Genomic DNA, 144179 nt, shown 5'->3' with positions numbered 1-144179 from the left:
AGCTAGCGCCATTCGACGGCCAACACCGCGGTTCCTGGTGTGTCCGCTGTGCCGTGCGTGTGATCATTGCTTGTACAGCCCTCTCGCAGTGTCCGGAGCAAGTATGGTGGGTCTCACACACCGGTGTCAATGTGTTCTTTTTTCCATTTCCAGGAGTGTATAAGGTAATTTATAACTGAATTTATGTACCTACCTTGAATTTTCTCCTTATCATAACACCTCTCAGGTTCCTCTCCGTTTGAACTAAAGTGATTACCGAGTGTCCCTATTGAAATAACATTAAAGACCAGTGTTTTAGCTAATTAATGCCTCGTGAACATAGTAAAAAAAAGAAAGTTAAAGTTAATGATGCTTGATGAAAGGAATTTTCCTAATACAACTGCTTATTAATGTATTGTTGCCAACTTCAAATTAAGAGTTCGTAAGACTGAGGCTTATAAATTTTTGCTTGGTAAATGATCACATTACTGCCTGTTGTAAATCTCAGAACGTGAGTCAGTGTCTTACATATATTTTAATTTTGTCTCTCAATGTAGTAAAAGTGGAAAACTGCAGTGTGAAACGTTATATATTCATGTTTGCGAAGTGTTTGTCTCTCCTGTGTATTAGAAGTGCTTATTAATAATATAACAGGATCCACAGTTTGTCTATTGTCTTAATGCTAGGTAAGAAGTAATGGGAAAACCACTAATTATGAAAACCATCATTTCTTTACTCAAATGATAGTTAGAAGCAACCTTTTAGTGGATTCCAATTAACTTTCAATTTAAATAATAAAGTATTTAACTGAGAGAGACTTAACCTATATCCAATTAATGATTCTGCAGCGAATAATAATAACGTTATAAAGACAATTCAGTTTGTGTAAGCCCTGAAAGTAATAGTGTGTTTTGGTATCTGTTATAATTTTGCAAATAGTTTGTGCTGCTCTAACTGTTAGTTTCAATCTTACCGTAAACATATGCATGTATCAAGAGTTCACTGCGCTCGCGTGCGACAAAGTATAGGTTGTGTTTATCCATTAAAGTTACTAATAACTATTTTCTTGAACGAGAATGGTAATCATTCTCTTGCCTAGTTAGTCTGGCGACCGTTTTCTTTACCCGTTAAACAGTGCAGATAGGCAAAATTTTGTTTGTTACTGTTCAAATATTTGCGTAATCCTTTACTTTAATTTTCCGATAAGCCACTTCCATTAGGTACAACACCGTCAACATAACAAAATTCCTCGCAGAGGGTAACACTGCTCTGTTGCGTTGTACCATAATTGCTTTAATAAAATAGTTTTATCACAGGATCTGCTTCAAAGCTTAAGGTTATGGTGTAGCGGTAGCGGACGGTAGTGTTATATGCTCCAACTACAGTATACTGTCCTGATCATCTGTGCTTTTCTGATTCTTTAGGCCATCAACATGAACCGATATTCCAGGCTTTTGTGTCTCAAATTTTGGTATGTCCTAATTCTTTACAGAGAACTCGATAGCATCAAATTAAAATTTCCAGGGATTTTATTATTTGGTACATTGTGTGTTATGATGCATTCAGGATGGTATCTGCAGTAGTCATTTCTCGCACAGCCACCAGCAGTGCTTTGTATGGCACTGCACGTCGCACGGGTATGTTTGATGCCTGTGGCCACAGTCATTGCTCTAGGTTCATGTTCCACAGATGGCTGTAGTGGTGACGGTGTTGGTGGCACCTTTGTAACATAATAATAATGGAAAAAATAAGAACAAAGCTGAAGATTTTTTAAGATATATGCTGTAAACAAATAGCAACAATTAAGTACATCAGCATTCAAAAATGCTTCAAAAGTCTCTGAGTACTATGGGACTTAACTTCTGAGGTCATCAGTCCCCTAGAGCTTAGAACTACTTAAACCTAACTAACCTAAGGACATCACACACATCCATGCCCGAGGCAGGATTCAAACCTGCGACCGTAGCGGTCACGCGGTTCCGGACTGCATCGCCTAGAACCGATTGGCCACCTTGGCCGGCCAACAGCATTCCAGAATAATAATTATGTGGTGTAACGATGATAGTTTCACTCTAATCGTCTTGTATACACTGGGTCTCAGGACTTACCAGTTCAGTCAAACTTTCTGCCAGTTGTCCCACCAAATCAAATATTTCCTCCTCACCATCCAAACTGGAGAGATGTCATGCACCCTCTCCGGTATTTCACCTTCGCCGGAATTATTGTTGAGGAGCCACTGATCTTTGTCACGGAAGTTGTCTACAACAAGATACTGATTATAAGAAACGACAACAAAAAAATTTGTACTGAATTTGCCTACGGCGATATATTGATTATACACAAATATGAAACCATAAATTTCATACCATATGGATGTGACGACTCCTGGACATTATTCTCGTTGCATACTCCTGCTAGATTCTCATCTTCCTCGTGATCCATAGCAACATCTACAACAGTGAAGAATATATGCCTCACACAACTTTATATGATGAAAAAAAGTCTAAAAGCAATATATTACAAATGTACTTACATTCTTGTTGCATTTAGGTCTCCAGCAGCCGCTCAATGTCCTTCAGTTACCGCTTTAATACTGCAACAGTGAGATCAAAAATTCTATAAATTCTTGTTACGATCTGAATACATCAGGAGCTGTTTTCTGAATATGTAAACTAGCATTCAGATTTGCTGATGTACTGAAATTATGGTAGCACAACCTCTTCAGCTTGTTGGTGATTTTCAGCTTTCAGCTGACGCTCTAATTCAGCACTCTGGAAAAAAAAGAACTTTTATAACCAGTAGTTATGAAAATGTATCACCATCTCAATAAATTTAAATACTTTGCTACGAAATTTTATAATAGCCTTAATTTGAACTCAGTTTTGTTACAAACGCTTACATGGAAAATGTCCCAAGTTTCGTGGTTTCCCATCAGTACTGCCCCTGGCATCGCTACTGGCAGATCATTTCATACTGTGAAAATCTCATGGACACAACTAGGCGCTGTCAATGACTGATGATGCCTTTAGCCCTTTATTTTGCTGAGGACTAATAGGAACTCAGAATGCCTTACCAGCCAACTATAATTTGCTTTTTCTTGAAGCTACAGGTGGTTGAGAAACAGAATACTGCTGTGAAAGAAAAAACTTCTGGGACAAACAGATAGAGGGAAATATTGAAGCCACGCATCACTAGCCGAGCGGTCTAAGGCGCTGCAGTCATGGACTGTGCTGCTGGTCCCGGCGGAGGTTCGAACCCTCCCTAGGGCATGGGTGTGTGTGTGTGTTTGTCCTTAGGATATTCCTTAGGATAATTTAGGTTAAGTAGTGTGTAACCTTAGGGACTGATTACCTTAGAAGTTAAGTCCCATAAGATTTTACACACATATGAACTTTTTTTAAAAAAAATATAGAAAACATCCTTTGTTTGCTGGCAATTCCCTGCATATGGCAGGAAAATTGGACGCAGCTGCTAGCTTTAGTAAACTCTGTTCTTTCTGGGACAGGCAGATAGCCTCGTACTTCTGATGCCAGCTGCAGCCCTCGAAATACACGTTTTTGTTCGTTATGGCACAGCTATGGGAGTAAGGCGCTAACCTTTGAAAACAAATCTGCTGTTCGTGGTAGATGTTCACCAACGAGCGCCTAGGGAACAGAAGGTCACATTACAATCATCTGCCGATTTCTTTTTGACACCTGACCGGCAGCGGCAGCACCCCTATGGCGCTGTGTGGAAGTGGACGTGGGCCCAGTAATGTCACACTGCCTTCTGAGCTAGACCCCTCGCCAGACAGTAAAGACCGCGTGGCACACCATTTGTAGCACGCGCAGAGCCGCGGCAGTATACGATGCAATTGGAAGATAAATAAGAGTATCCATGCCCTACGAAATGCATATTATGTCCTCTGCAGTGCATAATTCACCAATTTCTCATCCTGATAAGTTTTTTTTTTTATTTCTACCATGTATCGCCGTCTTACAAACAATTTTCATCACCAATTTCCGTTAATATTACGTCCTCTGAATTTACAATTGAGTTTTACATCGAAAATTCGAATTTGCCTCGAAAATTCATAATCCCCGCCAAACTTGGAAATTGGCGCCAACGAAAATTCGAATTTGCCTCGAAAATTCATAATCCCCACCAAACTTGGAAATTGGCGCCAATACGGTAGGTTGGGGAGTAGAAGTAGGGGGAGGGGAAAGGAGAGGGATGGAGAGGGCGAGGGGGTGCGGGTGAGGACCCATGTGCCGGCTGGAAGAAACACATGAGATCATCTGGGGTGGGGGGGGGGGGGGATGTCGGGGGCGGGAGTGGAGGTAGTTAATTGATCAATTTAATTAGTTTGCATATCAATTTGGCATCAATTTGATATCAAAAATCGGGTGGTGCTGCCCTTACCCTACTACTAATGTCCCCATGCCAATATGTTTGCGAAATTTTTTGAAGGTGGTGAGGAAGGTAAAATCACGCAGCTGGTATCCCACTTTTCATTCAAAGTGTTTTAATAAACACGAGAACATTCACCTTCTTTGTGCTCTGATAGGAGCATTTTCGGCTCCTTCACTCATATGAAAAGAACTTTATGGGTCAGTAAAGGTTTAATATTTTACTTATGTCATACTGGAATCAAGCAATAGTAATTTTATACATCAGATCGGATTTTACTGGCACAAAATTTTACATGTGCTTCAGTACTCTAATGCGGAGTTTCTAGAACCCTTTTGATGATAACGGAGACACTTTACATCATATTTCTCCCTGATATGCCACTTAATACACTACGTTTTTGCCTCACATGGTATTTCACGTGCAACAAGTATTGTAAATTTGAGCCTCTGTATCTCTGAAGCGGATAAAGAAATCTAAAAGCTGTCAATGTTGTTAGGGACCGGAGACTTATCAATATATCGTAAAAGTTACAGTCATTTGCTGTGCATAGCTGCCTTGGAATACATTACTGCGATTTGGTTTGCTGCTGGCGGTGAAAAAAATGGTGAAAACGTATTTTTTGTAGTATTCTCAGGAAACGCCCACGAATTTACGCAAACGCATCATTCATTCATTCATTCATTCACGGGTATACTTGTCAGTTTAATTAAATCACGGGTTTATCACGGGTGTACCCGTCATCAGCCAATTTATATAATTTTTACGTGCATAATTTACGTGTACGAGCAGGGCAACTTTGAACTTCTGTCTGTGGGAAAGGGATAAATATGGTAAAAAAGTTTTCGAGGTTGTTGAGATCGGGATCTTAGGAATATATACTAACAATTTCAGCCATTTGTTGTTCACAGCAATCTTGGAATCCTTCAGCTGGGTTTTGGACCGCTAATGACGGCGAAAATACTGCAAGAAGACACTTTTTTGGGGTTTTCCGAGGAATCGCTCATCATCTAATCGCGGGCCGCCGTAAATCCCATCAAGTGCACCGTAGGCTTCATCAAATTCAAATCAGTTTGCTCCATTTTCCTAAGCAGGAGGAAATTCTAATATCCATAATTTGACCGTGCATTGTAGGATAGTTACATTAAGACGATCCTTCTGTTGGGTATACAAATTGCCCCTGAGCCAAGGGCAATCCAAAACACTTGATCCCGTCTTTCATCACTAACAGAACCCGATGTATGAGCATCTCAGTATCCCGTTTTTATGCGTGGCGTTATGAAAGATATTGGTAAGCATGCTATCGCATGCATACTGATACATCGAGCACACCTCAACACTGTAATTTTCGTTCCATAATTTTCAAAACTGCACCCAAGAGAAACATTTTATTTTCATTTGTCACTAATTTAAATAACATTGCAATCAACCAACTCCTCAATTCACAACGTATCAGACAGAAACGAAAACTCAACCATACGATGTTTGGTTTGTTGATATTCAAACTCGCGTCGAAGACAACTACACGAATTTTATTTATTTACCATTGGAGTACTACAGGAATCTGAAAGCTAATAAAACATGGTTCGTAAGTGAGTGAAATTTGTTACCACATAGAAGTCAGGAGTTGTAGTCTATTGGTAAAGAGCATACCTGTCAAACAAAAGATCGTGGGATCGAATCCAGAGCAGACCGAGAAGTTTGTTCGTTTACCTTTACCTAGGCCACCAAGTTCAATGACATGAAGCTATGCCAGGAACGATTGTTGTTTCTGTATTCAACATTAAACAGTAGCTTCACTTTCGCTGGTAGGATTATTAGGATACGACATGGACACTGCATCTCGATGAAGTGGATTCGAATTGAAAGACTTGCACCAGGCCGTTGAACACCCTCTTATGGAGGCGTGCATAGTCGTGCCATACGACTATTCTTACTCACAAAAAGTATTTCAAAACTTTCATTCTGATTTCCTATTTTCAAAACGATTACCATGAATTATTTGTGAGTTTGGACATTTCCTAACTTCAATTGAATTTGTTGAAAATTTTATAAAACTAAACACGACAGTTGCGATTTCTTAATTTTTAAGTAACTGAATTTTCCACGTTTTGAGTTACATACGACTTGCTACAACTTCAAAATACTAATCGTAATTAAATTAAATTTTGTGCTGTGACAGTAGCCCTAAATAATGTCTCAATGCTTTAAAAGATCTTAAAATCTCAGTATAGTAATTAGGAATTTTTATTTTGGCCCGTCATATGGGAACTGAAGTGCTGAATTAGTAATCAAATTGCTTTAATGTAGTTAAAGAAAGGATAAAAACGTCGATAAAAACGAAACTGAAAAAACTCAGTCTGTCACGCATCCTGAACACTATAATATGAGAACAAATGGAGCAAGTTAAAAAATTCTGGAATTTAATGGTCACATAAAAACTGATTCTGGACAGTCAGAATCAGAATTTTGTGCCATCCAACACGTTAAGGTGTGAACGCTACCTCACTAGTTTGAGCCTGTATACTATAATTAAAGTTCATAAAGCAGTCTCCCAATAAGTAAAATCATCAGACATAATTCTTAGCGATTGAGGAGACATACGCATACGAAAATCGACTGCATTGTTCTTATACGATTGGTGTGTGCTTGTTGCTCTCGTGCAGTGGTGAGTAAGCGGGAAGCAGTCTGATTAGTGCACGCGACGTCGTAGATTTCAGTGTACTTATAGTCAGATATTTTTTCAGTATGCACTCATTTGAACAATGAAATAACTGTACTACTTCTTTATATTTATAAATACATACGTTATAGACTCAGTAAACCCATAATTTTGTTATTACGACAGCAAAGACACTGATAATGGAGGAAATAGAGAGATTATGACATTCAAACTGGTAATAGCAAGAAATGAATTACTGAAAAAGAAAACTTTTTCAACGTCGAATATAAATTTATATGTAAAAAAATCTTTTCTGTGGGAGGTTCACTGTAGTGTAGCCTTCTATGGAAGTGAAACGTAATCGTTTAGCTGTAAACGAAAGAAGAGAAGAGAATCGTTGGAAACGTCGTGATTCAGAAGAATGCTAGAGGTCAGGTGGGGAGATCGAATAACCAATGAGAACGTTGTGAATCGGACATCGAAAAATAAATTGTAGTAGACTCTGAATATAGAATGGGATCAGTTGATGTTATACATCGTGATGGCTCAAGGAATCGACAGCCTGTCAAAAAAGGAAGATGTGGGAGATAAAAAATGATGAAGAGACACCTAAGCATGAATGCAGTAACCAGGTTCAGAAGGATGTAGGTTGCACTAGATATTGAAACGTCCCCTTTGAACAATTAATGAATTACTGTGCTTAAACTGACACACAATATTTTTTTAACGCAACGCAATCTGACTTTCAATAATCCCTACAAAAGAATGGCCCTGACTAATATTAACCTATACCTTTCACAAATCACTTACCTCACCAAAAATCTTCGTTACTCGAACTACTGCAATACAGCGAGCGCCACTACTGCCAGCTTAATAGTGTTCAAAAGTCATAATATATATACCAGTTCATGACATTCAGTCTTACAAATTTCAAAACTGCGCCGTTTCTCTCCCCACATCCACCACTGCTGGCGGCTCACCTCCAACTGCGCAACGGTACGCGCTGTTAACAGCAAACTGCCCAACACTACAATGGCAGACAACAATGCAAACCAGCCACAGAATGCACACAGCACAGCCAGTGGTTTTCACACAGAGCGCTACGTGGCGTTACCAATAAGAAAACTTAAAGAGCCTACTTACATAGCCCCCATGCTCCCCACAAAAATTTTACTAATTGTTTTGGGCACTGGCCAATACAGATTTGTAAACATTTTTCATAATTACCGTAAGAAAGATATCAAATGCACACACTTGTTAATACAATGTTGGTCAAAAGCTAACATTTTCTCACAGTCCATGAAGACAGTCCTGATCATTCATCACAGTAAAATAGCAGTGTTTTTCTCAAAGTCTGAGCAATAAAAGACAATGCACACGGAAGTAGTAGGTTTCCATGCAGTCTTGAAGAAGTAGTGTTGTCCTTCCAACGGAAAGACAGTGCTGACTCTTGACACGCTGACTGGTAATGGGCCACAACAGAGCAAACCCGCAGCAGAGTCAGTCGAAGTTTTGAAGAATATTGGTAGTTAGGTAGTCACAGAGAAGACCCACTGTAGTATTGGTGGGCCACCAGAGGTGCAGACCCACTGCATTCCTTGTAGAAATAATGGTATTGGTGAGTCATCAAAGGTGTAGACCCACTGTAGTCCTTGTAGAGATGGCTAGCAGCCATCTGTTGCGACTGTGCAGCTGCACAATCACCATCGAAGGGTCTTGTACTATATAGTAAGTCCACAAGCCACCACTTGTGCACTCACAACGTTGTTTTTTTTTTTTTTTTCCTTAGAACCAGCAATGCTGTTAACCAGTCCCTTGCTGAATTATTAACACACGTGAAAACACTATCAGTCCCTACTTCTCACGTATTGTCCATATACTATGACCAACAGAAACATGTGCAGTGAAATGTAACTTACAAGTAACTTAATTTGATGAACTGGTGACAATTACAATTTTATAACATAAGAATACAATAACAAAGGTACAAAATACATCATTAAAGAACATAACAATACAGATAACATTTGTAGTAATACAGGCTTTACAAAAGAATCTAACTTACATATACATCAGTGCTACAGGAATTATGACATAAGTAAATACATAACAGATCAGAATAACTTTTGAAACATCAACTTCACATATGAGCATTAAAATAAAACAGAATAAATAATGTTTAAGCATCTTTGAAGGTAAATAACATATTATCAGAAAAATTATACAACATAAATCTTATTAGCTAAACACATACAGACAGGTAAAACACAAATTCACATAGTGTAATAACACAAAAATACAGGACAGGGTTTGTTTTCAGTGTAACATTTGGTACTGCAGTCCAACCCAAAACCTCATTCCATAGATCTTTCGTCTTATTTCGACATTTGTTTCCACCAAAAATATCCTATCCAAGCATGCTTTCTGTATTTATATGTTCACATATTTCTTACCTCATTATTTATTTTCCATTATCTTACCTCATCATTTATTTCCAAGAAAATCCTACCTATACCTGCTTTCTGTACTTTTTTCGTATAACTTCTCAATGCATTTCTTCCAATTCATCGCAACTCATTCTCTTATATAGTCTACCCCCTCTTAAGCTAACTTAAATCTATTGAGTTCAGATGCTAAACTAAGGGACGAGGCAATGCAGCAGCACAAAACAATTAATACAAACAGCAATGAAAAAAATGCAAATTGGCAAAGCTAGCAGCAGTAAATGTAATAACTTATATCTAAACATGACAAACCCACAAGCAGAAAAACTAGTACACTAAAGACAACAACGCAGGTAAGGGAAATGTATATTCACATCTTAATGTCTATCTAATTAAATTGGTGCACCACAAAAACGTATTCTATGAAGTAAATTACTAAGTACTTGAAAAGAAAATTATGTATGCAGTTCCTGTGAAGGGAAATGTCTTTTTGTGCTCCCTCTTTTTTTTGGAAGTATATTACAAAATTATTATTTGCTGGATCTGTAGACAGAAAATATTTATATTAGTACATCTATAAAATTTTACTTTAACCAATGCTGCTGTGCAGCTAGAAACTAGATATTAAACAAAATAGGCAAAGCAAGGCGGGAAACGTCATTCACTATCCATATGGCATGAAGTAAACCATCAACTAGCACGACAATAGATGTGAAATGTTTCTCATCATTTCATTTCAGTAAATATCATAAATTAAGAACTCTACAGCGTAATCATGTTTTCAAGTTTGCGCGTGTCATATTTGCAATGCTTTCTACAAAGAAATGCCAATAGCGAGGATAATGGCCTCTTTCTTCTCCACCTAATGGCTTTTTCTCAAGACAGCTGGCACACCTGGCCGCTCACAACGCATTACGTCACGGTCACTTACCTTTCTTACCGAAATTTTTACGACAGCAGTTTCCGCTACAGTGACAGTCTCATGTAAAAATTTCACAGGTCGAAATTTGCGTTACAAATGTGTAGAAACAAAATCCTGTAAATATAACAGTGTCCAAAAAATTTTCGGCGGCATTATGATACATTCAAGCATATACACACATTTCATAACTCTTAAAGTACGATTCTTGGTTTCCAACATCCTTTTCATAAATCAGAGTCCCTAACCACTACTCATTATTCCTTACCTTATTACACATGTAAATATTCGTCGACAGTTCTTCAATATTTCATAAATACGTAGCATAATCAAATTCCTCATATAGCATCAGCTTATTGATCATAAACATACCTCAACAGCATAATACACATTGTCATCGTAATATCATAACATCTCAGTCAATTCTCAAAATCGTCGTAGCTTCCTCCAAGTAATTTCAAAACCTAAAAAAAATTCTCTGCTCATTTCAATAGTGTCATCTACCTCAAACGTACTTTAAAAATCATGATCTCATACCAAATACATCACTCAAAGCTCTCATAGTATCACAATGGTTCCGAAAAAATATGAACAGTTCACAAAGTACAGACAAAATACAATTTCGTAAGTGTGAAGTTATCCAACGGTGTAATTACGTAAACATCTGTCACTGATGTAGTAAAAAAAAGTTTGTCTCTCAGTTAAATTATCAGATAGCTGTGTAATTTATGTGTTAGAGAAATGTGGTACCGATATGTAAAGTTGTATCAGCAAACACCGCATTAGCTAGGGCTCCTTGTGTTTCCTACACACATGGTACACAAAGTAAGCGTGTACCCCTCTGAGGATTTATGTACTTATACCCTCAGGTGTTGCAGATTACAGCAATAGAATGAAATGTATCACGGAAAACTTTCTTTGTAATTGAAAAATCTTGAAAAATAAATGGTTTAAGTACAAAATTAATCACTCAAATGCGTCTCCTGTAGTTCTAAATGTGCTTCTTGCTGTAAGATAATTCTGTGGAAGTGTCGTAGTCATCGTCCTCTGTAAGCAAAGTTCTGCTGAAGTCAATGTACTTACCTCATCATAAACGGAAGTGAAGTGCTTTCTTTGCCTATAGATATCTTAGTTATTACGTACATTACCGTGATCAAGAAAGTACTATACTGTAACGTATTGTTGTGCTACGGAAAAGGCTGTCTCATTGTAGCTATACCACAAAAGTTACTACTAAAACATGTTTTACTTTCCAGAATAATTCAGAAAAACTGTGCAGATATAAAACAGAAACACAGCAAAAGCAACAATGTAAATTGTCACTCATTAGTAGCGTCGTGATAAAATCGTGTAGCTGACGCATAAACTAACCACTGTGTCATCTGGTATCTCTCATAAAGTACATTAAATCCAGAATGTATTTTCAAGTAAACCAAAATGTTGCATTAAAATCTCATTAGCAGTACCAGTATATGTCCTAAGTATGTGAACCTTATAGTCGTTACGTAATCGTGCAACTAGCAAGCAAGAATGTACACAAACAATAACACTGTGTCGTCTGTTCACAATAACAATGCATTCGTAATTGCTGTTTAAATAAGTTCTCTTGGTTCTTGACTGGGTATTTAACTTCAAACATTGTTGCATCTTAACAGCTTCTGAGTCTGACAAAGCATACTAGTAATGTAAAGTGAAAAGTTATATGGCAAAGACAAAGTTAGAAAGCAGATTATATTTGAATAAACGGTTTTACATGTTAAATGTGGCGTAAACCTTTACTCTTCCTAGTACGCAGAGTTTCAGCTTCAAAGTAATTATGTTGTAGTATATGGTACATCGGTAAAGAATGCTCAAATTTTTCTCAATCTTAGCGTCTATGTTATTTTTCTCTGAGCTAGGCAGCGCACGTGGCTGCCTGCGGCGCGAGTCATTGTCTGTTTCTTTGTTGTCGCGCGTCGTTATTGGGATTTGGAGATCTAACTTCTACAAATTTACCTTGCCGAAAAGGCCCTGTTTAAATCCCGCCAGTTCTGATGCAGTTCCGGTCTATCGTTACGATCATATCGCCTGTCGTCATGTCGGTAGTTCCTGTAGTTTCTTTCTTGTCGGTTAAGTGGTGGAGAATTTCTCCCTGAATTATCACTGCACGGTGGACCGTTGCGTCTGAAGTTATTCTGTCTCCCGTGATAATAATAGTTCTGATTGCCATATTGTCTGTTTCTATGATTGTCTCTGACATATTCATTACTACGGAAATGCGATCTTTCTCTGTAACTATTACTCTGCCAGTAGTTGTCATACGGGTGGTGTCTGTTTTGGTCACGATTTGTGTTGTGAGGATAGCCTTGTCGTGTAAAGTTATTATTTCTTTCATCGCGGAATTGCGATGGATGTGACCTGTAATTATTGTGTTCCTGTTTTCGCGTTCCGTGATTGTCAGTGTCAATTTCCAATTCTTGTAAGAGTCCCTGAAAATCTTCAGTGTCGTCTTTATAACGTCCTGCCAAAATGTTGTTATTGTCTTCAGTCCAGAGACTGGTTTGATGCAGCTCTCCATGCTACTCCATCCTGTGCAAGCTTCTTCATCTCCCAGTACCTACTGCAACCTACATCCTTCTCAATCTGCTTAGTGTATTCATCTCTTCGTCTCCCTCTACGATTTTTACCCTCGACGCTGCCCTCCAATGCTAAATTTGTGATACCTTGATGCCTCAAAACATGTCCTACCAACCGATCCCTTCTTCTAGTGAAGTTGTGCCACAAACATCTCTTCTCCCCAATCCTATTCAATACCTCCACATTAGTTATGTGATCGAAATGAAAAACAAAACAGTTGGACCGAGAGTTTCGAAAAAATGACCTTCTCGCCGAATCCGGGTGCACCATTGTTGTTGTTTTTGTTGCTGTTCTTGTTGTTGTTGTTCTTGTTGTGGTCTTCAGTCCTGAGACTGGTTTGATGCAGCTCTCCATGCTACTCTATCCTGTGCAAGCTTCTTCATCTCCCAGTACCTACTGCAGCCTACATCCTTCTGAATCTGCTTAGTGTATTCATCTCTTGGTCTCCCTCTACGATCTTTACTCTCCATGCTGCCCTCCAAAACTAAATTTGCGTTTCCTTGATGCCTCAGAACATGTCCTACCAACCAATACCTTCTTCTAGTCAAGTTGTGCCACGAACTCCTCCCAAATTCTGTTCAATACCTCCTCATTAGTTATGTGATCTACCCATCTAATCTTCAGTATTCTTCTGTAGCACCACATTTCGATAGCTTCTATTCTCTTCTTGTCCAAACTATTTGTCGTCCATGTTTCACTTCCATACATGGCTACACTCCATACAAATACTTTCAGAAACGACTTCCTGATACATAAATCTATACTCGATGTTAACAAATTTCTCTTCTTCAGAAACGCTTTCCTTGCCATTGCCAGTCTACATTTTATGTCCTCTCTACTTCGACCATCATCAGTTATTTTACTTCCTAAATAGAAAAACTCCTTTACTACTTTAAGTGTCTCATTTCCTAATCTAAATCCCTCAGCATCACTCGATTTAATTTGACTACATTCCGTTCTCCTCGTTTTGCTTTTGTTGATGTTCATCTTATATCCTCCTTTCAAGACACTGTGCATTCCGTCCAACTGCTCTTCCAAGTCCTTTGCCGTCTCTGACAGAATTACAATGTCATCGGCGTACCTCAAAGTTTTTACTTCTTCTCCATTAATTTTAATACCTACTCCAAATTTTACTTTTATTTCCTTTACTGCTGGCTCAATATACAGATTGAATAACATCGGGGAGAGGCTACAACCCTGTCTCACTCCTTTCCCAACCACTGCTTCCCTTTCATGCCCCTCGACTCTTATGTCTGCCATCTAATTTCTGTACAAATTGTAAATAGCCTTTCGCTCCCTGTGTTTTACCCCTGCCATCTTTAGAATTTGAAAGAGAGTGTTGCAGTCAACATTGTCAAAAGCTTTCTCTAAGTCTACAAATGTTAGAAACATAGGTTTGCCTTTTCTTAATCTTTCTTCTGAGACAAGTCGTAAGGTCAGTATTGCCTCACGTGTTCCAACATTTCTACGGAATCCAAACTGATCGTCCCCGAGGTCCGCATCTACCAGTTTTTCCATTCGTCTGTAAAGAATTCGCGTTAGTATGTCGTAAATGTTCAGGTAATTTGATTTAGCAAATGCGGATGAGTTCTGAGGGGCTGTATGGGTTTGACAGGTACTGATTCTTGTGCAACATGTCTTCAAAATATTTCACAAGACTGGAGAATTCAGATTGTTCGAAATGTTTCATCATTATGATGCTATGTTTTACTCGGTCTTGTGTAGCTTGAGACCAATATGCTGAGAGGAAGGCATGATAAAATTCTCCTTCACTGTGACAATCGTGAATGACCGATCGCATTCTTACAGCTGGTTCATTCTCTACGTAGCCACACATAAATTCTAATCTGTGCTGCAATGACCAGTCTGGAGGAAAACAATGAGAGAATTGATGAATCCATGCTCGTGGATGAATGTCGTTGCCAGAATTCTTAAATGTTTTGAATTTACGTGCAGTAATGAACAGCTTATAGTCAAAATCATCATGTCGGCGAGTCGCATGTCGGTCATTGTCACGTAGTGTCGGCGGTTCCATCTCAAAATTCAGTGTACCTTGCCAATTTCTTTCATAATTTCCGAAGTGCCCTTTGTTATTATTTTGTGGCTGTTGCGTATTTCTATGTCCCTCTTCCCGTATTGGAGCGCGAGTGTCCTCTGAAATGTGTAATTTTTGTATTTCTTGTGCCAACTGATCTTGTACTTCCCGGATTTCTGTTTTTTGTTGCGTATTAATTTGATTCTGATTTTGTTTGAATTTCTTAATTTGTTCATACTCTTCTGTGTCAGTGATAGCTACAGGTCTTGTGTCATTCAGATCATCATCTACCTTTGCAGATAAATTAGTGAACTGATCCGAAAGTTCGGCTACTTTCTCCGATAGTGAACACATTTCCTCAGTGTGTTTTTCTGAACCCAGTTTCACAGTGCCCATTTGTGTTGAAATCGTATCTACTGTATCCTTTAAGTTTTTCTGAGTTTTTGCAAGTGGCGTAACCGAATCGGTAGATACAATTGAGTAAATTTTAGCCCACAAGGTCTCATGATTTTCATGAACAGCGGATTGCAGTTCTTTTATTGCTGCTTCATGATTCTGTAATGCATTTTCATGCCGCGAAAGAATAGGTTGAAAATGCTCACAAATGTGTGTTTTTACGTCATTACACACTTTTTGATATTTCGATTCAATGTTATGTAACTCAGTAGTTAAATCTTCACATGTCTGTTCAGGTGTGGGGTCTAACTTTTGAAGCTTTCGCTGTGTTTGTCTCTGATTTTGTTCCATTGTGTCTATTGCTGTGTCTGTCTCTGTTGTTGTTCCATTGTGTCTAACTTTTGAAGATTTTGTTCCATTGTGTCTAACTTTTGAAGCTTTTGTCCCATTTGTTGCATTAATTGTAATAACAATGCACTGGTGTCTGAAACATGTTCCTCAGTGCTATTCGGCAATGCATTTGAACCGGAAATATTCGCATTTTGAAAAGCAGAAAATGTGTCTTGACTTATTTTAGAAAACGGCGAGGACGCAAAACCTGAATCTACAGTATTTGCAAGATTGTGTCCTGTCATTTCGGATTCCTGAGGCAAGCTGTTGCCGACCGATCGATCGATAATACTTCCCTGTTCACTAATTGTTTCACTGCCTACAACATTATTTGCAGCCCGCTCCATTTCCCTATGCACAATTAGTAAATTACTTCTTTGAACATTAGTTAATTCATCACATGGTGGCGCTAACACACTGCTTTCGTCTTCACTGTCATTTCTCAGTTTACTTTGGAGCCTAGTATTACGTTTTTCAAACGCCATTATTGTCACAATATTTCACACGACAACACAGAAAAGCACAATTTGAAGAGCAAAAGTAAGAAAACACATTAACATTGCATTGAAAATGATATCTCGTTAATTGTAAGTGCAGCTGCAAAATACTTGGTGCAAATCTACATGCATGCCATAACTGTTTTACTGTACAAGAATGAAAAACTACAACTACAAAGGAAATTCTCTCTACAATTACGTGCTAGCAATAAACAAAGGCTGCACAAATTGCACAAACTACAAGAAAAAATCAGAATCCCGTGAGGTATCCTCGGCTAAGGGTCGACATATGAAACGTTCCCTTAGAAAAATTAATGAATTACTGTGCTTAAACTGACACACAATATTTTTTTAGCGCAACGCAATCTGACTTTCAATAATCCCTACAAAAGAATGGCCCAGACTAACATTAACCTCTACCTTTCACAAATCACTTCAAAAATGGTTCAAATGGCTTTGAGCACTATGGTACTTAACATCTGTTGTCATCAGTCCCCTAGAACTTAGAACTATTTAAACCTAACTAACATAAGGACATCACACACATCCATGCCCGAGGCAGCATTCCAACCTGCGACCATAGCAGTCAAGTGGTTCCGGACTGAGCGCCTTAACAGCGAGACCACCGCGGCCGGCACAAATCACTTACCTCACCAAAAATCTTCGTTACTCGAACTACTGCAATACAGCGAGCACCACAACTACCAGCTTAATAGTGTTCAAAAGTCATAATATATATAGCAGTTCATGACATCCAGTCTTACAAATTTCAAAACTCCTCCATTTCTCTCCCCACATCCACCACTGCTGGCGGCTCACCTCCAACTGCGCAACGCTACGCGCTGTTAACAGCCAACTGCCCAACACTACAATGGCAGACAACAGTGCAAACCAGCCACAGACTGCACACAGCATAGCCAGTGATTTTCATACAGAGCGCTCCGTGGCGTTACCAATAAGAATATCTAAACAGCCTACTTACAATATGATGATTTAAGGAGACACGCATAAGATATACTAGCGGCCAAGGCTGCCAGTAAAGCAGTCTTAGGACAGAGAATCACAACAGCCATATTCGATTTTTAACTACGCCTTTTACATACAGATATAAATAACAAGAGCATGGGTAATAGCTACCATGTCAATAGAAAGATGAGATTAACTGTACAGGTAATCACCTTCGAATAGCTGTTGGAAGCATTCTACGATACCGCAAACTCTTCCAGTTCCCGTATGTTGCGATGTCTTACACATTTTTGTCAATGAGAAACATTGCCTCTGTTTTATTTCTACCAGCTTGTGTCGTGGTAGCTGTATGCCATGCCATGCGATGTTCAGTTTTCTGTGAGAGCCAGAGGATCGACACGTCTTAATGTCAGTTTAGCACGAGCTGACACGGATCTCTAAGTCATGGTAGAAAAAAAACAAGGTGTATGAAAGTGTACACTGATTGGGTGTGTTCCAACCAAAAATTAAAGAAAAAATATTAAACTGCTTATGAAAGAACAATACAGGAACCCTCTTGTGTGATTGATAGGCCCTTGGCTATGGTCATCCTACAGTATAAGTGATGAAACTTTATACCGGTCTGTGAACCAATACCTGTATATTTAATAGGATCGCCACATATGTTTGGGTGATAGACATGAATGCATCCTGAGAGACACAGATCTCCTTAGGATTACCTGTATGTAGTTTGGAGGCGTGTCGCAACGGAGTAGCAAAATCTTCGTCCTTCCTCCATGCCATGTGTAGTCTTACTAATTTTCCCACCATAACTACTCGTACTATCACTTCTACTACCTTGTGTTGCAGGGGAAAGCTTCGTTTGGCCTTATACACTGTACATGGTTGGCGGAGCTATGACACAATGTTCCTATTTCCACCGCGTGGTCAAAACGCGCTCGTGTCGCATTAACTCAGCTTGTCCAATTTCCGCACAGGATGCAGAAGGTTTTAGGTGTAGGACAGATCAGACTTACATTGGGACGATCACATAGACTAAGTTGCAGGGGGGGAGGGGGCAGGGTAGAGAATTAGGAGCAGTTACAAGATGCAGAGGGACTGTCTGGAGTTCTTGGTGTATGGGATCATTAGCAGATAGGTTCGAAAAAAAGTGACTCGTTTCGAGGTACGAGAGTGGCAAGAATATGATTCACCAGTGGCTGTAATTGTTACAAGATGTCTCTACAGGATCCATCGCAAATATATGGTTGAATGGACAGACATGATTCCAAACTGCGGACAGCATTTCTGCCTGACAGCGTAACACTACCAGAGGCCTGTAGACTCAAGACCTCTTTTTATGCAGGGTGATGGTAACGTAGGCATTATGATCGTGCTTTTAATAGTGCTGTCCTTACGCGAAATGTATGTTGTGGGCTGTAGAATCCCTCTGTGGTCAGCTTCAGATGTCATTTCTCAATAGGTTCCTCGAACAGAGCATCGTGTTACCGCCATGGAATCCCATTTGTCCTACTTGGCTAGTGTAATCCGACTGCTGAAAAATAAAACTACTTGCCATACAAAGTGACTCTTATAATCAATGTAATTAATTGGCCTGTCAAACTGATATCAAAGACGTGCTGCCTGGTGAGTTGAATATATAGCTAGGGTACCACAGAATGATTCTTGCCAAGCATTTCGGTTTTCTTCGTTGCGGCGATATCTCTTAATGAAATTTTAATCTCCAACCTATCCAGGGCGAGACAGCCTGTCACAATTTGTTTCGTAACCGCCAGTATGATATAGCATCGCAATGGTAAAATGGGACCTGTCATAGTGTACAAAACAGCTACGTTCTCTTGAATTATAGCTTGTTGTTGCAAACGTAAAATGTTTGCGTCTTTTTTCCAACATGTGTGCCAATGAGGTGAAAGATTGTCTGAAATGTTTGTATTACACAGGTACATGACAGTTTATTTACAGACACTGAACGCGAGTCGTGTAATTTAACAAGCTGAAAGAAATTGCTAAATATAGATTTTTTCTGAAGTCGAATGTAAAAACTATACCGAGTCGGGTCATAAAACTAAAAGAAAAAGGACTGCCTATTTTCGTGGATTATAGAGTCGAGTCGATGTTAAATACTCCAGCGCAGAATGACGGGCTGCTCCGAGCAAATTCTCTAACAGGCAGCGGCACTCTCTCGGTAGAGATAGCAGTCATTTTTTCACGTTTCTTAGGGCTGCCAGCGTGAGGGTGCGCTCGCCTTAGGCGGTCAGGGGCTTCCTGTTTCGCACGCAGCCGACTTTTCAAATGGCCATCTGGAGCGACTCTGAATGGGCGGGGCTATGCTACTTAATTTCCCTTTTGTGTTGTCTAGGATGCCACTTGAAGGAATGCTGTTTATCGCGAGTGGTGCAAAGGGAGCGGCAGCAGGGGCGCGTCTCCTGCGAGTGGTTGCCGGACAGAGCCGTTCTCTGCCGAGGGGGCGGTGCGTGGGGGCTCTGTGGCTATATTTTAAACAAACGAGTTGCACTTTATTGTGTTGGCGCAGGAGCGTCACTCCAAGGTGGCGGCTAGGTGGTGAAAAGCCGAGTGCGGCCAGCGACTGCAGAGGATGGCGGCAAAGGGCGGGGAATGAGGGTGCAGAGAAACTACGAAATGCTCAGCAGTGCAGCTGGCCATTTCAGGAAGCATGCGCCCCCCGTAGGTGGGTGGAAGGAGGTAGAGATGGAGGGAAGGAGGAAGAGGAGATCGATATTCGACAGTTTGTGGAGCCTATCGAGGAGAACGTACGTTCAACTACCGACCCCTCTGCGATCTTTTAGGACGAAGATTTTCCCCAGTACATGTGCTGCATCAGTTTAATAAGTCACGGCTGCAAAATACTAACGCGAATTCTTTACAGACGAACGAAAAAACTTGTAGAATCCGACCTTGGAGAACATCAGTCTGGATTCCGTAGAAATATTGGAACACGTGAGGTAAAACTGACCCTACGACTTATCTTAGAATCTAGATGAAGAAAAGGCAAACCTACGTTTCTAGCATTTGTAGACTTAGAGAAATATTTTGACAATGTTGACTGGAATACTGTCTTTCAAAATTCTGAAGGTGGCAGGGGTAAAATACAGGGAGCGAAAGGCTATTTACAATTTGTACAGAAACCAGATGGCAGTTATAAGAGTCGAGGGCATGAAAGGGAAGCAGTGGTTGGGAAGGGAGTGAGACAGGGTTGTAGCCTCTACCCGATGTTATTCAATATGCATATTGAGCAAGCAGTAAAGGAAACAAAAGGAAAAGTTAGGAGTAGGTATTAAAATCCATGGAGAAGAAATAAAAACTTTGAGGTTCGCCAATGGCATTGTAATTCTGTCAGAGACAGCAAAGGACTTGGAAGAGTAGTTGAACCGAATGGACACTGTCTTGAAAGGAGGACATCAACAACAGCAAAACGAGGATAATGGAATGTAGTCGAATTAAGTCGGGTGGTGCTGAGGAAATTAGATTAGGAAATGAGACACTTAAAGAAGTAAAGAAGTTTTGCTATTTGGGGAGCAAAATAACTGATGATGGTCGAAGTAGAGAAGATATAAAATGTAGACTGGCAATGACAAGGAAAGCGTTTATGAAGAAGAGTAGTTTGTTAACATCGAGTATAGTTTTAAGTGTCAGGTAGTCGTTTCTGAAAGTATTTGTATGGAGTGTAGCCATGTATGGAAGTGAAACATGGACATAAATAGTTTGTACAAGAAGAGAATAGAAGCTTTCGAAATGTGGTGCTACAGAAGAATGCCGAAGGTTAGATGGGTAGATCACATAACTAATGAGGAGGTACTGAATAGGATTGGGGAGATGAGACGTTTGTGGCACAACTTGACTAGAAGAAGGGATCGGTTGGTAGGACACGTTCTGAGGCATCAAGGGATCACCAATTTAGCTTTGGAGGGCAGCGTATAGGGTAAAAATCGTAGAGGGAGACCAAGAGATATATATACTAAGCTGATTCAGAAGGATGCAGGTTGCAGTAGGTACTGGGAGATGAAGAAGCTAGCACAGGATAGAGTAGCATGGAGAGCTGCATCAAACCAGTCTCAGGACTGAAGACCACAACAACAACAATGTGCTGCATTACGACCAGTTCATTACGAGTGATGGTTTTTTCACAACAATTTCGAAGTTTAATCAAAACTCTGACGCATCTCGTCGGGTTGAACGTTTTTCCCACCAAAAAGAATAAACATAGTTCCTTACACCCATTCCTTTTCCCGCCAACTTGTAGGTGAAGGGTAGAGTTTGAGTTTGTGTAATTAGGATCGATCTTTGTGTCAGTTTTCCGACCAAAGTAAATACGGTACACTAACCTAACATTCCTCTCTAGCACCTGGACAGGTTCCATGTGTTAGGGGGTGCACTTGGGCTTTCCATCCAGTAGAATCAGGGTTTGAGTCCTGGAAAGGACACCGCCATTTTTAATTTCTCGTCAGTTCGAAGCGCCTCTGGTGGTTCAATTGTGTTAGGAGGGTACACGTGGGCTTTCCGCCCAGGAGGACCAGGGTTCAAGACCCACAAAGGGTACTGCCAATTTCTGGATGGGGAGGTGGGGTGGGATGTCAGCACAGCCCTGGTACAAAGAAATTCCCGGCAAAATTCTAAATTTCCACCAAAATTCGAAAGTCCAGCCGAAATTCAAAATTTCCACCAATAGGGTAGGTTGGCGGAGGGGGAGGGGTGGGGCTGGCACTGGTGCACACGTGCAGACTGAAGAAAACATATGACGTTATCTGTGGGTGGGAGTGGGCGTGGTCGGGAGTGCGTGTGGGCGGGGGTGTGGCTGATTAATTGATCAATTTCATTAATTTGCACATCAGTTTGATATCAAGAGTGGAGTTGTGGCGCCACTAGCCTACTTCTCATGTTGCACAGGGCTTGTAAACCTGTTGTTTAGAAACGAAAGGAAGCTTCATCGCGAAAAACAGTAACTAAGGAGCAAACTATCTAAAAACAGCAAAACATAAATTTCCGGTTTAATCCACTGCAGAAGATCTATTGCACAGTAATATAAGCTAGGAATGCAGTCCGTTGGTTAACCATCATCAGAAAAACCAGTCCTATTAGGAAACTGTCGGTATAAGAAAAGCAATATACAGATATGTCAGTGAGCAATCGAGGACAGGTGATGCACTCCTCTGCCCTACTCAACCACAGCGCATGTCGCGACGTCGAATCGGTAACAAGGCCGTCGGCACAAGGGACGAGTTAGCTAACGTTGACGTGGCGTTCTACGACTTTTGTCACGTCACTTCCTGAGATTTCACATTGCGGAGCCATTTCCTCACCTGAAACACAAAATAATATCGGCGATATTTCGGCTGTGCGTTTCATATAGTAGAACCAATAGGAAAGAAGAAGCTTCCTACATCACAAACTGAAAACTTGAGGCCCGTAGAAAGCAGGACGCCACATTGTATTTACCATGTTCACCAGTAGCCCATATTTGGTGGGTTTCCCTTATGCCGTTTACTCCTTGAATATATACTGTTATTGGTACGATTCGACGGGAAAAGTCATCATACGCGTTATATGAGAGTAAGCCTTTTTAAGGCAACGGCACATTAAATATCCTTAAAAAATCTGTCATTCTTGTTAGGATTTGTTGTAATTAAAAGTAAATTGATAACATTCCGGTGATTAAAGCCTACAAAAGATCGTAATATTAAATGCAGACTCAATTACTGCCTAGCCACAGCCTGTCGCAGGTAGTGTCACCTTGCGCGTCGAGCGAGCAGGTCTTACTTAACTTCCGCCTGTGCCGCAGCACCGCTTGTGTCGAAGCTACTCAGTCTTGTTGGTGTATCGGCTGGAGTCACATCGCAGTTGCGTAGCGGAGTTTTTTGTCGTTTTCCTCTTGGCGACAGTGTTTTCTGCCCGCGCCATGGTGCCTTTCGAGTCTCCTAAATCTGTTCCTCGCCGAGTTACTGTTCATTTCAGTTTTGACAAGACTACGCGTCGTGTTCAACCTGGCTCCTTAGAAATTCACGATTGGTTGGCTGATGTTACGTGTGTTATACCTGATCAGGTAGATACTGCTTACTTTGAATCTGATTTGTATGCCTTCTTTGTGAAGTTTTATGATCCCGTGCAAGTAGAACGGCTTCTCTCTCGGGTTGGTTCTAAAGCGTTGTTTACAAATCGCGATGGTTCTGTTAGTCAAGTCCTCCTTGAAAATGCGGCACTCGAGTGTCATCCAGTTAGAATTGATAACCTTCCTCCTGAAGTGGACGATTCATTTCTTAAAGCAGCGTTTCTTCCGTTTGGAGTAATACGGTATATACGTAAAGTCCCATAGTGCTCAGAGACAATACGGTATATACGATGGGAACGCTGGTCAGCACAACATCGATTCCAGTGTTACAATGGTATCCGGACTGTGGACATGTGCGTTAAAAAGAATATTTCTTCCCACTTAACTGTTTGTGGTTACCGAACCAATGTTACGTACGCAGGGCAAGAAGGAACATGTTTTCTCTGTAACGAAAGCGGTCATCTTAGATCTGATTGTCCGTGCCGTACTACTGTTCTGACGTCGTCTTATCAAAAACGCCTCCCTTTACGTTAGCAGACATAGTATCTTCGCAGTCAGCTGTCAGTCAGTCTCCAGCTTTAAGCGATTTAGGGGCAACATTACCCGCTACTCCTCGAGAATTTCCACCACTACCGGCGCGTCCATGAGGGTACGACGGCTCTTGCAGCCCAAGTCAAACGCCGGCGGACTGAGGACGGTACAGATTTCGAGGACGCCCCACTCCAGTCTCGTTCTTCTGATACGGCTAGACAGAGGGTGCACCTTCTGGCTGTAATGAGTTGTCTACTGATGTTCGCCGGCTGAGGTGGTCGAGCGGTTCTAGGCGCTACAGTCTGGAGCCGCGTGACCGCTACGGTCGCAGGTTCGAATCCTGCCTCAGGCGAGGATTTGTGTGATGTCCTTAGGTTAATTAGGTTTAAGTAGTTCTAAGTTCTAGGGGACTGATGACCTTAGAAATTAAGTCCCATAGTGCTCATAGCCATTTCAAGCCTACTGATGTTAATTGTGATTCCAGTATTACCACAGATGATGTAGCTACTTCTGTTGATGTTAAAATGTGTGTTGAATCTGCATCCCCTACTTTACACGCAGACGTAACATTTCCCGTGAGTTCAGATGTTCCCGCAGAAACGTTGCCTGCTGGCCAGTCTTTACAGTGTTCCAGTGCAGTACCACCCGTCCTCCACGCTGAGGCGGTGGAGGAACAGGATTCTCCGGGTTCTCTTCCTGGTGAGCAGCAGATGCCATTCGACACCGGCACTGCATTGCCTGTCTCTTCTGTACCTGATGTTGCTGTTGGTCGTTCTGAGTTGTGCTCCCAGATTTCTGATGAGTGCAGTGGCGATGACTCCTCTATCAAATCGGAGCTTGACGTGCCCCCAACCCCTCCACGTCAAGGGTCAAGAGTGTATGTTTTCACGGAGTTGTATGAAACACCGTTTTCGACTTCCGTGGGGAAGATTAGAATTATACCTACTTCTCCCGCCCCCCCCCCCCCCCTCCTCCGGACGTTGAGGAGAGACGGACGTGATGAGTGCTTTTTCCTTTCTGTTGTTTTATTGACCTTACACGTGTTAATGGATGCAGGCATATACATTTCTAACCCTCAGTGTTAATAGGATACGTTCCCAATTATGGCTTGCTGCGTTACGCCAGTTTATTTACGATTCCCAAGCTGATATCGTGTGTTTACAAGAGGTATTATTTTATGTGTTTTGTCTTCGTGAATACTCTGTTTTTCAACGACGCACCTGAAAATACTACCGGTATGGCTTTGCTTTATCGAGATGGAATCCCCCTGATAGACTTCGAAACGCTAGATGATAGTCGCGGTATAGGCTGTAGTTTTTATGACCTCATCTTAATTTTTAATTGCGCTCCGTCTGAAACCGGTCGTTCATCAGATCGCGCGCGGTTTTATAAGGAAGAAGTTGTTTATTTACTCCAACGGAACACGCGCAATGTTTTGTTGGTGGATCATTTTAACTGCGTCTTACGTTGTGTAGATCAGACCCCCAGTTACACATTTTGTTGTGAACTTACTGATATGGTGACATCCTTACATCTTCAGGATACTTGGGTTTGCAGATATCCTATATTTGTGCGGATTACGTTTTTTACAGCTACTTCAAGTAGCCTATAGGACCGCTTTTATTTATCTGCCACCATATGTAGTCAGCTTCTATCGATTGATGTAATTCTATAAAAAAAAGGTCGTAGTGTGAGGAACAGAGGTTGTGACAGGAGAGGGTTCGAGTCGCGCAGAGTAACTTTTTTTTATTTCTTTTCAATTTCGCGTCTCTATGAAGTTGTGAGACTTTCTTGCGAAGTGAACAGAAATAATTTCTGTAGTACTTGACGTTATGTAAATATAAGTCCTCTCTGTACAAGGTGTGGTTCAAATGGTTCAAATGGCTCTGAGCCCTATGGGACTTAACATATGTGGTCATCAATCCCCTAGAACGTAGAACTACTTAAACTTAACTAACCTAAGGACATCACACACATCCATGCCAGAGGCAGGATTCGAACCTGCGACCGGAGCGGTCACGCGGTTCCAGGCTGAAGCGCCTAGACCGCACGTCCACACCGGCCGGCTACAAGGTATGAGTTGGTTTGGATTCGGGGAACTTTTATAAGCTGATATCAGTAACTGGATATATATATATATATATATATATATATATATATATATATATATATATATATATATATGTGTGTGTGTGTGTGTCTGTGTGTGTGTGTGTGTGTGTGTGTGTGTGTGTGTCTTATTGCATGCTCATGCATGTTGAAGCTTTTATTTCTATATGCCACAGATAAAACAACATGACTAGCACATGGACAGGATAGTAAATATGTATTTTAATAGAGATAACGTACGAATTTTACATATGTTCTTTTCGTGAAGTAAGTGTATTGTTCGCGAACCAAATAAAGCCGACAACTGCCGACGGAGAGCGCTGAGAGGGAGAAATTACGATAACCAGATCACCTGCGTGCCAATGGCGCTGTGTCTCGTGTAGTTGGAAATCCTGTCTGCGACGTGTAAGTGCATCCCGTGTGTCGATGGCTCCAGGCGCATTTATAGTTCCGCATGAAAAAAAAACTGCAAATGTTGGCAATACTGCGAGTGATGATAAACAACGCGACCTACTGTACTTAAAATTCACGAAATGTTCTTTAGTTTGCCTCAGAGATTTTGTAAATGCTTCTTGCATTAGGTGTACCAGTAATATGAACGTTAAGTGATAATTCAAAGCGACATAATATTTTAAGAAACGCAACGCTGAGTGACAGTTGAATGAACTCCTCAACAAACCAATTTCAAGTTCCTGAGCGTTTCACAAGGCAACTGGCCTATACTGGGGTACACTTTTTGTCCTAAATTTTCCGGAAAATTACTCCTCTGTTAACAGTTGTGCCTTTCAGCTGTAGATAAATTTTCACTCACGAGACAGAATAATGAGGGAAACATGTCCCCACTAAAAAAAAAAAGGCTCTGAGCACTATGGGACTTAACTTCTGAGGTCATAAGTCCCCTGGAACTTAGAATTACTTAAACCTAACTAACCTAAGGACATCACACACATCCATGCCCGAGGCAGGATTCGAACCTGCGACCGTAGCGGTCGCGCGGTTCCGGACTGGAGCGCCTGGAACCGCTCGGCCACCGCGGCCGGCCCCCACTAAATGTTAGTCCAGTTACTGATATCAGCTTATAAAACTGTACGGTAGATACGGTGTTAGTAGGTGCAGCTGCATATTTTCGTCTTTACCGCTTTAAAGAGACAGGTGTCTCCATTCACGGTTATTTGGTTAAGGCTCCGAATGTAAGAGGACCTTTGATTATGCATTCACAACACGACTCAGTCAACGGGCCCTGCACGAGAAGATTCTCAATCATTTGATTTTCGCTAATAAGGAGGGGTGCGAACATTCCCTCCGTGATTCGACACACTTTTAAGTAAAGTTCTTTCCCTGGATCACGTACATACTTTGACTCACAGATCCCGCTGCACTGCGGCAAGTGATACTGGCCATCAGTTTGTGTGGAGAGAGAGAACACATTACACACCACAGAATGTTCATGTGCATCTTCGGTATGGCCTAGGCATTAGAGCGTTGGCAGGTTTATTCACAAAGGCCGAACACCACTGCTTATCTCCGTGCGAGGTACCGTTACAGCGCAGCGGTACTGCAGGAAAATTACTCTCGAACGTGTCTGTCTGTTCAGGAATGGGCTAGGTCACGACTTCCTATTTAAGGGCGATAACGCCCACCAACACAGCACCGCAGAGGTGCCGGACACAATGAAAAGTGAAGATATTGATCGTACAGAATGGCCTGCGTACTCTGCAGCCTTAATCGTATAGAGCATGCCTGGGATGCTGTAGGCAGACGTGTCTCTCTACGAACACCCCATCCCGGAACTGCGCAATAACTGAAAACCGGCAAGCGAGAGGAGTGAGGCAATAGCCCCTAACACTTCTCCACAGCTGGTATGCAGCATGAGTAATAGGTGTAAAATGTGCATTAGTGCCAGGGAAGGCACATTCCTTACTGAGAGCCGGAGTCTGACCTGTACAAAACATGAAGTTATACATGTCTGTTCACCCCTTGCGGAACGCCAGATATCATTTCTGTTCTGCTCGATGATTTACCGTCTATCACTACGAACTGTCACCTCTCTGAGAGGAAATCACGAATCCAGTCACACAACTGTGGCGATATTCCATATGCACGCAATTTGATTAATAGTCGCTTGTGAGGAACGGTATCAAAAGCCTTCCGGAAATCCATGAACTTGGAATCGATCCGAGATCCCTTGCTGACAGCTCTCATTACTTCATGGGAATAAAGAGCTAGCTGTGTTGCACAAGGACGATATTTTCTGAATCCGAGTTCGTTATGTATCTATAAGTCATTTTCTCCGAGGTGATTCATAATGTTCGAATACAGTATATGCTCCAAAATTCTACTGCAAAATGAGGTCAGTAATATGGGTCTGTGATTCAATGGGTTAATCCTATTTCATTTCTTGAATATTGGTGTGACCTGTGCTACTTTCCAGTCTTTAGCAACAGACCTTTCGTCAAGTGAGCGGTTGTATATGATTGCTAAGAAAGGCGCTATTGTGTCTGCATACTCTGAAAGCAACCTGATTGATATACCATCTGGACCGGAAGACTTGCCTTTCGTAAGTGATTTGAATACCTAAGATATCTACTTTTATGTCACTCTTGCTAACAGCTGTTCTGGTTTCGAATCCTGGAATATTTACTTCATCTTATTTCGTGAAGGAATTACGGAAAACTGTATTTAGTAACTTCGCTTTAGTAGAACCATCATCGGTAACATTTCCAACGCTATCGCGCGGTGGAGGTATTGACTTTTTTTGCCACTCGTGTGCTTTACATACGACCATAATCTCTTCCGGTTTTCTACCATATTGTGAGACAATGTTTCATTGTGGAAACTATTAAAAGGATCTCGCATTGATGACCGCACTAAATTTCGAGCTTTCGTGAAACTTAGCCATTCTAGGGGATTTTACGTTCGTTTGAATTTGCTCTTAATAAGAGAAAGTGATACCGAACCAGGTGTCGAGCTACGTAGCTCATCATCGCTGTCGGACAGGGAGCCACATATCCCGTCTCCAATGAAACGTAGTAAATAACAATCGTTATCCAAGCAGCGGATATTAAACGTAATTTTCTACATGGAATGTCATCCGCAGCCTAGTAAAAAAACAATTATGCCCAGACTGCGAATAAATCCGTATCAATATGCTCGTGCAATGCATAAGAAAAACTACATGTTCAAAGAGGACAAGGTGCACATGTCACAAAAACTGATGTTTGAGCGTTTCAAGGTTGCTCGACACAATTTATAGGATGTGCATGATAGTAACGTACTACGTTATGCACATTAAATTTCGTGCGACATGGATTACAGTGATTTCAAGGGAACCAATGGATGGTTGCATAACTTTAATCAGTGTACATAATTGGAAGACATAAGATAACGAAATTTCACACAAAGCGTCAACATGACGATGCACAGCAAACTGTGAATTCGGTCCGAAGAAATGTTGATGAGATAAACAAATTTATCCTATCGTTCAGTAAGGAATTTCTTTTCAACTCCGACCAATCGCCATTTGAAGAGGAAATACGTATGAAAGGAACACTAGAAATTAAACGTACCGAAAGAGTTGTATCAAGTTCGACAGACATCAATGCCTTGACGCAAACGTATACAATCTTGCCGACTGTTAATCTGGATGGGAACTGGATGGAAAGTTATTTACTGTACTGCGAGAAGTTGGAGGTGCTCTGCCCCTACGATGCTTTCTCTTGTGCGTGATCTTCCAAGGGCAGTAGTGAATATTTACGTCACCGCAAGCAAGAGTGCGAGAACGAGCGTAAGACAACAACAACCATGGTATGAGCGCTGCTTCCAGCGAATATAACTTGCTTTGGTCTTGATTCTTGGTATGCGTACAAAACTCGTACTGCAATAGAGCAAGCTATGCCCCCTGACAAGTGTACGACGTAGTTCGTACCACTGGACAAGTTCAGCTTCTGGCTGAATGTTTTTTTTTCTGTGCCTGTGAACATAACGTCACACTACCTGCAGCTAAGCCTTAAAGGATAGCCAGTTTCACGATAAGCTCCACGGCAGGATGTTCCGCATTCAGTTCTAAGTCATCACATTCCCTCAGTTCACCAATACCATTCTACATGCATACCCTAAGGATGGATACCTAGCTGAATATCCTGCACGGTTTGTAATTCCCAAAGAGTTCGCCTTCGATATTGATGGTGCGAACGTTTGTGATCACCGTGGCGCGCCATTTCTCATTCAGAGTCCATGGTGCAAGTTAATGCTTTGTTTTGAACCTTTCTTAAACGTCGACGACGTCCATTTTGCGAAGTGTAATACATTTATCCCATAGAAGGTTGATCTCTGCACATCCCGGAGAATCACTTTCTGTTGCCCTCCTGATGCACATGGTGAGTCGTTAGCATCTAATATTGTGCCTGTCATAACTCTTAACATAACACTTTCAAATAATCCTTATTAAAGACTGAACTTGCGACCTCGCACTCAAGGGATTCATTCGCAGTATCACTGAGGGGGAAAGTGTTTCCGTGGACTTTCCTTTGAGATGCCATAAAGTCGATACCACTCTTCTCGAGATAATATTCATTCAACGTCACTATATCGTTGATTTTAGAACACAGCCACTGGATGAAAATCACGACGCATATAAACATAATTATTTGCGATGTATGAAAGTTCTCATCTGACTGTGGGGATGATTTATCGAAAGCTGCTAATAATATGTATTTTAATGGAGAATAATTTCATTCCTCCTCACTCAGCGTTTGTGATTCTATATCCGCAACGTGTCAGGCCTGTCATTCGCAACACATTTCCGTCATGTGGATGTTGGGAAACAGGAGTACGTTGTAATATACAGGCTGGATCCTCTAAAGCTTGCACCACAAATACTGCTGAAATGGAAAGTGCAATTGTTATACGGTTTCCACAGAATGGGTTGCTAGTCTGGGGCTCGAATCGTTAGCCTATCAACAGATTGTAATAATAGATGGCTCTGAGCACTATGGGACTAAACTGCTGTGGTCATCAGTCCCCTATAACTTAGAACTACTTAAACCTAACTAACCTAAGGACATCACACACATCCATGCCCGAGGCAGGATTCGAACCTGCGACCGTAGCAGTCGCACGGTTCCGGACTGCGTGCCTAGAACCGCGAGACCACCGCGGCCGGCTTGTAATAATACTCACACTGTGTATTTTTGTGCAAATACACTTTTTTTAAAAAATGGAACAATGCCTATTGACATTAACATAATAAAAATAGGATATTTTGGAATGTCAGTGATGTTTGTTGCAGGATCTAATTCGAGTCGTTTGAGGTATCGTATTTTGAAAAGTTTGCACACCGACACTTGTTTCTGCCCTTCAAATAGCGTGCTTGCTAGGTACGATGTTTTTCTGTTAGCTTACAGTGTGCTTGTGTGTTCCCTGAGTGCACGGAGTCTCGGTAGTCACTTAGTGTGTGACAGACCAAACAGTCGGTCTTGAGTGTGTGATGGGGTTTACCAATGGAGAAAAAACCGACATGCTCATGGTGTATGGAGGGTGTAGGAAGGATGATATTCGTTCTTGTACGGTGTATGTGTATGTGTATGTGTATGTGACAAGATATCCCAATGGACGACAATCAACTCAGCAACAGTTTGTCAACCTCTTATACCAGTTACGTGAAAGTTGTAATGTAACGCCTGGACAAAGTAATAAAATAAAACAAGTGACGACAGAAGAGGAGGAAATTAATGTTCTTGCTGCTGTTGCAGCTGATCCGCACGTTAGTTCCCGCGCAACCACACGAGGAAGTGGCATGAGTTAGGAAAGTGTCTTACGGATTCTCCATCGATATAGGGATGAAACCTATATCGATGAAGAATCCGTAACACACTTTCCTAACTCATGCCACTTCCTCGTGTGGTTGCGCGGGAACTAACGTGCGGATCAGCTGCAACAGCAGCAAGAACATTAATTTCCTCTTCTTCTGTCGTCACTTGTTTTATTTTATTACTTTGTCCAGGCGTTACATTACAACTTTCACGTAACTGGTATAAGATGTTGATAAACTGTTGCTGAGTTGATTGACGTCCATTGGGATATCTTGTCACATATACCGTACAAGAACGAATATTACTCTTCCTACACCCTCCATGCACCATGAGCATGTCGGTTTCTTCTCCATTGGTAAATCCCATCACACACTCAAGACCGACTGTTTGGTCTGTCACACACTTGCTATTCCCATACCGGGCGAGTCCCCAGGTGGCGGATAGGAGAACACCCATCAGATACGAAGGGTACCATGGAAATAAAATACTCGGGATGGGCCAAAAATAGCACAGCAAACCCAGGAGCGTCGTCATACAGAGTAGGCGGCTTCCTGGTCAGAGTCTGTCCACCCAAAGGGTGCGGTTGCAAACGAACGCTCCAGAAACTAATAATCCCTGGTTCTAACCTCCCAGTGGAAGCACTGGACCAGGAAGATTACAGGCAACCATGACTCGTGCGAGGAATAAGAAGAATACATCAGGTGGTAACCAATCCCCCGTCAACAAACGGCAACTAGGATGTCGTATTCTGGGGAACCTGGACTTACACTATCACAGAGAAAGTCGGAGTGCACTGGAAAACTTCCACACAAAACATTTAAATTTCTTGAGTACTTCAACATAAATGTCGAGCTGTTCTAGGGGCTTCAGTCTGGAACCACGCCGCTGCTATGGTCGCAGGTTCGAATACTGCCTCGGGCATGGATGTGTGTGAAGTCCTTAGGTTAGTTAGGTTTAAGTGGTTCCAAGTCTAGGGGACTGATGACCTCAGATGTTAAGTCCCATAGTGCTTAGAGCCATTTGAACCATTTTTCAATATAAACGCACTGATCCAACCAGGAAAACTGCACAACCTAACACTGGAGGTTAATAAACAGAAGATAATGGTACTTGCCCTGCAGGAAACCCGCGTGAAGACACAATGGATTATGGAGACTACCCTATCTTCAAGAGCAAGACAGGCAAACGAGTCGCCAACGGTGCTCCACTTTTTGGTATGGCCTTCTTGGTACACAAGAAGATAATCAGTTCAATTAGAGAATTCAATCCAGTAAACAACAGGTTAATTACAATGTGCTTACAATGTGCAAACAAGAAATACACCATGATCAATGCACATGCCCCCACGAACGGCGATAACAAAAAAGACCCCACATCGACAGAGAAATTCTGTGGACATCACTAGAGACAGTGAGGGCTAAGATCCCCAAAGACGTTAAAAAATTTTGTTAGGTGATTTTAACGTTCAAATCGACAGAGAATAACGTCACCAAAGAACTGTGGGAAAGTTTCCGGCGCACAAATATACAAACAGAAATAGCATGAGACTCATCGAACTATGCCAGCAGAATAACTTAAAGATTATGTCAGCATCCCTCAGGAAATCTCCATGAAAACAGAAAACATGAAGGTCACCTATACAAGAGGTGGGAGAATTCCAAACAGCCCATGTAGCAATTTCCTACTCAGTCCAGAAGGAGATCCATGACGTTCAAGTACTCAGAGGTGCCAATATTGATTTAGACCACTATCAAACTCGAATCAAGATAAAATTTGCACCAAAGAAAATCCATCAGAAAACAACGCACATAGAGAAATCTGACACAAAAATATCATGGAATCCAACGTAAAACAGGAATGGGAAAAACAAGCAGCAAACACATTAGAAGAATTCCATAGAAAGATCGCACAAAAAGCAAAAGAACTAATACAAAGGAAAAATAACACTAAAGACCCTTAGTGGTTCTCAGAGTGTGAAAAGGCACTAGAAATACGCAAACAAGCTTTACAGGACTACAATAGTAAAAAATCCCCAGAAAGCGTATGCTGTTTCTCAGAATCAAGAAAACAGGCTGCAAAATGTATTACGCAAACGAAAAGAAAGTACATGAAGGAGCAACTGAATGCGATAGAGGTAAACTTCCGCAACCACAACTCGAGAGAATTCTACAGGACTTTCTCAAGGAAGATCTGCGGGTAAACACCTGAAAATTTTTCCTTCAGGAAACCATATGGAAAACTAGTGCCAACAAACCAACAGAATTGTCAAGAACTGGCACATCATTTCTCCGATCTCCTTAACTGCCCTCAACCTGTAACAAGATTTCAATATAGAACTGTACCTCCACCCAACCGGAATCATCCCACCAACATATGAAGAGATCAACAAACACATAATTAAACTAAAAAACAACAGGACATCTGGTGAAGATGGCATCATTGCAGAATTACTAAATAACCTTGGACCAAAGTCACTATAGGAGTTTACGAAAATAATCTCTACCATCTGGCAAACAGAAAAAATTGCTCACGGCTGGCAATGTGTAATTATCCATTCATTTTTTGTATCGTCTTCTGTGCGGTCTATGGGCACATCATCAGGCTATCACCAAAATGACTCACCAAAAGAATTCTAACACACATACAAGGGGTCAAATCAACAATACCATGGATCACACAAGTCAAACGGGATCTAGAAGCAGAAAAAATCGATCCGATAGAAATTAAAGACAGAAACGTATACTGGAACAAGATACACAAGTGAAATATGAGGTGAGAGAATGAAGTCTCAAAGAAACCAGGGACAATGTAGACTGAAGATAGAAAGAGACTCCATGGAGAAAAATGAGAGAATCCGGGAAGACCAGAAGGAACACTCAAATGAGACAGAATGCTTTCGTGATCCTACAGGGTCTCGACGCAAATAATATGCAGGGTGTTCCATTTACCTTGACCACCCTAAATAACTGTTTGTCCAGATGCAAATTACAAAATGTTCGAAGCAAATGTTCTTCAGCCGTCAGGGGCACATCAATCAGCATGATTTCCTTCTTTGTAGCTTTGTGTTTTACAAAGATATGAACAGCGGTATGACTTTTTTAAATGGCACCCTGTATTTTTTTTATTCGGTATTTCATTTCCTCTCCTAAAGGCCTATTCAAAAGTGTATCACTGTATGGCATTCACTGAAACACAACGTCATTAATTGCATAACACAACATTGACGTTGACGCCCCAGCGGTTAGTGCAGGTACTCGGGGAAATGGTACACATTCAATTGCTGACGTTGACAGAGAACAAATGTAAACATAAGTAGAATGCACACCCCTCATTCTGTCAACTATTGTCAGTTGAAGAGTTGTGTGAGTGGACTGTACACCAACGAAGAGAAGGTAGAAATGCTACTCATCTATGGGGAATGTAAGTTATCAGAATAGTAACTGCAATACTGTTTTCTTATTTACGTGTACATTTAGTACAGCACTTTAGTCATTTTAAATACTGTTGTGTAGAGTAGGCATACAGTAAGGGTTGTCGTTCCTACAAACTGCATCGACATAACGTTTCTCTTATTGTTGTTGTTGTTGAAGGTAGGCGAAATGCTACGCAGGCAGCGGAACTGTACAGAGAGCGATATCCTGACAAGAACTCACCTTCCCGATGGATGTTTTCTCGTCTTGTTCCGACGCTTCAGGAAACGGGAAAAGCCGGCAGGTGTGGCCGAGCAGTTCTAGGCGCTTCAGTCTGGAACCGCGCGAACGCTACGGCCACAGGTTCGAATCCTGCCTCGGGCATGGTTGTGTGTCATGTCCTTAGGTTAGTTAGGTTTATGTAGTTCTACGTTATAGGGGGCTGATGACAGATGTTAAGTCCCATAGTGCTTAAAGCCATTTGAGCCATATCCTGTATCTTGTATAGCGATGAAGCCACATTTACCAATCATGGCCAAGTAAACCGCCTAAACGTGCACTATTAGTCTGTTGATAATTACCGTTGGCTCCGTCAGATGGAACGTCAGCGTCCACGGAATGCAAACATATGGTGTGGAACATCACCTCATAGGTCCGTGTTTCATAGAAGGAACACTGAACGTGCAAAAATATAGCAGCCTCCTAACAGACCATCATCCACGGATGCTGGAAGACTTTCCTCTGCAGAGTAAGAGGAACCTGTGGTACCAACATTGTACTACAGCATGTCTTCACGAAATGTTTCCAAATCGTTGGACTGGACGCAGAAAACCTGTACCAAGGCTGGCCCGATCTCTCGATGTGACACTGTCTATAAGGTGATACCAACTACACCCGATGATATGCAGTGGTATATTACTGCAGCCTGCTCTGACATCTCCGCTGAAATGCTAGTATGTGTGCAGCAGTCGTTCCGTACCAGACTGGAAGCGTGTATTGCCGCTGCCGATGGTAATTTTGAACACAACCTGAGATGGTCAAGTGTCTCGTTACTTGTCAGAATCCACGTATCTAGTGTATGCACCTGCGTTTTTCTTTAGTGTGTGCCATGACAAGTTTTGTACTATTGTCAGTGCGGGAACATTTCAGAATACGATATCTCGTAAACGACTCGCTCTAGAATCCTACAACACACCACAGGCATTCTAATTTAATCTACTTTTAGTCTGTTAGTGTCAACAGGCATTGTTCTATTTAAAAAAAAGTGTATGTTTGCAGAAAAAACTACACTTTCTAAGTATTATTACAATATGTTTGTTGGTTAAACATTCGAGTCCCTGTCTACTAATCCACTCTGCGAAAGCCACACATCAATAGCACTTTCCGTTTCAGCAACGTTTGCGGGGCAAGTTTTAGCGGATTCAGCCTACCTCTGGTATTGTTTGGACTAGTCGATAATGCAAATATAGTGCATGATGTTCCAGGCGTTCCAAGTAACATAATTAAAAATGCAAGCAAGCATTTGTAGGGCGCGTCACCGAGGATAATCTGGATGTGTTCGCAAAATCGGGCCCGGTGGAGCGAGGCAGTGCTTACAAAAAGATTCTCTCTCTCTGTCTGTCTGCGTACAAGCGGTGTCAGACGTCAGGGGAATAGTCTGCATAAGAGTTAGAAAAAATCTTGCGACGCTACGCTTGCATTAAAATCACGACGTGTATGTGCGGCGAGGCCATGGGTAAAATATATGTGTAGCCGAGATGTATTACGAATGACAGCCCTGACATGAAGTGGACAAAGCATCAGACCACCCTCACATTTTCTTCGTATTTTGTCCGCACCTCATGGTCGTGCGGTAGCGTTCTCTCTTCCCGCGCCCGGTTACCGGATTCGATTCCCGGCGGGGTCAGGGATTTTCTCTGCCTCGTGATGACTGGGTGTTGTGTGATATCCTTAGGTTAGTTAGGTTTAAATAGTTCTAGGGGACTGATGACCGTAGATGTTAAATCCCATAGTGCTCAAAGCAATTTTGAACATCACATTTTTTACTTATTTCTGTATAAGGACCCTGTCACTAAAGATTGCTGGTGTTTTGTTGGGACAACCTATGTATGGAGTGTCCCAAAGAAACGCTGACAAGCCTTAGGGACAGGTTCCCTATACATGAAGAAGTGTAATATGTCTTGTAAACATGGCCTCTAAAATGTGTATTTTAAGAGGTAAATCACTAACATATCTCTTCTACGGTAAGGTCTTTGCTTTCCGTATTTAGGGAAGAGAAAGTATTGACAAAAACAGGAAAAAAGTGTAATAAACATGGGGTTTAAAATACATAATTTAAGACCTATGCGCACTTTTTCATCTTCACTAGTGATCAATATACATCTTCCGCTGAACAGCTCCTCACATCTTTTAAGGTATGCATTTTACAGCCCTGGTTTTCTAGACTTTTTTGTCTTGTTTTGATGTAAGGAACTTGTCCCTAAGGTTTCTCGGTATTTTTCGGTATATGCATTATATAAAATTTGGAGTATGTAGTAATAATGTTTCGTGGGCTCTAGGCAATGTGATTAAAAATGTGCACAAGTTTAACTCGTGTGCGACGCCACAGACACTGGCGTTAGTGGTGCGTTGATGTTCTCGTCGACACTAAAACATGTGTCTCGGCTCTAGTGCAAAGGTTTCACACAGCTTATTCTCGATGCAAAATGTGTCGTTCTCTGTCTGCTGATATTATTTCGGCGTCACATATAGCCCATATTTTCCATACCTCGACATGAGTATAATTTTTTTTAAAGAAGTTTATTACAAAAATTAATCAGTGGGTCCATTCATAACAGAGCATTCAGTGGTCTCGACTGATCCGTACTGAATGAGGTAGCTCCATTCATACTGAACCACCTCCCCATCACCTCCTCTCCCCTACCCTCCCCTACCCACCCCTCCCCTCTCACCCTTCCTTGTGTGACCTTGCCACGTGCGGAAACTGGCCTTCAGTGTGACAAGCAAAAGTATAATATGACACCGCCCAAAATCTGCTGACGGATCATGAATCAGTAATTTCGGCGAAAATGTCGACTGCCCAAAATAGGATTTCAGAATGTAAAAGAAATGTCATTTTACAATCATACAATATCGTTGCAAAAGTTTTAAAATGCAGCATAGTGTATCGTTTCATCCCTGGTGTGAAATATGAAATATTGACACATAAAACATCTAAAGTTACATATCTGTCGATTTCCTTTTTTAAACAGTCGAAACACAGTCATTTCAGTATTTACAATGCGTGTTCATCTAAAAAATGCACCTCGCGTCTGCCACAAAGGTTCCACACAGTTTACGTAAAATGAGTCGTTCTATGTCTGCTGATACTCTTACGGCGCAATCTATATTAAATATTTTTCACAGATCGAGATTTGTATTCCATATCGTGCCTTTTTCTGGGAATGCCCGACTGCGGTCGCACTTTTGAAACATCCTCCTCGCGGATCATTTTCGAGAGAGCTATCGCCACGTTTGACGTCAACTGCACATAACCTAGCTGTTAAATACAAAAGCAAAATACGAGGGCGAGCTGACCATAATGCCTCGGTATTTTTAGTCTATTCTAAATTTCGGTTGTGGAGTTACACTACTGGCCAATAAAATTGCTAAAATTGCTATACCACGAAGATGACGTGCCACAGACGCGAAATTTAATCGACAGGAAGAAGATGCTATGATATGCAAATGATTAGCTTTTTAGAGCATTCACACAAGGTTGGCGCCTGTGGCGACACCTACAACGTGATGATATGAGGAAAGTTTCCAACCGATTTCCCAGGCACAAACAGCAATTGACCGGCGTTGCCTGGTGAAACGTTGTTGTGATGCCTCGTGTAAGGAGGAGAAATTCGTACCATCACGTTTCCGAATTTGATAAAGGTCGGATTGTAGCCTATCGCGATTGCGGTTTATCGTATCGTGACATTGCTACTCGCGTTGGTCAAGATCCAATGATTGTTAGCAGAATATAGAATTGGTGGGTTCAGGAGGGTAATACGGAACGCCGTGCTGGATCCCAACGGCCTCGTATCACTAGCAGTCGAGATGACAGGCATCTTATCCGCATAGCTGTAATGGATCGTGCAGCCACGTCTCGATCGCTGAGTCAACAGATGGGGACGTTTGCAAGACAACAACCATCTGCACGAACAGTTCGACGACGTTTGCAGCAGCATGGACTGTCAGCTCGGAGACCATGGCTGCGGTTACCCTGCATCACAGACAGGAGCTCCTACGATGGTGTACTCAACGACGAACCTGGGTGCACGAATGGCAAAACGTCATATTTTCGGATGAATACAGGTTCTGTTTAAGCATCATGACGGTCACATCCGTGTTTGGCGACATCGCGGTGAACGCACATTGGAAGCGTGTAATCGTCATCGCCATACTGTCGTATCAGCCGGCGTGATGGTATGTGGTGCCATTGGTTACACGTCTCGGTCACCTCTTGTTCGCACTGACGGCACTTTGAACAGTGGATGTTACATTTCACATGTGTTACGACCCGTGGCTCTATCCTTCATTCGATCCCTGCGAAACCCTACATTTCAACAGGATAATGCACGACCGAATGTTACAGGTACTGTACGGGCCTTTCTGGATACAGAAAATGTTCGACTGCAACCCTGGCCAGCACATTCTCCAGATCTCTCTCTAATTGAAAACGTCTGGTAAATGGTGGCCGAGCAACTGGCTCGCCACAATACAGCTGCAAGCTGCAACCCTCCGCCGTTAGAGGGCTCCATATTGTAGAATGTAACGAGGAATTTTGTAACGAGCTATGCTGGTGCGTTAGAAACAGCTCAGAAAACTGAAAGCACCAGTTCGAAGAGTCTGTCCAGACCCTCTCCTTATCATGACAGCTTCAGAACACACACGTTCATTATGACATCTGCAAAAATTCGACGCCTCGGGTTCACTGCCATCGGTCTTCCTCCACCCCATCCGATTTTAATCTGCTTCCTAAATTTGAAGAACACCTTCGAGGACTCACTTTGAACGTGATGAAGCGACGTAAGCAGAGATGGGATTGTAGTTCTATCAACAAAATGGTCTCTCGTTCTGAGAAATGTTCTCATCGCCAGAGTGACTACATTGAAAAATAAAGATGCAGACATAAAAACTAAATATATAGAATGTTAATAAAGTTTGCTTTATTTAAAAAGCTTTATGCGTTTTCACATAAAATATTCGGAGGTATCACATTTCAGCACGCCGTCGTAGTAACAAAAATCAGTAACTGTGGATGAACTTCCTTTGATGGTAATCCATCTGAAATAAAAGAGTTTATAAGTCTCTATAGTTCAGTTTATCCACTTGAGCGAATAGTATACAACAGGAATACTTTAAAAAGACGTATATAAAAATTTACTTGGCTGATCAACTGAACACTTTACTTACATTATTACGTGACCACAATTCACCGCCCAAAATACCAGGGGCGTTCAATACTTAATGAAACACATTTTTTCAGTAAGCTCGTTGGCTTTATTCACGATTCCAACACATCGGATTATTACACAGTCTTTTGGTTACAAAACCCTGTTTCTCAACATTACCTCCGTTCAATGACACAGCCTTACGTCACCTTACCGGGAGGCCCTGTGTGCCAGCATTGTACTTCTCTACTGGGCGACATCGGAACCAACGCCTTGGTGCATCAATAACCTCCTCATCATCCACGTATGACTTCCTGCAGAGTGCAGACCTCATTGGGCTAAACTGATGAAAGTCGGAAGGTGCGAGATCCTGGTTGAAGGGCGCACTGAGACGTGTTGACGCGGAGGCGTGACACGATGGTAAATAGGAGCTACAGTGTTTGGGTGTGCCCATGACCACACCGTAAATGCAGTCGCCAGATTTGTTGGTGTATCAACGCGGACTGTCCAACGGGTATAATCCACAAACAGCTATGTAACATGACGTCAGAAAAGTGGCCTTGGAAGATCCTAACTGACAGGGAACGGAAACGTCTATCATGCTTTATCAATGGCAGTCAGTTCTAAACCCGATAGCAATTGTGACTGACAGTGAACGTACGTCTTCAGTTGGCCAGACAGCACACAAAATGGACAGTATTTGACTGGAGACATCTAGTGTGCTTGACTAATCTCTATTTGCCGTCATTTAAAATCATTCGAGAGGTATAAAGTACCGACAGCCCAATGAGGCGTTTAACCCGCAGTGTGTGGAGAGTGTAGAGGAGACTGGAAATGGTTCTGCCATGCTCTCGGAGTATTCTTAGTACTGCTGCATCAGCCTAGTCATTCATGTTACAATGTCTGCATCTGCATCTACGTCTACATTACAACCGTGCAGTTCATAGGCAAGTGTTCGGCAGAGGGTTCACAGAACCACTACCAGACTATACAGGGTGTTACAAAAAGGTACAGCCAAACTTTCGGGAGACATTCCTCACACACAAAGAAAGAAAATATGTTAAATGAACATGTGTCCGGAAACGATTACTTTCCATGTTAGAGCTCATTTTATTACATCTCTTCAAATCACATTAATCATGGAATGGATACACACAGCAACAGAACGTACCAGCGTGACTTCAAACACCTTGTTACAGGAAATGTTCAAAATATCCTTCGTTAGAGCAAGGATACATGCATCCACCCTCCGTCGCATGGAATCCCTGATGCGCTGATGCAGCCCAGGAGAATGTATCACAGCCGTCCACAATACGAGCACGAAGAGTCTCTACATTTGGTACCGGGGTTGCGTATTGGTCCACCTCTACCAATCCATCGGTCACCGAATCTGTTGTTGAGAATCGTACGAACACTTCGACTGACATGTGCAGGAGCTCCATCGTGCATGAACCACATATTGTGTCGTACTTGTAAAGGCACATGTTCTAGCGGCACAGGTAGAGTATCCCGTATGAAATCATGATAACGTGCTCCATTGAGCGTAGGTGGAAGCGTAGGTGACGAAACTAAAATGAGCTCTAGCATGGAAATTAAGCGTTTCCGGACATATGTCCTCATAACATCTTTTCTTTATTTGTGTGTGAGGAGCGTTTCCTGAAAGTTTGACCGTACCTTTTTGTAAAACCCTGTATATCGGCCATTCACTCTCGAATAGCATGCGGAAAAAATGAGCATATAAATCTTTCCTTGCGAGCTTTGATTTCACATATTTTATTGTAATGTTCATTTGTCTCTATGTAGGCGGGTGTCGATGAAGTGCGAGGGTTGGAACTTAAATAGTGACGACTATTTATTCGCAACCGATACATGTTTGCACGTGTTACTGTCCTTCAAAGTAGTTACCCGCGTTGTGTAGAAACCGTTGGCGGCAATGTGGAAGGCGCAGTATACCGTTATCAGAGCCTGTTCTGTTGATGGTGCGAATGGAGCGGCCTACTGCCTGTTGAATCTCTGGAACAGTTCTGAAGCGAATGCCACGAAGTGGTTCCTTCACTTTCGGAATCAAATCAAAGTCACGTAGACTTAAGTCCAGGGAGTATGGTGGATGATACAGTACTTCCCAGTCCCGTCGACCGAACATAGCAGCCACAGCTTGCGCTGTATGCGCGGGGTAGCCGTGCGGTCTTCGCGCCCTGCCACTGTTCGCGCGGCTCCCCCCGTCGGAGGTTCGAGTCCTCCCTTGGGCAGAGGTGTTAGTGTTGTCCTTAGTGTATGTTAGTTTAAGTAAGATTAAGTAGTGTGTAAGCCTAGGGACCGATGACCTCAACAGTTTGGTTCCACACGAACTTAGCACAAATTTACAATTGCGCTGTATGCGCCCGCCCATTGTCGTGCAAAATAATGGGTGGGTTGCGCAGAAAGTGTCCCCGCTTCTTCCGCAAATCTGGTCTCAGGTGGTGCTCCAAAAACGAACAGTAATACTGGGCACTGACGCTCTACCGTGGAGGAACGTAATGAGTTAGGAGTGAAACATCCCCTTAGAAAAATTTATGAACTACAGTGCTGATAAATCTCTTACGTCATTTGATTTTCAAACAGATGAGCAGAACTGAACGTACTCAGACATTACTCTCTTTACTTATTCTGATAAACACTAAACTGACACACAATATTTTTTAGCGCAACTCGATCTGACTTTCAATAATCCCTACAGAAGTATGGCCCTCACTAACAATAACCTATACTTTTCATGAATCACTTACCTCACAGAAATCTTCGTTACTCCAACTACTGCAAACAGCGAGTACCAAAACTGCCAGCTAAATAAAAGAGTCTAACTACTGAAGACACTAACTACTGATAGGCATAGTTAGTAAATGAAAGATTTTGATAGATAACAAACAATGTACTTACCTTAATAATGTTCAAATGTCATCATATATATATATATATATATATATATATATATATATATATATATATATATATATATATATATATGGACACACGTCAAGATCGTCCGCTCTCAAAATTCTGTCATCTCTCTCCCCACATCCACCACTGCTGGCGGCTCACCTCCAACTGTGCAACGCTACGCGCTGTTCACATCGAACTGCCCAACACTACAATAGCAAATATTCCAACAATGCAAACCAGCCACAGACTTCACACAGCACAGTCTGTGATTTTCATATAGAGCGCTATGTGGCGTTACCAACATAAAAACCTAAACAGCCTACTTACAGGAGAATCACCACAACTTTAGACCGCTCCATTCACACCATCAACAGAACAGGCAGGCTCTGCTAACGGTATACTACGCCTTCCACACCGCTGGCAACGGGTCCTACACAACGCTGGTGACTACTTTGAAGGACAATAACAGGTGCAAACATATAACTCTTTTGTATCGGTTGTGAATAAATAGTTGCCACTATTTAAGTTCCAACCCTCGTATTTTCACATTCAGAGGAGAAATCTGGCGTCTGAAATCATGTGAAAAATTCTCGCCAGAACGAGTGACGCCTATGTTTCAATGACCTCTACCCCAACTCGTGGATCATATTCGTCACACTCTCCCCTACGTTTCGCGATAATACGAGGGCATGCTGAAAAGTAATGTCTCGAAATGTTTTGTATGAAAACTCTTAGAGCTTAATAAGTAATAGAAACGTTATTAACATTCCATATCTTTAATCTTCATGTCTACATATTTATTTCTCATCATAGTTACCCTGTTGATGAACACATATCTCCCAACAAGAAACGAGTTTGTTTCTATCGGCACTGTAGAGTATTTGACTTTGTTGACGGAGCCACTACCTCACCTGTGCCTGCACCCCTTCAAGTGAGGTCCTCGAAGGTGGTCTTCAAGTTTTGGAAAAAGAATAAAATCGGATGGTGTCAAGTCCGGACCGTATGGGCGATGGTCGATGGCAGTGAACCCAAGGCACCGGGCTGTTGCAGGTGTTGCATCGCTGGGGTATGGTCTGGCAAAGCCGTGCTGAAGGAAACGGTGCTCCATATGGAGACAAACTCTTCGAGTTCGATATTCGATTACACTATGCTGTTTCTCATGCACTTAAATACGAGGAGCGTTCAGTAAGTAATGCAACACTCTTTCTCCTGAATGAATGTTGGTTTTGTTCAGGATTCCAATACACTACATCTTTCCCCACTCTTTTGTCTGCAAAAGCCTATTTTTGAACATAACCGCCATTCAGTGAAACAATCTGATACCACCTTCCTGGTAGGGTCTGTATGCCCCCCATGGTGCCACTCTGTTGGTCGATGTCGGAGCCAATGTCTTGTTGCACAATAAATAACCTCTCCATCATCCATGTACTGCTTCCCGCGCAGAACGTTCTTCATTAATCCAAAAAGATGGAAGACGGAATGTGCGGGATCCGGACTGTATGGTGGATGAGGAAGAACAGTTCAGCTAGCACACGCCTTTGAGTACCGCAATTGATGGACGAATACATCAGTACAACCAACAGAGACGTTCAGCTCAGCAATGAGGTTTAGTGAGGTTTTTGATTGTGATCCTTCAATCACCTCGGATGAGAGTGTCCGCACGTTCCAAGACTGCAGGAGTCACAGCTGTGTGCCACGCGCCAGCACGCGGGAAATCGGACAGGTGTGCACGGCTGTTTGAACGATGACAGACGCCTCGCCCAGCGACTCACCGTGCTTTTGCTCATTACTACGTCTCCGTAGACATTCTGCTGGTATCTATGAATACCTGCGATACTCTGGTTTTTCGCCAGAAGAAACTGCTCTGATTGGCACACACTTTTATTGCAGACGTCAGTTTGAAGTATACGTACACAGCGGTGTTACCCGCTACACTTCGCGGAGACCTATAGCTGCTGAGGATTGCAGATACGTAGACGTAAAAAATAAAGACTTATCATGTTAATAACGTTTCTTTTGTCTAAAAAACTTAAAGAGCCATAACATAAAATTTCGGAGGCATTAATTTTCAGCACGCACGCGTACAAAACGAGCTGCCTCTCTTTGAAGTTTGTAGATGTCCCCCATCAGTCCCATGTGTTAAGGATCTCATACCGCGCAGCAGTACTCCAGCAAACAAAGGACATAAACCAGGATGTTTTATTAAACATTGGTGGTAATGAGTGTTTCCTTCTCTTTTACACCATCATACTGAGTATGCTGTGGACACTCCCGTCCTCTCTGACGGCAACAGCCGTGTTTACAATTCTGCACTTATACGATCCTGGTATCACTAGTATCCAGGAATCGTATCGCACTTGAAATACTCCGGTAAAATAACCTTAATTTCACACAAAAGATCCAAGATATTTGGAACAGCGAGTGATAAGTAGCAATCAACAACCCGGCAATCTGATAGCTCCACGGGGATGTAATTACCAATGAGTAGTTTTATCCGAATACCTAAAGAAACTTCCTCCCCAGTTAGAAGCTATGGGTGATTTTACACGTTATGAACGTGATGCCTCCTGCAGGTTTACGTGCCAAAGGGGGCAAAACATTTCCCCATACATGTGATTTTTAAATTTTGATGGCATCGTTATGTGCTCATCATTTTCTCCAATTCGTTTATGCAGTGAACTTTTGGTGCCTCGTAAATGGTAGAAACAATCTAATAGTACAAATATAGTAAAACCTGGTTTTTTTCATTTGCAGGTTTTACTGTTTTCGCAGTTGATATTATTTTCGGTTGGTACCATCGTAAATCCTATTCTGCCACAGGAAATTTCAAATGAGTGAATTTTCCCAAATTTGGTGGTTTTGAACAATTAACACCAGCTTCAACATCGATTTTCAAATCGATTTATGTGGAAACTACAGTGTGTTCACAAAACATATAGGAAAAAGCAAATCTTGAAACTTTGCATTTTATTGCAGGATCTAAATCGTTTTGGGTTCGAAAAGTAATGCTGATGGCATTTTCGCAACGTTTCGTCACCAAACTCTACTCCGAACTGCAATAAATAACAAAAGAAGAGTTTTAATTGGTTTTTCCTCTCGAAGGCATGTCAATTAATGCATGAAACAATACACAAGAAACAATTAATTTTAACGTAGCGCGATTACATGATGCTAATTTCTTAAGATTCGTATTGTCGAGTGATTCTACTATATTAGTTGGGTTTGATTTAACATTAATAAAATCACTTGACCTCCTGCTGTATCTTGACGCCATTCAAAATTTATATGCACTTTTGCAGACTAGTGAAAGTTTTTGAAATTGAAAAGTGGATAGCATATGAATGTGCTACGTTGACGTGGCCGGAAAACACACACAATTTAGAAAGTGCACTTGTAATTGCTTTAGAGTCATCAAACCATGGATATAATGACAGCCAGTCCAACTGATATCTTCTCTTTATGCCATCTACGTCATTCCCGAAATTATAATTTTTGCGTGGTTGCCAGAGACTCAGTAAAATCTTAGACTTAAGGGAATCGTCAATCTCCTTTTCTTTAGATGCAGTTTACAATATCGCGAATACTGACCAGGAGACAACTACCTTTTCCATCAAAGCACTTCAAGCCAGCAGAGGTACTGCGTAGGTCTATATCTTCTCCATCAGTAAAATTATTCGATTTTTTAATACAGATATTTTCGTTTGACTCGCCCAGTTCTTGTAATATTTCATTGCAGGTACTATATTTTTCGAATGCCTGAGTTTTATTTTTTGTTTTCATTTCTTTTTAAGTACAAAATACTTACGAATATTAGTAATTTTTTCACTCTATTCACTATGTTCTTACACGTCACTAAGCACAGTATTCTAAGAAAATCACATTTATGCACCATTGCTCACTTACCTCTCATTGTTGATATGAAAAAAAATTTAGAGCAAATTGATAAATTGCCGACAACTCTCTCGTTGTACCAGTCAGCTGAGATTCGCGACAGCAAATTATAAGGACTTTTCTGCACAAATGTGGTGCTTATTTCCATTAGTGAATATGAAATTAATTAAAAGATGATTATAGAACTACAGTTACTCAATGAGTGTCATCTACTGTCAGATTGTATAGGTTAGCATTTGTTCCAATGCCGACTACTTCCCAGTTCTACCGGCAAGTACCGACTGCTAGCCACGCAGTACAAATGAACACCCTCCGGCAAATGAAAAGAAATACAACACAAAATCCTACTTTTCTCTAACGCTAGACAGTTGTTGCACATTATTTGAATTTTTAAGGAGTGAGCTTTTGTCAAGTGTGTTCTGTCATGCAACTGTTTTGTTACCACTTGTTCGCATTGACGGCACTTTGAGCAGTGGACGTTACATTTCAGATGTGTTACTACCCGTGGCTCTATCCTTCATTCGATTCCTGCGAAACCGTACGTTTCAGCAGGATAATGCACGACAGATGTTGCAGATCTTGTACGGGCCTTTTTGGATACAGAAAATGTTCGACTGCTGCCCTGGTCAGCACATTCTCCAGATCTCTCACTAATTGAAAACGTCTGGTCAATGGTGGCCGAGCAACTGACTCGTCATAATACGCCATTCACTACTCTTGATGAACTGTGGTATCGTGTTGAAGCTGCATGGGCAGCTGTACTTGTACGTGCCATCCAAGACCCCTTTGATTCAATGCCTAGTTGTATCAAGGCCGTTAATACGGCCAGAGATGGTTGTTCTGGGTACTGATTTCTCAGGATCTATGCACCCAAACTGCGTGAAAATGTAATCACATGTCAGTCCTAGTATAATATATTTTTCCAATGAATACCCATTAATCATCTGCATTTCTTCTTGGTGTAACAATTTTAATGGCCAGTAGTGTATATAAAAGGCTAGCCCATCTATTAAGGCGACCGCTTATAGAACAATAACTCAGCCCATTCATGAGTACTGCTATAGCCCATATATAAAGGAAAACGCTTATAGAACAATACCTCAACCCGTTCTTGAGTACTGCTTGAGATCCATGCTAGGTTGAATTAAAGGAAAGCATGGAAGATTTGTTACTGATAGTTTCGATCAACACAGAGGGTTTACAGAGATGCTTCGTGAACTCAAATAGGAATCCCTGGAGGAAGGACAACGCTCTTTTCGCGAAACACTCTTCAGAAAATTTAGAGAATCGTCATCTGCGAGTGACTGCAGCCGCCAGTGTACATCCCGCGTGTGGACCGCAAGAACAGCATAAGAGAAATTAGAGCTCATAGGGAGCCGCCCTCCCCACATGAACCATGGACCTTGCCGTTGGTGGGGAGGCTTGCGTGCCTCAGCGATACAGATAGCCGTACCGTAGGTACAGCCACAACGGAGGAGTATCTGTTCAGAGGCCAGACAAACGTTTGGTTCCTGAAGAGGGGCAGCAGTCTGGATGATTGACTGATCTGGCCTTGTAACAATAACCAAAACGGCCTTGCTGTGCTGGTACTGCGAGCGGCTGACAGCAAGGGGAAACTACGGCCGTAATCTTTCCCGAGGGCATGCAGCTTTACTGTATGATTAAATGATGATGGCGTCCTATTGGGTAAAATATTCCGGAGGTAAAATAGTCCCCCATTCGGGTCTCCGGGCGGGGACTACTCAAGAGGATGTCGTTGTCAGGAGAAAGAAAACTGGCTTTCTACGGATCGGAGCGTGGAATGTCAGATCCCTTAATCGGGCAGGTAGGTTAGAAAATATGAAAAGGGAAATGGATAGGTTAAAGTTAGATATAGTGGGAATTAGTGAAGTTCGGTGGCAGGAGGAACAAGACTTCTGGCCAGGCGAATACAGGGTTATAATTACAAAATCAAATAGGTCTAATGCAGGAGTAGGTTTAATAATAAATAGGAAAAAAGGAATGCGGGTAAGCTACTACAAACAGCATAGTGAACGCATTATTGTGGCCAAGATAGATACGAAGCCCACACCTACTACAGTAGTGCAAGTTTATATGCCAACTAGCTCTGCAGATGACGAAGAAATTGAAGAAATATATGATGAAATAAAAGAAATTATTCAGGTAGTGGAGGGAGACCAAAATTTAATAGTCATGGGTGACTGGAATTCGAATGTACGAAAAGGGAGAGAAGGAAACGTAGTAGGTGGATATGGATTGGGGCTGAGAAATGAAAGAGGAAGCCGCCTGGTAGAATTTTGCGCAGAGCACAACTTAATCATAGCCAACACTTGGTTTAAGAATCATGAAAGAAGGTTGTATACATGGAAGAACCCTGGAGATACTAAAAGTATCAGATAGATTATATAATGGTAAGACAGAGATTTAGGGGCAGATGCGGACTCTGACCACAATCTATTGGTTATGACCTGTAGATTAAAACTGCAGAAACTGCAAAAAGGTGGGAATTTAAGGAGATGGGACCTGGATAAACTGAAAGAACCAGAGGTTGTACAGAGTTTCAGGGAGAGCACAAGGGAACAGTTGACAGGAATGGGGGAAAGAAATACAGAAGAAGAAGAATGGGTAGCTTTGAGGTATGAAGTAGTGAAGGCAGCAGAGGATCAAGTAGGTAAAAAGCCGAGGGCTAGTAGAAATCCTTGGGTAACAGAAGAAATATTGAATTTAATTGATTAAAGGAGAAAATATAAAAATGCAGTAAATGAAGCAGGCAAAAAGGAATATAAACGACTCAAAAATGAAATCGACAGGAAGTGCAAAATGGCTAAGCAGGGATGGCTAGAGGACAAATGTAAGGATGTAGAGGCTTATCTCACTAGGGGTAAAATAGATACTGCTTACAGGAAAATTAAAGAGACCTTTGGAGAAAAGACAACCAGTTGTATGAACATCAAGACCTCAGATGGAAACCCAGTTCTAAGCAAAGAAGGGAAAGCAGAAAAGTGGAAGGAGTATATAGAGGGTCTATACAAGGGCAATGTACTTGAGGACAATATTATTGAAATGGAAGAGGATGTAGATGAAGATGAAATGGGAGATACGATACTGCGTGAGGCGTTGGACAGAGCACTGAAAGACCTGAGTCGAAACAAGGCCCCCGGAGTAGACAACATTCCATTGGAACTACTGACGGCCTTGGGAGATCCAGTCCTGACAAAACTCTACTATCTGGTGAGCAAGATGTATGAAACAGGCGAAATACCCTCAGACTTCAAGAAGAATATAATAATTCCAATCCCAAAGAAAGCAGGTTTTGACAGATGTGAAAATTACCGAGCAATCAGTTTAATAAGCCACAGCTGCAAAATACTAACACGACTTCTTTACAGATGAATGGAAAAACTAGTAGAAGCCGACCTCGGGGAAGATCAGTTTGGATTCCGTAGAAATACTGGAACCCGTGACGCAATACTGACCTTACGACTTATCTTAGAAGAAAGATTAAGGAAAGGCAAACTACGTTCCTAGCATTTGTAGACTTAGAGAAAGCTTTTGACAATGTTGACTGGAATACTCTCTTTCAAATTCTAAAGGTGGCAGGGGTAAAATGCAGGGAGGGAAAGGCTATTTACAATTTGTACAGAAACCAGATGGCAGTTATAAGAGTCGAGGGACAGGAAAGGGAAGCAGTGGTTGGGAAGGGAGTAAGATAGGGTTGTAGCCTCTCCACGATGTTATTCATTCTGTATATTGAGCAAGCAGTAAAGGAAACAAAAGAAAAATTCGGAGTAGGTATTAAAATCCATGGAGAAGAAATAAAAACTTTGAGCTTCGCCGATGACATTGTAATTCTGTCAGAGACAGCAAAGGACTTGGAAGAGCAGTTGAATGGAATGGACAGTGTCCTGAAAGGAGGATATAAGATGAACATCAACAAAAGCAAAACGAGGATAATGGAATGTAGTCGAATTAAGTCGGGTGATGCTGAGGGAATTAGATTCGGAAATGAGACACTTAAAGTAGTAAAGGAGTTTTGCTATTTGCGGAGCAAAAGAACTGATGATGGTGGAAGTAGAGAGTATATAAAATGTAGACTGGCAATGGCAAGAAAAGCGTTTCTGAAGAAGAGAAATTTGTTAACATCGAGTATAGATTTAAGTGTCAGGAAGTCATTTCTGAAAGTATTTGTATGCAGTGTAGCCATGTATGGAAGTGAAACATGGACGATAAATAGTTTGGACAAGAAGAGAATAGAAGCTTTCGAAATGTGGTGCTACAGAAGAATGCTGAAGATTAGGTGGGTAGATCACATAACTAATGAGGAAGTATTGAATAGGATTGGGGAGAAGAGAAGTTTGTGGCACAACTTGACCAGAAGAAGGGATCGGTTGGTAGGACATGTTCTGAGGCATCAAATGGTTTAAATGGCTCTGAGCACTATGGGACTTAACATCTGTGGTCATCAGTCCCCCAGAACTTAGAGCTACTTAAACCTAACTAACCTAAGGACATCACACACATCCATGCCCGAGGCAGGATTCGAACCTGCGACCGTAGCATTCTGAGGCATCAATGGATCACCAATTTAGCATTGGAGGGCAGCGTGGAGGGTAAAAATTGTAGAGGGAGACCAAGAGATGAATACACTAAGCAGATTCAGAAGGATGTTGGCTGCAGTAGATACTGGGAGATGAAGAAGCTTGCACAGGATAGAGTAGCATGGAGAGCTGCATCAAACCAGTCTCAGGACTGAAGACCACAACAACAACAACGGAGACACAGACAGTCGTTTTTCCCTCGCTCCATTTGCGAGCGGATAGGGAAAGGGAATGACTAGCTGTGCAACAAGGCACCTTCTACCATGCAACATACGGCAGCTTGTGGACTATGTCTGTAGTTGCGGACTACACTAACTCGTATTACGTTCGTCACTCAATCGATTGGCAGTTTCATTTCAGTTCATTGTAGCTTAATCGTAATTTCAGGAATTGGTTGACATGTAATTATCGATTCCTTTTGAGCCACGCGATGTTGACAAGTCCTAAAATCCCGAATATTATGGTTATAGACATGTAAATTTCGTTTGTCATTTTTCAAAGATGATGCCATTTTAACAGTATTTTTTCACTTTCATTTACGATACTACGATTACTTCTTTAATGTTGCCAAGAAAGAACAATGCGTGTTCCTCTACGAAAAACAAGTCAATATTGCTAAAGGATGCAATCGTACACACTGAAAACAGATTAATGGTTCATCTCCATATTGTGTTTGTCAAGTCACTTACTGCATTTAAATTTTTCTAGGTTGGTAGTGAAACAAAAGTATCGATATTTTGTACCAATACTGTACTAAATGTAATGTCCATTTGTGAAATATCGGTATTTGCGTGTCGAGATTTAGATCCGTTTTTAGATCGAAAGGAAAACATCAAAGCGCCAGTTCCAGCTATTTCAGGAAATCTTGGAAGATTTTCTAACTACAAGCATGTTATGTCCATCAACAGATTTTGCCTTTATGTCGAGAACCTCTGTATGCTGGAAGTCATACATTAAATAAATGTCGTGTGACTAGGACCTCCCATCGGGTAGACCGTTCGCCTGGTGTAAGTCTTTTGATTTGACGCTACTTCGGCAACCTGCTCGTCGATGGGGATGAAACGATGATGATTAAGACAACACAACAGCCAGTCCCTGAGCAAAAAACATCTCCTACGCAGCCGGGAATCGAACCCAGGCCCTTAGGACTGACTTTCTGTCACGCTAACCACTTTTTTTTACGCTACTTAAAATAACAAAAAGCGTACGTAACACAAATGGTCATTTTTTTTAATAGCCAGCTATCCTAACCACTTTTTTTAACAAATATGAAAAAAAGGAAAAAGGATTTTGGAAGGTTTGTTTTTCTGCTTTTTTAACTTTTATTTCATTTTATTTTTATACAAATGGATAAAAGGAAGGCCGTTCCTCTTCGGCTACATAAACAGAATAATAGGAAGTCGTCCCATTACGACAAAGGATGCTCCATACTATAGCCCGCTGCGAATTTTTCGATGACTGTCTTCTGGGAAGGGGTGCTATGGTTATCTTCTCATGTCATCGATAATCCACGTGCAAGGCGGATTATGGAATGCGCTCCAAAGGAAATTATAAAAATATTGCCTATATTTAGGGTTCTTGACGATCGCACAATGTCGTTCGTTGAGGTAATACCAAAAATCGGGTACTGTCCTTTCGCCATTACCGAAGAGGTAGTGAACAGCGTGGCCGCTGATCCACGTCACAGAGTTCGTTTTTCCTCTTGGGAAATAAATCTTATCGGGGAAAAGAAGTGATCAGGTAGTTATCCTGTCGGGAGTCTTGCGTGTGAGAATAGCCAATATCTGACGCACCAAATACCATACGTCCTTTGCCGACCCGCATTCGAAACGATGTTCATCCGTGTCAATCACTTGGCATGTGGCACACAAGGGGGAATCAGCGAGGTGGATGTGATGTAGGCGGGACTGGCACAACTGTTTCCCAGTAACAGTTACGTACCATGCAGATTGCACGTCAGTATCAAGGGTGGTGGCATTCACTGCCTGCCACACAGCGCGCCACTTTGTACTGGGGTGTTTGCTTTCAATCACATTCGGTGTCATGTTCATTTGCATGACAGCAAATATCGCCCTCTTCATCATCACGCGTGTGGGTAGTAGAGCAGAGCGGATGTGGCTTAATTCAAGGAAGAATTGGCTAATGTAGAAGAAAGGTGCTGGGATGTCCGATATCATCACAGGGGGTGCGAGTGAGATTGGTCGTAAGGCTTCCAGTAAGAGACTTGTGAGGCACGTCGGACTTAGTCGCCACAGTTGCAGGTGACAGCTGACGAACAGGGCCTTCGCTCGGTTCTGAACATGACAAAGGCCTAAACCCCCTCTGCTCCTCGGGAGGGTTAGGGACTCGTAACGAATCTTAAATAACATGCCCGTATTAACAAAGGATCCCAAAACCGCCAACATGCGGTGAGCCAGGGTAGGTGGTATGGGGAGTATCTGTGCAAAATGGGGGATACGTGACGCCAAATAGACGTTAGCATATCGTGTCCGTTGCAGGAGGTCTAGATGTCTCAGATGGTGGTCACGTATTCCTGCTCTCATCTGATTCAATAAACGTCTGTAGTTAAGGACTGTTGAACGCTTCATGTCAGATGTGAAATCAATGCCAAGACAGTGGATTGTGTCACTGATTCGTAGCGGTGCGACGCTCTCGTCGCGTAGGCCTCTGCCTATAGACAGAGCGTGTGATTTGTGGAGATTGAGTTGGCTCCCCGATGCCGCGCCGTAGGTCGTCACCCACGCCAGTGCTGCACGACCATCGTCATTATTGCGAAGAAGGAGTACCAGATCATCCGCATAGGCAGTGCAGCAAAAAGTGTGTCCACCAAGGGACATCCCAGTCAGGCGTTGTCGGAGGCCGCAGAGGAGTGGTTCCAAGACGAGGGCGTACAATATCGGCGAAAGAGCGCAGCCTTGTCGCACCGATCGCTGGATCTGTATCGGCGGCGTAAGACGGCCATTATATAACACCTTGAACGTCGCGCCGCGTAGGAGACGCATCAGTACATTAACTGTGACGTCCGGATACCCCATGTGTCGCAGTACCTCCATCAAAAATGTGTGGTCGACTCTGTCAAAGGCCTGGCTAAAGTCGAGTGAGGCCAAAACTCCTGGCAGTTGGCGAGCTTTGGCTAGCGCGATCATATCTCTATACCGGCACAATGCAGTGAGAATATTATGGTCACCACCTAACGATGACTGGTCCTGCGACACAACACATCGTACTGATCGCTTTAGGCGTGCCGCCAGAAGCCGGGTGAAAATCTTCAAGTCACTGTTGAGTAAGGTCAAGGGCCGATAGTTACTGATCCTGGATCCGCCTCGTGGTTTGTGTATGGGCACAATCAGTCCTTCTAGGAAGGCCCCAGGTATCTGCGTCGTGGGAGACATAAGATCGCGGCAAATATCAGTCCACGCTGGTGCTAGCAATTGTTGATACGTCCGGTAAAATTCCAGAGGAAGGCCATCAGGTCCCAGGGACTTATGAGCAGCCCCAGCCTGTATTGCTTCAATGATTTCCTTTTCCGTTACATCTGCAGTCAAATCCGCCGCCACTGTCGGAGAGATCGAGCCATAAGTGAGTTGAGAGACGTCGGCGATCACCTCTGGGGGATGTCGATGTTCCGAGTACAGCCTAGTGTAGTGAGCATGAAGGGCGTTTCCTATGTCGCGCTGGGTATCAAGGCGTCGTCCGTCTACCGTCGTGATAGCTTGGATCAGTGTCCTGCGTCGGCGCCGTCGTTCTGCAATGACGTGGTACATAGACGGTTCCTCCTGGGCCACTCTGTCTTGAATGCGCGCTCTGACGATCGCACCCTCAAGGTGACAACGTGTTAATCTGATGATCTGTGCCTTGGCACGGTTCACCGCCACCTGCCGTGCAGGTGAGTACGGTAGTGTTGCACATTCCCTTAAGATGCTGTAGTAAAAGTCCATGGTATGTCTCTTCCATGCTGCAACATCTCGGCCGTAGCCTATCAAGGTCTTCCGGAGGGCTGGTTTGGCGCAGAGTAACCACCACGACAGTGTAGACCGGTAAGTGCCACGCCGGCGGCTACAAGAGTCCCACGTGTTCTCTATAAGGCGGCGACATTCCTGAGAAGCTAGGTGGGCGACGTTCAACTTCCAAGGACCACGGCTGTGCCATATCTTCTGGCGGCCGAGGGTAATAGCCCAGATGTAGGCCTCGTGCTCAGAACAAGCTGTGGGCCAAACTTCAGCAGCTCTTGTCCCCACAGCTATGGAGCGCGAGATGTAAATCCGGTCGATGCGGCTGGAGGAATGGCTGGTGTAGTGAGTAAATCCGGGCCGATCGCCACAAACATGTTCCCATGAGTCCACCAATTGAAGATTATTTATAATTGTCGTAAGTTCTGCGCAGGGAGAAGGATGTGGTAACTGATCCTTAGGTGCTTGGCTACAGTTGAAGTCCCCTCCCATTATCAAGGCGTCCTGACGGCCCATAAAGAGGGGCGTGATTGTATGAGCGACGGTGCATAGATGTTAATAAGTTTGACTCCTTGGATAGTAAGAGCCATGCTTCTGGCGTCAGGGAGATACTCGACGTCTTCTGCGGATATACCTTCGCGGAGGAGGATCGCCACACCACTGCCATTGGCAGACGCATGTGAGACCCAAGTATGGTAGCCATAGGGTCCCTTGAAGTCGGCGACATACACCTCTTGAAGGAGCGCAATGGCGATGTCTGCTGCGTTGAGTAGATCCTGTAGCATCGCTAGTTTATGTCGGGCGCGTATGTTGTTGATGTTAATCGTCACTGGACGGTATGTTTGGTCAGCCAGGTCGGCAAATGTGTTGTGTAGGAGGCCAGGTGTGGGCGGCAGGGGCGGCCCCACAGAGGCTGACGACACAGCCGTAGTCACTGTTGTTGGCTGGTGCTGGGTACAGCCGAGGGAGCGTCTCTGCCTTCGGCATCCTCCTGGTGCTGTGGCTCATCCTCGACATCATCTGCCCAAGAATGAGATGCAGCAATTGGTAACTGTTGATTAGTGCTGCCAGTAGAGCGCTTGCGCGTGTGTTCAGTAGCAGAAGTGATGTTGTCAGACCGAGGCTCAGAAACTGTATCCGCCGTAGCATCGTGATGGGAAGGTTGAGTTGTGGTGGTAGAGTCCTGAGTGTCGTCCGACGCCGGATATTCGTCTGGGTCGCACATCCGAAGCAGGCAATCATCGGTATGGCGCCGTTTCTTGCGTTTTCGAGGGGACCGTTGTTTGCTGACATGTTGTTCTGTGTCAGAGTGCGGGCGGCAATCATCTGATGCGGTCTCCATTGGTAGGAAGGCAGAGGTCGGGACAATTTTAGTTTCTACTTCCATCTTCTCTTTAGGTTCGTCTTAGTGGCACAATTGATCACCGTCTTGAGGCAAGTCTGCCGAAGACGTCGTAGAGGGGGATATGCTGTCCGCCACACTGTCATCGACCACTGACTGCAATATGATGTTACGATCCTGGGCAGGAACAGCTGTTGCGGTTGCAGCCGCTGCATACGTGATGGGGAGTGAAGTAGGCGTCGCCGGGGATGGATCTTCACCAACCGGTGTCTGAGTCAGTCGGCGTTGAATGCAGGCCGATCGGACATGTCCTTCCTGGCCACAGCCGGCGCAAGTACGCGGTTGTCCGTCGTACATGACAACAGCTCTGCAGCCGCCAATTACTAAATAGGATGGCACATGCTTCGTCAGTTCAATCTTAATTTGTCTCACTCCATTTAAGACGGGGTAGGTCTCAAACGTTTGTCACTTTTCAGCCAAGTGGCTTAGCATGTTGCCGTACGGTTTGAAAGCTGTCATAACAACATCTGGCGGGACTTCGAATGGCAGCTCGAAGACCCTCAGAGTACGAAGGCCTAATCCAGCGTGGTCGATCGTGACAGTTCCTATGTGACCATCAGAATGCTTAAATTTAAGTCCATGAGCGTGTCGGCACACAACATCAGTGCACGCCTTTTCATTGATCATTTTTATGTAGACGACACTTTGTGTTATAGAAAAGTGGATCCCAATGATGTCTTGAGGTGCAATATGAAGTTCTCCTCGGATGAAACTTTCAATGTCAAGTGCTCGAGGTCTTGCGTAGTCCGCTTGAAATGTGATCTTAATTGTGGACTTGCGATACGAGTGCGCCATGGCACTACCGAGACACGGACGCGTGACACTCGCCGCAGCGGAAGGTAAACAGTAAACACTCGCGCGCGGTGCGCTGACAGGGGGACGCAGGCACGACGACCTTTCCCCACAGCTGCTAACACCGGACTGAACCACTCAGCTACCAGGGCGGACAGTCATGCACTACAATAGCTCAATGTTGGTTGTACAATTTTCGTACTTCTTCAAAGAAAGGTGATTTTTAAAGAAAAACATAGCGATTTAAATTAATTATCTGTTATGTAACTTCAGTTACAACCTCCTACAAAGTTTTTCATTGCTCTAGTTCATTGTACCGTTTTTACGTCATTTTATCCACATTTTCAGATCATTTTAGTGTTAATTTTGTGATATTTTAGCTCTTAAAAGTCCGGTTCCAGAGTTAATTTTTACTAGGGAGTAACTGTCACCATTCCCTCACCCTCCCCCCTCCCCCCCCCCCTCCGTCAACACCCGCCCTCTGTGGGAACCCCTGTCCATATGACTGATTAATTTTTTGGCCTGTGTGCTCATAGCCAATATAGCAACAACAAAATGTCGTCACTACAAACGCTATTAGTATGTCTCATGGAATGACAGGACTCTATGTGTATTCCCCTTACGGTATTGCATAGTTGTCGACTAAAAGCACAGGCGATCGATGCAGAGTCTGATGACGCACTCTCCGCGGACGCCGCTTGACCAGAGACATTAAAATTAAATGGAGTGCGACTATCGACATCGAAGAGAGATCGATAGGGCGGCGCAGATAACGGGAGGCAGGTGGTGGCTCGCATCTGGAATCGCGGCTCCGCCGACCGCTGGCTGGCTGTACTGGTCGATATGAGGGGGCGGGGGGAGGGGTGCAGCGGCGCCAGACAAACACGGCGCGGCGCACACGCGTCTCCCGATACTCCCCTGGGACGCATCTCGTTTTTCCGGCAGACTCGTTTGCACAGCGAGTGAGACGAGTAAACACGCTACACGTGTTCGCTCCCCGCCACCGCCACCTGTCTGCAAGTATGCGCCCGCTGACCCTTCTTCGTTTATCCCCTCAGCGACCCAAGCGCGAACAAGCCTTACACGTGCCGGTTTTTTCTCGTTTGCGTAGAACGTTCTAGGAGGGAAGGTAAATACACAGACAAGATGAGAACGTCTCGAATTGGCAGTGTAAAGAAATGTATTTTTCCCCCTTTAGATCAAACGCACAATTATTTTCGACGAAGTCCGCTTTGGAAAGAGTGAAAACTGTTATATTCGAGCTACAACTTGTAAAGTCTGGTAAATATCATATAAAGCTACCATAACCTTTTTATTGGACTGAAATGCATTTTTCAGTCAAACATTTCTTTCTGTGTGCGATTAGGTGGAGGCCAGCGCGTGCCAAATCTGGTAAATAGGTTGGATATTTGAACAACTTACACTTAAAAGATCCGAATTCTTTGAAGTCCAGCTACACCACTAGCCATAAAAATTGCTACACCAAGAAGAAATGCAGAAGACGAACGGGTATTCATTGGACAAATATATTATACTAGAATTGACATGTGATTACATTTTCACTCAATTTGGGTGCACAGATCCTCAGAAACCAGTACCCAGAACAACCACCTCTCGCCGTAATATTGGCCTTGATAGGCCTGTGCATTGAGGCAAACAGAGCTTGGATGGCGTGTACAAGTACAGCTGCCCATGCAGCTTCAACACGATACCACAGTTCATCAAGAGTAGTGACTGGCGTATTGCGACGAGCCAGTTGCTCGGCCACCATTTACCAGATATTTTCAGTTGGTGAGAGATCTGGAGAATGTGCTGGCCAGGGCAGCAGTCGAACATTTTCGGTATCCAAAAAGGCTCTTGCAGGAACTGCAACATGGCGTCGTGCATTATTCTGCTGAAATGGATGAAGGATAGAGCCACGGGTCGTGACACATCTGAAATGTAACGTCCACTGTTCAAAGTGCCGTCAATGCGAACAAGAGGTGACCCCATACCATCACGCCAGGTGATACGCCAGTATGGTGATGACAAATACACGCCTCCAATGTGCGTTCACCGCGATGTCACCAAACACGGATGCGACAATCGTGATGCTGTAAACAGAACCTGGATTCATCAGAAAAATGACGTTTTGCCATTCGTGCACCCAGGTTCGTCGTTGAGTACACCATCGCAGGCGCTCCTGTCTGTGATGCAGGGCCAAGGGTAACCGCAGCAATGGTCTCCGAGCTGATAGTCCATGCTGCTGCAAACGTCGTCGAACTGTTCGTGCAGATGGTTATGGGCTTGCAAACGTCCCCATCTGCTGACTCAGCTATCGAGAGGTGGCTTCACGATCCGTTACAGCCTTGCGGATAAGATGCCTGTCATCTCACTGTTAGTGACACGAGGCCGTTGGGATCCAGCACGGCGTTCCGTATTACCCTCCTGAATCCATCGATTCCATATTCTGCTACCAGTCATTGTATCTCGACCAACGCGGCAGCAATGTTGCGATACGATAAACTGCAATCGCGATAGGCTACAATCCGACATTTATCAAAGTCAGAAACGTGATGGTACGCATTTCTCCTCCTTACACGAGGCATCACAACAACGTTTCACCAGGCAACGTAGGTCAGCTGCTGTTTGTGTATGAGAAATCGGTTGGAAACTTTCCTCATGTCAGCACGTTGTAGGATTCGCCACCGGCGCCAGGCTTGTGTGAATGCTCTGAAAAGTTAATCATTTGCATATCACAGCATCTTCTTCCTATCGGTTAAACTTCGCGTCTGTAGCAGGCCATCTTCGTGGTGTAGCAATTTTAATGGTCAGTAGAGTATGTTTCTGAGCAGATGCATTATTATGTAGCTGAATGATCCATTTAATGCAAGCATAAATGTGGACTATTCCTAACATTAGTGACTCACATTGTGTATAAATATTATTTTTCTATTCGTGTAGTATGATGTAACATTAGTTGCTGTGCTTTTTATCATGAAGCACCCATATTGTGCTCTAGTTTATTGTAAATATTGTGATAATACTGACTCGTTCCATATCCTAGCAACTCCTTGGTATTGGGATCAAAGTAACACGCAATAAATAAATAATAGTAATAAATTATGATTTCCTCTTTTGCAATGCAAGATTCTTCTCGCCTGATTTTTTACGCCGTTGCTCCTAAGAACTTGCATAATACCCATTAGTTACTGTATTACATTTTTTATGGTAATTATCCAGCGATTTTTTTGTTCCAGAAACCTATGCTCAAAGCCTTTCAAGGTGATGAAGTCAAATTCGCCCTTCATTTTATTCAGAGCCACAATTTTCCACCCATTGCTTTGATTACAGTAATTTTTCTAGACCTAAGTTTTTCACCCAAGTCGCATCTGCATTATAAATTCCTGAGATATTCATTTTCCCATTTATTTTCGGTAAACGCTCATAACAAGTAGCACTTATTGCGTCTAAACGCATTCAGTCTTCATGCCACAAGTGTCCCATCGGCACCAGCCGACCGCCGTGTCATCCTCTTTTGCAAGGTTGGGGATAGGAGGGACGTGTGATCAGCACGCCGCTCTCCTGGTCGTTATGATGGTTTTCTTTGACCGAGCCGCTACTGTTCGGTCAAGTAGCTCCTCAATTGGCATCACGAGGCTGAGTGTACCACGAAAAATGGCAGCAGCGCATGGCGGCCCGAATGGTCACCCATCCAAGTGCCGGCCGCTCACGACAGCGCTTAGCTTCTGTGATCGGACGGGAACCGGTGTAACCACCGCGGCAAGGCCGTTACCATATCGTTTGTAAAGCTTGCAAATAATTAATACTTTCGCAACGTTCGTTATGTGGATCGTTTTCAATAGAATCAGGGCAACCTTTAAATGCAGATGACCATTTCTTAACCATCGAAACTGAAGCAGGCGACAACAGATCAAGCCAACCAATCTCTGAATGAATATAACGCCAGATCGTCCATAATATAAAAAATTATGACAGCACAGGATACTGGTTTATGCGAGGGGCGTTTAACAAGTATTGCAACTAATTTTCTTTCTCGTCAGATCTCGGCTGAAAAGATACGGCATTTGTTCTGCAACATCGTGGAATATTCCCGCTTCTGCCCGTATAGTTTCATAAAGTACTGTTAAGTGGTGGCGAGATACGTAATCTGAAAAAAGGCATCTCTACCCCAGATCTTTATCATGAAGTTTGTTGCAGGGTAAGTGAGTGGCCATGTACGTGAAAACCAGTATTCCATTTGAGTTCATAAACGTAACACGGCACTGCACTGAACAGATATTTGAATGGTGCGCAAGGGCAGTTGAATTTAGTGAAACTAAATTTCTTATTGTTGTTATTTATAGATCCCATAACTCTGACTTCAGAGCATTTCTGCTCAAGCTAGAGAGGGTTCTTGATTCACTGTATAGGAAGTACCAGAAATAAGTTATATGTAGTGACTTCAATACAAATTTTGTATATGATGGTGCAAGGAAAAGGCTGTTGTTAGATCGCCTAAATTCATATGATCTGATGCAGACAATGTTTTTTTTTTTTTCAAGTAGGGTGCATGGAATCAGTAGCACAGCCACAGACAACATTTTTATTCAGTCTACATTACTAGATGGGCATTCTGTCAGTAAAACGGTGAATGGCCTTTCAGATCATGATGCACAAATTTTAACACTAAAAGGCTTTTGTTCTCAAACAAATGTCACATATAATTAAAAACTACGTAGGAAAACTAATCCAACGGCAATAGAGAGTTTTTAAACCTCGTCAAAGAACAAGAGTGGAAGGTTGTTTCTAGTGCCAATAACATAGATGATAAATGTAATACTTTCCTTAACACTTTTGTCATGCTCTTTGAGAGTTGCTTTCCATTAGAACGTTCTAAAGGGGGTACTAGCTGTAAAATACAGCCTGGTTGGCTGATTAGTGGAATAAGGATATCACGTAGAACAAAGAGGGAATTATATCAAAATATTAGCAGTAGCCACAATCAAACTACAGTAGCCCATTACAAACAGTACTGTAAGGTGCTTAAAAATGTTATTAGGAAGGCAAAGAGTAAGTAGTATGCAAGTACAATGGCTAATTCACAGAATAAAATTAAATTAATGGTCAGTTGTGAAGGAAGTGTCTCGTCAGTGGCACAAGGTTGAAGATATAAAGTCACTTTGTAGTAAAAATATTTCTGTTAGTGATAAATCAGATATATGTACAGTATTTAACAATCATTTTCTGAGCATTGCTCTGAATTAAACAAAATTTTAGTTACTACAGGGGATCATGTAACTCTCGTGGCACATGTCTTTTCGAGATTGATGTCTGAAATACTCCTCTGTGATTCACAAAAAAAGGGAGATTGAGTCGATAATAAAATCACTGAAGACTAAGGACTGTCATGGTTATAATGGAGTGCCTATCAGAATATTAAAGTACTGTGTTGCACATGTTAGCCCTGTATTAGCCATATTTGTAATTTTTCTTTTAGGAATGGTCAGTTTACTGAACGATTTAAGCACTCAGTAGTAAAACCGCTCCATAAAAAGGGATAATGTAGACAATTTTAGACCCATTTCTATGCCATCAGCGTTTGCTAAAGTTATTGAAAAGGCTGTGTACATAAGGATAATTGATGATTTTAAATCACACGATTTGCTATCAAATGTACAGTTCAGTTTTAGATGTCACTCAACAACTGAAAATGCTATACTCTCTTTTCTCTGTGAGGTACTGGATGGGTAAAACAAAAGGCTTCGAACGATAGGCATATTTTTTTGTTTAACTAAGGCATTTGATTGTGTTGATCATAAAACACTGCTCCAGAAGTTGGACCATTACGGAACGGGAGGGAGGGGGGGTTGTTGTTGTTGTTGTCTTCAGTCCTGAGACTGGTTTGATGCAGCTCTCCATGCTACTCTATCCTGTGCAAGCTGCTTCATCTCCCAGTACCTACTGCAACCTACATCCTTCTGAATCTGCTTAGTGTACTCATCTCTCGGTCTCCCTCTACGATTTTTACCCTCCACGCTGCCCTCCAATGCTAAATTTGTGATCCCTTGATGCCTCAAAACATGTCCTACCAACCGATCCCTTCTTCTAGTCAAGTTGTGCCACAAACTTCTCTTCTCCCCAATCCTATTCAATACCTCCTCATTAGTTACGTGATCTATCCACCTTATTTTCAGTATTCTTCTGTAGCACCACATTTCGAAAGCTTCTATTCTCTTCTTGTCCAAACTAGTTATCGTCCATGTTTCACTTCCATACATGGCTACACTCCAAACAAATACTTTCAGAAACGACTTCCTGATACATAAATCTATATTCGATGTTAACAAATTTCTCTTCTTCAGAAACGCTTTCCTTGCCATTGCCAGTCTACATTTTATATCCTCTCTACTTCGACCATCATCAGTTATATTACTTCCTAAACAGCAAAACTCCTTTACTACTTTAAGTGTCTCATTTCCTAATCTAATTCCCTCAGCATCACCCGATTTAATTTGACTACATTCCATTATCCTCGTTTTGCTTTTGTTAATGTTCATCTTATATCCTCCTTTCAAGACACTGTCCATTCCGTTCAACTGCTCTTCGAAGTCCTTTGCCGTCTCTGACAGAATTACAATGTCATCGGCGAACCTCAAGGTTTTTACTTCGTCTCCATGAATTTTAATACCTACTCCAAATTTTTCTTTTGTTTCCTTTACTGCTTGCTCAATATACAGATTGAATAACATCGGGGAGAGGCTACAACCCTGTCTCACTCCTTTCCCAACCACTGCTTCCGTTTCATGCCCCTAGACTCTTATTACTGCCATCTGGTTTCTGTACAAATTATAAATAGCCTTTCGCTCCCTGTATTTTACCCCTGCCACCTTTAGAATTTGAAAAAGAGTATTCCAGTCAACATTGTCAAAAGCTTTCTCTAAGTCTACAAATGCTAGAAACGTAGGTTTGCCTTTTCTTAATCTTTCTTCTAAGATAAGTCGTAAGGTCAGTATTGCCTCACGTGTTCCAACATTTCGACGGAATCCAAACTGATCCTCCCCGAGGTCTGCATCTACCAGTTTTTCCATTCGTCTGTAAAGAATTCGCGTTAGAATTTTGCAGCCATGACTTATTAAACTGATAGTTCGGTAATTTTCACATCTGTCAGCACCTGCTTTCTTTGGGATTGGAATTATTATATTCTTGTTGAAGTCTGAGGGTATTTCGCCTGTCTCATACATCTTGCTCACCAGCTGGTAGAGTTTTGTCATGACTGGCTCTCCCAAGGCCGTCAGTAGTTCTAATGGAATGTTGTCTACTCCGGGGGCCTTATTTCGACTCAGGTCTTTCAGTGCTCTGTCAAACTCTTCACGCAGTATCGTATCTCCCATTTCGTCTTCATCTACATCCTCTTCTATTTCCATAATATTGTCCTCAAGTACATCGCCCTTGTATAAACCTTCTATATACTCCTTCCACATTTCTGCCTTCCCTTCTTTGCTTAGAACTGGGCTGCCATCTGAGCTCTTGATATTCATACACGTGGTTCTCTTCTCTCCAAAGGTCTCTTTAATTTTCCTGTAGGCAGTATCTATCTTACCCCTAGTGAGATAAGCTTCTACATCCTTACATTTGTCCTCTAGCCATCCCTGTTTAGCCATTTTGCACTTCCTGTCGATCTCATTTTTGAGAAATTTGTATTCCTTTTTGCCTGCTTCATTTACTGCATTTTTATATTTTCTCCTTTCATCAATTAAATTCAATATTTCTTCTGTTACCCAAGGATTTCTAGCAGCCCTCGTCTTTGTACCTACTTTATCCTCTGCTGCCTTCACTACTACATCCCTCAGAGCTACCCATTCTTCTTCTACTGTATTTCTTTCCCCTATTCCTGTCAATTGTTCCCTTATGCTCTCTTTGAAACTCTGTACAACCTCTGGTTCTTTCAGTTTATCCAGGTCCCATCTCCTTAATTTCCCACATTTTTGCAGTTTCTTCAGTTTTAATCTACAGGTCATAACCAATAGATTGTGGTCAGAGTCCACATCTGCCCCTGGAAATGTCTTACAACTTAAAACCTGGTTCCTAAATCTCTGTCTTACCATTGTATAATCTATCTGATACCTTTTAGTATCTCCAGGGTTCTTCCACGTATACAACCTTCTTTCATGGTTCTTAAACCAAGTGTTAGCTATGATTAAGTTGTGCTCTGTGCAAAATTCTATTAGGCGGCTTCCTCTTTCATTTCTTAGCCCCAATCCATATTCACCTACTATGTTTCCTTCTCTCCCTTTTCCTACACTCGAATTCCAGTCACCCATCACTATTAAATTTTCGTCTCCCTTCACTATCTGAATAATTTCTTTTATTTCATCGTACATTTCTTCCATTTCTTCATCATCTGCAGAGCTAGTTGGCATATAAACTTGTACTACTGTAGTAGGTGTGGGCTTCGTATCTATCTTGGCCACAATAATGCGTTCACTATGCTGTTTGTAGTAGCTTACCCGCATTCCTATTTTCCTATTCATTATTAAACCTACTCCTGCATTACCCCTATTTGATTTTGTGTTTATAACCCTGTAGTCACCTGACCAGAAGTCTTGTTCCTCCTGCCACCGAACTTCACTAATTCCCACTATATCTAACTTTAACCTATCCATTTCCCTTTTTAAATTTTCTAACCTACCTGCCCGATTAAGGGATCTGACATTCCACGCTCCGATCCGTAGAACGCCAGTTTTCTTTTTCCTGATAACGACATCCTCCTGAGTAGTCCCCGCCCGGAGATCCGAATGGGGGACTATTTTACCTCCGGAATATTTTACCCAACTGGATGCCATCATCATTTAATCATACAGTAAAGCTGCATGTCCTCGGGAAAAATTACGGCTGTAGTTTCCCCTTGCTTTCAGCCGTTCGCAGTACCAGCACAGCAAGGCCGTTTTGGTTAATGTTGCAAGGCCAGATCAGTCAATCATCCAGACTGTTGCCCCTGCAACTGCTGAAAAGGCTGCTGCCCCTCTTCAGGAACCACACGTTTGTCTGGCCTCTCAACAGATACCCCTCCGTTGTGGTTGTACCTACGGTACGGCCATCTGTATCGCTGAGGCACGCAAGCCTCCCCACCAACGGCAAGGTCCATGGTTCATGGGGGGAGGGGGAGGGGGGGAGGAGCTCATAATTGGTTCACCTCTTACTTCAGCAACGGACGGTGAAAGTCATTATTCATAGTGTTGAGAATGGCTGTGATGTGGGGTCTGAGTGGGTTACAGTCAAGTGAGGGATGCTACGGGGATCAATGTTGGGGCCACTCCTGTTCCTTATTTATATAAATGCCTTTGCCCTCTGCTATAACGGGTAACTCTAAAATGTTTATGTTTGCTGATGATTCTAGCTTGGTAGTAAAGGATTTGTGTGCAGTATTGGCTCCGTTTCAAATACTGCAGTTCATGACATAAGTTCATGGATTGCAGAAAATAATCTAACGCTAAATCACAGTAAGACGCAGTTTTTACAGTTCCCAATAGACAATTCAACAACGTCTGATGTTTTAATTTGACAGAATGGGCATATGATTAGTGAAACTGAAGACTTCTAATTTCTAGAGCTTCAGATAGATAGTAAACTGCCGTGGAAAGCCCACGTCCAGGATCTCCAAAAACTTAATGCTGTCATTTTTACCAGCAGTGACTGATCGTTCGCCACGAAACTTAGTGTACGATGCTTTTTTTCATTCGCTTATGTCGTATGTTATTATATTTTGGGGTAACCTACTTCCCGTTCTACACTCCTGGAAATGGAAAAAAGAACACATTGACACCGGTGTGTCAGACCCACCATACTTGCTCCGGACACTGCGAGAGGGCTGTACAAGCAATGATCACACGCACGGCACAGCGGACACACCAGGAACCGCGGTGTTGGCCGTCGAATGGCGCTAACTGCGCAGCATTTGTGCACCGCCGCCGTCAGTGTCAGCCAGTTTGCCGTGGCATACGGAGCTCCATCGCAGTCTTTAACACTGGTAGCATGCCGCGACAGCGTGGACGTGAACCGTATGTGCAGTTGACGGACTTTGAGCGAGGGCGTGTAGTGGGCATGCGGGAGGCCGGGTGGACACACCGCCGAATTGCTCAACACGTGGGGCGTGAGGTCTCCACAGTACATCGATGTTGTCGCCAGTGGTCGGCGGAAGGTGCACGTGCCCGTCGACCTGGGACCGGACCGCAGCGACGCACGGATGCACGCCAAGACCGTAGGATCATACGCAGTGCCGTAGGGGACCGCACCGCCACTTCCCAGCAAATTAGGGACACTGTTGTTCCTGGGGTATCGGCGAGGACCATTCGCAACCGTCTCCATGAAGCTGGGCTACGGTCTCGCACACCGTTAGGCCGTCTTCCGCTCACGCCCCAACATCGTGCAGCCCGCCTCCAGTGGTGTCGCAACAGGCGTGAATGGAGGGACGAATGCAGACGTGTCGTCTTCAGCGATGAGAGTCGCTTCTGCCTTGGTGCCAATGATGGTCGTATGCGTGTTTGGCGCCGTGCAGGTGAGCGCCACAATCGGGACTGCATACGACCGAGGCACACAGGGCCAACACCCGGCATCATGGTGTGGGGAGCGATCTCCTACACTGGCCGTACACCTCTGGTGATCGTCGAGGGGACACTGAATAGTGCACGGTACATCCAAACCGTCATCGAACCCATCGTTCTACCATTCCTAGACCGGCAAGGGAACTTGCTGTTCCAACAGGACAGTGCACGTCCGCATGTATCCCGTGCCACCCAACGTGCTCTAGAAGGTGTAAGTCAACTACCCTGGCCAGCAAGATCTCCGGATCTGTCCCCCATTGAGCATGTTTGGGACTGGATGAAGCGTCGTCTCACGCGGTCTGCACGTCCAGCACGAACGCTGGTCCAACTGAGGCGCCAGGTGGAAATGGCATGGCAAGCCGTTCCACAGGACTACATCCAGCATCTCTACGATCGTCTCCATGGGAGAATAGCAGCCTGCATTGCTGCGAAAGGTGGATATACACTGTACTAGTGCCGACATTGTGCATGCTCTGTTGCCTGTGTCTATGTGCCTGTGGTTCTGTCAGTGTGATCATGTGATGTATCTGACCCCAGGAATGTGTCAATAAAATTTCCCCTTCGTGGGACAATGAATTCACGGTGTTCTTATTTCAATTTCCAGGAGTGTATTTTTGGCTTAGAAACGGGTGATTCACGTAATAAGTGGTGGAAATTCGCGAACCTCTTGTCGACACCTGTTCAGGAGTCTGGGTATTTTGACATTGGCCTCTAAATATACATATTCCTTGCTGTCATTTCTTGTTAACAATATTAGCTTATACCCAAAAATAAGCAACTTTCAGTCAGTTAATACTCTGCAGATATCAAACGTGCATTTCGATCTGACTTCCTTAACTCTTGTTGGCCAGAGTGGCGGAGCGGTTCTGGGCGATACAATCTGGAGCCGCGCGACCGCTACGGTCGAAGGTTCGAATCCTGCCTCGGGCATGGATGTGTGTTATGTCCTTAGGTTAGTTAGGTTCAAGCAGTTCTAAGTTATAGCGGACTGATGACCTCAGAAGTTAAGTCCCATAGTGCTCAGAGCCATTTGAACCATTTGAACCTTAACTCTTGTGCAGAAAGGTGTGCAGTATACTGCTGTGTCCATTTTCATTAAGCTAGCACTACAATTCAAAAATCTTAGTAGTAATCCACACGCTTTGAAATCGAAACTGAAGAGTTTCCTCATGGTTCACTCCTATTCTGTTGAAGAGTTCTTTGAAATATTAAGTTGATTCTTGTTGTGTTGTTGATAGCGTTTACTTAAACTTATGGCTTGATTTTTTTCGGGTTCATAAACATTTTATTTTTATCTGTTATTACTTTTATGTTGTAATTTCATGTACTGACACGTTCCATGACCTTGGTGATTTGCTTCTCGATTTAGTCCTACCGAACTTGACGTGTAAATAAATAAATAAATAAATAAATGTATTTCAAGCAGATAGCTGTCACGGAGTTTCTTTTGTTGGAAAAGTAGATCACCGCAGATATTCATAGGCGCTTTCAGTATGTTTACGGAGACAGACTAAAGGCCGAAATACTAAATGCCTTTTTCCAAAGCTGTTTCCAGAGGACGACTGCACTGTAGTGCCTTCTCTAGATTGTCGCACAGATGACAAAATGGTAGATATCGAAATAGACGACAGAGGGATAGAGAAACAATTAAAATCGCTCAAAAGAGGAAAGCCCACTGTACCTGATGGGATACCAGTTCGATTTTACGCAGAGTACGCGAAGGAACTTGCCCCCTTCTTGCAGCGGTGTACCGTAGGTCTCTAGAAGAGCGTAGCGTTCCAAAGGATTGGAAACTGGCTCAGGTCGTCCCCGTTTTCAAGAAGAGACGTCGAACAGATGTGCAGAACTATATCTCTACGTCGATCAGTTGTAGAATTTTGGAACACGTATTGTCTTCGAGTATAATGACTTTTCTGGAGACTAGAAATCTACTCTGTAGGAATCAGCATGGGTTTCGAGAAAGACGGTCGTGTGAAACCAACCTCGCGCTATTCGTCCACTAGACTCAGAGGGCCATAGTCACGGGTTCACAGGTAGATGCCGTGTTTCTTGACTTCCGCAAGGCGTTCGATACAGTTCCCCCCAGTCGTTTAAGGAACAAAGTAAGAGCATATGGACTATCAGACCAATTGTGTGATTGGATTGAAGAGTTCCTAGGTAACAGAACGCAGCATGTCATTCTCAATGGAGAGAAGTCTTCCGAAGTAAGAGTGATTTCAGGTGTGCCGCAGGGGAGTGTCGTAGGACCGTTGCTACTTAAAATATACATAAATGGCCTGGTGGATGACATCGGAAGTTCATTGAGGATTTTTGCGGATGATGCTGTGGTATATCGAGAGGTTATAACAATGGAAAATTGTACTGAAATGCAGGAGGATCTGCAGTGAATTGACGCATGGTGCAGGGAATGGCAATTGAATCTCAATGTAGACAAGTGTAATGTGCTGCGAATAAATAGAAAGATAGATCCCTTATTATTTAGCTACAATATAGGTCAGCAACTGGAAGCAGTTAATTCCATAAATTATCTGGGAGTACACATTAGGAGTGATTTAAAATGGAATGATCATATAAAGTTCATCGCTGGCAAAGCAGATTCCAGACTGAGATTCATTGGAAGAATCCTAAGGAAATGCAATCCGAAAACAAAGGAAGTAGGTTACAGTACGCTTGTTCGCCCACTGCTTGAATACTGCTCAGCAGTGTGGGATCCGCACCAGATAGGGTTGATAGAAGAGATAGATAAGATCCAACGGAGAGCAGCGCGCTTTGTTACAGGATCATTTTGTAATAGCGAAAGCCTTACGGAGATGATAGATAAACTCAACTGGAAGACTCTGTAGGAGAGACGCTCAGTAGCTCAGTACGGGCTTTTGTTGAAGTTTCGAGAACATACCTTCACCGAAGAGTCAAGCAGTATATTGCTCCCTCCTACGCATATCTCGCGGAGAGAGCATGAGGATAAAATCAGAGAGATTAGAGCCCACACAGAAGCATACCGACCATCCTTCTTTCCACGAACAATACGAGACTGGAATAGAAGGGAGAACCGATAGAGGTACTCAAGGTACCCCCCGCCACACACCGTCAGGGTGGCTTGTGGAGTATGGATGTAGACGTAGATGTAGACCTAGCAGTGACCAAAAGCACGATTAGTCGATGGGCGAGGCGTCTACCAGTCTCGCAACTAGGTTGAGTAAACCTGCGTGGTCTCCCGTGCGCCGGCCAGCAGCACGCAGCTGTGACTCTTGCAGTGTTGGAAAGTACGGACACTTTCATTCGAAGTAATCAACGGATCACATTCAAACACCTCTCCGTTCAACTGGACGTCTCTGTTGGTAGTGCTGACACATAAGTTGGGGGTACTCAAAGGTGTGTTCTTCCTCTACACGCTACAGTCCGAATCTCATGCCTTCCAACTTACATCTGTTTGACCCAATGAAGGATACGGTCCGTCGGAAGCAGTACGTGGGTGATGGGGACGTTACTGATGTAGAAAGACATTCGCTCCAACGTATACCAGTATAGCGGTACCACGCGTGCACGCAGGCCTACCAGTAAGATACCGTTAGATCGTTGCATTGGACGGAGACTATGTTGAAAAATAGCATTCTCTATCCAAAAGAATGAGGAATAATATGTTGCTTAGGAATAATGAGAAAAACCAACCTGTTTTCAGCAAAAATGTGTTGCATTACTTATTGAACGTCCCTCGTACATCTGAATGAATTACACGAATCACTCCTACATCCAGAAATTTTATAACCAGAATGTCTCCCCAGATGTAGTTGCCATTTATGTTATTACGCAATGTGTACCAACACATCAAAAAACAAAATTTCAGTTATTCAGGGCGCTGAATCTCTTTGCCATCGTTTTTGGCTCAATTTCCAAAGCCCCTGAATTAGTGATCAACGCTCGGTAGCTTCACTTTGCCAGTCTTGTTTACAGGGTGCCAACTTCTTCGACGGCGCTTTGAAAATCCCTAGATTCTTATTTGCAAGTGACCGGAATACCGTCGTTAGTCGCTAGCGTGGGTTTTGCGAGCTCGCCGGCGTTTCAAATCGCTTCAAGTTGCTGTTTCAGCCATTCAGCCAGTAGTGAATTCTTTCGTAGCTTACCTCAACATTTTCTTAAGAAATGTTCAAGTCGCCATTCTCTGAGTCGCCAGGAAGGATGCAGCTTAACAGCGTATTCGCTGGTTTCTGTCACAAAGGCCTTTAAGCTTCTCTAAGGGAATCAGACTGCCTATATCGCAGTGCCTGTGTTCAAATGGCTCTGAGCACTATGGGACTTAACTGTTGAGGTCATCAGTCCCCTAGAACATAGAACTACTTAAACCTAACTAACCTAAGGACATCACACACAGGCAGGATCCGAACCTGCGACCGTAGCTGTCGCGCGGTTCCAGACTGTAGCGCCTAGAGCCGCTCGGCCACTCCGGCCGGCACTGCCTGTGTTATTCCGAATTACGATGCAATGTTCCTTCGGACGTGCCTTCAGTTGTTATGAAACACATGAAATGCATTTGCAGTTGCGAATATAGACAACCATCAACTTTATAATTAAATTAAATGAGCGTTTGGCGTTATTGGCCGGGAGGCCCCTTGTGGGGTAGGTCCGGCCGCCTTGGTGCAGGCCTTATTACATTCGATGCCACACTGGGCGACCTGCGTGCCAGATGGGGATGAAATGATGATGAAGACGACACAACCCTCAGTCCCTGAGCGGAGAAAATCTACGACGCAGCCGGGAATCGAACCCGGGCCCACAGGACGGCAATCCGTCACGCTGACCACTCAGCTATCGGGGTGGACAGCTTTATAATGGTATGACAGTAATGAAGATTTGTGTCGGACAGGACCCGAATCCAAATTTTCCCGCTTATCGCGATCGCCTTCCATTTAGCTATCCGGGTATGACCCAGAGACACACCCAAACTTCCATACATCGTCAACCATGTGCCTACGACCTGTACTGGTACATCCATTACGTATATTCCCAAACAGAAGAGACATTTTACATGAAAGTCTCTATCCCGGTGTCGGTGGACAAATCGGTATTGCAGTGCCTCTGTTATTTCGAATTACAGTGCAATTTTCCTTCAGACGTGCATGCATGTCTGAAGGAACAGGCACTGCAGCGACTGCCGCCGTTGTGAAATACATGGAATGTATTCACAGTTTCCAGTAATAACAGCCAGCAGATTTATAAGGAAATGATGCGCATACGCGTCCGAAAGGACACTGCATAGTTCTTCTTAACACAGTCACTGCACTATCATATGTATTCACCGATACCAGGCAGAGACTTTTAGTCAAAATGTCCTCCCGTGCATGAAAATTACTTGCTGAGTGTATGAGTACAGCAGTAGTGGGGTCATGGTGGCATGGATGCATTTTTTATATCAAACTGATATGCAATTTAACTCGATTGTCAGGAGTTTCGAATTTTGGTGGGAATTTCGTATTTTAAGGTAAATTAAAAATATGGCGGGAATTTCTTTGTCCCTAGGCTGTGATGACATCCCACCGCACCGTCTACTCGGGAACTGGTGGTAATTTCAAAATGGCGGTACCCTTTCTGGGACTCAAACCCCAGTCCTTCTGGGTGAAAAGCTCAAGTGCACCCCCGAACACAGGGAAACTATTGGGATACAGGAGATGAAGGATAGGTTATTGTACTTTATTAACTTTGGATGGGAAATTGAAGTAAACATCGTTACTAATTACGTAATTAGTCGTAAATAGTGGACCTCATTACACCAACTGTATGCATAGCGCTACACAAGAAGCGCCTAAAATTGCAATACAGCTCAAAAATTGACGATGTTATAGAACTGTTGTTATCGTACTGGGAAAATAAGTTCACAGTAGTACCCGAATTTAGCGGCAGACGAACTAAACCTGTACGTAGGATGATCCCTTCACCCACAAGCTGGCAGGAATAAGGCTGGAGTGGATAGCACTATCTATATTTTTGGCAGGTAATTTGTTCAACTGATGGGATGCAGATGTTGAACAGAGAGGAGTTTAATAAGTGTATTGCCTTTAAGCAAACAGCAGGGGACTGTGTCTGTCACTGTTTGGCTTCGGAGTTCGCTACAGAAGTCTCCTGCTGCATTACACGACAATCACCCTACAGCCATGGTGCCTGAAATTCAGGAAGGCCAATACACACTACTACAACGGTTGCAAAACGATTTACTATTGTAATGACACACCGAAATTGTCCCGAAAAAAAACCATCACTCACAAACATTGGGTCATAGTACAACACTGTGTTTGTGAAAAACCTTTGTAATAACCCAACTATTGCAAAAACCAACCCAAAAGTTCACACCAGGAGAAGCTTCGAGCCAACCTTACCTCCCTCATACCCCCCCTTGTCCCTACCTTTCCTCAACATAGGTAGGGACAGGCGTGTTCTATAATGTCACTGCTAGCCGGTGTGGCCGAGCGGTTCTAGGCGCCACAGTCTGGAACCGTGCGACTGCTACGGTCGCAGGTTCGAATCCTGCCTCGGGCATGGATGTGTAAGATGTCCTTAGGTTAGTTAGGTTTAAGTAGTTCTAAGTTCTAGGGGACTGATGACCACAGGTGTTAAGTCCCATAGTGCTCAGAGCCATTTGAACCATATATCACTGGTGGTTCACAAAGAGATCCATTTGGTGGCAGTGATATACTGTCTCTGGGCTGTAAACATCAGTCACAGATGGACGCCTCATGCACTTCGTTAAACATATTCCTCAGAAAGACTGCCCCCCCCCCCTAACACACACACACACACACACACACACACACACACACACACACTCCCTGCTGGAGCAACAACGAAATTCCAGAGATCCCTCCAGATTTCTTTTTATAATGACCGCTGGCTGGGTCACAGCAAGCTGCCACCACTATCCACCACACGCTGCCAACTGTCAAAGCTGAGTGCACAGCCTATGGCGTGCCACCACACAATCTCCCCAACAGGCAGGCATGGCTGGAGGTCCAAGAGACCCAGGCGGTCAGTGTTTTGGATGTCAACATTCACAATGGAAGGCAACACGGGTGGGCCACGGAACAAAGCTAGATAAATGACAGCTACCCAGATCATAAGTTGTTTGTATAAATCTGCTGCTGTGCCGCACTGTCCCTGCTGCAACAGATTGCTTCCGCTGGCGCAAAATTTTCAGGGAAGAAAGACATTTAACTTTAACAGGTTTAGTTAACGTCAATGCACCAAGTATAAGCGATCATATATTTTTTTTAAAAAAGCACAATCGCAACGATAATAATCTTCGTGTTTCCACAAAACTATAAGCAGTTCATTTTCTTTTAGTTTTATGAGTAAAATCGGTGTAGCATTTTATGTTTGACTGCAGGATACAATTCGTATTTCTCTCTCCCGCAATCTCCCCTGATTTTGTGGCATCCAACAATGCGAAAAAAACTACAGCACTGCCACCAATTACAGATGTCCAAACCGCAGGGTCTGTGCTCTGTAGCGACAGATCTGACAGATAATTTAAATCGAAAACACTTCTACTATTTTGCTGCAAAAGTTATCGATCACTGCAGAATTCCTTCGTTATGGACAATAGCTCCCTACTTAGCAATCACATACAACCGCTCGGACACCGGTAGATCTGTACCTACAGATTGGAAAATTGCGCTGGTCCACCAGTGTTTAAGAAGGGTAGTAGGAGTAATCCATCGAACTACAGACCTATATCATTGACGTCGGCTTGCAGTAGGGTTTTGGAGCATATACTGTATTCAAACATTATGAATCACCTCGAAGGAAACGATCTATTGATACGTAATCAGCATGGTTTCAGAAAACATCGTTCTTGTGCAACGCAGCTCGCACGAAGTAATGGCCGCTATCGACAGGGGATCTCAAGTTGATTCCGTATTTCTAGATTTCCGGAAAGCTTTTGACGCCGTTCCTCACAAGCGACTTCTAATCAAGCTGCGGGCTTATGGGGTATCGTCTCAGTTGTGCCGCTGGATTCGTGATTTCCTGTCAGGATGGTCACAGTTCGTAGTAGTAGACGGCAAATCAAATGGTTCAAAGGGCTCTGATCACTATGGGACTTAACATCTATGGTCATCAGTCCCCTAGAACTTAGAACTACTTAAACGTAACTAACCTAAGGACAGCACACAACAGACGGTAAATCATCGAGTAAAACGGAAGTGATATCAGGCGTTACCAAGGGAAGCGTCATGGAACCTCTGCTGGTCCTGATCTATAAAATTACCTGGGTGACAATGAGCAGTTCTCTTAGGTTGTTCGCAGATGATGCTGTAATTTACCGTCTAGTAAGGTCATCCGCAGCCTAGCATCAGTTGCAAAGCGATTTCGAAAAGATTGCTGTATGCTGTGGCAGGTGGCAGTTGACGCTAAATAACGAAAAGTGTGAGGTGATCCACATGAGTTCCAAAAGAAATCCGTTGGAATTCGATTACTCGATAAATAGTACAATTCTCAAGGCTGTCGATTCAACTAAGTACCTGGGTGTTAAAATTACGAACAACTTCAGTTGGAAAGACCACATAGATAATATTGTGGGGAATCCGAGCCAAAGGTTGCGTTTCATTGGCAGGACACTTAGAAGATGCAACAAGTCTACTAAAGAGACGGCTAACACTGCACTCGTTCGTCCTGTGTTACAATATTGCTGCGCAGTGTGGGATCCTTACCAGGTGGGATTGACGGAGGACATCGAAAGGGTGCAAAAAAGGGCAGCTCATTTTGTATTATCACGTAATAGGGGAGAGAGTGTGGCAGATATGATATGCGAGTTGGGATGGAAGTCATTAAAGCAAAGACGTTTTTCGTTGCGGCGAGATCTATTTACGAAATTTCAGTCACCAACTTTCCCTTCCGAATGCGAAAATATTTTGTTGAGCCCAACCTACATACGTAGAAATATCACCAAAATAAAATAAGAGAAATCAGAGTGCGAACAGGAAGGTTTAGGTGTTCATTTTTCCCGCGCGCTGTACGGGAGTGGAATGGTAGAGAGATAGTATGATTGTGGTTCGATGAACCCTCTGCCAAGCACTTAAATGTGAATTGCAGAGTAATCATGTAGATTTAGACAAAATTATGTGGTTTGAGAGCATCCCCAACGTTCAAATCAGTGTCTCTAAATAAATTGTCATGCACATCTGTATTACAAACATTTCAGACACGTGAAATAACATTACAGACTGCAGCATTTCACGCCATTTGCTCACGTGTCATAAAAACAAATTCATTTTATGTTAGACAAAAACAAGCCAAAATTCAAGATGATGTTGTTTTGTACACCATGGCAAGTCCCATTTTACCAGTGCAGTGGTATTTTGCGCTGGCATATACAAAACATAAAAACAAATTGGGGGAGCATGCCTCGTAATAGAACCTCCTAATGTCAGCTGGTGGAGATCCCTGTAAGATTCCAACGATACATCGAAACCAGGTAACGCATGTGTGCTGACATCTGACATTTTTGCCCCATAGCTCGCCTCTAACGAACTGAGTGTAAAGTTTCTGTCATCCAGCTGGCCATCATTTATAATTACAGCAGGTTCCTATGTTGTATTTTCGTAAGCAATTTGGTCATCGCAAAACAGTCTATTTTACGCAATCTACATGTCGGAAAAAACACTATCATTTCTAAGTTCCACAATGAGCTAAAATTCACTGGTGTCTATTTTATAATTAGTGGTTCTGATGTATGAAGAAACATAGGACATGCAATAATACATAGTTTTAAACACACAGTCGCTAACATAATAATATAAACAGCCATAATTTCATGAGATTAGATAAGTCAATATCTACTAGCTTTGTGGACGAAATCGGTATAGTTTGAAAGCATTTTGCATGCTCAAATTACAAACTGTCATGCACAAGTGCACTTACGTTCATTTCAGATGTATGAAATACCGACACAGATGAGCATCGATACAGTCAATCATTACATTCAAGAGCACTTCTCATTGTTATTTTGTAACATCCATAGTAGGTAATAAAAACTATGAACCATCTGCATTCAAACATTAACCAGCGATCCTACTGCTTATAACAGACACTCTTATAAGATTTTACTGCATCTGTCTTCCGACATTTTGAAAAAGAAACACTGTGTGCATGTGACATCGAGCATATTACATATACAGGGTGAAAAGTATTTAAACCGACAAACTCTGGGAGTTTGTAGGGGACATCAAAACAAATAATTTTCCTTAAAGTCATTTTTTCCTATGAGGAGTATTTAAACCGGCAGAGGAAGATTTCTCTGGCGGCAAATTAATTAAACCAACAAACACTCTGCCTCTGCCAATCCGCGTTTCTGGGAACCATTGGTCCAGGAATCGACACACAGAATGACTGAAATGTGCCGACGCCCCGTCATGTTGGAACCACATACATTGTCGTGTAGGGAGCGGGACTTTTTCCAGTAATTTTGGCAATGCTCTGGCGAGAAAATTCCAATATTGCCTGCCATTTAATGGTATATGTAGCAGATACTGCCCAATTAAACAGTCCCCAATAACACCGGCCCTCACATTGACGAAGAACCGCACTTGATGAGCGCTAGTAACTGTGACATGTGGGTTACCCTCACTCCAAACATGAGAATTGTGCATCTTGAAGACTCCATCACGCCCGATCGTTGCTTCCTCTGTAAACAACACAGAGGATGGAAATGTAGGATGCATTTTACACTGTTCCAGGTACCACTGCGAAAATTGTGCTCTGGGTGGACAATCAACTGGTTCCAGGTTGTGGACACGCTGTAAGTGAAATGGAATTAACAATTGCTCTCGAAGGACTGTTCTTACATTCGTCTGATTCGTCCCCATGTTACGTGCAATTGCACGAGTGCTGATTGAAGGATGCCCCTTCACATGCTCCTAGACAGCTTCCTCAAATTGCAGCGTTCTTACCGTGCGACGGCGTCCCTGTCCAGGTAATGTGCTAAATGACCCGGTCTCACGCAGACGTTGGTACACGGCAGCAAAGGTCGTATGATGCGGGATACGGCGATTAGGATATTATTGTTGATAAACCCGCTGTGTAGCTCGTCCGTTCTGGTGCGCTACCTAGTACACACCAACCGTATCAGTGTACTCACTCCAGGTGTATCGCTCCATTAGTAAACAGAGACAATGCACTACTACGCTGATGGACAGCAGTTTCCTACAACTGAAGAGCGCAATACAGAATCCACCAGTTTAAATAATCCTCATAGGAGAAAATGACATTAGGGAAAAATATTTGTTTTGATGTCCCCTACAACCTCCCAGAGTTTGTCGGTTTAAATACTTTTCATCCCGTATATGTATTGGTCCATTGGAGCAGGAGGCCAGTGATCAAAGTCGCTTGCACACACCTGTGTGAAGGTTTGTTGCCTGTATTAGAGACAAATTACACTCCTGTAAATGGAAAAAAGAACACATTGACACCGGTGTGTCAGACCCACCATACTTGCTCCGGACACTGCGAGAGGGCTGTACAAGCAATGATCACAAGCACGGCACAGCGGACACACCAGGAACCGCGGTGTTGGCCGTCGAATGGCGCTAGCTGCGCAGCATTTGTGCACCGCCGCCGTCAGTGTCAGCCAGTTTGCCGTGGCATACGGAGCTCCATCGCAGTCTTTAACACTGGTAGCATGCCGCGACAGCGTGGACATGAACCGTATGTGCAGTTGACGGACTTTGAGCGAGGGCGTATAGTGGGCATGCGGGAGGCCGGGTGGGCGTACCCCCGAATTGCTCAACACGTGGGGCGTGAGGTCTCCACAGTACATCGATGTTGTCGCCAGTGGTCTCCGGAAGGTGCACGTGCCCGTCGACCTGGGACTGGACCGCAGCGACGCACGGATGCACGCCAAGACCGTAGGATCCTACGCAGTGCCGTAGGGGACCCCACCGCCACTTCCCAGCAAATTAGGGACACTGATGTTCCTGGGGTATCGGCGAGGACCATTCGCAACCGTCTCCATGAAGCTGGGCTACGGTCCCGCACACCGTTATGCCGTCTTCCGCTCACGCCCCAACGTCGTGGAGCCCGCCTCCAGTGGTGTCGAGACAGGCGTGAATGGAGGGACGAATGCAGACGTGTCGTCTTCAGCGATGAGAGTCGCTTCTGCCTTGGTGTCAATGATGGTCGTATGCGTGTTTGGCGCCGTGCAGGTGAGCGCCACAATCAGGACTGCATACGACCGAGGCACACAGGGCCAACACCCGGCATCATGGTGTGGGGAGCCATCTCCTACACTGGCCGTACACCTCTGGTGGTCGTCGAGGGGACACGGAATAGTGCACGGTACTTCCAAACCGTCATCGAACCCATCGTTCTACCATTCCTAGACCGGCAAGGGAACTTGCTGTTCCAACAGGACGATGCACGTCCGCATGTATCCTGTGCCACCCAACGTGCTCTAGAAGGTGTTAGTCAACTACCCTGGCCAGCAAGATCTCCGGATCTGTCCCCCATTGAGCATGTTTGGGACTGGATGAAGCGTCGTCTCACGCGGTCTGCACGTCCAACACGAACGCTGGTCCAACTGAGGCGCCAGGTGGAAATGGCATGGCAAGCCGTTCCACAGGACTACATCCAGCATCTCTACGATCGTCTCCATGGGAGAATAGTAGCCTGCATTGCTGCGAAAGGTGGATGTACACTGTACTAGTACCGACATTGTGCATGCTCTGTTGCCTGTGTCTATGTGCCTGTGGTTCTGTCAGTGTGATCATGTGATGTATCTTACCCCAGGAATGTGTCAATAAAGTTTCCCCTTCCTGGGACAATGAATTCACGGTGTTCATATTTCAATTTCCAGGAGTGTATATTCCAGACACTATCAGTCACAAGAAAAAATTCCTGTGTTGTTCATTCATAATCTGTCTGACGCCCTGTTTCAGCTGTTACATATGTAAGCAGTGTGTGACTGCAACTTTTTTGTGCCATGCGGGGTAGCCGCGTGTTCTATGGCGCCTTGTCAGGGCTCGTTCTGGTCCTCCCGTCGAAGGTTCGAATCCTCCCTCGAGCATGTGTGTGTGTGTGTGTGTGTGTGTGTGTGTGTGTTTGTGTGTTTGTGTGTGTGTGTGTGTGTGTGTGTGTGTGTGTGTGTGTGTGTCTTGTTCTTAACGTAAGCCTAGGGACCGATTACCTCAGCAGTTTGGTCCCATAGCACCTTATCAAAAATTTCCAAAATTTTGTTTTCCTACCATGACTTCAAAGTCTGTGTCAGGTGCTAAACCGATATTAACACGTTTCGATTCACTGTCTCTCACAGAAAGCGTGGTGTAACTCTGCAGCTCTTAGAACACACAAGATGGTAGAAATAAAACACAGAGTCGATGTTTCTCGTTGACAAAAATGTGAAATAGCTACCCAAAGGTGATGACCTACAAAATTAATTTCATCCTCCAAACGATGGGGTAGCAGATGATTCAGTGCTCCATTTCAAGGAGCATTGTTTCCTCGTTTTGCAGTCATATACGTGGCCACTGCTTTAGTGCTGAACATCGTCAGAAGGAGCTGTTCACAAAGCGAGCAGGGTAGTAGAAACGAAAAGAGGTACTGTTATCTTACTAGTGAAAGAAAAGAATGTGGAAGACATGTGGGAGTAGGATGAGTCTGCAGAATTGAGGAACATTTCCAAACCACTGTCTAAAGGTAAGGACCTCTACTTTTAATCCGATGTTTCACAGTGATAGGTAACAAATCTCCATGTAAAATCGAGAAAAACGTTACGTAAATCGACTGAGAATACATAAAACGTAGAGAAAAAACCAATAAATGCTGGCAATTGAGGTGGTTCGGTGGTACCTAGACACAGAAGACAGCAAAATGATTAAAAATTATACTGTGTCTGCATTGAGTTTTAACGTTCCCCCTCCCCATTTAATATTTGTTGGTTTTCATAACACACACTTCAACAAAATCGATGTTAGTATTACACAAAAACGCTATATTAAAGGAGGCAAAAGATATGTATCCCAATCCAGGACTGTGTTCTCACATGTGCAGTCCAATACAGATATTACCGAATTACGATTGGTTCTCAAAAGCAGTGTTGTACTGTAAGTATTAAGGAGAAGAATCAAAGTTTTTATCAGGCTTGAGCCTGTTTATCAGCCTTAAGCTAGCGTGCTCTACAGGATTGTGGATTGATGTCACACGTTGCTGTGATCGTCAGTCCTGAGACTGGTTTGATGCAGCTCTCCATGCTACTCTATCCTGAGCAAGCTTCTTCATCTCCCAGTACCTACTGCAACCTACATCCTTCTGAATCTGCTTAGTCTTGGTCTCCCTCTACGACTTTTACCTTGCATGCTGCCCTCCAATACTAAATTGGTGATCCCTTGATGCCTCAGAACATGTCCTACCAACCGATCCCTTCTTCTGGTCAAGTTGTGCCACAAACGTCTCTTCTCCCCAATCCTATTCAACACTTCCTCACTAGTTACGTGATCTACCCATTTAATCTTCAGCATTCTTCTGTAGCACCACATTTCGAAAGCTTCTATTCTCTTCTTGTCCAAGCTATTTATCGTCCATGTTTCACTTCCATACATGGCTACACTCCATACAAATACTTTCAGAAAAGACTTTCTGACATTTAAATCTATACTCGATGTTAACAAATTTCTCTTCTTTAGAAACGCTTTCCTTGCCATTGCCAGTCTACATTTTATATCCTCTCTACTTCGACCATCATCATTTATTTTGCTCCCCAAATATCACAAGTCCTTTACTACTTTAAGTGTCTCATTTCCTAATCTAATTCCCTCTGCATCACCCGATTTCATTTGACTACATTCCATTATCGTCGTTTTGCTTTTGTTGATGTTCATCTTATACACTCCTTTCAGGACATTGTATATTCCATTCAATTGCTCTTCCAAGTCCTTTGCTGTCTCTGACAGAATTACAATGTCATTGGCGAAACCTCAAAGTTTTTATTTCTTCTCCATGGATTTTAATACCCACTCCGAATTTTTCTTTTGTTTCCTTTACTGCTTGCTCAATATACAGATTGAATAACGTCGGGATAAAGGCTACAAACCTGTCTTACTCCCTTACCAACCACTGCTTCCCTTTCCTGTCCCTAGACTCTTATAACTGCCATCTGGTTTCTGTACAAATTGTAAATAGCCTTTCGCTCCCTGTATTTTACCCCTGCACATTTACAATTTGAAAGAGAGTATTCCAGTCAACATTGTCAAAAGCTTTCTCTAAGTCTACAAAAGCTAGAAACGTAGGTTTGCCTTTTCTTTTGCCTCACGTGTTCCAGTATTTCTACGGAATCCAAACTGATCTTCCCCGAGGTCGGCTTCCACTACTTTTTCCATTCGTCTGTAAAGAATTCGTGTTAGTATTTTGCAGCTGTGGCTTATTAAACTGATTGTTCTGTAATTTTCACATCTGTCAACCACTGCTTTGTTTGGGATTGGAATTATTATATTCTTCTTGAAGTCTGAGGGTATTTCGCCTGTTTCATAATATCTTGCTCACCAGATGGTAGAGTTTTGTCCGGACTGGCTCTCCCAAGGTCGTCAGTAGTTCCAATGGAATGTTGTCTACTCTGAAGGCCTTCTTTCAACTCAGGTCTTTCAGTGCTCTGTCAGACTCTTCACCCAGTATCATATCTCCCATTTCATCTTCATCTACATCCTCTTCCATTTCCTTAATATTGTCCTCAAGTACATCGCCCTTGTATAGACCCTCTATATACTCCTTCCACTTTTCTGCTTTCCCTTAATTGCTTAGAACTGGGTTGCCATCTGAGTTCTTGATGTTCATACAAGTGGTTCTCCTATCTGAAAAGTTCTCTCTAATTTTCCTGTAGGCAGTATCTATCTTACGCCTAGTGAGATAAGCCTCTACATCCTTACATTTGTCCTCTAGCCATCCCTGCTTAGCCATTTTGCTCTTCCTGTCGATCTCATTTTTGAGACGTTTGTATTCCTGTTTGCCTGCTTCATTTACTGCATTTTTATATTTTCCCCTTTCATCAATTAAATTCAATATTTCTTCTGTTACCCAAGGATTTCTATTAGCCCTCGTCTTTTTACCTACTTGATCATCTGCTGCCTTCACTACTTCATCCCTCAAAGCTACCCATTCTTCTTCTACTGTATTTCTTTCCCCCATTCCTGTCAACTGTTCCCTTATGCTCTCCCTGAAACTCTCTACAACCTCTGGTTCTTTCAGTTTATCCAGGTCACATCTCCTTAAATTCCCACCGTTTTGCAGTTTCTGCAGTTTTAATCTACAGATCATAACTAGTAGATTGTGGTCAGAGTCCACATCTGCCCCTGGAAATGTCTTACAATTTAAAACCTGGTTTCTAAATCTCTGTCTTACCATTATATAATCTATCTGATACTTTTAGTATCTCCAGGGTTCTTCCATGTATACAAACTTCTTTCATGATTCTTAAACCAAGTGTTGGATATGAATAAGTCGTGCTCTGCGCAAAATTCTACCAGGCGGCTTCCTCTTTCATTTCTTAGCCTCAATCCATATCCACCTAATACGTTTCCTTCTCTCCCTTTTCCTACATTCGAATTCCAGTCACCCATGACAATTAAATTTTGGTCTCTCTTCACTACCTGAAAAATTTCTTTTATTTCATCATATATTTCTTCAATTTCTTCGTCATCTGCAGAGCTAGTTGGCATATAAACTTGCACTACTGTAGTAGGTGTGGGCTTTGTATCTATCTTGGACACAATAATGCGTTTACTATGCTGTTTGTAGTAGCTTACCCGCATTCCTATTTTCCTATTCATTATTAAAGCTACTCCTGCATTATCCCTATTTGATTTTGTGTTTATAACCCTGTAGTCACCTGACCAGAAGTCTTGTTCCTCCTGCCACCGAACTTCACTAATTCCCACTATATCTAAATTTAACCTATCCATTTCCTTTTTTAAATTTTCTAACCTACTTGCCCGGTTAAGGGATCTGACATTCCACGCTCCTATCCGTAGAACGCCAGTTTTCTTTCTCCTGATAACGACATCCTCCTGAGTAGTCCCTGCCCGGAGACCCTAATGGGGGCTATTTTACCTCCAGAATATTTTACCCAAGATGACGCCATCATCATTTAATCATACAGTAAAGCTGCATGTCCTCGGGAAAAATTACGGCTGTAGTTTCCCCTTGCTTTCAGCCGTTCGCAGTACCAGCACAGCAAGGCCGTTTTGGTTAATGTTACAAGGCCAGATCAGTCAATCATCCAGACTGTTGCCCTTGCAACTACTGAAAAGGCTGCTGCCTCTCTTCAGGAACCACACGTTTCTCTGGCCTTTCAACAGATACCCCTCCGTTGTGGTTGTACCTACTGTATCTGTATCGCCTCCATGGTTCATGGGGGGGGGGGGGGGGGTGATGTCACATATAGCTGCCTTAATAGAGTGAGGAAGGTGTACTGTAGAGACATGGTGTTAGGACGAAATTGTTACATTAACCTGCACAAGAGCAAAGCAACATAACATCATATCATGACTTGTGTGTGCAAGAGGAAGGCTACAGGGTCGTGCTGATGCTTCTGTAAACATTAATAAGATCGTTACGTCTCATTTGGATACTGATCGCGGTGCTTATTCTTTTGTAACTACCAAAAATATTCATCTTGTTTTTTTCCTCACTCTATTTCCTTGTAAGACTTGGCCATATCCATCAAAACCGCTACCACTACTGATAAGCAAGATTGACAATGGAAATTTGATTGAGGATACGTATGTTTCCGACTTTAAAAAAACGTAAAAACTTCGTCAATTTTTTAAGAGACAGAACAGCAGTCTCCCGACTTCATTCTAGTTGATTTATAGGCAGCTCAAGCAGCAGATATACACTGCCGATACCTTCGTAGTGAAACGGTTCAAATGGCTCTGAGCACTATGGGACTTAACATCTGATGTCATCAGTCCCCTAGAACCTAGAACTACTTAAACCTAGCTAACCTAAGGACATCACACACATCCATGCACGAGGCAGGATTCGAACCTGAGTGTAGCAGTCGCGCGGTTCCGGACTGAAGCGCCTACAACCGCACGACAGATACTTCGGAAACCATATGGCTTGAACAATATAGCGGTTTTAGGTGCAGAATCATATAGCTTTGCGTGTGTGCGTGTGTGTGTGTGTGTGTGTGTGTGTGTGTGTGTGTGTGTGTGTGTCTGTTTATACCCAACGATCGTTTCTCTCTTATTAATGTAATGCTGGTACTGGCTCCACACACTGGCATAATACTAGAGATTTGACAGCACAGTTGATTTACATAACGTATTTCAAACCTCTCCTCTTTAGAGCTCCATCATACATAAAGCACGCATTTCTTCTTAACGATCTCTTATATCACCACACACACTCGTATGTCTACTACACACCGATAAGGAGTGCGAAGATTCTCAACATGCACGTATCTGGAGAGGTCTTGTGCACTTGGATAGATGTCATAAGTAAGATTGGTGTGGAACAGACTTCGCTGAATGGCAGTTATGGATTCAGTTCTCTCTTTCTCTCTCGTCCTTCAAAAGTTGTGGTAAGTAGCTGGTATAGCACTCTCCTACTTCAGGTCAGGTGCAGATTAAATCGGCGACTGTGTTGCAGGAAGGGTTGGTCAAGCATGTTGCGAGGACATCTTGCAATCTCTGGCTTTATCTTATGAATGTGAGAATTCTCTGTCACTCCCATCCACATTGGCAAATATGGCCAGCCGTAATCATAAATTCCACTCTGGAATCGATGTGCTACAAATACGTAGATAACCCAACTGCATCGGTATAGGATACTGTCTGATATAATTTGGCTTGCATGACCGAATGGATGTACTGCACATTCATCTTCTCCATTCGCAGCCTACTGCATGGTACTTGCAAGGTAGTGGAGGAGTGGTTTAGCAATGATACAAAAATCGGCAGGTATTCAGCTGTGTCATTGGCTGGCGTTGAAATTACGGAACCATCAAAATTGCTAAAACTGATTGCACTATCGACTGTGGTCCTTACATTGCCCGATATCCACATTGTCTTATCTGTCCCAACCGTCCACTGGTACACTATTTAATTACCACATAATGATTGAGTGAGACCACTAGTTTGGGATGGAGAGAGCGTTGGCAGGACACTGAACATCAGGTACTTGTCATTGTGGAACATGTGATTAAATGTAGAGGTCATCACCTTCAGACAGTTGTTTGTGGAGACATTGCTCAGTGCTGCAGACTGATCATACTTCCATATACTGCAATGCCCTCCACATCCTTTTTTTTCACCAATAAGATAACAGTACATTCTTTTATTTCTACTACCGTGCTCATGTTTTAAACACCTTCCTGCAATGGTCATCACTGGAACACTGATCACGTACATAACTTCTACATGAGGAAACTATGCTCTTCGAAATGAAACACTGAGACATCTGCTATTCTGTCACTCTGTAAGATGAGACTAGCCGTATAGGTCATCACATTTGGATAGCTGGTGGATGTGATCTACAAAGCCCAAACTCTTCCAGTTTCCATATGTTGCGATGTCTTTCACATTTTTGTCAATGAGAAACATTGCGTCTGTGTTTTATTTCTGTTATCTCGTGTGTTGTGGAAGCTGCATAGTTTACACCATGCAATGGCCTGCTTTGTGTGAGAGTCAATGAATCGAAAAGTGTTAATATCGGTTTAGCACCTGACACAGTCCTCGAAGTCATGGTAGGAAAACAAAATGTTTGGCAATGTACAAAACTGTAGTCATAAACTGATTGGATGTGTTACCTCTGAAAACAGTGTATCAAACTGCTTATGAATGAACAACACAGGAGCTCTCTCTTGTGACTGATAGTTTCTGGGGTATGATCTTTCTCCAGTACAGGCGACAAAACTTTACACAGGAATGTGCAAGTGTCTTCGATCACTGGCCTCTGCTCCAATATTACATATGTATATATGTATATCCTTGATATCAATATGCACAAAATACTTTTTTTCAATATCTCGGGATACAGATGCGGCAAAATCTTATGGGAGGTACTATAAAAGGGAGTGGTATGGCTGGTTAATGTTTGGAAGCAGATAGTTCATAGTTTTTGTTACCTGCTATGGATGTTACAAAATAAAGAAAAGGAGTGCTCTTGAATGTAATAATTGACTGTATTGATGGTGATCTGTATCGGTATATCATACATCTAAGCGGGCCGGTGTGGCTGAGCAGTTTTGATGCTTCGGTTTGGAACCGCGTGACCGCTACGGTTGAAGTTTCGAATTCTGCCTCGGGCATGAATGTGTGTGATGTCCTTACGTTAGTTAGGTATAAGTACTTTTAAGTAAAGGTGACTGATGAACTCAGATCTTAAGTCCCATAGTGCTCAGAGCCATACATCTAAAATGAATTTAGTGCCCTTATGCATGACAGTTCATAATTTGAACATGTTGAATGCTCTCGAATCAACTTGTCTATTCTCATCGAATTATGACAGTAATTATTGTTATCGTAATGATTGTGTGTTTGAAACTATGTATTAACGCATGTGCTGTCTTGTTTCATGTTTCATAACCCCTAATTATAAAATAGACACCACTTGAATTATAGGTCATTGTGGAACCTAGAAGTGATAGTGTTTTTCACGACATGCGAGTAGATTGCATAAAAAAGACTCTTCTGTGATGACCAAGTTGCTTTCGGTACTAGAACTGTTGCAACTGCGAATGGTGGTCAGCTGGGTGACAGAAACCTTACAAATGGGTCCCTAAATGATAGTTATCAAGCAATAATGTCAGATGTCAGCACACGCATGGTAACTGGTTTCGATGTATCAATGGAACCCTACAAGGTTCTCTACTAAGTGACATCAGGAAGTTGTACCACAAGGCGATCTCTCACAATTTGTTTTTTTACGTTTCGTAAATGCCAGCACGAAATACCACTGCACTGGTAAAATGGGACCTGCCATAGTGTGCAGAAGAACAACTTCCTCTTCAATTATAGCTTGTTGTTGTCAAATGCAAAATTATCATGCTTTTGCGATATGTGAGCAAATAGAGTGAATGTCTATGTTCTGAAATGTTATTTGAAGTATATAACATGTCTGTAATCCACACACGCATGACAATTTGTTTACAGATACTGATTCGAATGCCAGGGATGCTCTGAAAACACGTAATTTTGTACATAAAACTGAAAAGAATCGCTTAACGTAGATGTTTTTTTTTTTCTTTGTAGTTTCAATTCCGGCTGCTCTTTACTCTGATGACAGTTTAGAAATAACGATAGCATTCTACAGTGATTGGCAATATTTTCAGCAAAATAGTGGCAGCGTTTCTGATATTACACAGGGTGAGATAAGTTAATACAGCTGTGAGGTGTATCGCTATAGAGCACGGAGCTCTGCAGTTCCGTCACCTATAATTGGCCACAGTCCTGCAGTTTTCCATTTTTCACATTATTGGAAGCCACAAACTAACAGGAGGCACGGGGAGGGATAGATATGAGCTGTGTCCTGCAGTCAAACGTAAAAAAAACTGTAGTGATTTTGCTCATAAAACTAAAAGAAAAAGTACGCCACTTATTTTTGTGGAAAAGCACTCCGTCTTCAGGCCACGAGAGGCCTACGGGGACCATCCGACCGCCGTGTCATCCTCATGCTAGGATGCGGATAGGAGGGGCGTGGCGTCAGCACACCGCTCTCCCGGTCGTTATGACGGTATTCTTGACCGAAGCCGCTACTATTCGGTCGAGTAGCTCCTCAATTGGCATCACGAGGCTGAGTGCACCCCGCAAAATAACAACAGCGCATGGTGGCCTAGATGGTCATCCATCCAAGTGCCGAGTACATTCGACAGCGCTTAACTTCGGTGATCTCACAGGAACCGGTGTAGTCACTGCGGCAAGGCCGTTGCCTATTTTTGTGGAAACAGTATTGTTTTTTATTATTGTTGAGATTGCGCTTTTTAAAAATATATTCTCGCTTATAGTAGATGTACTGACGTTAAACGCAATTGTTACAGTGAAATGTCTTCGCTTTCAGAACGGCGTGTTCTGCAGACAGAGCTACTGGACGCATGGGGGTGTGTCTCATAGGGGCCGCAGCTGCACTTTTAGACAAAAGGGAAGTACCTGGGGTAGCTGTCATTTATATCATATTTTTTAGCCCATTGACATCTCAGGATGTTGTGTATGTCGGCATCGATGGGGCTGATGGCGTGGACTACCTGGATCTGCAGCTAAGGCCTGCCATACCTATCACCGGCCGGAATGGCCGTGCGGTTCTAGGCGCTACAGTCCGGAACCGAGCGACCGCTACGGTCGCAGGTTCGAATCCTGCCTCGAGCATGGATGTGTGTGATGTCCTTAGGTTAGTTAGGTTTTATTAGTTCTAAGTTCTAGGCGACTGATGACCTCAGACGTTAGGTCGCATAGTGCTCAGAGCCATTTGAACCATTTGAACCATACCTATCTCTTGGGGCAAATTGCATGGCTACAGGTAGACGCGGTAGCAGCTGCCTCTTTCCCAAGTAATAGACATTTAGAAAGGCAATCTGAAGAGTTTTCCAGAATGTTAGGGGAGAGAGAGGAGGCAGTAATTCCGAGAAATACATTTAACAGATTGCAGGAAGATTCCTGTTTTGGTGTTTTTCGACTATCTGTGACTCATCTCCACAGTCAGAACACTGTATCTCTCGGCCACCAGATGTATCTCTTTGTGCACTATCAGCTACAGGATAGAACAGGCCTTTATCCGTAACTGCAGTGAGGAGAGGAAGTGATAAGGGGGGTAATGGGGAGGCAATAGTGGCAGTAATTTTGGTGGTTCATGACCACACACCGAGGAGAACACACGTACATCTGCCGCCACTCTCTCCCGTGCAATCTTGTGGGGTCTGGCTTTTGTGGTAGTTGTGTTATTATGATGATTTTCTCAGTCCCCAGTACATGTGTTCCTTTGATACAAGTTCTCGTTTTTTCGAAATAATTTCGATGTGTAATTAGAACACTGAAGCAGATTCCATGAGTTGTGATAACGTGTATCGGCCTTCATGAATTTCGAGCGCCAGGACTGTAGGGTAACTGCCGAGTAATGCAGTGGGAGGCGTCTGTAGAGAACTGTCATGTCAAACACCGATAGACTCAGTCATTAGCTGAATGCTTGCAGGTAATACACATATTTATCTCCTCTCTGACCAACACCAGCATCCTGCCAGTTTAACACATTTCCCATTAAAAATAGAGTACCCTCAATTCAGCCTTCTTTCCACCAGCCTCTAGGTGAAAGGATCACCCTATGCAGAATTTGAGTTCGTCTGCCAGTAGTTTCGAGTAGTATTTAGAATTTTTTCCCCACCGGGATAATGCCAGTTGTATGGCATCATCAATTTTGAACTGTATTGCGATTTTAGGCGCACCTTGTATAGAAAGTGGGACGTCATCAAAGCCTTGGGACTAACAAATTCCTTCCATTTTTGAAATCCTTACCTTTTTTAAATTTCTCCCCGAAATTCACAATTTGTGCCAAAAATCCTGCCAATGGGTCAAATGGGGGAGGGGTATAGGGATGGGAGAGGGAGTTGTGGGGTACCCACAGGCCGGGGGAAAACCCATGACGTTATGTGGAAGTGTGGGTGTGGGTGTGGGTGGGGTAATTAATTGATCAATTTAATTAATTTGCATATCAATTTCATATCAAACTGTTTTCATACCGGTATCGTCCCATTACTTACACTATGTGACGCAGGAACGAATACATTGGAAATTTGGGTCTGGTTGTGGGTTGTACACAGAAAGTGGTTAAGGCGACTGCTCACGATAGGCGTGAAATCTGGGTTCGAATCCTAGTCCAGCACAAATTTTCATTTTCGTCATTCCATTATACAACTGATGGTTGTCCATATTCCCAGCAGCGAGTACATTTCATGCATCACAAGGTTGATGTTCATTTCCCCAAAAATTTTTCATATTTCAAATGTAACTGAAACTGCTACGACCATTTTTAACACATTTTTGTCGAGTGGGCTTCAGGAAAATGTGTGATCTGGAACTTCGGCCCACTCTGTGACTTACAAGGGGATCTTCAGGGCTGTTAATCACGGATATCGATGAGTTGTAGAATTACCTGTCCTAAGTAACTGACTAGTGGCGTTTCATTTTTTGCGGCGGCCCTAGTTTTCGAGAAAATCGTTGTTGAAGTTTCACATACGACTCCTATACCAATAACGGTAGTTCTGTTTCGGAAAAGCGAGTGTAACACAGCGTATTAATTTCATGGATACCACGCTGGTGGTACCGGTTTAAATGCTGCCTGTCTTCTTTCTCTTGTTCTTTTTTGGCTTGCTTGTGATGTTTATTTGTACAGACGGGTTAAAATTTCCACGAAAAAAAAATCATAATTTTCCCACCTTGCTAAAACTAAATGAGAATCTTTTGGATTTCTTCATTGTCTCTTTTTTTCTACAAAATATTTATATTCTGGGTAACTACAGCCACAAGAGATGATGTCGGGAAACAAAACCGCTTCAGCTGCAAAATACTTTAATTCTTAGGCACTACCGGTTTCACAGCACTTACAGCTGCATCTTCAGGTGCCAATCTGTATGTAAGTGTAAAAACAATAATGCAGAGAAACAAATAATGCGTAATGAAAAATTTACTCACTAAATTCAGGTCATGATATACATAACATATAATGGGAGGACCCAGAGTTCAAAGTCAGTCACATGCAACAGATTATCGTCATAAAGGCCTATGTCATAAATGTTATAATATATGGTTGATAACACCTCTGTAAGCACAATGGAGAAGGGTAATAAACAATGAAGAAGAATTTTACGTTGCGGGGGTGTCGGGACCGTCGATCCCAGGACTCCAGATGGCCGAGCTGAAGCTGGGACCCACCGCCGTCTGTCGTCAGGAGGCCGGGCAAGTTCAAGAACGTCAGGGGCAGTGCAGAGTGATACTGCGGTGAGACGTCCTCGCAGATTAAAGCTGTGTGTCGGACTGAGGCTCGAACTCGGGTCCTTTGCCTTTCCTGGGCAAGTGCTCTAACCAACTGAGCTACTCAAGAGCGACTCAAGCCCCATCCTCACAGCTTTAATTCTGCGAGTACCTCATCTCCTACCTTCCTAAGCTCAGTTGGTTACAGCACTTGCGCGCAAAAGGCGAAGAACCCGAGTTCGAATCTGGGTCCGGCACACAGTTTTAATCTGCCAGGAAGTTTCATATCAGCGCACACTCCACTGTAGAGTGAAAATTTCATTCTTGATAGAGCGGTATTGTGGTGTGCGTACTGCAAGACCTTCAGTACACACACCATCAGATTATTTGACTTGTCGCTCAAACGAAGTAGGCGAGTGTCAGTCATATGTCTCGTGATCTTATCGTGGCGTGTTTATCTTCTGCCGTTAGGTCAGATGATAGAAATGCCACTTGCACGCTTAGAGTAGCAGATTGACAGTGACCAACTTCAAACAGAACTTGATTAATTTTCACACATATTTATTAAAATAATAAAAATCATAGATATATTGTAACTTGATTCTGGATGCTGTTTACAACTGACAATCTGAAGTTCCTTTGGTCTTGGTACGTTAATCTTATTCTCACATATCTCTGATACTTGACAAAGCGTCTATACATTTCTCTTCATAGCTATGTACAGAAATATGAGAATCTTATTAGGCGCAGACTGAAACTTGACTACAGACTAATGCAGACTAATGCAGACTGATGCAGACTAATGCAGACTGACTAATCAGAGGTCTGTACACTTGTTATAATACCTCGCACGTTGAGGTATCACTGTGCAAGTGTGATCCACAGGGAGAAAAGGTTCTACATTAGCAACAATCTCATTGGCTGCGTTACATATTAATACGCGGATCGGCGGAAGCAGAATTTGGTCCGTCTCTAAGGTCACCTGCAATGGACGAGGCAATTCTTGTGCAGTTGACGATAACCCTAATGTCAGCGTCAAGAAAGTTGCTAATGTACAAGGTAACGTTGACCACGTCACTGTATGGAGAGTGCTACGGGAGAACCAGTTGTTTCCGTACCATGTACAGCGTGTGCAGGCACTATCACCAGCTGATTGGCCTCCACGGGTACACTTCTGCGAATGGTTCATCCAACAATGTGTCAATCCTCAAATGTTCTCATTACGGATGAGGCTTCATTCCCAAGTGATCAAACTGCAAATTTTCACAATCAACATGTGTGGGCTGACGAGAATCCGCACGCAATTGTGCAATCACCTCATCAACACAGATTTTCTGTGAACGTTTGGGCAGGCATTGTTGGTGATGTCTTGATTGGGCCCCATGTTCTTCCACCTACGCTCAATGGAGAACGTTATCATGATTTCATACGAGATACTCTACCTGTGCTGCTAGAACATGTGCCTTTACAAGTCCGACAAAACATGCGGTTCATGCATGATGGAGCTCCTGCACATTTCAGTCGAAGTGTTCGTACGCTTCTCGACAACAGATGCGGTGACCGATGGATTGGTAGAGGCGGACCAATTCCATGGCCTCCACGCACTCCTGACCTCAACCCTCTTGACTTTCATTTATGGGGACATTTGAAAGATCTCGTCTACGCAACCCCGGTACCAAATGTAGAGACTCTTCGTGCTCGTATTGTGGACGGCTGTGATACAATACGCCATTCTCCAGGGCTGCATCAGCGCATCAGGGATTCCATGCGATTGAAGGTGGATGCATGTATCCTCGCCAACGGAAGATATTTTGAACATTTCCTGTAGCAAAGTGTCACGCTGAAGTCATGCTGGTACGTTCTGTTGCTGTGTGTTTCCATTCCATGATTAATGTGATTTGAAGAGAAGTAATAAAATGAGCTCTAACATGGAAAGTAAGCGTTTCCGGACACATGTCCACATAACATATTTTCTTTCTTTGTGTGTGAGGAATGTTTCCTGAAAGTTTGGCCGTACCTTTTTGTAACACCCTGTATAATTTGTATCACCAAGAGAGACATTTGATGCAGGAGGGGTAACACAGGGGATTCCACATCGGAAACATCTGTATCCCGGGTGAGACGTCGCTTACGTTGTCGCACCTGAGATTCGGCACAGTGAGTAGACGGCGCACAATCCGTCGTCAGTTTTAACGGGGGAAAACTGGCCGCGCTCAAACTCAAATCGGGCTGTAGATTGCTACTAAAATCAGCACCAGGTGGAACAAGATCTGTTATTGTCAATTTATATCACTGTTGAAGAGTATTTTTGAAAAAAGGAAACTGCTTCAGACAACTGTATCGATGGTGATCTGTATCGGAATGTTGTGTTTAATACACATCTGGACGGAATGTCCAGATTGCATTGACAGAGGTGTTGTCTCGACCAACATTCCCGGCGAATTCCCTTAACATCACTTAATTTAAGCAACACATCCTTCAGATATTGATCAGCTACTTCCGGCGCCTGATTGAAAACCCAGGCATGAGTATATTCAACAGTAGCATTATCGAGAAGTATTGTACAAACTAACACATCTCTATGCCGGAAGGAAACCTTACTGCTGCGTTTAAATAACGGCCTGTCTACGTGGAAGTCGAATTTTACGAAGAACACATAAAGATTAGTGTCAAAATATGTGATGTAAACCTGATCTGTTGGCCGGAGTGGCCGAGCGGTTCTAGGCGCTACAGTCTGGAACCGCGCTACCGATACCGTCACAGTTTCGAATCCTGCCTCGGGCATGGATGTGTGTGATGTCCTTAGGTTAGTTAGGTTTAAGTACTTCTAAGATCTAGGGGACTGATGACCTCAGAAGTACCCGATTTATGCAGTGTGCAGGTTTTGCAAACGTTTCGATCCAATTACGAAACAACATTCGGATGCAAAACCCGCTATTCTGGGTGATGTGATAGGAATGAGAGCAGGATGGAATTTAATATTTGAGAATGTAAACAAAATACGTTTTATTACAAGGAGAAATTAGAATATTCTACAAAACTGGCATACACAAGTAAGAAGTCGACATTATTTTACCGGGAAAAACTGACTTACCTAACCTCAAAAAGAGAACGGAAATGAATGTTCATCATTAGCTTTTTCTTTTTTTTAATACATCATCGTGCTTTCGACATCACCAGATACTGTAGAAAATGAAATAAGTTCCAAGTTGCATCTTACTAAAACCTCGATAAAATATTAGAAAATTATAAATTTGGCGGAAAGTTGCATCTTAGGTAACACAGCGACAGAAAGTTCTAGAAAATTAAATTGGTTGAAAACCGCGTTCAAATGAGACCGACCTCAATACTGACCATCAACGAAAATCACTTCTGGCTTCTTCCTCGTTCTGAGGCTTGGCAGCGGCAGGAGCGATTGTAGGAGTGCTGACAACTCGGTGAACAATACGGGGCCACGCTGAGTGGCCACCCGGTTTGAGGCGCCATGTCACGAATTGCGCGGCCTCTCCCGCTGGAGGTTCGAGTCCTCCCTCGGACGTGGTTGTGTGTGTTGTCCTTAGCGTAAGTTAGTTTAAGTAGTGTGTAAGTCTACGGACCGATGACCTGAGCAGTTTACTCCCTTTGGAATTCACACATATTTCAACATTTGAAGAATTTGAGTTTGCCGTTGGTCACCCTGTCTTCACCAATGTGGAGGTCCAAAAGCTTTTTTATGTCTCCTAGTTTGGCTTCTGAAAGTGCTGAACCTGTTGTGGTTGGTATTGGGCCGTTTCCTTTGTTGAAATTTTTCCCCTCTTAGGGATACTGTTCGCTCTTCCCCTCTCCAGCTTCAAAATTGTCGAAGGTCTCTCCACAAACTACATAAATCTTTTAGTTTTTCCTTTTCGATACTTTTTTTTTTGGAAATGCCTTAACCAGTCACTTTCACTAAGCCATCACCGTATGTCATAATAGTTAGCGTCAACACATTTTCATTGCTTTAAGAATACTTTTCATATTTTTGTCTTTCTGTTTCGGAAATACTTCTCCACTGATCAGAACGCCGCTTCCTTTTCCGGGAGCGACCGTCGCCCTCGCTCTCGTTCTGCTCATTTACTACTATTACTACGGGGTTGATTTCTTGCAGAATTCCTATAATTTCAATTACTCCCACTTCGTCCACAAAATCATTCATTTTCTTCAAAACACTCGCCCAAATACGTCAACACACATCATGCTGATCATCTGAAATGCGGTTACCGGTGTATGTTTCGACAACGCATCGGCAGCAAGAGCTTCAGTGTTGCGTACTGATTCGCTACAGCGCGGCCAACCTAGCTCTGAATACGAAAAATATCTCTTCCAATCCTAACAAACTGAGACGCACCTTTTAATGTCTATATTGGTAAGTCTGATGTCAGTTGGCGTGCTTTGCATCCAGATATGGCAAGGCGACTGCCATGCCTATTGAACTTGGCGGGTTTTGCAAACATTGGACAAAAAAATTGTTCAAATGGCTCTGAGGGCTATAGGACTTAACATCTGAGGTCATCAGTCCCCTAGAACTTTGAACTACTTAAACCTAACTAACCTAAAGACATCACACACATCCATACCCGAGGCAGGATTCGAACCTGCGACCGTAGAGGCCGCGCGGTTCCAGACTGAAGCGTCTTGAACCGATCGGCCACTACGGCCGGCAACGTTGGACCTTTAGCGGGCTTTGCACCCGAAGGTAACGTGCAGTTAGCGGCTTTTGTAACCTAACACAATTTTCTACAGCCATTTCCAACGGTTTATAGCAGGTTTTACACTCTGAAACCTATTCCATCGTGTAGGCGCTGAAAAATTCTATACGGCAGTTCGCTCATCCCAACATTGACGAAAAAACACACTTAGCGGCTTTTGCGTCTGGGCTATTCAATTATTAAGTCATGTTTAACCCGTACGTTACGACTTTCTTTGAATAAATTTCAAGTAGCACAGTTTATGATGGTTTTGTAGCTATGTAACTCTTTTCCACCTTTAATGCACTACGGTTAAAAGCTACTACGTGTATTATCACGAATATGCAGTTATTTTTCTGTCTTTTGTAAATAACTGGTTCTGTATAGCAACGTGGTCCATGAGGGGCATTTATATATTGTTATTTATAAGCTTTTGTGTCTCATTTCGTAATAATAACTGATCTGAAATTCAGATCTCGTATGCATTAGTTTTCTGAGAAATCACTTTTCAGTCTTCCTGACATTAATGTTCTTTTCCATATGTACTTGTTTAGGTTTGGTTTCTGAAGGCAAGACGTTCACGTGCAGTCTGTTCGAAATATGTATTGATGTGCTTTCGTCAGAGACAGCATTTCTAGAAACTGCCTTCAGCATCAGTATTATTTCCTGATTTGTGACAAATGTTCCGTTAAGGTATGAGCGAGTGGCAGTGGTCTTCAAGGCGTGTTTCAGAGAAGGATACTTCGCCTTTAAATGAATTATTTTCGATTGGTTAGGTATTAGATGATGCAGTGTGCAGTTACGTCTGCCTCAAAGGGGTCTCTCCTATAAGGAGGCCGCTTGGGGTAGCCGCGAGGTCTCAGGCGCCTTGCCACGGTTTGGGCGGCAACCCCCGTCGGAGGTTCGAGTCCTCCCTCGGGCATGGGTGTGTGTGTTGTCCTTAGCATAAGTTAGATTAAGTAATGTGTAAGCCTAGGGACCGATGAATGGTTCAAATGGCTCTGAGCACTATGGGACTTAACATCTTAGGTCATCAGTCCCCTAGAACTTAGAACTACTTAAACCTAACTAACCTAAGGACATCACACAACACCCAGCCATCACGAGGCAGAGAAAATCCCTGACCCCGATGGGAATCGAACCCGGGAACCTGGGCGTGGGAGGCGAGAACGCTACCGCACGACCACGAGATGCGGGCGGGACCGATGACCTCAGCAGTTTGGTCCCATGGAAACATACCACCATCTCCTATAAGGAATGACACACTGATAGGTGATAGTAGGACCATTGAAGAGCTTCGATGCTTAATTTTACTTATGTTGAAGGCCACTTTATTGCTTGATGGTGCAAAAGGTGCAAATGGCTCTGAGCACTGTGGGACTTAACTTCTCAGGTCATCAGTCCCCTAGAACTTAGAACTACTTAAACCTAACTAACCTAAGGACATCACACACATCCATGCCCGAGGCAGGATTCGAACCTGCGGCCGTAGCGGTCGTGTGGTTCCAGACTGTAGCGCCTAGAACCGCTCGGCCGCTCCGGCCGGCTGTTGCTCGATCACTACCTCATATTTCACTAACAGTACTCAGATCACATTGCCGTTCATTCGTGGGTCAGATTTTATACACAGGTGAATATTGTAAGGACACTGAAACCGCAAGCATACTTGGAGACCTAATGTTTCGCTTTTTGGGTGTCCTGAAATAGAAAGTCCAGGTCGTCTGCAAAAGCTATACAGTCTAACGTAATACTGGTTTCTCCTAATATACTGTTTCGTCAAGTTCTAGCGCCAGTTTCAGTTTACGCCCCTCCTGGGCTACATTTTGTAAGATACATCTGAAAAGCAATGGAGAGAGTCCATCATCCAGTATGTTCCTAAATTTCATGCATTTAGGTCGTTGTCGTGCTTGTTCCAGCAGACAATAAGACAGAATTTTGCAAATGGCAGGTGGAACGGAAATCCTTCTATAATGATAACACCAATTATTTCTCCCTTTTTAAGTAATGCATTCGTCCAGGACAAGGGATTTTATCAGTTCGCAAACTGTTTTCACTATCGATCCAGTCTCATTTCAGGTTATCTGGCCAGCTAAGTTTAGGAGCTCTGTAACAAATCCATCTTCGCCTTTTTTTGTCATTTAATTTGCTTGGGAGTTTCACCTTCATTTGGTTCCTATAAATCTGGGTCGACTTTAGGGGAATTTCTGGTAAAAATCTTTCTGTGAGCTCAGAGTAATTTAGAAGTTTTTTGAAGTATTTACAATGTTGAAAGAGATCCATGATTAAGGAATTTGTTGCTAGCGCACTCGAGCAGATGTAATTTCGATGGATTGCTCACGCGGTGCCTGCGATACGTAAGCTATAAGAGAATCTCAGACCAGAGAGTAGTGTTGTATGCAGTAGGAACTGTGTAGCAGTAGGAGTAAGTAGTAGCTAGCAGTCTTGTGTATCGAGTTTGCTGGGCCGGTCGTGTGGAGCGATGGTAGTGCCTGAGCGTTGTAGTATAAGGTAAAAGCAGCCTCGCGCATATGTAGTATTGTTATATGAAGTCCCATGTAAATGTTTTTTTTAAATCTCTTAATAATAATCTTTCTCATAAAAAGTAACTATTGACAATCATTCATTCCAATTTAAAGAATTTACTAATTTCTTCAATCCTTGGTCATCTCGAATATTGAAAAGAAAAATCAGTTATTTCTTTTTATACATGACAAATCTATCGGCCAGCATTGCACTCGGCTGTGCCAGAAAAATTTCTTAACGAGCAGATATATATGCGTTATCGGGTGATCTTATTGAGATAAGGATTTTCAATTTATTCAGAATGATCTTTCAGGGCCATGACACAGCACTGCTGACGTCCAAAATTTACCAGTTTAAATTCACAGTCAATTATTGAAAGGTTATAAGTGAGCCACAATTTTTTATTGAGAGATTAGTCACATTTTATTATTGATAGGTTACGCAATTATTTTTGGGAGGTTACACTAAGTGTGAATATTATTTATATTATTTATCTATGGGGAGGTTACAATGTTCACTACGGTTTTTTTGGTTGTGGAGTACAGTTGTACAATGTAAATTTTTACGGCCGAAAATGTCACACTTACTGTATTCAAATATTCCAGGTTATTATGCCACGGGCGGATGAATTTCTAATTGAAACCTGTTTTATATTCCTTTTTAGTTCCACGAACATATCATGTACAGTTTTTAATTCGTTACTGTTCCATGATTTGAATGCCTTGTTTAGTTTCAGTCAGAAACTCACCTAGTCACACTATAATATCCCAGAATAATTTAATAAGTGTAATTGCCAAAAGTCCATGTCCTTTTTGAAGCAGAGGCTTTGGAACTGTTACCTAGTTTGCTTTATTTTAAATGATTTATAAAAATTCCTTCTAGTGTTTGTGGAAGTATTCTTCAGTTTGACTTATTTGCGTGCTCGTACGTTGTCTTTTTGTTTCTCTAATTAATATTGAGGTTCAGATACTGAACTCGCATTCGGGAGGACGACGGTTCGATGCCGCGTCCGGCCATCCTGATTTAGGTTTTCCGTGATTTCCCTAAATCGCTCCAGGCAAATGCCGGGATGGTTCCTTTGAAAGGGGACGGCCGACTTCATTTCCCGTCTTTCCCTAATCCGATGAGACCGATGACCTCGCTGTCTGGTCTCCTTCCCCAAAACAACCCAACCCGTACAGCTCCACTCCAATATTGAGGTTCCTTTCTCAGTTACCAAGGACATATTATTTTTATATTTTTGATTTATTACTATTCCATGTTTTGAATGACTTGTGATCTTACCTTTAATATTAGTTTAAATCAGCTTAGGTAGCGATCTCTGTCAGTATTTCCTCCTTTTAATATTTGAATGTTTAAAATCTCGTTGTGATGTGGATAACAGATTGTTTGTTGGATGCTGGACACGTCTTTTTATGATTTGTCCTGGATAAAGTTCACATAAATTTGAGGTTCTATTTTTCACATAATTCTATGTCTTTTACATTTTTACTAGTGCTTGTGTGCACAGGTCTTCTCTCTTTCGGTGGGGCTGTGAGCTGTTCCGACATCGATCAGCAGAACTATGTCATAGAGGGGGAAGCAGTCGTCTGCCTCAAGTTCAAGCACTGTTAACTAAGATGGCGTATTCGGAGTGCAAGAGCACTGATTCAGGACGCTGAGTAAGCGGAAGACGCCAGTAACATCCCTCAAAGGCGAAGTTGTGAGATATTCCAACTTCAGCAGTGCTTGCTTCTGGAGAAGTTGACTAATCAAAAAATAATGGTACGGTTGAAGTTTTCGCCACTCAACGCCCTACCATTTCAGCTTGCTACAATTTTTTGTATGGGAGTGCTATCGTTCCAGAAATACCAACCAAACAGCCCATATATACATATTCTCATTTCAGATGAAAAAATGTAAGTAAATGTAAATAGTATGTCCTTGGCTACTAAGAAAGTAACCTCAATACTAATTAGACAAATAAAAAGACAAGATGTCTCAGGCAAATGAGTTAAACTGAAGAATGCTTTCAAAAATACCGGTAGGAATTTTATATCTAGCAGCATCCAAGTGTGTAAGGTACGCTGTGCGATGCAATCAGCGCCAGCTGAGATTGGGACCACTTGCAAGCACAAGCTACAAGGTCAGCTGAAGTCCTCATGCAACAATTTGGAGCCGGTGCTCTCCTGGGTCACTTGCTGGGTGACTTCCTGCTGTTCCTAGCCATCATTTTCGGTCATTCCATGTACCACAGTTTAAACACCAACTATTCCGATTTGTTTCCACTTTGGCGATGTGGCAGCCAGGGAACGAGAAACTGCCACAATCATACCTCTACGATGGTATGGCACTTCTGTCAGGCATCTCCAGCCTTGCGGACGTCAGTAGTTGAGTCTACCCACGTGCACCAGTGCAACCTACGGCACTAAGGTTCACAACTTTCTCTCTAACTACAGTTCCATCCTTGTAACGGACATGAATAAATATCTAACCTAACCCGGATCGTTACTAATGGTTTGCAGAACGATTACAGTCAGTACCATACCCGTAGTCCACATCGAGAGGCTGAGACGGGGCTCCATTTTGATTTACGAAGGTTGCCCAGAAAGTAATGCACCGCATTTTTTCCTTCAACAACTCTTTACTGAACATAATGAGACATACACACGAAAAAGTAATGTTTTATCTACACACCCTGTTTTTCCGCGTCATCTCCATCCCGTTCTAAGGACTTTCTCCAAAACGAAACAAGGGCGTGTATGCTCTGTCGGTACCAACCCTTGTCCTGGTGGCGGAGCCAGTGTTTCAGTGTGTGGAACACCTGCTCATCGTACTCAAAATGTCTTCCACGAGTGGAAGAACTGCCGAATCGTAATGCATCTGTCCTCGCGAATGACAACATCAGCTCGCTGCAACATGTCAGGTGTGACGACAGCCATGGACGGTCTCCCCGACCGCTGCAAATCGTGCAGCTCTGCTGAACTGCCTTCTGATGACCTCACCCTCCGTGCCCAGCGACTAACTGTACGTCTGTCTACAGCAGATGTTCCTTAGTCTTTGCACAAGCGTTTGTGAGCATCCTCCATAGTTTCTTCTCTGCAGACGGCACTTGCTTTAACGTACATCACCTACAAACGCCATTTTGAAACTGGCCTGCAGTTACGCTATCTGTCGGAAACTTGGCGCGTTCACTCTGGATACATCAAATAATACATATGTAATGTTTTGTATACGTAGCATTGTTTACGGGTGAGAAAAAAAGCGGTGCAGTACTTTCTCGGCAACCCTCTTATAATCAGCTGATTTACCTGTCACAGCAGTGCTTCAGTAATGACTCCTACATTTTCCAGTCAGAAGTGGTAGCTGCAACTTCGACAGTCGTCGTCGGGGAGGAAGAATTGGTTTCTGACGTCCCTACATTTTGTTGTCAGACGTTTTTCAACGTGGACGGCTGCCACTCGTCGAGAGGACGCTCCAGCTGCGACGTCAACGCCAGCTCTGGTTTCTAGCTTCCGCGATACGAGTGTAGTGAGTAAACGTGTTGATCTTTCGTGCCTCGTCTGTTCCTGTAGATGAAAATAATAGGGGAAACTGACTGCCATCGGAATTTACAAGTTCAGCTTTGTGAAAGTATAAGGACCAGCTGATTTGCTTCTGTTTAAGGATAAGAGTGGACTATTTAAAGGCTGTGAGATGCAAGCAGCATATGTTGTCAGTCCACAAGTTGCTTTCAGCTCAGTCAGTACCAGTGACATGTAATCGGAGGGACTGAGAACATTTCCTGTTGTTATGTTTGAGTGCCTGAAATTACTATTCGTATGATCTTGGATGTTGTTTGGTGTGCTGATTTTATTAGTAGGACGAGTTTTTATAAATTCCAGGCATCTAAATGGATCTGTATGGGTAGAGTGAGGGCAGTAAATTTTAAAGGACGCAGATTCATCTTCACGTCTGTTGGCACCTCATCGTCCTCAGATGGGGGAAGGAAGGAAGGGGAATAATGAGAAACATGCTTATAAAGCATGGCTGAGTCTTTTCATGAACCTGTGTCCGAGGATCAGAAAAAAGTTAGAATGTAAGAGAAGACGTCGTGAAACCGTTTTTTTCGCAGCTCACCATCGAACTCGGGAGAGGGGGAGGGGGGGGGGCGCATCGTTTCAGCCGGGAGAGACTGCTGCCAGTGATACACCATCGCAAGGTTCGCATGTCATGAGGGTAGAAACACAAACTGCGTACAAAATCATTAACATTCGCTTCACATGATAAAGTCCCGAAGCGCACAGGAAAGTTAGTTTTCGTGAGCAAATGTACACGGAAACGTAGGAGTGCAAGAATTTGTCAGTTTTTAATTAACGTTTAAGTAAAGGAAATAAGTGGAAATACCGAACAATATACGGTATGTTGTAGTGCAATATGTAGATTTTGTACGAGCACAGTCTCAAGAATGTGTTTTCTGAAAAAAAACATAAGAGAAATTTTTATTTCAAAGACAAAGTTATGAATGACGTTCTTAAGCAGTGATTTAAGAAGTTACCTGACAAACATGGAGAAATTCCTAACATGATAAATTAATTGAGTGGAGCCATTTTCTGTAGGATGGTTTGTTAAACGATTTGCTCCGTAGTTTTATTTTACTTTAGTACTTTGGTATGTGATGATTCAAAATAGCATTTCGACTAAAAGACAGCCAATTTACGTTAAAGTAAGGTATGGAAAAATGGAAAAATGGAGAGTAATGTATTTTATGTTGACCTGTGAAACATGTGGCAAGATCCTTTTTTCCAAGAACGCAAGAATATACATAGGTCACAATCTGGACACCATACTTTTCAAAGGAGGGAGGAACGCTGGGCCACAACTTTGATGTGGCAATAAACTGTTCCTACTTCGACGAGCAGGATGATGCCATAAGGATGGAAGGAATAACTGCTTGAAAGTAATAATGAGGCGAATTCAGGGTGCAAGATCACTCATTCAGCACACTGACAAGGTGGAGACGCCGGTCAGCACCACTGAATGCCAAAATTTTGAAATCTTACAGCTCTAGCGCGACATCTGGACGAGCTGACTAAACACGAAAAGCAGGCGAACGGCGTCATCACCACCCACTGGAGATGCCTCTCCCTGCCACTCCTCTCTTCTGTAAGTTCTGGGGTGGGAGTGCTGCCACTAACCAGCCAGCTCGCATATACAACCTCAAAAACCCTATCAGCCCCTTATTCTCAGATACTCGTTATAGCTAGTAGTATCCAGGTATGTACAGTGTGCTGTGTCCCGCAGTTTATGGCAGCGGAGACGGAGACCACTTAAAAGTCTGTGAGCATGGGATTGATCGGCTATTCTGTTATTCTGAGCAACAGATTAATCTGAGATGTACCCTTTACTCTGTGGCTCCTGCAAGATGCAATTTCCACCCCCACACTAATACAGAAGTCAGACAGACGCTCTTAACGTTCTAAAGAGAAATGCCTGAAAAACTTTCAGCAATAAATATCTTATGGAGTCGTCCGCTGTAAGGAAATGACATAAAAATTCACAAAATTTCTTACGTGACTAGTGGGATATTTGGGTACTGGAGTAGTGCTAGTTAGTGTAAAAAAAACATGAAACTAACAAAAATTATTATTTATTTTTCAAAAATTCTGAGAAATCGCAATGGCACTTTAGTTATGAATTGAACAAGTTATGTCCTGGTTCTTTTTGGAATGTGAAGTTACCTCTAAAGGGTAGGATTCGCTAATGAAATTTCTATTCAAAGTTTAGTTGTTTTTGACTTGGTAGAATGGCTGAGAGATGCACCTACTCAACTTGAATAATTATCCTTTGGAATGTTTGCTAGGTATGGTCGGGGCTGTCGCGTGTGAAATGCGGTGAAGTGTACTGTTGTGGAGGAAATACGGGGCTCGCAGTAGCTGTAGCACACAATACCGTAAGCTGCGATGACTGCTGTCTGCGCCGCTCGCTGCTGACAAATAAGATAACTCTCGTTCTATCTGGATTGACCTTCGCCAGTCAAACTCTCCCTATGCCTTGATGAAGTCAAGGATTCCTATTCGCCTCTAGTCTAACTACTGGCGTTGTACACCGGCCAGATAACCAGTCCACTGCGATGCCACTCAAAAATTCGCTCGCAGGTGTTTAACTATAACTCTGTCCGTTCACACCGCACAATAAGTGTGTCGGCCAACACAGTGAACAACGCTTAATCGTAAGGACTAAATATAGAGAGTCGCACTTCGTTTCCCTCTCGACAGAGGTGCTTTCCCAGTGAAGTACTGAGGAGAGACTTGTTCCTCGCTCCGACAACGGAACGGCGCCTCTCCACGCCAGATGTGAAGGGGTATATCTTTCGGTCTCTTCCATTACTCCTTCAGCTCAAGGCGTCAGAAATATGGTCTGCCTATCAGCATTGCTCTTCTAAAACGGGAGAATGACGTTTCGTTTAAGGCAACCAATCCGAAATTCTGTAGTATAGACGTTTGGCGTTTGCTGTCTCTCTGTGAAAATCTCTGAAACTGCGTGCTATGTGTAAAGAATGTGTAGGCTGTCCGCTCCCACACAATGTAGCGGAATTTGCTTTTAAGCCGAACATGGGGTCGTTCCTCCTTTCCCTCAGGCAAACGCTGTCCGCTCCACGGGCGGACACCGGCCGATGTAGATGGGTTGGGACCGGCTTCCTGGCGTGCGGTTGCCTCTCTCGAACTAAAATCTCCTGTGACTGTCGTGTCTGGAATGTATGTGTGTATGCCAGCCTCGAGTATTTCAACCACGGTGCGCACTTGCGATTTATTAGTTATTTGCACATCGTTTACATGAATTCATACAACATTGACTTTATCTTATCGAGTTTGCGTTAGAATGAAGCGTCTTGATGTGCGGAATATGATTATGAGGGCGGAATATGTAAGCAATGAAGGTCAGGAGACCACGACGTCTTACAAAAGTCCAAATTGATACATCCTTTCTCTGACTTTACCATCAGTAGCTTTAGGCTCCCGAGTGTGCTGCGGACTGCATACAGTCAACTTGTGGCCTCCGCTCCACAGGGACACCAACTAGGTGACTTCCTGCTTTTGCTGGCCACATGATGTGCCATGAGTTCGATTGTGGGCCAACCTGCTGCCCAGGTACGCTGTCACTGTCGCCTGACTTGTGCAGGCCAATATAATAGCTGACCTCTGCCTGGGGTGGACGCATACCATCATCTTTGGTCGTGCTGGGTACCACGGTTTATGGACTGCTCAGTGCTTTGCCGCTGTGGCCAAGGGGCAGCCTATCCATAATGATGTGTCACAGTCCTCCCCCAGCTGACAGTAAGGCGCTTGCGTCAGGATTTTGCCGCTACACAGAGGTCAACAGCTGTAGTTTACCACACGCATTGACTGCTGGGCCAGTGAAATGCTGACGCTGACATGTCCTGTACCCATTGTCTCGTATATCACCAAGACCATCAACCTTCCCAGTGACTACAGCTCCATTCTTTTAATCGATATAAATAGACACATATTACATCTTGGGATGTTTTGCTGATGATTTGCTGTACGATTCCAGTCATCTAACCAACTAGCAAACTAACACTTACAGCCCACGTCTGGGTGGGGGGACGGCACTCCACCCGGATTTGCCGTCGTCCGATTCAGCGCTTCGAAAGGGTCATTTTATAGCCTCTACAGTATATTATTTGCCGCGTAAATTTTACTCGCACATTTCATTAAAATCCTCATTAATCTGTAGTTCGCACATTATACAGGGTGTTACTAAAAGGTACGGCAAACTTTCAGGAAACATTCCACACACACAAACAAAGAAAATATGTTATGTGGACATGTGTCCGGAAACGCTTACTTTCCATGTTAGAGCTCATTTTATTACTTCTCTTCAAATCACATTAATCATGGAATGGAAACACACAGCAACAGAACGTACCAGCGTGACTTCAAACACTTTGTTAAAGGAAATGTTCGAAATGTTCTTCGTTAGCGAAGATACATGCATCCACCTTCCATCGTATGGAATCCCTGATGCGCTGATACAGCCCTGGAGAATGGCGTATTGTATCATAGCCGTCCACAATACGAGTACGAAGAGTCTCTACATTTGGTACCGGGATTGCGTAGACAAGAGCTTTCAAATGCCCCCATAAATGAAAGTCAAGAGGTTTGACGTCAGGAGAGCATGGAGGCTATGGAATTGGTCCGCCTCTACCAATCCATCGGTCACCAAATGTGTTGTTGAGAAGCGTATGAACACTTCGACTGAAATTTGCAGGAGGTAAATCGTGCATGAACCACATGTTGTGTCGTACTTGTAAAGGCACATGATACAGCAGCACAGGTAGAGTATCCCGTATTAAATCATGATGACGTGCTCCAAGTACAGTACATACTGACAAAACTAAAATGAGCTCTAACAAGGAAATTAAGCGTTTCTAGACACATGTCCACATAACATCTTTTCCTTATTTGTGTGTGAGGAATGTTTCCTGAAAGTTTGGCCGTACCTTTTTGTAACACCCTGTATTTCGATTATGGAACGAAGACTGTCTTGTGTATTCAACCTACAGAGGAGGTGAGTTTTTAAGACTTCTTTGGTCTGTTTTACTTTTCAATAGCCTGTAATTTCCAAAATGCAAGCATGATGCCCTCATTTTTCAATCTCGTTTCTCGCAGGGTTAAATTTTAATTTTTCTTTATTATGTGTTCCTTCTAATTTGCTTCTCTAGCTTTAGGAATGAGATAGTTCTGATACTGACCAATAAAGTATCGATTTTGTACCTTTTTGATTCTATGTCTTCTATTTTTCTCTGATTTGTGTAGCGTCGCAACCTAGTTTCCCCAGAATGCAATGAACTCGCATTGTGTCGACTAGAAGGCTTGAAGCAGAGTCTTCGAAGGTTGGGTAACAACTTCATGGTCATGCATGATAAGGTTGAGAGTTGTGAAGTCCCTCTACCTGAGTCAGGTGCATGACTAGGAGCAGAGTACACAAAACGATATCTTAGCTTTGGCGTCTCTGGTTCATGTCAGATAATGACAGCTGTAGGCAACCTGAAAGTACTATGGTAAGATTCAAAGAGAACATTAATATCCTAGTAGTCAAGTTCTGAAGCGTTGGCATCAAAGTCCCAGGGTTTGAAGCACTGTTAAAAAATAGTGGAACTCCGTTCAACAACGGAAAGAAAAATACCAATTTGTTATAGTTTTTTATACGCAGAATGCCAAAAGGCAATATGTTTTTTTTATCTGTTAAGTCTGTTACGTCCTTATTTCTGTTTTTTTGCTCTCGTTTTGTTGTTATTTTCGGAATGACACTGAAATAAGATGTGAATGCTGTGTTTCACGCAGTTGTAAGATACCCACATTGTAATGTGAGGCGACGACATTAACCACAACCTCGGGTAATAACGATTGGTGAACACGCATATTACGTCAGTGTTTTGTTTCTTGCTTTCATAGTCTGAGATTGATTACGTTCCAGACTGTTCCATTGTGTACTGTGACTTTTACGAGAGTTTCTGAAGTACTGTATATACTCAAAACTGCTTTTGTGCTCCGCAGATGCGTTAATGTCCCCAAATATTTCTGCTACATGTATTGAGATCAAATTTGTGGACAAAGGCAGCGAACATTGTCACAAGCAATGAAAAAAAAAACTTATTTCCTATATTTCGGTTGCGTTTTATGGGACCAATCGAAAGGACCGAGGTGGCACAGTGGTTAGCACACTGGACTCCGGCCGGCTGTCCTGATTTAGGTTTTCCTTAATCGCTTCAGACAAATGCCTGGATGGCTCCTTAGAAGGGCACAGCTGATTTCCTTCCCCGTCCTTCCCCAATTCCAGCTTATGCTCCGACTCCAATGACATCGTTGTTGATGGGACGTTAAACACTAATCTTCCCTTGCTCGAAAACATAGACTCCTCACGTTTGTCGTACGACATGTTCATCAATTCTGAATGCATGGATGAAAGGAGAAAGTTTCCATGCATTCTGCAGTGCCGTCCGCTTTGCCTGTACCTGCAAACCACTTAACAGATTGTAACTTCTGGTTGGTGCCTCCACTCAATAAAGGATTTAACAAGAAATAGAAGAGCATCATACCGTATCCTCACATACCAAGTGCGATATAATCAGTCCCTCGTGGAGATCCTCCAGCAGCCATAACAATAAACTTTTCTAGTGACAGTGAATATGAAGACGAGTCAGATACATACCATCCCCCCACGTCTAACGTTCCCACAATTTCACCATCATCATCTAGTGAAATGTGCAAAATCACACAAAGTAAGCTCGGTGATCTTAGAGACTTCGACATTTCAAAACATAAAGTCTGACTATTAGCTTCTCGTTTCATTAAGTTGAATCTTCTGGAAGATACAACATGAGTATCTACTTTTCGTCAACGTTAGAAGCCAAACTAAAGGTTCTTCAACACAACAAATGTAATGACATACTGTAGGTATTATGTACGTTTGATGCAAGAACTTACGATCTTTATACAAACAGGATGATTGGGGACTTTTCATAGATGGTTCGAAAACTAGTTTGAAAGCCGTACTGTTCCATCACAGTAGCATATGCAGCCGTAGCAAAGGAAAGTTCCATCTTGATGAGAGATATTTTACGTAGCATCGACTGTGAAAGGCATCAATGGCTCATATGTGCTGATTTAAAAGTCAGTGGTATGCATATGGGACTGCAAGGTATGTACACGAAGTACTGTTGCTACATTTGAGAATGGGACAGTCGTGCTAAGGACTTACATTACACACAGCAGGACCGACCACTGTAACTTTACATGTACTTAGTCTGAAGCACTTTGATTTATTTTTGCACATGCTTTGCGAGGTTTAGGTTAGACTTTACAATTTTACGCTCTTCATATATTTCAGTGACACACCCTAACAAACATCTGAAAAACTAGCGCCTATCTGACAGAAATAATGTGATATACGAAGCAGCACCCCTTAAATTGTATAAATCCATTTAGATATTCTTGTCATTACTAAACTTTTTTAAAATAATATGAAAAATATATGCGTCAATATTGCAGAAAAATATAAATTTCAACACTGTATTTAAAAAACTAGAGATATTCCAGAAAAATGAACTCGATATTTGCGACAGTGCATCGAAATAACCCCAAAATCAATGCCAAATTTTTGGTAAGTAAATGTCTGTTGGGTAGTGCTACGCTTGTTAGACTACAGCAAATTATTATGCTTAAGAACATAAAAGGTTTAAATAGCTTCAATGTCAGAGCTATTTTGTATTTTTAATTTTTCAACTTCAGCTCACACAGATTCATATAAATCAATTACTTTGGCCTTTTTGAAAAACAAAAAGTTAACATTTGTTGTCTAGTGGATACCAAATACATAAAGCTGACTAAAACTCGGAACTGACAGCAGTGAGATTTTTGGGGAAAATCAAGGGTGTCTCGAAAGGACAGGCAGACAGAAAACTCAAATCCACAAATATCAAAACTGAAGCGGCGTGCTTGCGCAAGACTTAATACAAAGGGTGGCATGAAGTTGTAATTTTATTTTTCTGCTGACAATAAGACTCAATCCAGGTGTAGTCGAAAACTTTCGAGAGAACTTTAGTTTGCTATTCCGGATGTTCAGTGATCACACTGTAATCACTGGAGGAAATTTCAATAATCCAACAATCGTTTGGAATAATTACAATTTTGTATCTAGCGAGCGTGACAAGACTTCCTGCGAAACAATACTACATACATTTTCTGAAAACTACCTAGCACACCCATTATGGAAACATTTTACACCTAGTGGTAACAAATATTCGTGTCCTCGTTGAGGATATTCATACTCGTTTCACTTACCGTGAGGAAACTGTAGCAGTAATGTTTACTAAGGTACAGTACGTTAGATAAAGACCCTGTCGTATTTCAACAACAAACTCGAAGTATTTAGCTCTGAAGAGAAGCTTGTAGAAGAACTGTGGCTCACGTTTAGAAGAATGGTTGACCGGGTGTTATATAGATAAGTAACTAGTAGAACAGTTCATCACCGGAGGTTCTCTCTATTGTATACAATACAGTAAAGGAAGTAAAGAAGCAGCGACTTCTGCATAATACTGCAGATCTAAAACAAAGCATAGGGCCATATATAGATGGTGAATGAAACGCGTTGAGCTGTCAAGAGGCCAACGCAATTTTCAATGACTGTTGTAGCAGAATATTATCGAAATATCTCCATGAAACTTAAAGAAATTCTAGTCAAGTGTAAAGGATGTTAGAAGTGCCAAAGTTTGTGACCACACATTTATGGATGACACAGGAACTGAAATTGAAGGTAGCAAAGTAAAATCAGAAATACGGAACTCCACTTCCACATGTTCCTTTATTAAGGAAGATGACACTGCACTGGCGCTGTTTACATATCACACTACTGTTAAGATGGATGGTATATCAGTGTTAGTGGCAATGATAAACAGCTATTGTTGCGCCAGATCCAGATGGGATTGCTGTCATATTCTATAGACAATTTTCAGCGGAGGTAGCTACATTTTAACCATTATGTATCATAGATCCCAGCAACAACTAGCTGTGCTTCTTGATCGGAAGAAAGCACAGGTCACACCAATCTACAAGAAGGGTAAGAGGTATGATCCATTAAACTGCCGTCCATTCTCATTGATGTCCTTATGATTCTGACCCCACACATAATGCGGTATCTCGAATAGAATGACTTTTCCCATGAAAACCAGCGTGGATTCCGAAAACCTCGATCATGCGAAACTCAATCTGGGATTTTTCACAGGACATCCTCAAAGGTGTAGATGAAGGCAATCGGTTAGATGCAGCAATTCTTGCATTCCAAATAGCATTTTACAAGCTACTATTTCAAAATTTACTTGCAAAAATGCAGTTATGTGGCGTATCACTCAAAGTTTGGGGCTGTCTTGATGATTTCTTGGTAGATAGGACGTTGTATGTTATCTTCGATCAAGGGTTAACGACAGAAGTAGAAGTAACTTCAGTCCTGCCCCAACGATGTGTGTTGGGACCCTTGTTGTCATGTTGTACATTAATGAGCTGGCATACAACATTCATAATTTTCGCTGATGATCCATTAGGAAGTGCTATTTCAAAAACCTGCGGAAAGATTCAGTTAGATCTGGGTAAAATCTCAAAACGTTGCGAAAATTAGTAACTTGCACTTCACAAAAAAGAAAAAGGTAATATCCTTACCGTGACTATCGTATTTTATAAAGGGAATAATCTTTCCCATTAAGGAATGTGGATCGGAAGCCGATACGATATTAAATGTCCTGTTACAACCAACATGAGCGCTGTCACACATAGCAAAAGCAATGCACTTTAACGTGTATTTAAAAAAAAAGTATCAAATTAGAGAATACGATTTATTTCAGGTTGAGGTAAGTGAGGTCAACGAATTCAATAAGGCCTAACAGCTCTTCATTTGCGTCATACAGAGCAAAAACATGGCAGTATTACAGAACCACATCCAAAACAGTATCAAACAACGTAAAAATGGAAAAACATTCATTAACAGTATTATAACGGTGATATTCTGTAGTGAATTTAGTGATAAGGGACTATTGTTATGAAGTAGAAACAATAATTACTTAAAAAAGACTTTTTTACCAATAGTTTTAATTGATACATTTCCGACATCGGTCTGACTTGACGAAATCTTAGGTACTCAACTGTAGAGCAACTCAGTGCATTGTCGATGTCTAATATTAAGTCTGAGTTGGCGTACTGATAAACAACTCTCCCGCAGCCTTATCTATAGATCTGTAAATAATGGCTCTCCTTGCAATGATGTGGCTTCTTCCGTAAAAATTAATGTTAACCACGTTCCATCGCCATTCACAAAGTCAGAATTATATGCACACAGTCGACCAGTCAGTCACAACTGCTGTCTACTAGTCTCTGTCGAATAACGAACCACAATTCACGTTTGCGTCCAATCATAGAATAATTTTCAAGTGTGGGGGTCCATACCAGATAGGACTAACAAGTGACGCTCAACGCACACAAACTAGGACGACACGAATGGTCACAAGTAAATTTCGCTCATTAGAGAGCGACGCTAGAACGTTAGAGAACCTGAATTGGCTGACCTTTGAAGACAGACGCTTATCCTACGAAAGCTTATTTACAAAATTTCAAGAATCACTGTTAAGTGAGAAATTTAGAGATATTATTCAGCACCTAAGTATCACTCTGCTAGGAACCATGAAAACAAAATGAGACTAATTACAGCACGCACAGAGGTATTTAAGCAGTTCTTCTTCCGGTTCTCCATACGCGGTTGGGTCAAGAAGAAACACTAACATGTGCTATCACGCTAACTACCCCCTGCCATACACTTCACAGTGGCGTGCAGAGTACGTATTTGGATGTAGATGCAGATGTAGACCAGTTGCACCACTGATGGCGGAGGATTTGTTAGCTCCTGGAGTAATCTCGTTGACCTAGTAAAAAAAATCTCAGTGGTTAAGACTGGAGGGGTTAGCTCCAGAATTTTAAGTTCGGGCCGCACCTCTAGCGAACAGAAGCCGATCACGTTGCCGCGTGATCCGGGTCAGGAACAAAGTGGATTTTGTAAAATAGGTCGCTCCTTCTGCTGGTTCCGCCGCCCCGAGATCCATTCCTCTGTCTCCTCTACCGTTGAGGTCGTCGCTGTCACCTTAGCAAGAGACCTTTACAGGATTCTGTCACCTAGGCCGGATGAATCCTGGTTGTTTGGCAAGGCTGTTACTTATCATTCCTCATCAGTTTCACACTGAGTCCCCAGGCTTGCGATTTGCGTCCTGCTATTATATTATTGTTATTATTATTATTATTATTATTATTATTATTATTATTATTACCATTACTTCCTTAACTGATAGCTTTATGAGAACTAACTGATAAATAGCACACACTTAACAATAGTAGTTGGCGTTAGTGCAATTTATTTAAATCAGTAGCACTGCTACCATATACATGTGGATTTCCTTGTAGGTGTTTTACCTGCATTTGTGTCTGTGTTTTGCAACCAGTAATGTGACAAGAAAGGTAAGTACCATCTTCGTGTTAGCGATAAAACAGAATCGTTAAATATAACACTCATGAGTGTTTCACATATTTATATACGTTTATAGTATTTAACTATGCACAACAGAATTAATATTGAAATTATGCTGCCAAAACAGATCATACTTGTCTCTCACTATACAATACAATGATGCTACAATGCAACGAAGTTGGCAGTTCACTCACAGATTTTAATTCTGGCCTGAGCTACATTAATTATTCTCAAACGTTCATAAACTTTTGAATTTACACTTTGCATTCTTTTATTATTATTATTTGCCATTCAGACCTAAACAGTAACAAGTACTTGATAATTCTGGCGAGCTTTCACTCCAGGAGCAGGACCCACCTGTACCGTTGTTAATAACTGTAGAGAGCCTAATGTTCTGATCGCTGACGTGAATGTCATTGTGTTCGATTTCAAATTGTTCAAGGTCTTTCCTAACGGGACTTGTTAGTCAGTTACATGTTCCAGAGATCATTTGACCGATTCCTTTATCGAAATGACGTGGAACGAATCACTTTAATTAGTAATTAAAGTTAACATTAATGAATATATTATTTTTAACCATACTCGTGCAGCTACACTTAAAAATTAGGTTTCTTACAAGCTATCAGCTTTTAAATAAAAATTCGTAGTTGGAATAGGAGTTGACCAGGGGAAATGATTTTAGATTAGATTTAAAAGTAGCGTTGCTACCTATGCGACCACTGTATTGTTGTGCAAATAATTACATAATGATAATGAATTCCTTCCTGTGCCAACTTTAATAATGGATACTAGTATCATTTTTTCCTTTATAATTTTAAGTATGAACAGCACTATGCTTCTCAGATTGTTATGGATTATTTATGACGAATTTCACAACCGAATGCATGTATCCTGATTCTGGGGTTAAAATGCCTAACTCCTTGAAGAGGTACATATATGACGAACGTGGGTGAACACCGTACACAATTCTTACTCCTCACTTCAGTGCAGTCAACTCTTTGTAAGTGAAGAGTTAACCCAGAATTGTTCACATATTAATGGCACAGAAGTGGACCCAAAATTCAACTTTGTGAGATTCCCTTTATGATTTCTGCTCAGTCACTAATGTTTTCCATCATTCCAACATTGTTTGAATTATTCAACAAAACGTTTTGAATTTTGTTTGTCAAGTACGGTTGTAACCAGTTGTGTGTAAAGCCTTCAGTATCATAAAACTTAACTTTCTCTAAAATTGTAACATGAACTACACAAGCACATGTCAATCCGAATGACAAAAAACAAAACTGGCGATATTTGATTATTTAAGACTAGCAAATCTGGTGATTGAATGTTTAGACGAGATTCTCAGTCCAGCAAACCTCCTAGCATCCTAAGTTAGAACATTATTTGTTCTTAAATGTGGGACTACTCTCGAGCGATTACTCTTATGATATTTTGGAAAAAGATATCCGTGAAGTATTTGGACGATAATACGTCTTTCTTGTCACTTTTCTTGTAAAGAGGTTTAAAAATTGCAGATTTTACTGTCTGGAAACTTTCCCTGTGCCAGTGATATCTAAGGACATTTCTTATTAATTTAGAACAAATTTTTTTCTGAATTTTGTTTGAAACTCCATCAACACAATATTTATGAGCTTTTGTTTCTTCGAATGATTGTAATGCTATCAGTTTGAGTGAAGGTTGTTGGTGCTACTTTTAATTAGTGGTAGGCATAAAATATCGTGCGAAATCGTACTAAATGCTTTCTCTGAAAATTGTTTTGAACTGTTACTTCAGGAGCCCACTCGAAGTGTAAATGATTGCAAAAATATACTCAACCTCTTAGCAACAAATAGTCCAGAGCAAATAGCGAGCATTACGACGGATACACTGATTAATGACCACAAAATCATTGTAGTAGGACCTACCAAAGCTAAACACAATATTTCGATTCCTTTAGTTTTGAATAGGCTTTCGTTCCTCAGTCAGTAAAAACGGAATCGATGTAAGATCGCTTTGTTGTTTGTCTGTGTCGCTGTTAAAAACAATTTTTCTCAAGAACTAGCACACGTATCAAGTTTTAATTTATGCGACGTACCAAGGACCTTGGTCTCTTGGTGTTGTAAAAACTTGAACTTTTAAGTCAGTGCAGTCAAAAGATAAGGCCATTTTTGTTACATATTTGTGCTCTCACAAACTCACTCTTTAAAACCTGTAGGGTTGACATACAAACATGATATCTGCCAGGAAACAAGGCTTCACATCGTAGCTAAAAGCAAAAAACTGAAAAATTCTTAATTTGTAGTTACCTTTCACGAAAAAGATTTTTCTCGATGTCTGTCCGTCGATTAAAACCTCTTTTTCTCAGTACCCAGTTGACATGTTAGCTAAAAATTTATGCCAGATACTGATGTCTACGATCTATTGGCGGTGCAAAAAATGTTAGCTTGTATGTCAACGCATTCATTTACGTCACATATTATGACACCCGCAACTCATCCCTTTCCTGAGTTATTCGTTCCTGACAACGTTCGGGAATTGGGGGTATACAGTACTGAAAGTAAATAACATATGAAGCATAATGTAATGCTATAAGCAGTCCTGATCTTCTAACACAAAAAAATTTAATGGTTACTGTAGAGGTAGAACGGTAACATTTAAACTGAAGTGCCAAAGAAACTAGTATATTTGCCTAATATCGTGTAGGGCCCCCCTGAGCTCGCAGACGTGCCGCAACACGACGTGGCGTGTACTCGACTAATGTGTTAAGCAGTGCCGGAGGGAACTGACACCATGAATCCTAGAGGGCTGTCCATAAATCCGTAAGAGTGCGAGGGGTGCAGATCTCTTCTGAACAACACATTGCAAGACATCCCAGATAAGCTCAATAATGTTCATGTCTGAGGAGTTTGGTGGCCAGCGGAAGTGTTTAAACTCAGAAGAGTATTTCTGGAGCCACTCTGCAGCAATTGTAGACATGTGGAGTGTCTCATTGCCCTGTTGGAATTGCCCAAGTCCGTCGGAATGCACAATGGACATGAATGCCTGCAGGTGACCAGACAGGATGCTTACGTACAAGGCACCTGTTAGAGATTATCTAAACATATCAGGGGTCCAATATCACTCCAACAGCACACGCCCCACACCATTACAGAGCATCCACCAGCTTCAACATTCCCCTGTTGACATGTAGGGTCCATGGATTCTTGATACGAGACTCGTCCTATCAGGCAACATGTTTGTTTGTCATCAACAGTCCATTGTCGGTGTTGACAGACCCAAGCGAAGCGTATACGTTGTGTCGTGCAGTCATCAAGGGTACACGAGTGGGCCTCCGACTCTGAAAGCCCATATCGATGACGTTTCGTTAAATGGTTCGTACTCTGACACTTGTTGATGGCCCAGCATTGAAATCTACAGCAGTTTGGGGAAAGGTTGCACTACTGTCACGCTGAACGATTCTCTTCTGTCGTCATTTGTCCCATTCTTGCAGGGTCTTTTTCTGGTCGCAGCAATGTCCGAGACTTGATGTTTTACCCGTGAAATGGTCGTACGGGAAAATGCCCACTTCATCTTCATCTCTACCTCAGAGATACTGTGTCGGACCGCTCGTGTGACAACTATAACACCACGTTCAAACTCACTTAAATCTTGATAACCTGCCATTGTAGCAGCAGTAACCAATGTAACAACTGCGCCAGACACTTGTTCTCTTATATAGGCATTGCCGACCGCAGCGCCGTATTTTGGCTGTTTACATATCTCTGTATTTGAATACACATGCCTGCAACAGTTTCTTTGGCGTTTCAATGCATAAGGTGTTGGTATTCACTCTTATGCTTCCTCTCGGGCCTTAGTCGTCTGATTAAGAATCATTTTTGAAATAGTTTAGTATTAAATTTTATCTACTATTTATTGTTCTTTTCAAACTTTCATTTTCTTTATCTTTAGCAATTACAGTCTATATATTTCCTCAGTTAATATTGTTACTAAATCATAATATTATCATTACTTACGTTATTACTGTTAATATCATTATCATTATTATTTTAATGTTACAATTGTTATTAAACTGAAACGCAGCTTTGTAATCAGTTGTAAAACGTAACAAATTCAATAACCGTTTCAAACATGACCTGTTACGGAAATACATATTGAACGTCTACATAAATAGCTGAGTGGTCACGTGAGGGATTGCCGTCCTAAGGCCCCGGGTTCGATTCCCAGCTGGGTCGAAGATTTTCACCGCTCAGGGACTCGGTGTTGTGTCGTCTTCATCATCATTTCATCCCAATCCGGTGAGCTGGTCGCTCAATTTGGTGCCGCCTGTAATAAGACCTCCACCAAGGCGCCCGGACCTGCCCCTCAAGGGGCCTCCCGGCCAATGACGCCAAACGCTCGTTTCTATTACATAAATCAATAAAAACACAGTATTGGAGGTTTGACAACGATATTGTAACACTGGAGTTTAAGGCTGAGGGAAAGGGGTGTGGATTTGTATATGATCCTCCAAAGATGGCAGGTCTTCTGCAGTTTGGTGCACCTGTCGTATCTGGTCATCTCTTTGATTTTCGGAGTCATTTATCTCCTAGGTATTTACTGTCGCGTCACAGGACTTTTGTTAATGATATGTAATATAAATACTTACCAGTATTTTCTGTGTGAGAAACAAATTTAGGTTTCTGACAAATCATATAATTATAAATACATACCAAAAGGTCACAAACCAGTAATTTCACCCAAGACTCGGTAAAAAATATGATACTGTTCTTAATTCGTCTCCTGTTCTCGAAATCTCTTCAACAGTCCTTCCTTCCGCTGTTAAGCGTACCTAGTTCGGAGTAACTGATTTGAAACATTTTGCCGGCCGGAGTGGCCGTGCGTTTCTAGGCGCTACAGTGTGAAGCCGAGGGACCGCTACGGTCGCAGGTTCGAATCCTGCCTCGGGCATGGATGTGTGTGATGTTCTTAGGTTAGTTAGGTTTAATTAGTTCTAAGTTCTAGGCGACTGATGACCTCAGAAGTTAAGTCGCATAGTGCTCAGAGCCATTTCAACCATTTTTGAAACATTTTGCATTACAGTCAAATACAATAAAAACTTTTTTAAACAGGTGTACTATCGTCAGCGATTCAGGTTCTGAAAACGTTTCAGGAAAGCTATGCTTATATTTTATATTCACATGAGCAACTTTTGTAGATCACAGTTTTTATCCCTGCTTGGCGTTTGCCTTTTCGGGAATATTCAGTCTGTAGATGTGTCGTTGCTATTAGTCTGTTTCTAATAGCCATAATCAATACTTAATAAGCGAAAAAATGAAGATAAATCGCTTCGATTTTGCTAATTCTGTATTTTCTTTTAGTGAAGGAACGTGTATACGAAAAACTTGCCGACAAGAGGAAAGGCACAAAGAAAGCAGTGGGAGGAGATACCCGGCGGTCCCAGGTGGTAAGCGACTGCGAGTCTGCTATTGGCTGCAGCAACGCGGAAGCCTGCAAGTCCGCCAGCACGTGCAGAAACCTTATCCGGTCGCGGCCGGCGGCGGTACCGGCGTCTCTGCCACCGACAGCAGACGGCGCCTCAGGTGACGTCTGGCGCCGGGAACATGAAGCCCAGACACAGAGGCGCTTCCTCCTCCACAATACCTCAAAGATTTTAGAGACAAACACGTGCTCCGAGCTGCGCGGAGAATATAGCGGAGAAAATATGAGAAGCTGGCGTAATAGAAGAAGCCAACATCTCAGCAGCAGGAAAATTCTATTATCAAGAACACAAAACAGGGGAGGAACAACATAGGCGAATATTCGATCTGGCAGGTGTATTCATCTCACAATGTGGCTTCAGGTGCACGGAGTGATATGCTAGACCTTAATGTCGCGTCGGAATCAAGGCCACTGCATATAAGAAAGAAGCTCGGCATGGACAGGGGGATAGGGCAGCAAGTAATTGTTTGTGCCTGTGGGCGACCTACATCTACACCTACACACACACTCCGCGCTTACCTTATGCGGCTTCGGACTACACTCCTGGAAATTGAAATAAGAACACCGTGAATTCATTGTCCCAGGAAGGGGAAACTTTATTGACACATTCCTGGGGTCAGATACATCACATGATCACACTGACAGAACCGCAGGCACATAGACACAGGCAACAGAGCATGCACAATGTCGGCACTAGTACAGTGTGTATCCACCTTTCGCAGCAATGCAGGCTGCTATTCTCCCATGGAGACGATCGTAGAGATGCTGGATGTAGTCCTGTGGAACGGCTTGCCATGTCATTTCCACCTGGCGCCTCAGTTGGACCAGCGTTCGTGCTGGACGTGCAGACCGCGTGAGACGACGCTTCATCCAGTCCCAAACATGCTCAATGGGGGACAGATCCGGAGATCTTGCTGGCCAGGGTAGTTGACTTACACCTTCTAGAGCACGTTGGGTGGCACGGGATACATGCGGACGTGCATTGTCCTGTTGGAACAGCAAGTTCCCTTGCCGGTCTAGGAATGGTAGAACGATGGGTTCGATGACGGTTTTGATGTACTGTGCACTATTCAGTGTCCCCTCGACGATTACCAGAGGTGTACGGCCAGTGTAGGAGATCGCTCCCCACACCATGATGCCGGGTGTTGGCTCTGTGTGCCTCGGTCTTTTGCAGTCCTGATTGTGACGCTCACCTGCACGGCGCCAAACACGCATACGACCATCATTGGCACCAAGGAAGAAGCGACTCTCATCGCTGAAGACGACACGTCTCCATTCGTCCCTCCATTCTCGCCTGTCGCGTCACCACTGGAGGCGGGTTGCACGATGTTGGGGCGTGAGCGGAAGACGGCCTAACGGTGTGCGGGACCGTAGCCCAGCTTCATGGAGACGGTTGCGAATGGTCCTCGCCGATACCCCAAGAGCAACAGTGTCCCTAATATGCTGGGAAGTGGCGGTGCGGTCCCCTACGGCACTGCGTAGGATCCTACGGTCTTGGCGTACATCCGTGCGTCGCTGCGGTCCGGTCCAAGGTCGACGGGCACGTGCACCTTCCGCCGACCACTGGCGACAACATCGATGTACTGTGGAGACCTCACACCCCACGTGTTGAGCAATTCGGCGGTACGTCCACCCGGCCTCCCGCATGCCCACTCTACGCCCTCGCTCAAAGTCCGTCAACTGCACATACGGTTCACGTCCACGCTGTCGCGGCATGCTACCAGTGTTAAAGACTGCGATGGAGCTCCGTATGCCACGGCAAACTGGCTGACACTGACGGCGGGGGTGCACAAATGCTGCGCAGCTAGCGCCATTCGACGGCCAACACCGCGGTTCCTGGTGTGTCCGCTGTGCCGTGCGTGTGATTATTGCTTGTACAGCCCTCTCGCAGTGTCCAGAGCAAGTATGGTGGGTCCGACACACCGGTGTCAATGTGTTCTTTTTTCCATTTCCAGGAGTGTATATACATCTACATCCACATATACGCTCAGAAAGCCAAAGTATTGTACATGGCGGAGGGTATTTCGCACCAATATTACCGTTTTACTTCCCTATCATATTTGTGTATTGAGTGAGAGAAAAATTACTGCCGACCGGAGTGACCGTGCGGTTCTAGGCACTATAGTCTGGAGCCGAGCGACCGCTATGGTCACGGGATCGAATCCTGCCTCGGGCATGGGTGTGTGTGACGTCCTTAGGTTAGTTAGGTTTAATTAGTTCTAAGTTCTAGGCGACTTGTGACCGCAGAAGTTAAGTCTCATAGTGCTCAGAGCCATTTGACCCAGCCATTTTGAAAAATTACTGTTTGTATGGCCCTTTACATACCCTAATCCAATTTCTTCACCTTCACGCCAGTATACGCTGGTGCAGCATAGTGGCTGCAAAGTCTTCGTCGAATATAGATTGTTTAAGTTTATTGAACTAAGTCGCCTTTCTTCCAAGTATTCTTATTTAAGATTCCCGAATATCTCGATTACAGCGTCATACGGTTTATACCGACCTTTTAAGATTTTAGCATGACATCTCCGAATTCGTTCGATATCCTTTGTCATACCTACTCGATCAAGTCTCCAGATGCTGGGAAGATGCCCTGCTTTTTGTCGTACTGCGTCTATTTGTGAATTCTTTTACAGATTCACTTGATTTTCCGAGAACCCTTGCTACAAAGAAAGGCCTTTCATCCGCATGGTTAGATGTAAGACAGGGCATGATAGCCCTAATCTTGCCAGGTTCAGAATGATTCGCTCATTGCAATCTATGCTGGTTGCCTCGGACAAGGCCATTTTCAAGATAGATCTACATGTCTTTACTCAAAATATGTTCTAGATTCTACAACAAATGGGCAGCAACCAGACTGTAAGGGAGTGTTGAGGATCACATATGCTACCTCCTCTTGTAGATGGATTTGAAATGTGCTTTCTTTCATATACTGGGCACAGCTTTTTATTCAAGGGATCTATGGCATAGCATGGTTAAAATGGTGGCTAACTTTGCTGCAAATTCCGTATAGTGTCTGACAGGGATCCATTCTGACCCTGTAGACGTATTTGCTTTTAGCTATACCAGCTGTTTTTCAGCGGCAGTTACATTACCGGTACGGCTATGACGCTCATCTATGTGGTAGTGAGACATTAGAGATCAGCATAGTGAGACTGTGTGTATCTCCACTCTTTCAAATTATGAACGCAGTGTCTAAATGAACCTCTTTCGGTATAGCGACCCCATGGTAAATTCGGCACTTTGCAGTGATACCACGGAAGTTGACGATGTCTCGCTTGATTCTGCAACGAAGAATGAGAGGCGCTGGCGAAACCAAGCCCTCTCACCTAATGCCGCAGTGCCACCGCACGAGCCGGCTTCTGTGGTCGAGCATTTCTAGGCGCTTCAGTCAGGAACCGCGCGACCGCTACGGTCGGAGGTTCGAATCCTGCCTCGGGCATGGCTGTGTGTGCTGTCCTTACATTAGTTGGGTTTAAGTACTTCTAAGTTCTAGGGGACTGATGACCTCAGATGTTAAGTGCCACAGTACTCAGAGCCATTTGAACTATTTTTGAGACACCGCATTGAGGACTAATACACAGCCGAGCAGAGGAAGGCTCGCCCATTCGTGACCTCCGACCCAGCAGGCAGCATGGCCTAGTTATGACACATGTGTTACTTATATTGAGCTGTCGCTTGGAACTCTGTGCGTCAAGAGAAGAGTTTAGTAATTGTCTGCATCAACTGACGCTTTAATATTCAGAGACAGTTGCAAATATTCGGCACATTCCTGTGGCAATGGACTGCATATAGTCAGGTACATCTTTTTATCATTCTTGTAATAAGGTGAACTAATATTTCAAATGTTGTAATTCCACTGAAACGTATCCCAGAGCAATCAGATAACCCACAGTTATAGCGAGTGATTGTAGTTTCGTCAGATCATAACATATACAAGTCTGAATCCCGCAGTCCACCGTACGATATGTGGCTGGGGCTACATTTTTTGGTGTTCTAGAACCATTCCTACCACTCCATTCCCACTTTATTCGTGAGTAACACAAAGAATGAGAAATTGTCGGTCCCCGCCCGCATATGTCCGAATTTCTTTAATTTTACCCTCGTGGTCAGCCCTAGATGAGAATGATGATTCTCGAAACTCTTTGATCTATTATGTGAAAATTGATGTGGCTGGCCGCAGTGGCCGAGCGGTTCTAGGCGCTACAGTCTTGAACTGCGCTACTGCTACGGTCGCAGATTCGAATCCTGCCTCGGTCATGGATGTGTGTGATGTCTTTAGGTTAGTTAGGTTGAAGTAGTTCTAAGAACTAGGTGACTGATGACCAAAGAAGTTCAGTCCCATAGTGCTTAGAGCCATTTGAACAATTTTTTTGAAAATTGATGAAAAGTGTGTCGAATGTTACTATGTTATAGCAAATTAGTATTCATTCAATAAACCTCAGTATAGCGGCCTTTTGATTTATATAGCCTGAGCAAGTACTCCTAGATACTTTTTCCACATTCGTAGATTTTCGGAAAACGAGAGAGCGTCACACTGTAGACTTTTGCTGAAGGCCCGAGAATATGGAATAGGTTCCCAGACATATGACTCGAAGACTTCTTTAAACAGTAAGACCAAATATGCTGCCGGCAGCGGTGGCCGAGCGGTTCTAGGAGCTTCAGCCCGGAACCGCACGACTGCTACGGTCTTAGGTTCGAATCCTGCCTCGGGCATGGATGTGTGTGATGTCCTTAGGTTAGTTAGGTTTAAATAGTTCTAAGTACTAGGGGACAGATGAACTCAGATGTTAAGTCCCATAGTGCTCAGAGCCATTTTGAACCACATATGCTGCCTTGGACGGTGAATGTTCAGAGACAGACGTATCGCCAGCAACGCCTCAGGGATGTATGATAGTACTGTTCTTGTCATGTATATACAGAGGTTATCTGACACGGATTTGAAGGATAGGGTGAGCAGCAATCTGCGATTCCTTGCTGATGACACTGTACTGTACGGGAAAGTATCGTCATTCAGTGACTGTAGAGGGTCACAGGATATCTTGGACAGAATATCTATTTGCTGTGACGAACGACAAGTTGATCTGAATGTGGGAAAATGTAAGTTAATGCTATCCTGTAACGTTGGAATAGAGTAGCAGTGGTGTACTGCTTGACACAGTCACGGCGATTAAATATCTAGGCATAAAGTTGCAGAACGACAAGAAGTGGAACGAACGCTTAAGATCGGTTTAGGGAATGCGAATGGTAGACTTAGACTTATTAAGAGATTCCTAGGAAATTGTACAAAGGAGACAGTGTACAGAACACTTGTTCTCCCATTCTTGTGTACTGTTCGCCAACAGATTGGATTAAAGTTGACTGTCGCTTGGTACTTTGTACTTCAAGAGAAGAGTTTAGTAATTGTCTGCATCAACTGATGCTTTAATATTCAATGAAAGTTGCAACTATTAGGCACATTCCTGTGGCAATGAACTGCATAAAGTTAGGCACATCTTTTTATCATTCTTGTAATAAACTGAACTAATATTTCAAATGTTGTAGTTCCTCTCAAACGTATACCAGAGCACTCAGATAACCCACAGTTATGGCAACAAATTCAGAGGCGTTATGCTAGATTTGTTACCGATAGGTTAGCTCAACACACGACTACTACATAAATGCTCCGTGAACTCAAATGGGAATCTCTGGAGGGAAGAAGACGTTCTTGGCTAGAAACATTATTGAGAAAGTGTAGAGAACTAAAATTTGGGATAGATTACTGAACGATTCTACTGCCACCAACATACATCTTGGAAAGGGCCGCGAATACAAGATAAGGGATATCAGGGCTCGTGCGGAAGCACATAGACAGTCGTGTTTCTCTTGTTCTATTTGCAAATGGAAAGTAACTAACACTGGTAAATGTATCCTCCACCGTGAACCGTATGGTGGTCTGTGGAGTATGTATGTAGATGTAAAACAGATTAGCTACTCGAACTGCTAACGGTTGGGGCCGTTTTTAGTCAGTGCTTCAATCAGACAGTCAGTCAGTAGCTTGTCGGAGCTCGAGTACCTAAGATGTGACGCTGCTCCACTTTTGAGCCCACTGTCACTGCTGTAGGTAACGTGTCTGAAATCTAGCTCCTATCCAAGTGGATTCGATTAACCGATTATAATAAAGTGCAGAATGATAAATTTCTCTCTCTCTCTCTCTCTCTTTGAGCTTGTTTCACATAGAGCACAGGCGCACAACGTTATTTGATAACAGGTTGCTAGGGGTTAGAAAGGCAAAACATTTTTCGTAGTGAGCGCTGAACATGTCTTACCCGCAATTTGTTTCTGTTTGTTTTATCCGTTATTATTTCACGATGTTGCAGTGCCTGTGTTGTTAAGAAGAAGGATCTATGCATGCACGTCCAGAGGAACATTGCATTGTTCTTCTTACGAACACAGGTAGTGCAATATTTCATTTATCCGCCGATACCAGGCACCGACTTTCAATTAGAATTACGTCCTCTGTACAGGAATTACATTATGTGTGTACGAGTACAGGTTGTGGCGCAGGCACCATGACATATGGAAGTCCGGGTCTGGCCGTGAGTCATGCACTGCTGGCCAAAGAGTCACAGATCTGGTTGGCCTCTGTAATAAAAAACTACGTCTGCCACTCTTCTGTCCTTTCTCATGATCCAGTGTCCGTTTCTGTACGGTGCCCGAAGCACCGGTTCCCAGTGACGTGATGGTGTCATTGTTGGGATAATTACTGAGAACTTCCGTGGTCTTCGCGACCGCTGAGTGTAGTGGACACTGGTCTGCCGTCGAATAACGCAAGGCCGCCGGCAAAGGGGCCGGTAGCCGCCTTCGTCGTAGGGCCCGCTGTCCATGTTTACAATAGCTTCACGTGGCTCCTATTAGCGTGTCACAACAAGATAAATTTACATCTTCCTCATACACGTAGCACGAACACAAGAGACCGAGTGATACTAGATATGCAAATCGAAAGAAACAATACTATGCGACTACAAGGAAGTTAACGCCCGGAGTCTCGGCATGAATATTCACTGAAGTTAGACAGCCTCAAAAATCTTTTATATGACACCGATATCGACTCTGCCTTGCTTCAAGAATAATTGCGGGAGGATTCAAAAATGTTCTAAATCCCAAAGATTATGCGCCCAATTTTAGCATGTCCATAAATTTAGCATATATACTGAAAGAGTTTAGATTGTCTGACACGTCGGAGCTTAAAAACAGCAATGCGCCTGGTTTTACTTTTATAACGACCACCACATCCTGCCGTTTATATAGGATCTGTGTATCTGATAACTTGAACAGGGTCATGCAAACCGAACTGCGGCCTACAAGCTTTTCGGACCATGCCCCCCAAAGATACTGCACGTCGCGAGCGGGTTAGCAACACATGAGACGATTGTGAGGTAAACTTTACTCCTTATGTCCTTATGACTCTCCTTTTAAATGGTGGCTTCAATGTGCCCAACGTAAATTAGGAAAAATTTTAATGGATTATTCGCACAAAAAAGGTTTTTGGTATCAGGAAACGGTTGAATTTTGTTACCAGTGAATGTGGGTCTCCATAGACAAGATGCATCAACGATCGGGACTTACATACAGGTCAAGAAAATAAAAACAAAAATATTGGTTCCGAATCTCAAACAACTAAAAGGACACAAAGTTCGCTCGAGGAGGCAGGACAATGTTTTTCGCGAAGAAACATCAGTTTTTAACGTTAAACGCGAAATGAAGAGGGTGCAAAGGAAAATTTTTACATAATTTTAAACGAACGGTGGAATTGTTTTGACCACTAAACAGGAAATTAAAGAAGGAATATGGAGACAGTTTGCATAACTTGGGTTCCACAGTGCTGCTGATAAGTGTACACGGTCCAAACTGTTACGAAATTTCGGAGGGAAACTTTGCGTTACAGCATCTTACAGTCTTACAGAGGAGATTAATGAAGGTGCAATAGTACTCAATCCGAAAAACAAATCGCCTGGTCCAGATGGAATACCTGCAGAGTTTTACTGGGTCTAACAGATGCAACTGACACCTAAATTATGAACGAACTTATGTGTTCTGATCTCTAAATCCCAAAAGATTTTTTGGGAGATATGGTTGTGCTTAACCTGAAAAACACACAAAGTGTGCCACTGCTAAAGAATGACTAGAAAATAATGGTCTGCGTTCCTTGCACAGAGGCTCAAGAGGATAATAAATGAATTTATCGGAGCCTATCAAACTAGTATAGGCAAGTAAAGACCAATTCTCGACGCAGCGCGTGATAACAGTGACATTACAGCTACGGCAGACTTGCTAAAACTGAGATTTGCCACAATGTCAGTAGATTTTGAAAAGACTTTTGACATGGTCAACCACAGTAGGGGAGCTACAGGGGTGCTGGGCCATTTTGTTAGTGTGGGTTGCCTACATCAGGGGCACATATGCACTCAAGGGCAATACTAAAATGCAGACTTTCACGGCCGGAAATGTCATGTCCATTGTAATTATCCAGGCTGTTATGCCGTGGTCGGTTGATGAATTCTGTGTCGATTCCCAGCGTTTCGTCTCCGCCTGCGGAGGACATCTTCAAGGGGTCAGTAGCTCGATGGAAGGTCCAACACACCCAGTAGCGAGCCAGAGGGTGTGTTGGACCTTCCATCGAGCTACAGACCCCCTTGAAGATGTCCTTCGCAGCCGGAGACGAAACATCGGGAATTGACACAAAATTCATCAACCGACCACAGCATAACAGCCCAGATAATTATAATGGACATGACTTGGGCAAACCAATTGTTCTCTTTTGGTTGACAGGTACTTAACCTATTGTTCTCCTTTGATTGACATGTCCTTAGCCTATTGTTCTATTAAGTGGTTTTCCATGTCACTGCACTTAACCTATTGTTCCCCCCACCCCCTCACCCCCTCCCACTCCCGTTCCCCCTCACGAAGGGAATGCTGGGCCATTTTCTTACTGTGGGTTGCCTACATCTGGGGTAGGTATGCACTCAGGAGGCAAACCAAGTGTTCTCCTTTAATTGGCAGGTACTTAACCTATTGTTCTGTTAAGTGCTTTTTCATGTCACCTCCCTTAACCAATCGTCCCCCCAACCCCTCCCCCACAAATCCCCCTCCCTCCTCGCTGCTAGAGGTAAATTTTTATGTCTGAGTTATTGGAATAGGTCCCATAACTACTATCAGATGATTGACTACTTAATTTCTTTGATCAATTAATTAACCTCCTCCTCGACTCTAATTAACCCCCCTCCAATCCCACCCTCTCCCCCCACCTGAAAAATAGCGAGAAAAAGACTCAGTTGATCGCTCATTTGGAGGGAAATAGATTTCTCTGTATGGAATATTGTTTGAATAATTTAGACAATGTATGGAATATATGGAAAGGATATATTGTTTATTTATTTAAAAAAACCATTTTGTGGGGGTTGGATTTCTCTTGCTTGTCATTCTCTGCTGTTTGGAAACATCTAGGTCTTGCAAGAAGCAATTACATGGGGCAAACATGTCGCATAACCTAGTGTTTGGCACTGTACTCTGGGTGTCTTAACCTAATGTTTGGTCCTTTGTCGGCACATAACCTACAGTTCTGTTAAGTAGTTTTTCATGTCACCACACTTAACCTATTGTACAGCCTTTGATACGAAATTAAGTAATTAGTTATCTCCTACTACCATTTTCTGGTACACTTTTCGAATTTCACATGATTTTGAACACAATTTCTGGCTCATCATTCTGTGTCAGCCACACCCTTAAACTATTGTACTGCATTTTAAATAAAAAATATTCTAATTAACTTAGTGTTCTTCACTTAACCTGCTGTTCTGCTCCATGTAACCCACTCACACACAACCTCCATTTAACTACTGTATCGCTAACACTACGTTGATTTAAAAATTTATGTAAATTAATTAAATCGATATTCTTCACATGTATAGTTTTTTTTTTAATTCGCAGCATCCTATTTGATTCTCCTCTGTCCTAGGAAATTATCTGACAAAGTCGTTGAATCAGCGCTTCTGGAAGGTGTTGCCAAGATTCTGTCAAACACGAGTTATGACGGACAGACGACCGGAACAGTGCTCTGATAATGAATACCGCACCCGCGGATATACCTCTTGGAATGGCATCACCGACGCAGGTTGGTGTACTGTATCCATATCACTACCAATAGAGCAACAAGGAAAATGGTAGGGTCTGTTTACGGGTGCCGATGAGGGGGCGTATTGTTACAGCTGTATTCCCCGTCCTGTTTGTACACTATAGCAGGTATAGTTGAACACTTGCATTGCAGCTGTTTACGAAATGAGTCTATCACCACGTAAGTTCGGATATACTCCTCAATGTGTTCAAATCACAATTCACCATATCCAATCTATCCTTCCGTTACGGCTATACATACGCAATCTTTTTTTTTTTTTTACGTGAATAGTAGTTTGATTATTTTGCACAAACGTATATCGGGACATAAGCCTTCACGTTCAAGCAGCAGCATAACATTTCTGACTAACAATTATAGGTGTATGAAAGAATTATGATGCGTACTGACTTGCACTACCTGGGTGTCATTTTCGCACTGCGAGGATGTGTCCCGCCATTACGTATTTGTCGATGAGTAAAGGATTTAATTACAATTTATAAGGCCCTAGAGTATTTTCGGTTTATCTATTTCACCACTTCCACGAAACCTTTTGGTATTTTGGATAATTATAAGTGTAAAAAGGGTCCTCCCCATATACCATGGACCTTGCCGTTGGTGGGGAGGCGTGCGTGCCTTAGCGATACAGATAGCCGTAACGTAGGTGCAACCACAACGGAGGGTTATCTGTTGAGAGGCCAGACAAACATGTGGTTCCTGAAGAGGGACAGCAGCCTTTTCAGTAGTCGCAGCGGCAACAGTCTGGATGATGGACTGATCTAGCCTTGTAACACTAACCAAAATGGCCTTGCTGTGCTGGTACTGCGAACGGCTGAAAGCAAGGGGAAACTACGGCCGTAATTTCTCCCGAGGGCATGCAGCTTTACTGTATGATTAAATTATGATGGCGTCTTCTTGGGTAAAATATTCCGGAGGTCAAATAGTCCCCCATTCGGCTCTCCGGGCGGGGAATATTCAGGAGGACGTCGTTATCAGGAGAAAGAAACCTGGCGTTGTACGGATCGCAGCGTGGGATGACAGATCCCTTACTCTGGCAGGTAGGTTAGAAAAATTAAAAAGGGTAATGGATAGGTTAAAGTTAGATACAGTGGGAATTAGTGAAGTTCGGTGGCGGGAGGAACAAGACTTTTGGTCAGGCGAATACAAAGGTTATAAATACAAAATGAAATAGCGTTAATGCAAGAGTAGGTTTAATAATGAGTAAAAAAAATAGGAATGCGGGTAAGCTACTACAAACAGCTTAGTGAACGCATTATTGTGGCCAAGATAGACTCCAAGCCTACGCCTACCACAGTAGTACAAATTTATATGCCAACTAGCACTGCAGATGACGAAGAAATTGAAGAAATGTATGATGAAATAAAAGAAATTATTCAGAGTGTGAAGGGAGACGAAATTTTAATAGTCATGGGTGACTGGAATTCGGTAGTAGGAAAAGGGAGACAAGGAAACGTAGTAGGTGAATATGGATTGGGGGGAAGAAATGAAAGAGGAGGCCGCCTGGTAGAATTTTGCACAGGGAACAACTTAATCATAGCCAACACTTGGTTCAAGAATCATAAAAGAAAGCTGTATACATGGAAGAAGCCTGGAGATATTGACAGGTTTCAGATAGATTATATAATGGTAAGACAGAGATTTAGGAACCAGGTTTTAAATTGTAAAACGTTTCCAGGGGCAGATGTGGACTCTGACCACAATCTATTGGTTACGAACTGTAGATTAAAACTGAAGAAGTTTGCAAAAAGGTGGGAATTTAAGGAGATGGAACCTGGATAAACTGACTAGACCAGAAGTTGTACAGAGTTTCAGGGTGAGCATAAGGGAACAATTGACAGGAATGGGGGAAAGAAATACTGTAGAAAAAGAATGGGTAGCTTTGAGGGATGAAGTAGTGAAGGTAGCAGAGGATAAAGTGGGTAAAAAGAAGAGGGCTGCTAGAAATCCTTGGGTAACAGAAGAAATATTGAACTTCACTGATGAAAGGAGAATATATAAAAATGCAGTAAATGAAGCAGGCAGAAAGGAATACAAATGGCTCAAAAATGAGATCGACGGGAAGTGCAAAATGGCTAAGCAGGATTGGCTAGAGGACAAATGTAAGGATGCAGAGGCTTGTCTCAACAGGAGTAAGATAGATACAGCCTACAGGAAAATTAAAGAGACCTTTGCAGGAAAGACAACCACTTGTATGAATATCAAGAGTTCAGATGCAAACCCAGTTCTAAGCAAAGAAGAGAAAGCAGAAAGGTGGAAGGAGTATATAGAGAGTCTATACAAGGGCGATGTACTTGGGGACAATATTATGGAAATGGAAAAGGATGTAGATGAAGATGAAATGGGAGATACGATACTGTGTGAAGAGTTTGATAGAGCACCGAAAGACCTGAGTCGAAATAAGGCCCCGGGAGTAGACAACATTCCATTAGAACTACTGAAAGCCTTGGGATAGCCAGTCCTGACAAAACTCTACCATCTGGTCAGCAAGATATATGAGACAGGCGAAATACCGTCAGACTTCAATAAGAATATAATAATTCCAATCCCAAAGAAAGTAGGTGTTGACAGATGCGAAAATTACCGAACTATCAGTTTAATAAGTCACGGCTGCAAAATACTAACCCGAATTCTTTACAGACGAATGTAAAAACTAGTAGAAGCCGACCTCGGGGAAGATCAGTTTGGATTCAGTAGAAATGTTGGAACACGTGAGGCAATACTGACCCTACGACTTATCTTAGAAGCGAGATTAAGTAAAGGCAAACCTACGTTTCTAGCATTTGTAGACAATGTTGACTGGAATACTCTGTTTCAAATTCGGAAGGCGGCAGGGGTAAAATACAGGGGGCGAAAGGCTATTTACAATTTGTACAGAAACCAGGTGGCAGTTATTAGAGCCGAGGGACATGAAAGGGAGGCAGTGGTTGGGAAGGGAGTGAGACAGGGTTGTAGTCTCTCCCCGATGTTACTCAATCTGTATATTCAGCAAGCAGTGAAGGAAACAAAAGAAAAATTCGGAGTAGGTATTAAAATCCATGGAGAAGAAATAAAAACTTTGAGGTTCGCCAATGACATTGTAATTCTGTCAGACACAGCGAAGGACTTGGAAGAGCATTTGAACGGAATCGACAGTGTCTCGAAAGGAGGATATAAGATGAACATCAACAAAAACAAAATGAGGATAATGGAATGTAGTAGAATTAAGTCGGGTGATGCTGAGGGAATTAGATTAGGAAATGAGACACTTAAAGTAGTAAAGGAGTTTTGCTATTTGTGGAGCAAAATAACTGATGATGGTAGAACTGGAGAGGATATGAAATGTAGACTGGCAATGCAAGGAAAGCGTTCTGAAGAAGAGAAATTTGTTAACATCGAGTACAGATTTAAGTGTCAAGAAGTCGTTTCCCAAAGTATTTGTGTGGAGTGTAGCCATGCATGGAAGTGAAATATGGACGATAAATAGTTTGGACAAGAAGAGAATAGAAGCTTTTGAAATGTGGTGCTACAGAATAATGCTGACGATTAGATGGGTAGATCATATAACTAATGAGGAGGTATAGAATATGAGTGGGGAGAAGAGAAATTTGTGGCACAACTTTACTGGGAAGGGATCGGTTGGAGGACATGTTCTGAGGCATCAAGGGATCACCAATTTAGTATTGGAGGGCAGCGTAGAGGGTAAAAATCGTAGAGGGAGACCAAGAGATGAATAATCAGATTCAGAAGGATGTAGGTTGCAGTAGTTACTGGGAGATGAAGAAGCTTGCACAGGATAGAGTAGCTTGGAGAGCTGCATCAAACCAGTCTCAGGACTGAAGACCACAACAACAATAAGTGTAAAAAGCGTATTTGTTTAAGGTGTCTGAATTGTTTTTCATCTCAAGAGTTATTAGCTATACATCTAGTAGGACCCAGTAGGTGTTATTGTGCCTACTGAGGAAACCAAATTCCAAAAGTTTAAAAATTCTCGCCACCAGGAGCGAGGAGGCATTCAAAGTCGGCGTACACTGCAAACGGGCATCGTATGGGCTGTAATGGTGTCGGGACATGTCTTCCATCCAAACATAGTGATAATTATCACCTTCAGAGAAGAGCAGCATGTTTACATGCGGCTCGCCCTCACCGGCAAATTTTGAGAAATGGTGGAGGCCGACGACGATATGCTTGTCTTGCTCATCTGACTTGCTTTTCTTCTTCTCCAGGCCATAAACATGAACCGATATGCCCGTAATCTGGGCCTCAAATTTAGGTATGTCCTGGATCTGGGCGGGGAACTATACCATCAAAGTTATAACACTTATGGATCTCAAGGTATCTACGATACTGGGATGTGCGTTTGGGCTTTTCTGGGTAGTTTCTATCGCAAGCCAGGATTGACCATGCAAAACAAGCTTGACCATGTCTATCTTCGACATTAATACTTCTGAGCTACATCTTTAGGGAGCTTGATAAAGCTGGACCCTCCATTTACCATACCTTAGACATGAGTATGGATGTCCAGGTGTAGAATTCTGCTGAGTGCTTTAGCTGACCCTTTCACTTCCATCTCTGAAAACCGGCCCAATATACAACTCAAGGTGGATTTACGAAACCACTCGGCGATTGATGTGGCCTGCATTATAACACCATTCCCCCCCCCCCCCCCAAATAATGAATACTCATCTCTTAAAGACCAGACACAACTTTGATGGGGGGGGGGGGGGCGCGATAATTCAATGCAAAGCACAGCACTGCATTTAATGGCGGGATACTGCGGATCATTGACTACCTTGAGGAGCTCTGTTTCCACGACAGGAAGGCACGCGCTTAGAAATCCAACAGGATCGAGGTACCCTCCTGCCGGGTTCTCGATCCTAATGAACGAGATTCGCTCCTCAAAGGCGTCGGCAATCACCGAGTACTGCAACTGCGGTACGGTATCACTGACCTGATGTCCTTCACTAAAAGGACGGTGGAGGAAACTGCCACTAGCCACAGCATCCTGTTCTCTATTACTAACACTAGAACTGTTTGATGAATCTGGCGAGGTGGAAACAGGCGATCACCGTACTTCATGCGACGGCGCAGGAGGAGACGCCGGCGAATCGAGCAGCTGTGAGAGGGCGGTCCGTGGTCGCCAGAGCGATGCTGTGGCGGCCGGGGCAGGGTGGGGGCCCGGAGTGGCGGCAGCGGCGGTGGCGGGGGCGGCGGGGGTGGCGGCAGTGGAGGCGGCGTGGGCGGCTGCAGCAGGCTCTTCCCGCGGGGAGACTAGCGGCGCTCTTGCCGGCGAAGCGCACCTCACAGGACCTCGTTCATATGTTATAGTCTTCACCGCCCCGGGTACCCGAGCCACGGCGTATTGCGGGAGTTGTTCACCTGTCTCGACCGTTGTAGAATAATGAAAAAAAAATTACATACAACGTTCTAGACATCGACTGATGTCACTGCTACTGCAAGGAAAGAAAGGATACTGATTATTTGTAAGCAGATTATATATATTTTACCTTTTTCGCTCTGGCTCTCTCCATCTCATCCACCCACTGTGGCATTTCGCCCTCTCCTGAATTGAGGAGGGTCCATCGATTCGTACCCCATATATCATCTGAAGCATAATGATCTAATAATAACAAAACACACACACACCCAGGAACTACAGGAAACAAAATATATACATATATTTTTTTTTAGAATATACACTTACACGAGATCTGCGATGGCGCCTGCATATCTCCAACACATACACCCTCCTGTACCCCTTCTGCGTATGTCAGGATACCATCTACAACTAGAAAGAATATACTCCACATCACACATACGACACAGATTAATTACGTATACACAGTACTATACGAAATCCATAGTGAGAGAAAAGAAGAACGTTTTTTATTGTTTTTGATCCTGGAAGTCAAATACAAAAACAACACAACCTACAACATAATCAGTAAACGATGAATTTTTGTAGAAAGATGCTATGTATACACGACATATACAGCAGGAATACCAAATTATTAGTGAAAATTTAATATTTATCGATTTCGCTCCCTCTAAATCATCTAGAACAACCTCAGATTCGTTGGCCACAAGTCATTACATATACAATGAATGGCATATATACTACTTAGGGTGGTATTGCTGCTGCTGCTGCAGCTGCAGCCACTGTTGTTGGTGTTGCAGTTGCTGCTGCTGCTGCAGCTGATGGTACTATTGTTGCAATTGCTGCTGCTGCAGCCACTGTTGTTTTTTTGCACTTGCTGCTGCTGGTTCAGCTGATTGCACTTCTGTTGCTGCTGCTGCTGCCACTGTTGTTGTTGTTGAAGTTGCTGCTACTGGTGCAGCTGATTACAGTGCTGTTGCTGTTGCTGCTGCTGCACCTGCAGCCACTGTTGTTGGTGTTGCAGTTGCTGCTGCTGCTGCAGCTGATGGTACTACTGTTGCTGCTGCTGCAGCCACTGTTGTTGTTGTTGTTGTTGTTGCAGTTGCTGCTGCTGCTGGTGCAGCTGATTGCACTGCTGTTGCTGCCGCTGCTGCTGCAGCAGCTGCAGCCACTGTTGTTGATGCCATTGCTGCTGCTGGTTTCAGGTGCAACTTCTGTTGCTGCTGCGACTGCTGCTGCTGTTGCCACTCAGCTTCATCAATTACCTGCTGGATATATGCTTAAACAATAACACGTATTCAATACGAAATTCTTACTAGAAAAAAAGTTATCGTTAACGATTTTGATCTCTCTCGAAATCATCTATGGACTCGCTTGTCTCAGCAGTAGTTTAAAGATGGTATACAGGGTTGTCCATTGATAGTGACCAGGCCAAATATCTCACGAAATAAGCATCACACGAAAAAACTACCAAGGAGGAAACTCATCTAGCTTGAAGGGGGAAACCAGATACCATTATGGTTGGCCCACTAGATGGCGCTGCCATAGGTCAAACGGATATCAACTGCGTTTTTTAAAATAGAAACCCCCATTTTTTATTACATAGCCGTGTAGTACGTAAAAAAATACGAATGTTTCAGTTGGACCACCTTTTTCTCTTTGTGATAGATGGCACTGTAATAGCCACAAATGTATAAGTTCGTGGTATCACGTAACATTCTGCCAGAGCGGACGGTATTTGCTTCGTGATACATTACCCATGTTGAATTGGACCGTTTGCCAATTGCGGAAAAGGTCGATATCGTGTTGATGTATGGCTATTGTGATCAAAATTCCCAACGGGCGTGTGCTATGTATGCTGCTCGGTAGCCTGGACGACACCGTTCAAGTGTCCGGACCATTCGCCATATAGTTACGTTATTTAAGGAAACAGGAAATGTTTAGCCACATGTAAAACGTCAACCACGACCTGCAACAAATGATGATGCCCAAGTAGGTGTTTTAGCTGCTGTCGCGACTAATCCGCACATCAGTAGCAGACAAACTGCGCGAGAATCGGGAATCTCAAAAACGTTGGCGTTGAGAATGCTACATTAACATCGATTGCATCGGTACCATATTTCTATGCACCAGGGATTGCATGGCGACGACTTTGAACATCGTGTACAGTTCTACCACTGGGCACAAGAGAAATTACGGGACGACGACACATTTTTGCATGCGTTCTATTTAGTGACGAAGCGTCATTCACCAACAGCGGTAACGTAAACCGACATGATATGCACTATTGGGCAACGGAAAATCCACGATGGCTGCGACAAGTGGAACATCAGCAACCTTAGTGGGTTAATGTATGGTGCGGCATTTGGGAGGAAGGGTAATTGGCCCCCATTTTATCCTAATGTTCTACCGATGTTACTACAAGATGTTTCACTGCATGACAGAATGGCGATGTACTTCCAACATGATGGATGTCCAGCACATAGCTCGCGTGTGGTTGAAGTGGTATTGAATAGCATATTTCATACCAGGTGGATTGGTCATCCAAGCACCATACCATGGCCCGCATGTTCACCGGATCTGACGACCCTGGATTTGGTTAAGGGAGGTGACATGGAAAAGCACATTCCCCTGAGTGCATACCTGCCCCTGTTGTAGGCAACCCACACTAACAAAATGGCCCAGCACCCCTGTAGCTTCCCTACTAACCATCAGTACCTTGTAAAGACAGTGATCACATGGGCTCCCCACCACGGTTTATCAACATGATATATGTAATACTAAAGAACAGGTCATCAATATTTATGATCGATGGTTGTTTATCGAGACATTCTAAGTTCAGTAGTTCAGTGAGGGATGGCTGCCCAATGTCGATAGCTTTGTTTGCTATCATTGTTGAACCTCTGCTCGCCACTGTGGAGCAAAAGCTTCGAGGACTACACATACATGGCCATTGTCTGCAAGGCATACACCGACGATGTAGGTCCTGTCATAACAGTCGAAAATGACACACAGATAACACTACAAATTGTACACAGTTGCAAACAGGCTTCAGGTGCAACATTGGAGAAGACTAAACAAAGTATAACGAACATAGGACGCGGTTTTCCCACGCCTAACACTGAAGAAGTAAAAATTGTTACCCACATCCATACGTTACACGTGTAACATAAAGCACACCATCAATGCCAACTACTGTACAAGAAAATCTTAGCGAGCTTACGTCCCGCAGTCGAAGCACGCAGCATGACAGAGCTGAACGAGGTTCAGAGAGCAGGACTTGCAAATAAACACACAATATCCAAACTGAACTAGGTGGCCCACGTGTTACAAGTACCTACGGATGTAGTCATGACAATAATGTCGGCACTAGCACACTGCCTAAATTATGGCAACATTTTGGAAGTGAAATTTGACGGTCTCCCTCTCTTCGCAGAAAATGGTGGACTTCCTCACCGACGTCCCATTTAAATCGCAAGCTTTACACGTTGTAGATAACGTCGCCCAATAGTTTAACGGCCCATTTACTGAACGAAAACATTCGTATTGATCTGAACACGCTCATTGATGTGCAGCGTATTCCAAACGGTTTTTATTGTTTTAAGCAACTTTTAATGAAATTTAGTTACATCCCAATAAATCCCCCCGCTAAAACTATGACAAAAGTAAAAGACATACACCGAAGCGCCACAGAAACTGGTATAGGCATGTGTATTACAGAGATACGTATTACAGAGATAAGTAAACAGGCTTGTACACTACTGGCCATTAAAACTGATACACCAAGAAGAAATGAGATCATTAACTGGGATTCATTGGGCAAATATATTATACTAGAACTGACATGTGATTACATTTTCACACAGTTTGGGTACATAGATTCTGAGAAATCAGAACCCAGAATAACCACCTCTGGCAGCAATAACGGCTTTCATACGGCTGGGCATTGAGTCAAACAGAGCTTGGATGGCGTGTACAGGTACAGCTGCCCATGCAGCTTCGACACAATACCACAGTCCATCAAGAGTAGTGGCTGGCGTGTTGTGACGAGCCAGTTGCTCGCTCACCATTGACCAGACGTTTTCAATTGCTGAGAGATCTGGAGAATGTGCTGGCCACGGCGGCAGTCGAACATCCATAAAGGTACGTACAGGATCTGCAACATGCGGTCCTGCATTGTCCTGCTGAAATGTAGGGTTTCGCAGGGATCGAATGAAGGGAAGAGTCACGGGTCGTAACACATCTGAAATGCAACGTCCACTGTTCAAAGTTCCGTCAATGAGAACAAGACGTGACCGAGACGTGTAACCAATGGCACCCCATACCATCACGCCGGGTGATACGCCAGTATGGCGATGACGAATACACGCTTCCAATGCGCGTTCACCGCGATGTCGCCAAACACGGATGCGACCATCAACAAGTGTCAGCGTGCGAACCATTCAACGAAACATCATCAAAATGGGCTTTCACAGCCCAAGGCCCACTAGTGTACCCTTGATGACTGCGCAATACAAAGCTTCAAGCCTCGTCTGGGCTCGTTGTTGATGACTGGAAACATGTTGCCAGGTCGGACAAGTCTCGTTTCAAATTGTATCGAGCGGATGAACGCATACGGGTATGAAGATAACCTCATGAGTCCATCGACCCTACATGTGAACAGGGGAATGTTCAAGCTGGTGGATGCTCTGTAATAGTGTGGGGCGTGTGCTGTTGGAGTGATATTGGACCCTGATACATTTAGATAATCTCTAACTGGTGCCTTGTAAGTAAGCATCCTGTCTGGTCACCTGCATCCATTCATGTCTATAGTGCATCCCGACGGACTTTAGCAATTCCAACAGGACAATGCGACACCCCGCACGTCCATAGTTGCTACAGAGTGGCTCCAGGAAAACTCTTCGAAGTTTAAACACTTCCACTGGCCACTGAACTCCCCAAACATGAACATTATTGATCATATCTGGGATGCCTTGCAATATGCTTTTCAGAAAAGCTCCGCACCCCTCGCACTCTTATGGATTTACGGACAGCGCTCCAGGATTCATGGTGTCAGTTCCCTCGACATTAGTCGAGTACACACCACGTCGTGTTGGGCACCTCTGCGTGCCCATGGGGCTCCTACTCGATATTAGGCAGGTGCACCAATTTCTTTGACTCTTCAGTACACATCACACATTAATACAAGATGAGACCAGAAATATGATAGAAAAGAAATGCCGGTACTACGACTGGAAAGAGATTTGGAAACAACGTTCGTCACCGGAACTTACCTTCGGATGTGAAAGCGACGTAGTACAAGGCCGTGAATACGGAAATTTCAACCAACTCCAAACTTGACGCCATCCACATAACAGAGTCCTATCTGTATGCTTTTTGTTGCTTAATGGATACTAAGGAACACATATTAAAGTGTGCAAAGGTAAAGGACATCTGTTGTTGTCGTGGTCTTCAGTCCTGAGACTGGTTTGATGCAGCTCTCCATGCTAATCTTTCCTGTGCAAGTTCCTTCATCTCCCAGTACCTACTGCAACCTACATCTTTCTGAATCTGCTTAGTGTATTCATCTCTTGGTCTCCCTCTACGATTTTTACCCTCCACGCTGCACTCCAATGCTAAATTTGTGATCCCTTGATGCCTCAGGACATGTACTACCAACCGATCCCTTCTTCTAGTCAAGTTGTGCCACAAACTTCTCATTTCCCCAATCCTATTCAATACCTCCTCATCAGTTACGTGATCTACCCACCTAATCTTCAGCATTCTTCTGTACATTCACATTTCTAAAGCTTCTATTCTCTTCTTGTCCAAACTATTTATTGTCCATGTTTCACTTCCATACATGGCTGCACTCCATACAAATACTTTCAGAAACGACTTCCTGACACTTAAATTTATACTCGATGTGAACAAATTTCTCTTCCTCAGAAACACTTTCCTTGCCATTGCCAGTCTACATTTTATACCCTCTCTACTTCGACCATCATCAGTTATTTTGCTCCCCAAACAGCAAAACTCCTTTACTACTTTAAGTGTCTCATTTCCTAATCTAATTCCCTCAGCATCACCCGACTTAATTCGGCTACATTCCATTATCCATGTTTTGCTTTTGTTGATGTTCATGTTATATCCTCCTTTCAAGACACTGCCCATTCCATTCAACTGCTCTTCCAAGTACTTTGCTCTCTCTGACAGAATTACAACGTCATCGGTGAACCTCAAAGTTTTTATTTCTTCTCCATGGATTTTAATACCTACTTCGAATTTTTCTTTTGTTTCCTTTACTGCTTGCTCAATATACAGATTGAATAACATCGGGGAGAGACTACAACCCTGTCTCACTCCCTTCCGAACCACTGCTTCCCTTTCATGCCCCTCGACTCTTACAACTGCCATCTGGTTTCTGTACAAATTGTAAATAGCCTTTCGCTCACTGTATTTTACCCCAGCCACCTTTAGAATTTGAAAGAGAGTATTCCAGTCAACATCGCCAAAAGCTTTCTATAAGTCTACAAATGCTAGAAACGTAGGTTTGCCTTTACTTAATCTTTCTTCTAAGATAAGTAGTAAGATCAGTATTGCCTCACTTGTTCCAACACATCTACTGAATCCAAACTGATCTTCCCCGAGGTCGGCTTCTACCAGTTTTTCCATTCGTCTGTAAATAATTCGTGTTAGTATTTTGCAGCTGTGACTTATTAAACTGATAGTTCTTTAATTTTCACATCTGTCAACACCTGATTTCTTTGGGATTGGAATTATTATATTCTTATTGAAGTCTGGCGGTATTTCGCCTGACTCGTACATCTTGCTCACCAGATGGTGGAGTTTTGCCACGACTGGCTCTCCCAAGGCCGTCAGTAGTTCTAATGGAATGTTGTCTACTCCCGGGGCCTTATTTCGACTCATGTCTTTCAGTGCTTTGTCAAACTCTTCACGTAGTATGGTATCTCGCATTTCATCTTCATCTACATCCTCTTCCATTTCCATAATATTGTCCCCAAGTACATCGCCCTTGTATAGACCCTCTATATACTCCTTCCACGTTTCTGCTTTCCCTTCTTTGCTTAGTACTGGGTTTCCATCTGAGTTCTTGATATTCATACAGGTGGCTCTCTTTTCTCCAAAGGTCTCTTTAATTTTTCTGTAGGCTGTATCTGTCTTACCCCTAGTGAGATAAGCCTCCACATCCTTACATTTGTCCTCTAGCCATGCCTGCT

Source organism: Schistocerca gregaria, chromosome X, assembly GCF_023897955.1.
Source record: "Schistocerca gregaria isolate iqSchGreg1 chromosome X, iqSchGreg1.2, whole genome shotgun sequence".
NCBI lineage: Eukaryota > Metazoa > Arthropoda > Insecta > Orthoptera > Acrididae > Schistocerca > Schistocerca gregaria.
The sequence above is the reverse complement of the archived record's forward strand: the minus strand, read 5'-3'. Positions refer to the sequence as shown.